Here is a 126203-nt window from a genome sequence, read left to right on the forward strand (position 1 = left end):
CCTCACCAACACTTGTTTCTTGCATTGTTAATTGTAGCCATTCTAACAGGTGTGAGGTAATATCTCATCATGGTTTTGATTTGTATTTCCCTGATGATGAAGGATGTTGAGCATCTGTTCATGTGTTTGTTAGCCATCTGGATGTTTTCCAAAAAATGTCTATTCATGTCTTCTGCCCATTTCTTCACTAGATTATTTGTTTTTTAGGTGTTGAGTTTGGTAAGTTCTTTATAGATTTTGGATACTAACGTTTTATCAGATATGTCATTTGCAAATATATTCTCCCAATCCATAGGCTGCCTTTTAGTTTTGTTGATTGTTCCTTTCATTATGCAGAAACTTGATAAAGTGCCAATAGTTCATTTTTCCTTTTGTTTCCCTTGCCTCCAGAAATGTGTATAGTAAGAAGTTGCTATGGTCAAGGTCAGAAATTGCTGCCAATGTTCTCTTGATGGTTTTCTGTCTCACATTTAGGTATTTCATCTATTTTGAGGTTATTTTTGTGTATGGTGTAAGGAAGTGGTCCAGTTTTCCCAACACCATTTGTTAAAGAGACTGCCTTTTGTCCATTGGATTTTTTCCCATGTTTTGTGAAAGACTAATTGACCATATAGTTGAAGCTCCATTTCTGGGTTTTCTACTCCATTACATTGATCTGTATGTCTGTTTTTCTGTCGCCAGTACTATACTGTCTTGATGACTACAGCTTTGTAATATAGCTTGAAGTGTGGAATTGTGATGCCTCTAGCTTTGCTTTTCTTTTTCAAGACTGCTTTGGCTACTTGGGGACTTTTGTGGTTCCTTACAAATTTTAGGATTGTTTGAGCTCTGTGAAAAACGCTGGTGGTGTTTTAATAGAGATTGCATTAAATGTGTAGATTGCTTTTGTAGTATAGACATTTTAAAAATGTTTGTTCTTCCAATCCATGAGCATGGAATGTTTTTCCATTTCTTTGTGCCATCTTCAATTTCGTTCATAAGTGTTTTATAGTTTTCAAAGTACAGATCTTTTATCTCTCTGGTTATGTTTATCCTTGATATCTTATGGGTTTTGGTGCAATTGTAAATGGAATTGATTCCTTGATTTCACTTTCTGCTACTTCATTATTGGTGTATAGAGATGCAACAGATTTCTGCATGTTGATTTTGTACCTATTTGCTGAACTCATGTATCATTTCCAGAAATTTTTGGTGGAGTCTTTTGGGTTTTCTATATAGAATATCATGTCATCTGAGAATACTGAACATCTGACTTCTTCCTTGCCAATTTGGATGCCTTTTGTTTCTTTTTGTTGTCTGATTGCTGAGGCTAAGACTTCCAGTTCTGTTAAATAGTAATGGTGAGAATAGACATCCCTGTCTTGTTCATGACTATGGAGGAAAAGCTCTTAGTTTTTTTCCTTTGAGGATATTAGCTGTGCGTCTTTCATATATGGCCTTTATGATGTTGAGGTATGCCTCTATGCCTTCTTTGTTGAGGGTTTTTATCAAGAATGGATGCTGTATTTTGTAAAATGATTTTTCTGCATCTATTGAGAGGATCATATAGTTATTTTCCTTTCTTTTATTAATGTGGTGTATCACATTGACTGATTTGTGAATATTGAACCACACTTGCAGCTCAGGAATAAATACCACTTGATTGTGGTGAATGATTCTTTTAATGTACTGTTGGATTTGATTTGCTAGTATCTTGGTGAGAATTGTTGCATCCATGTTCATCAGGGATATTGGCCTGTAATTCTCCTTTTTATAGTGGGGTCTTTGTCTGGTTTTGGAATCAAGGTAATGCTGGTCTCATAGAATGAATTTTGAAGTTTTCCTTCCATTTCTATTTTTTGGAACAGTTTGAGAAGAATCAGTGTTATTTCTTCTTCTTTAAATGTCTGGGAGAATTCCCCTCAGAAGCCATCTAACCCTGGACTTTTGTTTGTTGGGAGATGTTTGATGATTGAGTCAATCTCTTTGCTGGTTATGTATCTGTTCAAATTATCTATTTATTCCTGTTTGTTTTGGTAGTTTGTGAGTTTGCAGGAATTCATCCATTTCTTCCTGATTTCCCATTTTTTTGGCATATAATTTTTCACAATATTCACTTGTAATTGTTTGTATTTCTTTGGTGTTGGTTGTGATCTTTCTTTCATTCGTGATTTTATTTTGGGGGTCCTTTCTCTTTTCTTTTTGATAAGTCTGGCGAGGGGGTTATCAAATTTATTAATTCTTTTAAAAAAATCTCTTAGTCTCATTGATCTGTCTTAATGTGGTTTGTTTCTGTATTACTTCTGGTGTTATCTTTATTATTTCCCTTCTTCTCTTGGCTTCAGGTTTTATTTGCTGTTCCTTTTCTAGCTCTACTAGGTATAAGGTTGAGTTGTATATTTGAGACTTTTCTTATTTCTTCATGTAGACTTGTATTGCAATATACTTGCCTCTTAGGACTGCCTTTGCTGCATCTGAAAGGTTTTGGACTATTGTGTTTTCATTTGCTTCCATGTATTTTTTTTTAATTTCTTCTTTAATTTCCTGGTTAACCCATTCATTTTTTAGATGTTCTTTAACCTCCATGTATTTATGGTCTTTGCTAATCTTTTCTTGTGGTTGTCTTCAAGTTTTATAGTGTTGTAGTTCTGAAAATAAACATGGTATGATCCCAATCTTTTTGTATTTGTTGAGGCTGATTTGTGACCCAGTATGTAATCTATTCTGGAAAATGTTCCATGTGCACTTGAGAAGAATGTGTATTCTGCTGCTTTAGGATGAAATGTTCTGAATAGATCTGTTAAATCCATCCAGTCTAGCGTGTCATTCAAAGCCATTGTTTCCTTGTTGATTTCCTGTGTCGATGATCTGTCCAATGCTGTAAGTGGGGTGTTAAAGTCCCAAACTATTATTGTATTATTATCAATGAGTTTCTTTATGTTTGTGATTAATTGGTTTATATATTTGCATGTTCTTGTATTGGGGGCATAAATATTTACAATTGTTAGCTCTTCTTAATGGATAGACCCCTTAATTGTGACGTAATGCCCTTTTTCAACTCTTGTTACAGTCTTTGGTTTAAAAATCTAGTTTGTCTGATGTAAGTATGGCTTCTTTGACTTTCTTTTGACGTCCTGGCATGATAGATGGTTCACCATTCCTTCACTTTCAATATGCAGGTGTCTTTAGCTCTAAAATGAATCTCTTGTAGGAGCATATTGATAGGTCTTGGTTTTTTATCCATTCTGATAGCCTATAACTTTGGATTGGAGCATTCAGTCCATTCACATTCAGTGTGATTATTGATTGATAGATATTAATTTAGTACCTTTGTGTTACCTACAAAATTGGTGTTTCTGGTGATGTTCTCTGTTCCTTTCTAGTCTTTGCTGGTTTTGGTCCTTTTTTCCCCAAAAAGTATCCTTTAATATTTCTTGCAGAGCTAGTATAGTGGTCATGAACTCCTTTAATTTTTGTTTGTCTGGGAAACTCTTTATCTTTCCTTCTATTCTGAATGATAGATCCCAAAGATCTAGCTAACATAATTTATGAAGGTGACTACACTAAACAAGATTCTCAAGGTAGACTAAATAGCCTTCTATTGGAGAACATGCCATCTGGAATTTTCACAGCTTTCAAAGCTTCAAAGGATAGGCTGACTCTTCCCTTGTTAGGGACTAATAGACCTGGTGACTTTAAATGGAAGCCAATGCTCATTTACCATTCTCAAAATCCTAGGGCACTTAAGAATTATGCTAAATCCACTCTGTCCATGCTCTATTCTATAAATGAAACAAAACCTGTATGACAGTACATTTGTTTACAAGATGGTTTACTAAATATTTTAAGCCCACTGTTGAGCTCTACCACTCAGTAATATTTCAAAATATTACTACTCATTGCATGCTACAGAGAAATCACTTGTGAAAGAGTCAATCAGTGAGGCAAACTTCACTGTTGTCTTATTTTAAGAAATTGCCACAGCCACCCTAACCTTCATCAATCACTACTCTGATCATTCAGCAGCCATTGATATTGAAGCAAGACCCTCCACAAACAAAAGATTATGACTCACTGAAAGCTTAAATGATGGTTAGCATTTTTTAACAATCACGTATCTTTTAATTAAGGCTTATACACTGTATTTTTAGACATAATGCTATAGCACACTTAACAGACTACAGTGTAATGTTAACATAACTTTTACATGCACTAGGAAACCAAAAAAATGACTCTCTTTATTGTAGTGGTCTGGAACCAAAACCCACAATATCTCCAAGGTATGCTTATACACTTAGCTATAATCAAAACACATTGTGTCCATGAATCAAAATTTGGCAGCAGATCTAGAAGCCATTAAGGGGAACCAGTGAATGGTGAGTAAGTTGAGAACTACTTGTCTCTGAGAGTTAGACTCACCTCAGAGCATACCATATTCTTCTGATTCCCTCTTAATTCATAATTAATGGAGAGTTAACCACATTTTGGCTTTCTATCTCAGGCCTACTCTGCCTATGCTCAACAAAGCCTGCATGATAGCATGGTTTACTGAGTATTTTAAGCCCACTGTTAAGAATTATTGCTCAGAAAAAAATTCCTTTCAAAATATTACAGCTCATTGACAATGCCCCTGGTCACCCACAGCTTGGATGGAGATGTACAAGGAGATTACTGCTTTTATGCCTGCTAACAGAATATCCCATCCATACTGCAGCCCATGGATCAAGGAGTAATTTTGACTTTCAAGTCATTATTTAATAAATACACAACACAAGGCTACAGTTGCCATAGATAGTGATTCCTCTGATGAATCTGGGCAAAGTAAATGAAAACCTTCTGGAAGGTATTCACTATTCTAGATGCCATTAACAACATTCATGATTCACAGGAAGAGGTCAAATATCAACATTCACAGGAGTTGTGAAGTTGATTCCAACCCTAATGGATGACTTTGAGGGGTGCAAGACTTCAGTGGAGCAAGAAACTGAAGACGTGGTGGAAATAGCAAGAGAACTAGCATTAAAAGTGGAACCTGAAGATGTGACTGAATTGCTACAACTCTTGATGACGTTTTAACAGATGAGGAGTTGTTTCTTACGGAGAGGGAAAGAAAATAGTTTCTTGAGATGGAATCTACTGCTGGTGAAGATGCTGTGAAAACTGTTAAAAAGACAACAACAACAAGACTATTACATAAACTTCATTGATAAAGCAGTGGCAGGGTTAGAGAAGAATGACTCCAATTTTGAAAGAAGTTCCACTGTGAGCAAAATGCTGTCAAACAGCATCACATACTACAGAGAAATCATGAAAGGAAGCGCCAATCATTGGGGCAAACTGCAGTGTTGTCTTTTTAGAAATTGCTCCTGCCACTGTAAACTTCAGCAACCAGCACCCTGGTCAGCAGCCATTCAATACCTGAGGCAAGATCCTCCTCGCCAACAGATTTTGACTTGCTGAGAGTTGAGATGATAGTTAGCTTTTTTTTTCTGCAGTATTTTTTAAATTATGTACACTGTTTTTTAAGATGTAATACTATTGAACACTTAATAAACTACAGTGAAGTATAAACATAAATTTTATATGAGCCAGGAAATCAGAAAATTCATTTGACTCACTTTATTGTGATGGTCTGGAACCAAACCCCTAGTATCTATCTCTGATGTATGCCTGTATTTCAAAAACAGACTAAATAATATCAAATACTGCAAAAAGATAAGGACTAAAAACTGTCTACGAGATTTAGTGACAAAACCACTGACTTACGATAGCAGTATCAATGGAATGATAGGAACAGAAATAGATTTTCAATTACAGGCTAACATCAGTATATTTTGGCTTTAATTCCAGACCACCACAATAAAGCAAGTATCACAATAAAGCTACCAAAAACTTGGACACTTATGTTAAAAGAGGGATCTTAGGGCCTTTTCTTCTTTTTTAAAGGCTGGAAGCTGAGCATATTTAAATTATCTGAGATAGAATCAATAGAGTAAGAAATCAAATTTAGACAACTTCTAGAGCTTTATATCCCAGAGGAAGGATGTAGGACCCAAAGCACAGGCAAAGGGATTCAGCCTTAGAATGGTAATTCCCCTTCTCTGCACTAAGAGGAAAGATGGGGAGAATTCTGTTACATTTGTAGATGGAGGGGGGGCAACAATTAAGGAACAGTTTCAACTTTCTCTGTGAATTAGAAAACGAGGTAGTCTGCTAAAATTGGGTAGAGAGCTAATAGAATAAAAAGTTCACATATGCGAGATTTAAATTAGTCACTACCCTGAAAAGTAAAGGAAAAGAGAAAAAAATTTTAGGAAGCATTGTGGGATTATGAGTATGGAAACAATGAATTTCTAATAGCACTAACCGTGTGATTCTATGATTTCCTCTGCAGCACTTGCCCAAGCCAAAATTGAGGGACTATGACTGACCCATGGTTTGTATTTTGAAGAGTACAATGAACAAAAATAAAATAAAAATAAAAATAAAATAAAATAAAGTAAAATAAAATAAAATAAAATAAAATAAAATGGCAAATAAGTTAAAGGTATTGGCAATAGAACACTTAAATGAAAGTAGACAAGGTGGAAAGGCTGGGTAAGTAAAAAAGAAAAAAATTGCAAGGTCCTAATGGAGAAGAATCGAGTGGAAATCTAACTAATGCCAAGTAAAGGTGTGGTGGGAACAATGTAGTGATAAAGCTGAGTAGAGTGAAGGCTGACATAACGTAGATGACATTTGAGAAGTGATTTTCCCCATTGAAAGGTCTACCCAAATATCATATTGTATGCACTTGTTTATGGATAAATTATAAATAGGATCGATTTTATATACTTATTATTAAATCTTAAATACTTTTAAATAATACTTGATTTATAAAATTTAATTCTTACTAACTCAGGTTACCATTAAGAAAAACCAAATGCCCTGTTCACATGGTAAGCCACAAAATACTTCAATAATTATGTATTGATTTGAATAAAGCAAAAAGCTAAAAATTCCTGGTCTAGGTCAACCTGTTAATTTTACAGAAAAGGAAACAGGATTCTAGAAGTCAAGTGATTTACCCAAATTCAGCAACTTGCCATAGCAACAGAACTTTAAAAATAAATGGAACTTTTCAGAAAAATGTTTCCTGTATTGAAAAATAACTCACTCCTTATCCTTCTAAATAGAAATATTTCATAATTATCAACCTTTCTTCTAAGAATCTCAGAATATTTGTCACAAATATTTTATCATGCTTAAAAATTACTGTGTTCATCATGCTTATAAATTAAAATATTACACAATTCATAAGCCCTTGCCTAATGTACAATTTCTATGAATTTCTTTGCCAAAAATTATCAAGGAAAAATTGATCTGCTCAGTCAACACAGATGATACATTTTATTTACACCGCTGATTGAAGTTATTTCATTTCTTCTATAATCTTCCTCAACATAGCACTACAGCCATTACTAGAAAAGATGAATTTGGCAAGTGAGATGAACCTATTTGTCTTACCAGCAGTTTAACCACTCAACTGGTATACAAAAAACAAACAAACAAACAAACAAAAAGCTCAGAATATGTGCCAGGCATTGAGTTATGCACTGGAAAAAACAAGATAGGAACTATCTTCCATACATAATAGAGGCTCACTAAGTACCTGGTTATAGGAAGGAGCAATTTCAGTCTTCTGATTAAATATTTTGACTTATCCACTATGCTACACCTAAAGATTAAAAATATTATATGTCACTCTACCTCAAGGAATTTTAAATCTGGTGGTGGAAATGAGACAGACAGGCATTATACATACCCACATTAGTTAACTGTATCAGATGCCAGAATTTTATATCCAACTGGATGTTGGCCAATAGAGTACTCATCTGGGAAATGGACAGTGAAAGTTCTAATCCACCAACGATATCACTATCAAAATATTTTATAATTTTTGCAGTTTTCCCTGTCAGTTTCACTAAGATCATTACTTTATTATCAAATCTCATTTTAAGTGAAGAAGTGCACTACTTCACTTATTCCAAGTCAAACCCACATTTTTTAAGCTATTCCACAAAAATCCAACCTCAAAGGATGGTTTCTCCAGCCTTACTTCTTCCCAAAAGAACATCCTGCAAATTCTTAAAATTGCAAAATAAGAATTTCCAAAATGATTCATAAATGAGAGCACGACCTCCTCTTAAGAATAACACTTAATCCCCATTATTTGTAGATTCCATGTCTGCAAATTCTCCTACTCACTAAAATTATTTTCAAACTCAAAATCAATGCAACACTTTCACATCATTCACAGAGAGAGTGGCAAGAAATTTGAATCATGCAGTGCTGAGGTCGAACAATGACAAGTTCTGCCTTCTTGTTCCAGCTCTCATTCTGGAATACTGTAAATTAATGTCCTTCCCATAGCCTATTTGGTCTCACTTTTTTATAATTTTGTCCTTTTTTGTAGATGAATTCCTTGTTTAAAATGGACCCCATACATAGTGTTTAAATGTTGTGACAAGGCTCACAGGAACCTAATGTGTTATTTCTCCTAGGAGCATTGGTTCCAGATTCACTAATTCAGTGTTCATGGTGACTATTATAGAGTATAACTACCCCAAATAACAAATGTGACACTTTCATGCATTGAAAGTTAAATAACGTGACAGGGCAATAGAGTTCACTCATCAAAATGAGCTACCACTTCCCAATACTGAGCATTATTCCATGAGAATAATGTCAAATAAATGGTTCAGAAAATAGGTGCTAGGGTTCTAGAGAAGAGACTCCTTTTTTTCTTAATGAAGTTTATTTTGAGAGAGAGAGAGAGAGAGAGAGAGAGAGAGAGAGAGAGAAAGCACACATGGGGGAAGCGCAGAGAGAGAAAAAGAGAATCCTAAGCAGGCGCCGCAATGTAAGCACAGAGCCAGATGCAGAGCTCAAACTCACGAACCACAAGATCATGACCTGAGCTGAAGCTGGATGCTTAACCAACTAAGCCACCCCAGTGCCCCTAGGGAAAAGACTGTTATTCCTATAGTTCAATAGTTTCCCCAGCCAGGACAAAGGTAGACCAGTCTTCTATCATTAGCTGTAATGTATACAGGCAGGTATCAGAAGCTTAAGCACAAAATCATCAGAGTCAGAAAAGAAAAAAGTAAGTTCAAAATGGGCAGTAAGTTCAAACATGGTCTTGGTGAATACAAGAAACTGAAACAGAGCCTGTGTCCTGATGGGCCAGAGTTCTTTAAAGGGCCTAAGAGTGGGTTTGACACGAGTGAAGAGAGAATGTAAACTTAAGTGGGTAAGATTTCAATAAGCCACTGTACTCATACCTTTAAATTTTAAAAGTATCACACCCTTTTCATGGTTTCCCTCTGAAAAATTATTTTACCCAATTGTGACAGTTTAATTTTATGTTAGCTAGGCCACAGTACCCAGATATTTGGCCAAATGCTATTCTCGATGTTTCTGTGAAGGTAATTTTTGGACAGGATTAACATGTAGCTCAGCAGACGTTGACTAAAGCAGATTGCCCTCTATAATGTGCGTAAGCCACATCCAAGCAATTGAAGGCCTTAAGACAAATACTGACTTTTCCTGAGAGTTCAATTTCACCAGCGACTGACTGCAGACTCAAACTGCAACTCTTTCCTGAGTCTCCAGCTTGCCAGAGACTCTCTACCTTGCAGATTTTGGACTTGCTAGCTTCCACAGCTGTGAACCAATTCCTTCAAATCAATTAATCAACATCTCTCTCTCTATATATATAGATAGATACATAGATAGATGTATACACATATACACACACACACACACACACACACACACAAATTGTCGCAGTTTCTCTGGAGAAATCTAACACACCAATATAAATTTCAAAATGGAAGTACAATATTGAAGTAATTAGAATGCAAGTCCTCCATGTCCTACAAAGGCAGAGATCTATTTTCGGTTCATTGACCTTGGACAATACCTGGCACATCAACAAATGCAATACTTGCTGAATGAATATTAGTAAACATATATTCTCTTAATAACTTCTACCTATTGATTACTCTGTTTCAGGCACTATGCTAGAAAGTGTCTTATCTTTGTTCAGTGTTTTATTCTCCCACAACATCCCTTCAAGAGACCAATTTTAAGTTCCCATTACATACATAGACAAGGAAACAGTCTCAGAGTTTAGGTCTGTTGCCCACAGTCACAATAATTGGCAAAGTGAGCTAAAATTCAAACAAATGTATATATGATTCTTCAAACCTGACTTATAGAAAATAACAAAATCCATAAATAAGGAGAGGTACAAATAAAGTACAAAGATAATTACTAAATCCCAGGCTGTAGAGGCAAACTTAAGACAAATTAACAAAAAGTTGTATTTATCCCAGTGGAAAGTCAAGTCTGGATCTCACTACTAAAAGGGGCAGTACCAGGGCTGGGTGGTTCAGTGGGTTGAGTATCCAACACTTGATTTTGGTTCATGTCAGGATCCCACGGTTGTGGGATCCAGCCCCATGTCAAACTCCATGCTGAGCATGGAGCCTGCCTAAGATTCTCTCTCTCTTCCTCTGCTCCTTTCCCCCTGCTCATGCTGTCTAAATAAAAAAATCAGGGTGCATGGCTCAGTCAGTAGAGCATCCGACTCTTAATTTCACTCAGGTCATGATCTCACGGTTCACAAGACGATACTCCATGAGGAGCCAGGAGGAGCCTGGAGCCTGCTCAAGATTCTCTCTCTCCCTCTCTCTGCCCCTCCCCCACTCTCTCTCTTTAAAAACATTTTAAAAATAAATAAAAATTAAAATAAATAAATGAAGGGGGAAGTACCAATGGAACATTAAAAATAGTAAGAAGAATCATTTAACTTGCATTACTTACTGCTACATATCTAATCTTTTAATGTTGACGCCGCTAGATACGTGCATTCACTCCCATAAAATACATTTGATGGTGTGACCGCCGCCATCCCTGACCTTCTGTTGCCGTTCTTCTTATTCTATTTTTCATCATGAAATTCTCATCAGCCTTCACTGTCAAGAAAATAATCTGAGATCACATACCGTGCATGAATGCTTCAACTTTATTCAACATTTGGAAATGAGTCTACAAACTCATCTGCATGTTACGCACAGTACTAAAAAACTGCAAAATATTTACCAAAAACACACGGTTGTGAACTGAATACCCACAATGGCTGCAGCGTCAGCCCAGCTAAACGCTTTTCCTCCTTTAAGCAAGCCACCGCTTTTTCTGAAAGCTCCTCGGGTGTTAACGCAGCTCCACAGCTTCTTCCACCTACGCTCTTCTGAGGTCGCTCAGATTGCTCAGCACATACCCGCTCGGTGCTAAGAAGGTCGCAAAAACCATCACGAGCGCAATGGCGCTGTCCTGGGAGAGAAGACGAAAAGCGCTGTTAATGCCTGCGGCTCCCCGGGCCAGTCCCTCGCGGCCGAGCAAGATCCGCGTCCACCTGCCGACGAGTGTGGCTGTTCTGTGACGCGGGCCTGACGAGGCCTGAAACAGGACTTCCTTTCCTAGATGACCCAGCTTCAACCTGAGAAGCAAACACCTCTTTTCTTCTTCCGTCCCCCCTCGCCCCCCACCCCCTCCCCACTTCCCCACCTCCCCACCTTTCCGACCGCTGCACCCTGGATCGCAGGTGCTGCCCAGGATTCCCCGCGTTGGCGGGCAAGCAGCCGGCGAGACGACGTTCGACGGCGACGGACACCGCGCGGCGCAACGACGGCTCTGCCCGTGCCCTCTGCGCACTCCCTGAGGCCTCCCCCGACCGCCAACGGCCGCCCGTCACCGACGTCCCCCGCTCATCCCCGTCCGTCGCGGCGCTCCCGCCTCGGCTGCGCGCCCCTCGCCCGCCCCCGCCGCCGTGAGGCGTGGGCCGCCACTCACCACAGACGACTTGGGGTGCTGGCGGCGGCGGGACTCCGAGCGGGCCAGGCGGCGGCCGGGTTGGAGCCCCAATTGGGTCACGCGGCGGCAGGGAAGTAGGCGAAGAACGAGCAGGCGGGGCATGGCGTCCGGTGAAGCGAAGCGACTGGAGGCTGAGGAGACAGCAAGCGCGAGAAGACGTGAAGCGCGGCCCGACGGCTGGAGCTTCCAGAGGGCTGATTTGCGCAGGCGCCCGGGGCCACAGGGGAGACCTCCCCACCGGCTCCGCCCCGCCCCTGCCCCGCCCCTGCCCCGCCCCTTCCGCGCAGTACTCTACTAGTACTCTACTAGGCTCCGCCCATACGCCCACTCTTTACGTTCAGCCGGTTCTGCTCAACCCCCACCCCACACACATTAGCTTCAGTTTCCAACCGTTTTCCCGGGCGTTCCACCCGCATTGCCCCTCGTCCCTGTGCCCGTGGGCTCAATGTCTCTCCCCTGTTCGCCCTGCTCAGCCCCTCCAGCCCCACGTTCAGTGTTTCTCAGTGTTCTTCTGGGTAAGGCGAGACACTCAACCCCCTTCACTTACTTCCCTTTGTATTTCTGCCCTCTCAATGGGCATTACTTCTCATTGGCAGAGGTTATAACATATTCTGTTCTCTAATGTTAGTTATGTTTTCCATATATTGTCTGTAAATTAATTCTCAAGAATTATCTCCCTTGTGCTGATACTACAACAAATATTCATGGTAGGCTCAAATAGAGCCATCCCAGTAGCAAAGGTGATGTCGTCACTAAACTTGTAGCTCTTGAAGGAAAAATGGAACTTTTTTTTTAATGTAATGCTGTAAATGATGCAGTTTCTTCACATATTTTACCCATTCTAAAATGATGCAGTTTCTTCACATATTTTAAGCCTATTACACAACTAGCATTCAAGGATTTCCTTTAATTGCCCAATTTCTGCAAACTGATTATCTTCCTATTTCTTAGATTCCTATTTCATTTTGCTGTAACACCTCCTTAGGCAGTTCTTTTAGGAGTGGTCTGTAGGTGATAAATTTCTTAAGTCCTTGGACATAAAAAACAAAAAATCTTTGCTTTGCTCCCCACTTACATGTTAATTTGGCCGGCTATAAAACTCTAAGCTCAAAATCATTGTCCCTCAGAATTTTTAAAGCATTATTCCTTGTGTTCTAGTATAAAGCATAACTGATGAGAAGTGTGATGCCAGTACATTTCTCAACTCTTCATTTTTTTTTTCCTTTGAAATCTTTTTAAGAGTCTTGTCTTTGGGCTTGTGAAGTTTCTCCAAGATATAACTAGATACAGGTCTCTCTTCATTCATATGGATTAGTACTGGGTGAAGACAGGGATCTTTGGCTCTGGGAGATCTACTTTTTCTTTACTTTTAATCTGAAACACCTATTAGATGTATGTTGGCTCTTCTTTCTGGGTCATCTCTGTCTCAACTTTTCTCTTTTGTTCTCTTGTTTTACATTCTGGGAGAGTCCTTTGATTTTTTTCCTCTAGCCTTTCTGTTGAGATTTTCATTTTAGAGTTACATTTCTAACACTTATTAAATAGTTGGGGTTTTTAGAGTCATCTATTAATATTTTATAGATGCACTGTCTCCTCAAATTTCTCTGAGAATATTAATTTCAACTTTTTTTAAAGTTCACTGCTATCCCATGAACAATTTCTGTTTCTTCTAGGGTGAATTCTTATTCATTTTGGTCCTGAGATTTTGCACAACTCTCTTCTGGCCCATGGTTGTCCTTTTGTGTTGACGAATATGAGGAGCCAGATGAATTACTTGGGTTGTTTTCTATCACCAGTCCCTTTCCAAAATGAAAATGCTGATTACATGATCTATGTGTGCAAGCTGACTGTCAACTGGTGGGAAGGAAGACTTCCTCTCTCACCCCCATGCCAAAGTAAGGTTCTGCTCTAGGCTTTCCAACTGCTCCTATCCAAGGACATAACATGAGTTCTTTAGAAGAATTTCTCTATAGCCACTACCTAGGACACTGCCAAAATATGCACAAAGTTGGAGGAGAAGGAACAGCAAACCCACACATCCTTTCCACTCACTGTTTTCCATCAGTTCCCTTGAACTTGTGCCTTTCCTCCCACTCTGGGTCTTTGTAGCTCATCATTTAAGTAGCTGAGATGCTATGGAAAGCATCTCTGTTGTTCCCTGCAGCCTCTTGTGTGCTAAGAGCTATGGCTCCTTCTTCTCTGCTTTACCAATCGATAAGATCACATTTACCTTCAATCTTAGGGAAATTCACCAAAACTACATTGCTGATACAGCCCTGCTCCTCCACCTCTTATTTCACTCATGGATTCATTTCCTCTTGTACTTCTTTACTGTCATTGTAATGGGATTTCAAGAAGAAGGATTGATAAATACAGAAGCTCTTCCTCTGCCTCAAAGTGAATGCCCCACTTGAGTCATTGGGATTTACTGAATGTCATAGGAAGCCACTAGAGTTTCTAAACAGGGACAATGTGAACTGATTTCCATTTTTCAATGATCACTCTGGCTGCTCTGTGGAGAAATATGGAGTGAGAGGTCATTGCAGTCATTGATGCCCGCTAACCACATGTGTTATCCAATATGACATCTATCAGGCTTATGTGGCTTCTGAGCCCTTGGAATGTGGCAAACACTGCTGAAGAACTGAATTTTTGGTATTATTTAATTTAATTTTAATTTGAAAACTTGATGACTGATTCAGTTATTGAAGAACTTCTATATTGGGAAAAACTTGGATATTTCAATCTACTTTTTCAGCTATACTTTTTATGAAGTCTAAATATAGATGAAGTGTTTTGGATGAAAACTTAGCATCCAAATTGAATTGTGACTGTAACTGCTAAATACAAAAATTTAGTGCCTTAATCTGTTCAGGCTGCTATAGCAAAGTACCACAGACTGGGGGGCTTAAGTAATAAACATTTCTTCCTCATAGTTCTGGAGGCTGGGAAGTCCAGTATCAAGGTATAGGCAGATTTGGTGTCTGGTGAAAAGTCACTTCCTGGTTCAAAGACAGCTGTCTTAACGTGTCCACACATGGTAGAAGGGGCATGGGAGCTCTCTGAGACCTCTTTTAGAAGGGCACTAATCCCAAGGAGCTGGGGTGGCTCACTGGTTAAGCATCCAACTCTTGGTTTCAGCTCAGGTCACAATCTCACAGTGGTGAGATGGAGCTCTGCATCAGGCTAAGCACTGGACGTGGACCCTGCTGAAGATTCTCCCTCTCCCTTTACCCCTCCCCCGCCCACATGCCTGTGTGTGCCCTCACATGTGCTCTCTCTCTGTCTCTCTCTCTCTCTCAAAAATAATAAATAAATAAAAATAAAATAGGGGCACTAGTCCCATTGGTGGGGGCTTCACCCTTATAAGCTAATCACCTCCCAGAGGCCCCACCCCAAATACCATCTTGTTAAGAGTCAGAATTTCAACATATGAATTTGGGGGAGGGGAATACAAGCACTGAGTCCATTGCATTTAGTAAGAAAAAAGAATGCAGAATATCTCGGGGCACTTTCAGTGGCTCAGTTGGCTAAGCATCCAACTCTTGATTTAGCCTCAGGTCAAGATCTTATAGTTTTGTGAGTCTGAGCCCCATGTATGTAGGCTGACCATTCAGAGCCTGCTTGGGATCCGCCCCCCCCTCGCCTGTTCAAGCTTTCTCTGTCTCTCTCAAAATAAATAAATAAACTTAAAAAAAAAAGAATGCATAATATCTCAGTAATAAAGTTTTTATATTGATTACATATTTTATATGATTTAATTTTAGATATATTTGGTTTAGAAATACACTATAAATATTAATTACACCCATTTCATTTTATTTCTTTTAACATGGCTATTAGAAAGCTTAAAATTACACATATAGTTCACACATGTCTTGGACAGCTCTGCTCTAGAATTTTATCCTGATCAATTCACGTCCTGAATGAAAGTGCCTGGCCACTTCCCTAACCTCATCTCGCTATCTCCACTTTCCCCTTTGCTGATAGTGCCCAAGTCACCCTAGCCTCTTGTATCCACCTAGCTTTTTCTACCTTGCTTGCTTGTCCCTGCCCAGAAAATCTCCCCCACACATTCTCACAGCTCACTCCCTTACATCATTCAGTCCTTGGACTGCCCTGCAAAAAACAGCTCTGACCCTGCTGCCAACTGCTCTCTTTCCCCTTCTTTGCTTGATTTTCTTCATGGCCCATAAGGATCATCTGAACGTATACGTTTTGTTTGTTAATTGTGTGTCTCTTTTGCTAGGAGGTGAGTATCACAAGGGCAGGCGTCTTGTCTGACTTGCTTACCAGAACACACTCCAAAGAGCACCTCACACATAGTAGGTACTCAGTAAATCTTTGTTGAATGAATGAATGAATGCTCATACCTCTGTGCTCTCTTTTCCTTTCCCTACTAAAGACACTGTCTGGAGAGAGTGGAGGATTAAATGCTGAGGGGTATTATACCCTCTCCCACACAGCAGAGGCTGACAAAATAGGCAAGGAAGGGACTGGATTGTGAAAAGAGAGAATGAACGCACGTGGGAAATTTAGATAGTGGTCATCTCTTTGTAGCCATGAGACTAACCATGGGAGAGCACGGCTAGACAAAATATATTGATGTATGACTGTTCCCAGATGTTTCTTTCCTTCTACGGACCAAAGAGGACTCTAGTTTTGCCCACTCAATTTCATCCTCTACTTTACCCTCCAAGAAAGGTGTCAGAAATACCTTTTGAAGATACCTTTTGAAGATACTTTTAGGAACAATCTTCCGAAGAGTCGAAAAGAAAGAAGTGTGAAGAGTCCTACTTTGTGAGTAAAGTAGAAAGAAAAATGAAGGAAAATTTTGAGAAGGATTGCTGTAGTCTGTATGTCCCCCTTAGGATAGCTGAAAAAATTGAAATGGAAACTTGTAATTTTGAAATTGTTTCTGGGTCACAAATTCTAGGTCTCAACTGACATATCTGAACCTAGACCACATGGTTGATAACTATAAAAGTTACATACATTTAGATCATTTATATTAAACATAAATAAATGTAATTGATAAAAAGCAAAAGTTGTCAGATTGGATTTTTTTTAAAAAGATCCAACTATATACTGTCTAAAAGAAAAACCATTTTATTTTTTAATTTTATTTATTTCGAAGGAGAAAGCGAGCACAAGGGGGGAGAGGCAGAGAGAGAGAGAGAGAGAGAGAGATTATCCCAAGCAGGCTCCACGTTGTCAGTGAGGAGCCCGACGTGGGGCTCAATCTCACAAACCGTGAGATCATGACCTGAGCTGAAATCAAGAGCCACACTCTTAACCAACTGAGCCACCCAGGCACCTCAGAAACCCATTTTAAAGATGAAGATAGAGAGAGACTAAAAGTACAATAGTGGAAAGAGATATTGCATGCAAATAGTGCTTACAGAAAACTGGAGTGGCTATACTGTCAAAGTAAATATCAGAGCAGGGGATATAGCACAGATGAAGGGAGAACAATTCATGAGACCCACATTGGATGCAGAAATTACTTAAAAATAAAATCTTTAAAAAGGAACAATGAGCTATCTCCTTACACCTGTTAAAATGGCTATCATTAAGCACCTATGCAGCTCGGTCAGTTAAACGTCTGACTCTTGATTTTGGTTTAGGTCATGATATCCAGGTCATAGGATCAATCTCTGAGCTGGGTGTGGAACCTGCTTAGGATTTTCTCTCTCCCTTTCCCTCTGCCACCACAGCTCACATGTGTATGCTCTCTCTCCCTCTTTCTCTCAAAAAATAATAATAATTTTAAAAATGGCTACCATCAAAAAGACAAAAGAAAATAAGCATTGGTGATAATGTGAAGAAAAGAGAGCCCTTGTGCACTGGTGGTGGGAGTGTGAACTGTTGCAGCCACCATGGAAAACAGTATGGAGGTTCCTGAAAAAAATTAAAACTACAACTACCACATGATCCAGCAATTCTGGGTATTTACCCAAAGGAAATGAGAACAGCAATTTGTAAAGGTCTTTATCTGCACTTCCATTTATTGAAGCATTATTTATAGCAGGCAAAATATGGAAACAACCTAAGTGACTATCAAAGAATGAATGGATAAAGAAGATGTGATACACACACACACACACACACACACACACACACACGTACACACGTACACATGTACACAATGGAACATTATTCAGCCAATAGAAAGGAGGAAATCCTGCCATTCAGAACAACATGGATTGAGCTGGAGGACATTATGCTTAGTGAGATAAACCAGACAAAGGAAGACAGATACTGTATGATATCACTTACACCTGGAACCTAAAAAAGCTGAACTGGTAGAAACGTAGAATAAAATGGGGGTTACCAGGGGATGAGAGGTAGGGGGGAAAAATTATCCACCACAGTTAAGTGGGATTCATCCCTGGGCTGCATGGCTGGTTCAATATCTGCAAATCAATGTGACACATCCCATTAATAAAAGAAAGGATAAGAACTACATGATCCTCACAATAGATGCAGAAAAAGACATTTGACAAAATACAACATACTCTCTGGATAAAAACCCTCCAGAAAGTAGGGATAGAAGGATCATACCTCAAGATTATAAAGGCCATATTCGAAAGACCCACATATAATATCATCCTCACTGGAAAAAACCTGAATTCTTTCTCCCTAAGGTCAGGAACACAAGGATGTCCACTCTCACCACTGTTATTCAACATTCTGTTGGAAGTCCTAGCCTCAACAATCAGACAACACAAAGGAATAAGAGGCATCCAAATCAGTAAGGGTGAAGTCAAACTTTCACTCTTTGCAGACATGATACTCTGTGGAAACCCCAAAAGACTCCACCAAAAACTGAGCTAGAACTGATCCATGAATTCAGCCATGTCGCAAGACATAAAATCAGTGTATATAAATCAGTTGCATTTCTACACACCAATAATGAAGGAACAGAAAGAGAAATCAAGGAATCAATCCTATTTACAACTGCACGAAAACCATAAGATACGTAGGAATAAACCTAATCAAAGAGGTGAAAAATCTATATACTGAAAACTATGGAAAGTTTATGAAAGAAATTGAAGACGACACAAAGAAATGGAAAAACATTCCATGCTCATGGATTGGAAGAACAAATATTGTTAAAATGCCAATACTATCCAAAGCAATCTACACATTCAATATAATCCCAATCAAAATTGTACCAGTATTCTTCCCAGAGCTAGAACAACTCTAAAATTTGTATGGAACCAGAAAAGACCCCAAATAGCCAAAGCAATCCTGAAAAAGAAAACCAAAGCTGGAGGCATCACAATCCCAGACTTTAGCCTGTATTACAAAGCTGTGGTCATCAAGACAGTATGTTATTGACATAAAAATAGACACATAGATCAATGGAACAGAATAGAGAACCCAGAAGTGGACCCGCAAATGAATTGTCAACTAGTCTTTGACAAAGCAAAAAGAATATTGATAGTCTCTTTAGCATATGGTGATGGGAGAACTGGACAGTAACATCCAGAAGAATAAACCTGGACCACTTTCTTACCCCATACACAAAAATAAACTCAAAATGGATGAAAGACCTAAATGTAAGACAAGAAGCCATCAAAATCCTACAGGAGAAAACAGGCAACAACCTTTCTGACCTTGGCTGCAGCAACTTCTTACTTGACATGTCTCCAGTGGCAAAGGAAACAAAAGCAAAAATGAACTATTGGGACCTCATCAAGATAAAAAGCTTCTGCACAGCAAAAGAAACAATCAGCAAAACTAAAAGGCAGCTGACAGAATGGGAGAAGAAATTTGTAAATGATATTTCAGATAAAGGGTTAGTATCCAAATCTATAAAGAACTTATAAAATTCAACACCCAAAAAAAACAAATAATTCAGTGAAGAAATGGGCAGAAGACATGAACATATACTTTTCCAAAGAAGACTTACAGATGGCTAACAGACACGTGAAAAAATGCTCGACATCACTCCTCATCAGGGAAATACAAATCAAAACCACGATGAGATATCACCTCACATCTGTCAGAATGGCTAAAATTAACAACTCAGGCAACAACAGATGTTGGCGAGGAAAGAGGAACCCTCTGGCACTGTTGGTGGGAATGCAAACTAGTGCAGCCAGTCTGGAAAAAAGTATCGAAGTTCCTCAAAAATTAAAAATAGAACTATCCTACGACTTAGCAATTGCACTACTAGGCAATTGCTAGTAGTATCCAAAGGATACAGGAATGCTGATTCGAAGGAGCACATGCACCCCAAAATTTACAGCAGCACCATCAACAATAGCCAAGTATGGAAAGAGCCTAAATGTCCATCAACTGATGAATGGATAAAGAAGATGTGATATATATACATACAATGGAATATTTCTTGGAGATGAAAAAGAATGAAATATTGCCATTTGCAACAAAGTGGATGGAACGGGAGTGTATTATACTAAGTGGCTCAGGTCATGATCTCACAGCTCGTGGGTTTGAGCCCCATGTTGGGCTCTGTGCTGACAGGTCAGAGCCTGGAGCCTGCTTTGGATTCTGCGCCTGCCTCTCCCTCTGCCACTCCCCTGCTCGCTCACAATCTCTCTCTCTCTCTCTCTCTCTCTCTCTCTCTCAAAAATGAATAAACATTAAAAAAATTTAAAAACAGGGGCGCCTGGGTGGCTCAGTTGGTTAAGCATCCAACTTTGGCTCAGGTCATGATCTCGCGGTTTGTGGGTTCGAGCCCCACTTCGGGCTCTGTGCTGACAGCTTGCTCAGAGCCTGGAGCCTGTTCTGTATTCTGTCTCCCTTTCTCTCTGCCCTTGCCCCACTCGCACTCTGTCTCTGTCTCTCTTAAAAATAAATAAACATTAAAAAAATAATAATAAACAAACAAAAAAAACAGTAACAGCGGCGCCTGCCTGGCTGGCTTATTCAATACAGCATGAGACTCTTGATCTAGGGCTTGTAAATTCGAGCTGCACACTGGCGTAGAGATCACTTAAAAATGAAATATTAAAAAAAAACAGCAACATTGGGGCGCCTGGGTGGCTCAGTCGGTTAAGCGTCCGACTTCGGCTCAGGTCATGATCTCGCAGTTTGTGGGTTCGAGCCCCGCGTCGGGCTCTGTGCTGCTAGCTCAGAGCCGGAGCCTGCTTCAGACTCTGTCTTCCTCTCTCTCTGCCCTTCCAATGCTCATGTTCTGTCTCTGTCTCTCAATAATAAATAAATGTTAAAAAATTAAAAAAAAAACAGCAACAAACCCAGCACATACTAACATAAATAACATTATGAAATACAATTTTTTTAATAATGATAAAGGAAATGTTCTACTTTAAAAAAATTTTTTTAATGTTTATTTTTGAGAGGGAGAGAGAGAGAGAGAGAGAGAGAGAGAGAGAGAGCATCAGCAGGGTAGAGGCAGAAAGAGAGGGGGACACAGAATGTGCAACATGCTCCAGGCTCTGAGCTGTCAGCACAGAGCCCAACGCTGGGCTCAAACCCACAAACCGCAAGATCATGACTTGAGCCGAAATCAGACACTTAACCAACTGAGTCACCCAGGCACCCTGGAAATTATCAATTTTTAATGTTTGCGGGCCCTTCTCCTGGGCCCCCAGGGAAACTATAGTTTAACTTTTACTACAGTCAGAATGACTTCAAAGCTTCAGCTCTGCTTCTGCCCCAAGCACACATTGTACATCTGCTTCGTTAGCAAATAACCTAAAAGAAACATTTCAAACTAAAGATAAGAGTAAAAAATCCCCCTAAGTTCCGTTCCCATACCTCCGAAGCCTGTAACCTTGCACAAACTAAAAGCATAAGATAAAGCCTGTAATTTTCTGGAATGTCCTTCATCATGATGATTTGTAACTCTTGATGTAACAAAAAACATATACAACCCTGTATTAAACATCCCTTCTCTGGAACACTCTCTTCCTTGTGAAGATTGTATATCCTGGGCAGCTGTCCTTACTCCACTCTAAGAAAACTCTCCTCCTCTTGGCACCTGGGTGGCTCAGTCGCTTAAGCGTCCGACTTCAGCTCAGATCATGATCTCACAGGTTCGTGGGTTTGAGCCCCGCATTGGGCTCTGTGCTGACAGCTCAGAGCCTGCAACCTGTTTCAGATTCTGTCTTTGGCTCTCTGACCCTCCCCTGCTTGTGCTCTGTCTCTAAAATAAATAAACATTTAAAAAAAGGAAAACTCTCTTCTTTTTTTTTTTAAAGAAATTCTAAAAGGTTTGTTCATCTTGCATCAACGATAGTGACAGAAGAGTGGCGTTCTTTTACTTTTTAAAATTTCTTTAAAGTATCACCTAATAGAAGATTTGGCCACATGAATGTTCACATCTGCTTTTGCATTCAGTCTATGCTGATATCCCATGTCACGCAGCCTCTGGAAAATTCCACCATACCCTCTGCAGAGAATGAGTGAAAAGGTCAAATATCTTAGCTTTATTACAAAAATAATTTTTGTTTAATTGGTTTTCATGAAAATTAATTTTGACATCGCAAGACCCCTAAAATGATCCAGGGGACTTCTAAATCCCCATAGTTTGAACACCTGGTTACATAATGAATCCCGTGAGAGCTGATGTAATACAGCCTTGACCCATTTCCTGGTCCCAGTTGATTAGTTTAAAGTTGGGTTCCTGACAAATACCAGGCCAAAGAGCCCTTCTGTAGGGATGTTATGCTTGGGACCAGCATCCTGGAACTCAGACTGCTTTATGCAATGAACAGTCTAAGGAGCCATATTTTGTTTTGTTTTTTTCTACCTACAGAAAAAGCCTTTCCATGGTGAGTTAATAATGAAAGCAGGCCACTGAAAAAGCAGAGAAAAGGGACAGAAGGAACATCCAGACCATATTCAAATTCCTGTTTCTTATTGTTCTTAAAGCTTGGGTGAATGTCTTGTCCTTGAGTTTGGGGCCACTTTATTATTTTTTTTAATGATAAATCCTGTTTTTTTTAAAGTTATCTCTTCACCCCTTGTGGGACTTGAACTCACAACCCCAAGATCAAGAGTCACATGGTCTACCAACTGAGTCAGCCAAGGCTGAATGCTGCTTTTTGGTTCAGATTAGTGGTAGCTGGATTTCTATCACTTACAACCAAAAGAGTCTTAATGAAGGCAATATTACTCAAGTTTTGTCTTCTTGAGGTTCCCCCCCCGCCTTTTTTTTTTTTTTTATTAAAACAGAGTAACAAAAAATGCTGAAGTAAGTTAAAAACGATCTCAATGAACGACAACCCTGACTGAACTAATCCCAATCTTAAAAGTTTAGGCTACAGACAGTGCTGTTGATGTGAGAATCAAGCATTTTAGGTCTTCCTCTGTGACAAAAACTTTAAATTACTTCTGACCTTGTCAGTAAATCTGACTCCAAATTCAGCCACGACACAATTAAGCTCCCCGCCGCCTACCCCTACCCCAGGAGGTGGCACTTTTAGCTTCTCAAATTACAGGTACAAACAACCTTCCTCCGTTTAAATTCTCCAAGTCACAAAAGACTAGCTCTGTTAACTCAAACCTCTACAATTTTCAGGAAAGGCCTTAGCGGGCCCTGGATTCAATATATTCTCGGTGACCTACAATATGGGACATTCCTGCTGCAGTTGTATGAAAGGGCATAATTAGAGCCATAGCCTAGAGATCAGGTTTTTTGATTTGTGAGCTCTATATACAATGAACAAGTAATGCACACTCGCCCACTGGCTTCTTTTTAATGTGATTTTTATAAATGTTCATGCTCTAAAGAAACTGGTGTTAGGGTTCTAGAAAATTATATAATGAATGAAGGCTGCACCACCTCTGGCCCAAACACCTCGACTTCTTCTCCTTTCCAGAAAAACACATTTAATTGCTATTCAAGGACCAAAGGTCTTCGCAGAATGCAGGGCGTCTCTCTGGATCTATTTGTGACTGTCTCTACAATTGCATGACCTCAAAGACAGAGAAACTCAAATAAGCAAGAAGCAAAAGCAGAAGAGTTACAGAGGTGGGAAAAACATTCCAGAGTGATGCAATTGGTAACATTAGTAACATACTTTTGAATTGCCAGCACAACTGTAATGAGAGATCCAGTAAAAGCCTTGGTCCATTATTATAAAGAGCCCCGAGAAAGAACTGCTGCATTCTTTTTTCAAAAAAATTATATGTGATGAAAACTATTTTAGTTTTCTTCTCCCACCTTTTAGTTCTTAAATTTGACATTCCTCTTCCTCTCCTGAACCACATCCAGAAATTCTTCAATGGATTTCTGTTATGCTAGAATGGAAAGGCATTGGTAATTGAAGCCAAAATATCAAAGGTCAGACCTTCATACTATCATTTACTAGCCGCAAAGCCCCAAAGTTGGTATAATAATATCTCCCTTAAAATGCTGATGTGGAGATTAAACGAGGTCATGTATGTATTAAGACTACTTTGCACGAGGGGCACCTGGATAGCATCCGACCCTTGATTTCGGCCCAGGTCCTCATTCATGGGATTGAGCCCCGTGTCAGGTTCTGTGCTGACCGTGTGGAGCCTGCTCTGGCATTCTCTCTCCCTCTCTCTCTGCCCCTCCCCACTCACACTCTCTGCTTCTCTCTCTCAAAATAAACAAAAATTTTTAAAAAGACTACTTTGAATGAATGTTACAGAAAACCTAATAATAAAATGGATTGGCTCACATAAGTGGAAAGGCCAGAAGAAGGACTAGTTTCGAATAAAGCCTGATTAAGTGTGCCTAATGATGTCACCAGGGTGTCAGTTTTTCTTAAGGAACAAGTTAATATTACCTTAAGGCAGATTTCCCTCAGTTAGCAACATGGTTGTGAACAAACACTGGGACTACATCGTCTTTCAGTCATATTCAATGGAAGAGGGAAAGACCCTTCCAGCATCTTCTGTGGAAGAAGAGATTTTTCTCTTCCAGAGTCCTAGCGAACATTTCACCACATCCTGGTTCTTGATGGGGTTCCATATCCTCCCTGAACTAATCTTTAAAGTCAGGGGAATAGCATTTGCTAAAAAATTTAAATCAGGCAACCAGGTACAAAACATGGCATCAATCCAACTCAAACCACTTAATTGGGAAAAATGAGGAATTATGAAGAAGGAGAGTGGGAAATGGATGCAGGGCCGTGACAATGTGGGAGGATGATCCTGGAAGTAGGATGCTGAAGAAACTGAGGCAAATTACATCTCTAGGTTTCATGGGGGAAACATATCCTTCCAAAGGATTAAGAACTGGCTGGCATCCTTGCCAATTAGACCTCCAGAATGTTCCATAGCATCTTAAATACTTGAGATTGTATCACCATTACTCATCCTTGCCTTTCCCTAGAGTTTAGGGTTTCTATATCTATAAACCAAATGGTTTAGCTTTGCCCCCCGCCTTTTTTTAACACAATGTTAAGTCCCATTTAAAAAAATGTTTCAGATTTATTTATTTATTCATCTCGAACTATACCCAACATGGGGCTCAAACTCATGACCCTGAAATCAAGAGTTGCCTGCTCTTCCATTTCAGCCAGCCAGGTACCCCAAGATTTGCCTGTTTTTTAATTTTATAAAATTTAAGATGCCATTATTTAATGTCTCACTAAGAAAAATATATACATTGAACTAAATCATGAGCCAGTGCTAAGAAGTTATACATTGTAAGATGGGGTGCCTGGCTGGCTTGGTCAGTAGAGCATACAACACTTGATCTCAGGATTGTGAGTTCAAGCCCTGTTGGGTATAGAAATTACTTAAAAACAAAATCTTTAAAAAAAAAAAATGTAGGGGCACCTGGGTGGCTCAGCCGGTGAAGTGTCCAACTTCAGGTCAGGTCATGATTTCATGGTTTGTGTGTTCAAGCCCCACATTGGGCTCTGTCCTGACAGCTTGGAGCCTGCTTCAGATTCCGTGTCTCCCTCTCTCTGCTCCTCCCCTGCTCACACTCTGTCTCTCTCTCAAAAATAAATAAACATTAAAAAAAATGTAAGACGGGATGCCTGGGTGGCTCAGTCGGTAAAGCATCCGACTTCAGCTCAGGTTATGATCTCACGGTTTGTAGGTTCAGACCCCATGTCAGGCTCTGCACTGTCAGTGTAGAGCCTCCTCGGGATCCTCTCTCTCTCTCTCTCTCTCTCTCTCTCTCTCCATCTCTCCATTTCCATCTCCACCGCTTTCAAAATTAATAAATAACCTTTCTTAAAAAATTGTAAGACAACAAATTTCAGCATTGTTAAAAAATGTAAAAAAAAAGGGGGGGGGGCATCTTAGAAAGGATACAATATATGGTATTATCTTGTATGGTTACTTCTGTCTCACTTCTTTTCCCCTAATCTTTAACTCTCTGATTCTCTATTTCTGGTGATAAGAATTTTTTTTTTCTTCCTGGGATCAGGAAGACATCTTTCACATCTTTCAAAGTACCAGTCATTCTCCTGGGTACTTTGACACTTGTGGTTTCATTTCACTTAATATTTTAGACTCTAAGAGATCCAGAAAAACATTTGGAAACAGAATCATTATGAGCAAAGCATAAGAAGAAATAGAATTTTCCCTTTTTTCATTTCAAAAACCTGGCTTCCATACTGTATTCCAGAATGGAGCCTAGGAAGGGTCTTCAACGAATGGTTATGTATAGTAGAAAAAGGAAGGAACAGACTGGAGTAGCAGAAAACAGAAGACAAAGTTAATGCAAGATATGACTCAGGTTTTCAGCATAGGTGTCCAGGTGGATGGGGTACCATTTGCTGATGGAGGGAACAGGAAGAGGAACAGAACATAAATTCAGGACTCTTGATTCCAAGTGACAGAAACCCACTGTTCTTACCCACACCCAACAAGTTTAAGATGTTTAAAAAGGAAAGTAAGGGGCGCCTGGTTGGCTCAGTTGTCAGAGCATGGGACCCTTGATCTCAGGGTTGTGAGTTGGAGCCCCAGTTGGGTGTAGAAATTACTTAAAAACAAAATTCCAAGACTTCAAATGATGTCATGACTCCCCTTTCTGTTAAGTTCTCTGTTTCTTTCTGCATGTGATCTTCCTTCTCTCCTATTCCTCATGGCTTTCTCCTCACAGGTAAAAAAGAAAATCGACATTGTCCTTTAAGGTCATAATCCCAGAGAAACAGATTAAGAGGAAACATATCCTAGGTAGCCTGGCAGAAATTTCCAGAAAGGATTTTGATTGTCCTGGCTTGTAGTCACATACCCACTCAGATCTGTATAAGTCTAGGACTTGTGCTGTTCACCACTACTGAATTATCTCGGCACTAGCCTTCCCCCCTCCAGTCTGTCTTCCTGTTTAGACTTTAAGCTTCTCAAGGGCAAAGAATGATTTATTTTTTTAGCCTGAGCATTGGCACTGTGCTTGGCACATGGTATTGAATGCTTTAAAAAGAAACCTGTTGGACTAAATTGAACTAGACACATCTAGACACAACTAGACACATACAAGGTAGATGAATTATAGGGTGGAAAAAATCGTGGAACACCAATGCTTAGTTTCTGTGAAAGCAAATCACACCCAACTCTAGTCTACTAGAGTTCTCTGAATATGCAGATGGACCAAAGGACAAGGTAGAACCAGCAGACCTTATCTGGTATTTCCAAAAGCCTTTGATAGATTTCCACATCAAAGGCTTTTAGGAAAACTACATTACCCTGGAATTTTAGAGTTCTATTGTTGTTGGTTTTATTTTCATTTGTTTTCAAAATTGTGTCTAGGAAACAGAACCAAAGTCAAAAAAGGACGGTTGGGAATAAGTGAGAAAGTGTAAATGATAGGGACTTATTTTTTTTAAAAAAATGTTTAATGTTTATTTATTTTTGAGAGAGAGAGAGAGACAGAGAGAGAGCTGGGGAGGGGCAGAGAGAGAGGAGACACAGAATCTGAGGCAGGCTCCAGGCTCTGAGCTGTCAGCACAGAGCCCCACACAGGGATTGAACTCATGAACAGCACGATCATGACCTGAGCTGAAGTCGGAGGCTTAACTGACTGAACCCCGGGCCTGTGATGGGGACTTATCTTATTTAATATTTTAATAAATTATCAAGAAGTGGTATGGACAATGCAATTTTTAGTACAATATTAATATTTTAATATTAATGCAATATTTAGCTGATTAAGACAAAAATAAACTAATGGAAAATACCTTGCAGCACAGCCACTGGCCTTAGCAGTCTTGAGTCAGAAGAACTCAGCCAGGTGGGGTGTTTTGGAGGTCTGAAGGTCTGCAGGCCCCCCATTCCCTTTTTTCTTCAGTGATGAGCACTCTAGCCATCCCAACTCTTTCACCTCCAAGGTTAAAGAAAAGGATAATGTGGAGCACGCATGGACTTTGACCATGCTTTGCCTCACTGAGGGGGCCAAAGATAAGTGTAATGTGGTAGAAATCATGGCCTGGTGGGGGTGGGGGAGAGGGGAAAGTGGGTGATGGGCATTGAGGAGGGCACCTGTTGGGATGAGCACTGGGTGCTGTATGGAAACCAATTTGACAATAAATTATATGTAATTAAAAAATAAATAAATAAAATAAAACACATTACTGTATTTACTTCACCACAAAAAATAAATAAATATTTGAATCCGAAAAAAAAAAAAAATGGTGGCCTGGAACCATGACCACCAGGAGACTGCAGTCCTTGTGACCAACCTCAAATTGTCCTGCCAACTCAGTTGGCTGACATCCAGCTCCAATTACCTGTAACCTTCTGCCTGAAGTCAGGTTCTGGTCCTGTCTGGATCAGCTGGTGGTACCAGATTATTTTTGTGAGCCATGACATTTCTGAGAAAGAGAGAGAAGAGAGGAGTGAGGAGGTGGAAGCTGAGTTGTGCCCAATTTTACCTGCCAAGAAGCAGGGGGCGGGCCCTAGGCCCTTTTTGGTCAGCTAGCTGCCCGCCACATATGCTATGGACCAGATTCCTGTACAAGTGTCAATAATTTTAAATGGGTCTTCACTGTTGAAGAGGAGGGTTTCAGGTAGGGGAGGTCTTAGGAGAGAAAGGGTCTCATTTTCCAAAGGACCCTAGTGTTCTTCTAATCCTATACCATGCCTGTGGCTTCCCTTTTCTCCAGGAGTGGAGAACTTCTATCCAGTGAACCTCTTAATTCTTTTTAATGTTTATTTTTGAGAGAGAGAGAGAGAGAGAGAGAGAAAACAAGTGGGGGAGGTGCAGAGAGAGAGGGAGACACAGGATCCAAAGCTGACTTCAGGCTCCAAGCTGTCAGCACAGAGCCCGATGAGGGGCTTGAACCTACGAACTGTGAGATCATGACCTGAGCCAAAGTTGGACACTCAACTGACGAACCATCGAGGTGCCCCTATCCAGTGAACTTCTACCCTGACCCTCTCTTCCCATTTGCTATGAGGTTGGAGGTCAGCATCTGAAGCTCATTTTTAACACTTCTCACATTTTTGGATAAAGGTTGGAATAAAGTGGTATGAGGGTATTTTGTTTTGCGGGACTTTTTTATTTTTGCCAAAAAAAAAAAAAGAAAAAGAAAAAGGAAGGAAAAATAATGGTAGGTGGCTTGAATTTAGATAAGGTTCAATTATGCCTTTAGGGTTAAGTATTATAACAGTGTAGGTAATAGGAAGTGGCTGTCAGAGTCTTTGCTTCAATTGGATAGGCCTATTTCCTCTGTATTTTCTCACTTTTCTATGTACTTCTTGTCCATTGCCCACACTTGTATGCTCAGTTGAAGAGAACTTTACCAGCTAAAGGAGAATCTGTTTCAGACAAGGGAATACTACAATCTCCAAACCTTCAAGGATTGGGGTAGGAGAGATGTACGGAGTGAGTGGGGGGAAAATGAAGTAATACAGACTGGAAAGAAATATCTTTTCAAGGAAGTAAAGAGGGGATCAATGACCACAAGAAAGATATAACAAATCTGAAGAAAGTTCAGAGAAAAGCAACTACAATATTCACGGAGATAAAGTCCTTCCATTGAAGGATGTCAAAAAAACTTAAATCCTACAATCACATATGAAATGTTTGGATAAAATAATAAAGGACCAAGAGACGATTTAAAACACCACAAAATTCAAAACTGCTCTTACTTTTCGAAGCTTAGAGGTGATTTGAGAACAAAAAGACAGGATGTGACTTAGAGAACTTGTTTTTCAAAGCATGGGTAGAGATTGAAAATGCAAATACCTTGGGGAGCCTGGGTGGCTCAGTCAGTTTAGCATCCTACTTGGGCTCAAGTCACAATCACGGTTGGTGGGTTTGAACCCCACATTGAGCTCTATGGTATGGACATGGAGGCCACTTCAGATCCTCTGTTGCCCCCCCTCCTGCTGATACTCCCACCCCACCAAAGTAAATCAATAAACTATAAAAAATTATAATAAACTTTAGGGGCACCTGGGTGGTTCAGTCCATTAAGCGACCAACTTGGGCTCAGGTCATGAACTCAGGTGAGTTCTTGAGTTTGAGCCCCACAGGTGGCTCTGTGCTGACAGCTCAGAGCCTGGAGCCTGCTTCAGATTCTATGTCTCCCTCTCTCCCTGCCCTTCTGATCACACTGTCTCTCTCAAAAATAAATAAATATTAAAAAAAATTTTTTTAAAGAAAAATGCAAATACTTTAAGAGGGTTTTAAATAAATTCCCAGAGGACAAATACATCAGGTATTGCTAAGCTCTACTTGGGAACTGTGACGAGTGATATACCTGGCGACCAGGGTCAAAGTGTCTGGACTTCTAGTCTGGGCTTGCCCACGTCTACTTATTAATGCTGTCTACTTACTAATGTTGCATGTGTGCCTGGGGGCAAACGACTGAGTATTGCTGAGCCTATTTCTTAGCTATAAAACGGCTATAACCTAATACCTGTCCCGACTACTTCAAAGGGTGGTTCGGTGTTCAAACGAAGCCACGTATTTAACGGTGTTTTAAGTACTATAAGATGGTGCAGAAACATAAGGTGTGGTTTTTGGGTTTTTTGTTTTTGTTTTTTCTTTGTTTTTTTGTTACTGCATCGCTGGAATTATTGCAAACTCCCAGACAAGGGGCATCTAGGAAAGGGCGATTTGGCTCATCCACGTAGCTATCGTGCGTTTTCATCAATTCTCGTCCCTCATTCACGGAGGTATTTTGTTGAGGAAAACTTTTTTTTTTTAACCTGATATAGCAAGTATCAAAGTGCTGTCTGTAAAAGTACCATGCAGCAGTAGTTAAGATAAAGTGCCAAGAAGCCACCGAAACGCCAAGACTGTCAGAAAGGAGTTTTCCGCGGAAGCGCTGTCTTCTCTTGGACGCGCAAGCAAGATGCGCGATCCGTGGATGCCGGCCACCGAATAGCAACAGGAATTGGTAGACCTGGTCGTCCAGTAACGTAGTTATTATAATTCCATTCTGATACATTTAATGATTTGTCACAATTCCCCAGGGTAAGCAGGATGCTGCAACGAGCTTCAAACTCCGAGCGTCCCGCTCTGTGCTCCGAGGCGCGGAGCGGGAATAATGCGCGCGCACTCGGCTTCGACCGCTCCCGGGGCTCGCGAACGCTCCTCCCTTGCCCGGCCCGGCCTGGCGCTCGCGCGCGCCCGCCGCCGGCCCACGTGACTCTAGGCGCGGCGACGGCGGGGGCGGTGGGGGCTCGGGCCGGCTCCGCAGCGCCGCGCAGGCGCCCCAGGGCCGCGCCGAGCCGAGCCCCTCCTGCTCCCTCTAGGAGTCAAAATGGCGGCGAGGGAAACCTGGAGCAGCCCCGGAGCCTGAGCCACTGACAGGAGCGGAGAGGGCGGCGGCGGCGGCAGGAGGAGAATGGCCGGGGGTGCTGGCGCCGGTGCGGACGGCGGTGCTGGTGGCGGCGGCGGGGGCGACGGCCGCGGTCCCAGCGGCGGCAGCAGCAGCGGCGGGAGGAGCCTCCGGGGTGAGTGTCCCTTGGTGTCTCTGAGACTGGGAGCCGAGGCTGTGCCCGGCGCAGCGCGGGGCGTCCCGGCAAGGAAGGGGCTGTGTCTAAGAGGTGGGGGCGCCGGGCTGGGGCCCAGCCGCCGCGGGAGGCGCCGCCGGCGGGGAGAGGAGAGGGCAGTCGTCCGTCTGGAGCTGAGGCGGCGGCGGCGGACTGGCCGGTCCCCGTGCGCTCCCAGGGGCGGACTGGGCTGTGCGCCGTCGTCCCGGGGACAGAGGCGCGAGGTGTGGCACTCGGGACGGAGAGAGCGACCCGAGGTGGCCGCGACGACGGCCCGACCAGCTCCGGGCTCCAAGGGGCGGGACCCGCCGCTCCCAGGACGCCGGGAAACCGCTCCCGATACTCGGGCGCGTGTTTACCCGACTGCGGGGCTGCGACCGCCCCGGGGTGGGCGTGAGAGCGGCCGGCCGGAATTGGGGAAGGAGCAGGCCTGCGGACGGCTGCCCCAGGGGGGAGAGAAGTTAGATTACCCGGGTAAGTTGCTGTTCCGGGCTCCAACTGGAATCGTGTTTTGACAGGTTGGGAGGGAGACAATACCGACTGTTTGATAAAGGAGTCTGTGCTTGGAGTACTTGAATGGCCAAAAGCGTGCATTTTCAGTGCCTTATCATTTGCACAGCTGTTCACTAGCCTTACCCCGAGGATGAGAACTTTCTCGCCGTCTTTTTGGAGAAGCTCTGAGGAGTGTTGCTTCCGCTTTGAACCATGATAGCACCTCTTTACATACCAGCACGGATAATGAGTACTCTGGATTAGGCCTGATGCACAGCAGTCTTGGTTATCTTTACCAGAGAACTGTTCCCTCTGCCAAAACATCTTACTGTAATGAGGAAATAGGCATTTTTACAGAATTACTTAGTTTTTTCCAACGGACAGAATCTTTGGTCTCTGAATAGCATCCATTTCTTTCAGGTTGCTGAAATACTTGACTTTCTTCTGGAAATGTGGAAGAAGGAGTTGAAATAGCAAGAATTATACATGTTAATGGAATCTGTGATTAAAGTTGTCCTGGAATTTTTGGAGTCAGAAAAACCTTTAGAGCTCTGGTATGACTTGTTTTAGAGCGGAGAATCTAGGCCCAGGGAGATGACTGACTTGCCGTGGGTCTTACAGTTGGCCAGGGCTTGGGGCACAACTGGGATCTGAGCCTCGCCGCGCCCCCATTTAGAGAGCTCTTTTCGCTGCACCCCTGAGCCTCTTATTCTTCATTGAGAAATGCATTCTTAACCACCAATACTAGTGCCCATGTCTAGGTCCTTGTGCAATAAAGTTGAAAGCAGAAATGAGAGAGAGTGCCTCACTCTGATCTGACATTTCATTTAGAGTTTTCATAGGCCTGTAACTATATTTTCACCCAGTTACAGGCATGGTCCATTCTTGCACGCAGTCAGTAAAACCCATAGGTCAATATTCTGTCCCACAAAGCCAAACTAGTGTTCTGTGCCCCAACACCAGCATTTAAACAAGTTCTTTATATCAGACTCTCATTTTAAGATTTAAAACACCGGTGTTGCATTTGCTAGATTATACTGCCTAGTTTCCATCTATTTTCTTGTTGAATTACAAGAGTCTTCTTTGTTGTGTGTCATGGGGTAACCTTCAGAAATGCAACCTCAAATGATTCTGATCACATTCTAGTCAGTGAAACTCAACATATCAAAGTTGTACCTTGTGTTCAATGAATTACACTGTAATTAATTGTAATTATTGAAAGTCTGCTTTGCATTTTGCATTATATTAGTTGCTATAGTAGAAAAGAAAGAAGTGTAGTATATAAACTTTGCCCTCAGGAAAGATAAGGTGTACCCTTATGACTCTAGAAGACAATCTAGTACATTCTATGAATACAGAGAATGCTGTAGGTGTTCTGGTTAGAGGGAGACGAGTGAGACTTAGGAGTCTAAAGAACTTCCTGGAACACTTGGGACTTGAGCTAGCCTGTGAGGGTTTAGATTTACAGAGATACTGGAGCAGTTACTCTGTGAGAGAAAAGCGAGAATATGATGTGGAGATTAGCTTTGGGGGAGGGGAATAGAGGGAAACTAGGATGAGCTGACAACTGAATTTGGGAGGCTAAAAGGAAAAAAAACCACGCAGTTGGAAGGATATCTGTAGAAGGGTTTGAGTACTAGTTTGAGGAGATTTGGATTTTTATCCTCTTGGGCAAGATATGGGGAGCCTTTGAAAGGTTGGAAGCCCCATATTAATGCGATAAACCAGCAAGATGGACCTGCCTGTGATCTACAGGTTGAGCTTGAATGAGGACAGAATGGAATGAGCCAGCAATGACAGTAGCTGTTGCAGTTACCTAAATATGAAGAGATGAGACCCCAGACTAGGGTAGAGTCAATAGGAAGGATGTGTGGCAGGTGTTTTTGTTTTTATTGTGGTAAAATATACATAAACATAAAATTTGACATTTTAACCGGTTTTAAGTATACAGTTCTGTGGCATTCAGTACATCCACATTGTTGTGGAGCCATCACCACCATCCATCTCCAGAACCTTTTCATCATCCCCTACTGAAACCTTTTACCTATTAAACACTAACTCCTATTTCATTTCCCTTTACTCCCAACCCCCTGGCAACCATCATTCTACTTTTTGTCTCTATGAATTTGATTACGCTATGTACCTCATTTTAGTGGAATCCTATAAAATTTGTCCTTTTGTGACTGGCTTATTTCATTTACATTTTTTTTTAATTTTTTTTTTTTTAACGTTTATTTATTTTTGAGACAGAGAGAGAGACAGAGCATGAATGAGGGAGGGTCAGAGAGAGGGAGACACAGAATCTGAAACAGGCTCCAGGCTCTGAGCTGTCAGCACAGAGCCCAACACGGGGCTCAAACCCACGAACTGCGAGATCGTGACCTGAGCCAAAGTCGGACGCTTAACCAACTGAGCCACCCAGGCGCCCCTCATTTAGCATGTTTTTAAGATTCATTCATGTTGGAGAATTTTTCAGAATTTCCTTCCTTTTTAAGGCTGAATACTATTTCATTGTATGTATGTACAGTATCTGTTTGAGTCCACGCTTTCATTTCTTTGAGGTATAACCCAGAAAATTTCACATTCCCACCAGCAGTGCACAAGGGCTCCAATTTCTCCAATTCTCACCAACACTTGTTGTTTTCTGTTATTTTGATACTAGTCATCCTAATGGGTATGAAGTGATTTGTCATTTTAGGCTTTTTAATTATTATTATTTTTATTTATTTATTTATTTTTAAGTAATCTCTACACCCATCATGGGGCTTGAACTCACAACTCGGAGACCCAGAGTCACATGCTCTACTAACTGAGCCAGTGTGGTGCCCCTATTGTGGTTTTGATTCCTATTTCTCTAATAATGATTTCTTCTTGTGCTTCTCAGTCTTTTGTATATCTTCTTTGGAGAAACATCTAGTAAATTCTTTTACCATTTTTTAATCTAGTTGTTTGCTTTTTTGTTGTTGAGTTGTAGGAGTTCTTTATATATTCCAGATACCAATTCCTCATCAGACATATGATTTGAAAATATCATCTGCTATTCCGTGGATTACCTTTTCACTCTGTTGAATGTTCTTTGATGTTCAAAAGTTAAACATTTTTTTTTAATTTTTTTTTTCGACGTTTATTTATTTTTTTGGGACAGAGAGAGACAGAGCATGAACGGGGGAGGGGCAGAGAGAGAGGGAGACACAGAATCGGAAACAGGCTCCAGGCTCTGAGCCATCCGCCCAGAGCCTGACGCGGGGCTCGAACTCACGGACCGCGAGATCGTGACCTGGCTGAAGTTGGACGCTTAACCGATTGCGCCACCCAGGCGCCCCAGTTAAAAAATTTTTAACGTTTTATTTGTTTTTGAGAGAGCAAGAGAGCATGAGAGGGGGAGGGGCAGAGAGCAAGGGAGACACAATCTGAAGCAGGCTCCAGGCTGTCAGCACAGAGCCTGACGCTGGGCTCAAACCCACAAACTGTGAGATCATGACCTGAGCCAAAGTTGGACGCTTAACCTACTGAGCCACCCAGGTGCCCCGACGCACAAAAGTTTTTAATTTTGATGAAGCCCAGTTTATATATTTTTTCTTTGTTGCTTATGCTTTTGGCCTTATATGCAAGAAATCATTGTCAGATCCAAAGTTATGAAGCTTTCCCCCTGGAAAAGTCATACATTTAGATCTTTGCATGTGGGTATCCAGTTTTTCTCAGCATCATTTGTTGAAAAGACTGTCTTTTTTTCCACTGAATGATTTTGGCACCCTTACTGAAAATGACTTGATTATACTGTGCTTGGCTTTATTTCTGAACTCTCTATTCTGTTGGTCTGTGAGTCTGTCTGTATGCCAATACCACATTGTTTTGATTACCGTAGCTTTATAGTAATTTTGAAATCAGGAAGTGTGAGACCTCCAACATTGTTCTAATTCAAGATTGTTTTGGCTGTTTGTGGTCCCTTGAGATTCCATATGAATTCTAGGATGGGTTTTTTTATTTCTCCAAAATTAAAAAAAAATATGCCATTGAGATTTTTTTGATAGGGACTGCACTGAATCTATAGATTGGAGCAATATTGACATATTGATATTAAATCTTACAGTCCGTAAACTCCAGATGTCTTTCAATTTATATGTATCTTTAATTTCTTCCCACAACACTTTGTAGTTTTAAGTGTAAAACTTTTAAGTGTAAAAGTCTTTCATCTCCTTGGTTAAGGTTATTCCTTAGTATTTAATTCTTTTTGAAACTATCATAAATAGGATTGATATTTTAATTTCCTCTTTGGATTGTTCATTATTGATGTTTAGAACACAGCTCATTTTTGTATGTTAAGCTTTGCATCCTGCAGCTGTATTGAAAGCATTCATTAGTTCTAACAGGCTTGTGTGTGTGTGTGTGTAATCTAGTTTTCTACACGTAAGATAGTGTCTTCGACAAAGATAATTTTATTTCTTCCAATTTGAATGCCTATTATTTCTTTTTCTTGCCTAATTGTTCTGGCTAGGACTTCCAGCACTATGTATATTGAATAGAAGTGGTGAAAATGTACATCCTTGTCCTGATCTTAGAGAAAAAATGTTCAGTGTTTGACCATTGAGTATGATGTTAGCTGTGGGTTTTCCTTTATTATGACCTTTATTATGTTGAAATGGTTTCCTTATGTTCCTGGTTTCCTAGAGTGTTTTAGCAGGTACGTTTTAATGAAAAAAAGATTCAGTTATAGGTGCTGAGAGCATCTCTAGCCTGGTGAAAGGGAAAATTCTGCTGTCATTGGCAAAGTAACATATTAATGCCCAGTTGGTGTTTTAGGCATTGTCTCTCTACATTTGCAGTCATGTTTTGGCTTAATTCAGTAGGGAAAAGTGACACTAATCAAATAATCATACAAATATATTCCTGAATATAACTATAGTATAATTTTGCTCACAGCTGTATTCCCAGCATCTAGCATAGTGCCAGGACATAGGTGCTCATTGAAGTTATTAATTGATATAAGCAGAAGACTTAAAATTTAACCACATAAGCTAAAAACTATATGCTTATAATTTTTAATGACAAAGTATTTTTATTTTATTTATCTTATCTTATCTTATCTTATCTTATCTTATCTTACTTTACTTTACTTTACTTTATTTTATTTTATTTTATTTTATTTTATTTTATTTTATTTTATTTTAAGCCATCTTCCCTGAACCCAGTCTTGGTACAATGGTAACAAAACAAAATCAGACTTCTCTGCTAGGAAAAGAAATAGGCAAGTGACTTTTTCTAAAACAAGTGTCTTTAAGAGTGAGGCCAGGGGTGCCTGGTTGGCTCAGTTGGTTAAGCGTTCGACTTCAGCTCAGGTCATGATCTCATGGTCTGTGAGTTCGAGCCCTGAGTCGGGCTCTATGCTGACAGCTCAGAGCCTGGAGCCTGCTTTGGATTCTGTGTCTCCCTCTTTCTGCCCCTCCCCTGCTCACACCTTTGCCTCTCTCTCTCTTTCTCTCAAAAGTACATGAACATTAAAAAAAAAAAAAAAAAGGCAACATTTTTCTTTTTAAGTTGATGATAGCAGAAATTGCTTATCAGAATCCAAAGTTTCAAAGGGATGCATAACTTAGAAGAAACTTTTCAGGTGCGTGTTGACTCCAGATTTATAATGAAATTCAAATATTCGGGGGCGCCTGGGTGGCTCAGTCGGTTAAGCGTCCGACTTCAGCTCAGGTCACGATCTCGCGGTCCGTGAGTTCGAGCCCCGCATCGGGCTCTGGGCTAATGGCTCAGAGCCTGGAGCCTGCTTCCGATTCTGTATCTCCCTCTTTCTCTGCCCCTCCCCCATTCATGCTCTGTCTCTCTCTGTCCCAAAAATAAATAAACATTAAAAAAAAAAAATTTATTAAAAAAAAAATTAAAAAAACACAAATATTCAGTACCTAGTTTATTTGCAAAACAAGTTCAAAATTCTTTTAATGCAAGCTTCAGTGGTTTTTAGTATCCTTTATTTTTTAATTTTTAAAAATTAATTTAAATTTTAAAATTTGACAGTTTTGGGGCACCTGGGTGGCTCAGTAGGTTAAGTGTCCTACTTTGGCTCAGGTCATGATCTCGCGGTTTGTGAATTTGAGCCCCACGTTGGACTCTGTGCTGACAGCTCAGAGCCTGGAGCCTGCTTTGGATTCTGTGTCTCCCTCTCTCTCTGACCCTCCCCCACTTGTGCTCTTTCTCTGTCTTTCAAAAATGAATAAACATTAAAATAATTTTTTATAAAAGATTTTATAATTTTTTATAAAAAAATTATGAAAAAATATTTCTTAATATAGAAATTTCAAAAATATATAATGTACTAAGTTATGTAAATTGATACTGAATATGTGTAGTGAACCTTATGTTAAGGTTGGAATAAATAGGAATCCCTTTAATGCAGAACATAGAGCATCCTTTACATCACAGGATTCAAAAAAGTCTTTTGAGCATTGTTGGAGTTTTTAGATATAGTTGTTATGTAAAAGAACATTGGACTAGGAATCAAACCTCCAGTCCGATTCTGACTACTGTTTATAGGTTTGTGATCTTAAGCAAGCCCTTTAACCTGTCTGAGGCTTCGTTTTCCTCAAGAGTCTGTGTGTGTGTGTATACACTCACACACGTGCACACATGTACGTCACAGTGTTTTACAAAGCAGCTTTGCCACCTTATGTTTGCTCTTCAGTTGTTTCCCTCCCTGTTACTAGTCTGAACTATTTATTGAACATCTACCAACCAAGTCTCTGCCATTTGTTTTCCCACTGTCCCCCTAATTCTCTATTCTCTATATTGCTACCACACTTATGTTTCTAAAAAACCCAATTGGGGCATGTTACTTCCCTACTTAAAAAACCTGTGTTAACCTCCCATTGCTTATAGGATAAAGTCCAAACTCACAGAGTTTGTGGACTGTGTCCAACCTTCCGTTTCCCATCACTCCAGCCTTACCAAGCTGTTTCTTGTTCCTGTGCTTCTGTATCTCATGTGTTTATCCCAGTGCTTGGAGTTCTTTTTCTTTGTCATCCAGGAAACTCTGAGAAGGTGATTCATCATCCACTGCAGGGGTAGATTTTGATTACTCCAAGCCAGGTCATTTCCCTGTAAACTGTTGATTGAAAGGAAGGAGACATTCTTTTTCTGGGGGACAGGACTTTTTCTCCTGTTGTGTATGAACAAGAGAACATGTGACTCCAGTTGCCACTGGCAGCTGTCTTACAACCCCAAGGGATGATGAAGCGTGCCTGGAAGATGATAGAGCAGAGAGAATGAATGTAGGTCCAAGATAACATAATTTTAGACACATACTGTACTGGGGGTCTCGGCCTTTCCCTGCCATGGGACTTCTCCACCTAACAGATTAATTCCTTATTGTTGAAGCCATTTCTTTGGAGTTATTTGCCATCAAAACTCTCTTGATTGATACAGTTGTGTTTATTCTTCAAGACCCAGTTCAAATATGACCTTAACCAGTAGTCATAACACTCATTCCCTGAGTACTTTGGCCCACTCTTCCAGCCCTGTTGCAACTGTACTGCAATCATTTGCTTGTATGTCTGACTCCTTCACGTAACTCTGTGTACTTTGAGCCTTGGCTTACAGGATGCAGCACAGTGTCTGCTACGTTATAGATATTCGGCAATGCATTGTCAGGATGAAAAAGGGTTTTGTAAACAATTTTTAAATAAACATGAGGTATGTTATTATCTTTAAAGTGAAATGGAGAAATCAATTAGACTAGACATGCAAAATGTTCTTTGCTTGCCTTTAATTATTTTCTGAAAATGTTCACTTAAATAAAAAATTTGACAGCCTCTCTGGCCACAGTGCCTTGAATTTTATGAAAAATCTAACTTAAAGTAGGAGTCCTGGAAGGAGCAATAATGAATTGTGTTTTTACCCTGCAACTTCCTTCCTTCCTTCCTTCCCTCCTTCCTTCCTTCCTTCCTTCCTTCCTTCCTTCCTTCCTTCTTTAGGAGGAGACTTGAATGCCAGAACTAACTTCAAGCATAATATGTGTATTTGTTCCCTATATTTTGAAATTATATTCAGGTCTGTTTTTTCTGGGATTTATTTGTGAATTGTTCTTTAGAGAAAAATTCCATAATATACCTCATAAGAAGACCTAATTATTCTTGCCTTCAGACTTTCCAAAAATATTTCTTGCTTGCTTGAGTATACACAGAACTTTTCTGGTAAGAAGAAAAAAAAAAAAAAGCTTTGTGGCAGAACTAGATGAGTTATAGCAAATTTTAGTAATGTCTTATGACAGAGAAATTTCATTATAACCTTAATTACAGAGTCATAGTTCTGTCACATGCTTCAACAATAAAGTCTGACAGAAGAGGAAGGGTGGAAAAGGAGAGTTAAAATTCCTGATTTGGTATACTTCACCATTTGTTGGCTTGAGTCAAATAAATGATAGTTCAACATAGTAAATTGTAGTCACAGTAGCCCTCCTCCCTTATCCATGGGGGGGAATATGTTCCCAGACTCTTAGTGGATTCCTGAAAGTGCAGATAGTACTGAACCCTATATATACTAAGATCTTTCCTATATGTACATACCTGGGATGAAGTTTAATTTATAGATTAGGTGCACTAAGAGATTAACAACAATAATAACAAAATAGAAGAATTGTAACAATATACTGTACTAAAAGTTATGTGAATGTGGTTTCTCCCTCTCTCAAAATATCTTACTGTCCTGTAAAGTACTTACTGTTATACTGCCTATGTGATGAGGTCAAGTGAAGTCAGTGACCATAGGCGCTGTAACACAGCATTAGGCTGCTGTTGACCTTCTGACTGACAATACGCTACAGAAAGTGAACCCATGGATAAGGGAGACTACTATAACTATGCTTAAAAATTGTCTCTAATAATTGAATATCTCTTTTAATTATTCTTTTATTGGTTTTGATTTTCTTATTTAGAATGGTGATCTACAAAATACCTGTAGTGACTGTTCCTAGGTTGTTCATGACTCCTTAGAGATTATCCTTTTAAAATCATTTAAATAGCTAAAGGATAACAAATTTCAGACCATGTGAAATATACATTTTTTTAAATGTTTATTTATTTCTGAGAGAGAGAGGGTGAGAAAGACAGAGTGTGAGTGGGGGAGGGGCCGAGAGACGGTGAAGAAGACACAGAATCTGAAGCAGGCTCCAGGCTCTGAGCTGTCAGCCCAGAGCCCAACACAGAGCTTGAACTCGGGAACAGAGAGATCATGACCTAGGCCAAAGTCAGACGCTCAACCAACTGAGCCACCCAGGCTCCCCAAGATGTACATTTATAAAGTGGTTATTTTATTTAAGAAGTATTTTTCATAACTAGAAATGTTAAGAGAACACTAAGAATATAATAAATTTGGGGTGCCTGGGTGGCAGAGTCGGTTAAGTGGCTGACTCTTGATCTCTGCTCAGATCATGATCTCACAGTTTGTGAGTTTGAGCCCCACATCAGGCTCTGCCCTGGGATTCTGTCTCTCCTTCTCTCTGCCCCTTCCCCACTTGTGTTCTCTCTCTCTCTCTCTCTCTCTCTCTCCCCCACAATAAACTTAAAAAAAAAATTTATATAATTTTAATTTTATTATCAAAAACTCAGATACCTCCCATCCTAAAATTAAGCTGTGACTCTCTGTGGTAGAGCCAGAGTTGTAAGAGCCAGGCTCATCTCTCTGCATTCTTTCCCTTAATTTCTAATTTTAAAAATTCTAATGGTTACACTTAAAAGGATGTTGTATAGATTAGTGGAATGTGATGTACTTTTATATTCTTTTAAGAATGCATTTTTAATAGGAAATAAAAGTATCAGCAGGGGACTGACAGCTGCTTTGAATTACAATAGGTTATATTAGAAAAAACTCACATGGGCTTAATAAGATTTTCCTAAGCAAAACTCTAACAAGTAATCTCTATTTTTGGTAATGCAATGGAATTTTATAGAAAAATGGCATTTTAAAAGATATCTTCATGGTAGCTACACTTATCATGGTGAACATTGGGTAATGAATGTGTAGAAATGTTGACTCACTATGTTGTGCACCTGAAATTTATATTACATTGTATGTCAACCATACAAAAAAAGATACCTCCATTTAACATAAATAAAGATGTTTTCTGACTTGACTTTTTTGGTTGGATTGGGGAAATACTGTTTTTATTTACTTATTTTAAAGTTTGTTGGGGTGCCTGGGTGGCTCAGTTGGTTGAGCATCTGACTTCAGCTCAGGTCATGATCTCACACATTGTGGGTTCGAGCCCTGCATTGGCTCTCTATGTCAGCAAGAGCCTGCTTCAGATCCTCTGTCTCCCTCTCTCTCTGCCCCTCCCCCTCTCTCAAAAATAAATAAACATGAAAAAAATTAATAAAGTTTGTTTTGAGAGAGAGAGAGAGCATGCATGTGCGCACACACATACACACACACAGGGTAGTGGGGAGGAGGGGCAGAGAGAGAGAGATAGAGAGAGAATCCCAAACAGGCTCCATGTTGTCAGTGCAGAACCCAACACAGGGCTTGATCTCATGAACCATGAGATCATGACCTGAGCTGAAACCAAGAGTTGGACACTTAACTGACTGAGCCATCCAAGCGCCCTGGGAAATACTATTTTTAATATATGATCTTAAGCTACTAACTACACAGGTCGATACTCTATTATTTATAATTTGAATTTTCAGAAGTTCTGAAAACCATTTCTTAGGGAGACTCCTTTGATGGCAAACAGCGATATGACATGGATTCATTTCATGACAAAACCTGATCTAAACTAACATAGCTTAGTTTAAATATTTAATATACTTTACTATAAAATACTAATTTGATTATGGGGTGCTATGTTAAATATAACTGAGGTATTTACATAATATACAGTAAATAATCCACATACTCTGTTATCTTCTTCAAAAAGAAAGAAAGAAAAAAGGCTGAATTTTAGAACATATCTAGCTCCAGAGGTTTCTGTCTGATAAGGGATTGTGGACCTGTATTCTGAATAACACTTTTAAACTGGTAATGAACATTAAATACATTTTTTAATGGTGGAACTAAGATCGAAAAGACAGTATAGTATGTAACACGCAATAGTTTAATTCTGTAGATAAAGTTTATCAAAAATGTGGGGAGAATCTATAAAAAGTAGAGTAAGTTCACTGAGTACCTCTTAGGTATTAACTGTAAATAAAAATATATTATTAGGGGCACCTGGGTGGCTCAGTCGGTTGAGCCTCTGACTTTGGTTCAGGTTGTGATCTCACGGTTTGTGGGTTTGAGCCCTGCGTCAGGCTCTGTGCTGACAGCTCAGAGCCTGGAGCCTGCTTCCAATTCTGTGTTTCCCTCTCTCTGCCCCTCCCCTGCTCATGATCTGTCTGTCTCTGTCTCTCAAAAATAAATAAACGTTAAAAATTTTTTTTAATATATTATTTAAAATTAGATGCCAGAGTAGAGAGAAGAAAGAACTTACTAGCTAATTTCATTATTGCTTGTAGTAGGGAGGTAGAACACAGTAACCAAAAAAAGAGGGAATTTGAGGTATTAAATAGAAGTATTAGTAAAGGTGACTTTTTATATGCCCTTTTGGTCCCAAGATTATGGCCAGAGGGATGTCACGGTCACCAAGAATAACTTGGAGGTTGCCATGGACTTGTTTTAAAGTGTTTTCAAGTCTGACCGAGAGCTCTGACATGTGGGGTAGGAAAAAAGAATAAAGTTACCTATGGGGCAAGGAGGAATGAAATTAGAATAGACAGGGAGAGCAACTAGTGGTTTTTGAACATATCTTGTTGTGTGGCTTTGACTTTAAACCCATCTAAATATTTTATGTAGCAGCTAAATTAAAAACTCAATGCCTAAAAATCAAAAGTAACATAAAATTTACAAAGTGTCTTACTGTTAGTGATATAATCACACAGTAAACTATTCTAAGTGACTCACATACACAGTAATTTGTAGGATATCTTGAGTTAGGTAATATCCTAAGGGTAGAAAGAATTGTAATAAATAAACATAAAGTGATTTTCATTTATCATATTGTTGGTGGTAGATAGTATTGATGTATATATATTTTTAATGTTTATTATTTTGAGAGAGAGAATAAGCTTGAGCGGAGGAGGGTCAGAGACCAAGGTAGTAGGAGAATCCCAAGCAGTCCCCGTGCTCAGTGTGGAGTCCTGAGCCAGTATCAAGAGTCAGACACTTAACCAACTGAGCCACTCAGATGCCCCAGTACTGACATTTTAATTCTCAGCTGTTTCATGTATACTGTAGGATGAAGTAAAGGAATAGTTATGTAGGCAGCATTGGGAATAGGGTTTTGGCACGTAAGAAGGGAGAAAAAAATGAAAGATTCATGAGATTAAGTAAAAACCCTATAAATCTGAATTTGAGTTGGAAGCATCAGTATAAACTCATGATATATGTGTGTCTGTATCTATGTACGTGCTTATATAAATATGTGTGTATAAAATTACCTATCTGTATACTTAACAGGCACTTAGCTCCCCTAGCACCCAGATTGTGGTTTCTAAATACTGTTTCCCACCAAAAGAAATGAGAACTTCTTTAAAGAAATGACTGATTCCAGGTTTAAGGATAGAAAAATACAAGATATGTCTGGAATAAGATGTAATCCCAGAAAACAAAGAAGTTATCAGAGACAAGTAGTATTGTGTTATAAGATCTCAAGAGCCAATTTAAGTAAGCTTCCACTATCTAAATATGGGGCAATTTGAGCATCAGTAAGGATAACTACAGAGGATTGAAATACATTAAATATATTTAAATTTACAAATACATAAAAATCTTTTAAACTTGCTGATCATCTTTAGAGAATGCTGGAAAGTTCATTGTTTTTGAAAATTAGTAAATAATGGAAACCAATTTGTCAATAAATTTCATATATAAAAAAAAAAGAAAATTAGTAAATACAGGTAAGGAATCATTTATTTTTTCTGCCTTTTTTGTGTAAACCGTAGATCAGACAACTGAATAATGAATTTCTCCTGCAGAAGTATTCCAGCTAATGAATAAAGAAAGAGATGATAGAACATCACCATTTGCAACTCCTAATTAATTAATAATTCTAGTTGGTGATCATTGATAATTTTTAATATCATAGACTGAGAAGTAGACCCTTTGTACCTATTGTTGGAATTACACATCACCACCTGTGAAGCAGGCTTGGCAAAATAAACTTTAAAAGTACAAAAATGATCCTGAATCTGATCAAATCACTAGTTCTATCAATTACAGTATTTGCCAGAGAAATACATTAAACTACATCCTGGTGATGCATTTGGCAAAATCTATACTGTGGGAAACTACCAGATAATCTGATATTTTTAACAACAACAACAACAACAAATTGCAAGGGGGAAAAAGAGTGAGAGGGGAAGGAACATATTTAAGAGACATGGTCATGGAGTCACAGTGTATAGACCTTATTTGGATCCACAGTCACACTAAGAAAAAATAAAGCAGTTGTGGAAATATGAACACTACCTGGGAAATTCATATTAAAGAATTATTGTTCATTGCTTTAGATGTAATAATAGTACTGTAGTTGTTCTTTTACATCCTTCTCTTAGAGATGTATAAAGAAATATTTATAGATGAAATAATATATGCTGTCTGGAATTTGTTTCAAATAATACAGAGGGGTTGGGTAGAGAATGGATTGGGATATAATGATACAAGACTGTTCACAGATTGATAATTATTGATGGGCAGAGATTGTTTTAGTATTTTCTCTACTTTTGTACATTTTTTCTCATTACAGAAATTGCAAAGGTACCTTCTGCAAAGGATGAAAAAAGTAATAGGAAGGAATGAAAATAGAGAAGTGTAGTCACTAGGGAGGGTTGATATTTATAGAGTATAACCTACAATCTGGAAACTTTTTTTTTGTTTACCAACAAGGTACAACACTAGAGATTAAGATTTATCCCTTAACCGTAATTGAGTGATTAAGTAGAAACTAGCAATTTGAGACTTGAATAACAAGAACAGCAGTCAGTAGACATAGAGAAGCATAAAGAAGACTTTGCTCTTCTGTTCAGAAAGATTGGTATAGGACTGAAGACTTGAGGTGCTTTCTTGTTCAGGAGACAAAACACTAGATTAGAGATCAGAATGCCTGGGATCTAGTTTTGGCTTTGCCATTTTACAATATATTTACTTTGGATAAGTCACTTTTTGCATTCCTTGCCTTATTCAGGGATTAGAGAATGAAGCTTGTCTACATGGAAGACTTGATGTGAGAATAAAATGAATTACTGTGTGAAAAGCACTTTGTAAACTCTGAGTCCCTCTTATAAGATACTCTCACTGTATTCACAAAAAGAATATTGAAAAGGGAAAGACATTGTTTTTCTGTTTTAATGGAGATTTTTTTCCATTTACTTTTTAAATTATGGTTAAAAATATATATAACATAGCATTTATCATTTTAACCAGCTTTAAGTGTACAGTCTGTGGCTTTAAGTACATTCACATTTTATTCAACCATCACCACCATCCATCTTTGGAACTTTTTTCTTTCCCACTGAAACTCTATAGCCATTAAATGCTAACTTCCCAGCCCCTGGTAACCACCATTCTACCTCCTGTCTCTATGATTTTGACTACCCTGAGTACCTCATGTAAAATAGGATCATACAATATTTGTCCTCCATTGACTGAAATATCACTTAACATAATGTCCTCAAGGTTTACCCATGATGTAGCATGTTGTCAGAATTTCCTTCCTTTTAAAGGCTGAATAATACTCCATTATATGTTATATACCATTTTGTTCATTCATCTGCCAATGGATACTTAATTTGCTTCCACCGTTTGGCTATCGTGAATAATGTTGCTATGAACATGGGTGGACAAATAGCTGCTCGAGTGGCTGTTTTCATTTTGTTCTCATTTTTTCAATACCCAGAAGTATAATTGCTGGATCATATGGTAATTCCATGTTTAATTTCTTGAGGAACCAGTATGGGTTTTTTAGCTAATTATTGTGCATTTTGCAACATCCCAACAGAGTGCCCTATTTAAGGCTGTATGTACCCTGGGATTCAGGGGTCTTTTTTCTAGGAAGTTTTTTTTTTCTCCCCTTCCCAAATACTAGTGCAGTTTTTAAATCACAGTCTTCTAAAGGCTTCGACTATATCCAGTGGATCTTCAGAAACAATTTTTGGATTGAAAAGCTTAAAGAATAATTATAAACAGGTCTTTGCTTTTGTAATGTTTATTTTTAAAAAATTACTTTCATTCAGCAGTTTTCAACTCAGTACCTCATATTTGCCAGGCACTGTTATATTTGCTAAGGATTTAATGTTGAATACATGAAGTTCTGGCTCTCATGAAGCTTACATTGTAGTGTGAGACTGTTAACAAGAAACAAGTATATAATTTCAAGTGCTGAAAAGTGCTGTAGAGAAAAATAAACTGAAGAAAGGGGATAGAGAATGATGGGATAAGATGGCATGTTGTTTTCTAGAGGATAATTAGGGAAAGCCTCTTTGAGGGCATGGCACTTGAGCAAAGATCTGACTAAAACGAGAGAGTGATCCATGTGAGGACTTTGTGGAAAAGCGTCCCAGGCAAAGGTAATAACAGGCCTGAGGTAGGGGCAGGCAGTGCTTTTTAATGAGATGACTCAGGAGTCAAATGAAGACCTGTCTATCTCAATCAGTACCCAGTATCCATATAAAGGAATGAATTGGTTTAAGATAGCTCATTAGAAAGAAAGTAAGGGAAAACTTAAGATGGAAAAAACGTGAAGGAAATTTATTGGTATATTCTGTTAATGATTCTAGAAAATATCATACGTCTATTCACTTGTGGAGTGGAAGATGCTGGCAAAATATTTCTGCTGACAAGACATTCCAATAATGATTACCACATGGAAGACATATCTTCTTCCTCTAAGGTATAATTTTCTTGGCACAGTGAACCCAGAGGGTATTATCTTCTGTTCAGAGAAGGCATAAATGAGACAACTGATAAAGAGAATCTGTTTCAAGAAGCCTAAAAGTCTTAGTTAATAAAATGCTTTAATATCCAGCATATCTTACTGATAGTATATATGACAGTACTACAGATACTGTTAGAGCACATGGACTCAAACATGTTAAGGATTGGAGGAAGGCTTCAATATCACCTTTGTTTCACCGGGCACTATGCAGTAATGAAGTTATGCCAGAGATGGCTTTAGGCCTCAAAAAATGAACAATGTCAGGGAGCTTGTCTGGCTCAGTCAGTAGAATATGTGACTCTTGATCTCGGAGTTATGGGTTCAAGCCCCACATGGGCATAGAGCTTACTTTAAAAAAAAAAAAAAAAGAAAAGGAACATTGTCACTTCTTAAACTCTCTATCTTTTGCAAACATTGATAGGACATTTAGAAATCATTTTCTCAAAAGTAAATGATCATATTGAAAGAATGCTGTATTGTAATAAATATCTGAGGGTTCCCTCTAGAATCGAAAGCTAGGAATATTTGTTTTTAGACTTCTTCCTTTATGTATGGTGTTTGTATTATTTCTTCCTTAGTATGTCTCTTTGTGTCACAGACTGTGAGTCTGGAATTCTCTCTTGTCCAGCAAGAGAGCGGATGCAGAATTGAATACGAGAGAGGCTAATGTTCTAGAGGAGACAAGAGCCCCGAACCGGAGTTTCATCTCCATATTTATTGAGCACTCAACATCTTACACACATGGTGAATGTGAAGAAAACAATCAGATAGTAATCATTAACTTCTGTGAGTAAGAAGCAAAGGGTCAGCGGGTGAGTGGTATTTGTGATCAACGTACATTGGTACCAATGGAAAGTAATTTCCTGCAGGTGATATAACAAGTTTCTCATTATCCCATTACAATATCTCACTAATCTTGGGCACTTTCACCCCATGATGGTGGCTTTCCACCCTAAGCTTTTTTTTCTAAACCATTTATGTAAGTATAAGGAATTCTTGAACCTATTTCCCCACATTTTTGGAATGTGTAGCCGCATCGGTCCTTTATCCATCTCTTTCTGGGAATTGGCCTCAGCTTTAAATGTCTAAACCCATTTTCCTTGTTACTCCTAGTTTACCGACATATTGTATGCCCTGTGTTTCTTCTAGGTTCATAGCATTGCTGACCAACCGGTCATGCAAGGTAGAGACATCATCATTATTCCCTTCTTCCTTTCATCATCCCCTCACTGATTTGAGATGTTCTGTGGTAAGGACTTCATAGGGATTATCTCAATTTTTTATTACTAGATATCCTAAACAAATGCAAAATAGTGTTTTAAGATGCAGACTTACATTGCATAAACAGGGCCTAGAATATCTGTTTCAGTCTTATATATCTGGACTGTAATATCCTCTTCCTGTGTTTCTTCTGCAGCAAGTGGGTAGCACAGGATGAGCAGTGGAGTCAAGGGAGGGGAGAGGAAAAAATTTTACCATAGTTCCAAGAAAGGCCTCAAATAATCATTATGAGGGTAAGAGTTTTGTCTGATTTTCTACTTCTTGTTTTACCGAAGAGTCCTTGTTGGTGCCTCTGCTAGAGGTCTTTCTTTTCTAGCTGACGTTTCTCAAAACTTGTTCATCATCAAACCAGTTTCTTTTACTAGCACCTCTGTATACAAAATTCTTTCTAACTACAGACTTCAGAAGAAAATTAGGAGGAACACTCTTCATTTGATATGTCAACAAAAATTCTACAAGTTTCAGAATGAGTGGCCCTTATTAAGGCTAATGCCCCATTATAGGTAGCTTGCCATCCCTTTTCACTGAAAATTTAAATGGGGTTTTCTCCCGTATCTATTTGGACTCTTCTAGTCTGATGGATATGAGGAAAAATAAAATTTTAGTACAGAATTCTTTCTAACTTCTAAATTGTTATTATTTTCCCATGTATAACAACTTAAATAATTCATGGAACCATTCACATGACTATTCCCTTGATGTTCCAGTAGTTTGGAATTTGATGTCCTTAAGAAGACTGCCTTGGATGAGGATACCTTTGAGTGTTTGTACTCATGTTTCTGTTTTGTTCTGTTTTCTGCTCTTCTCCGTGCGCAGCCATTGTCTCAGGCTTACTATCAGGCTCACCCAGCATGTTTATTGTTGTTGTTGTTGTTTTTTATCTCTCCATCTCTACCACTAGAGTCCACAGAAACTCATCAACAAGAAATATGTCCTTGTATTTTTTTTTAACATTTTCATAAGTTTTCAGAAAATGTGAGGGTTTTTTTTTAGCTTTGAATGGAGTTTATGAGAAATTCCATGTTTTTTCTTTTAAATTCAGTTGCTTCGAGTATATTGTCTGGTTTCAGCTCTCTTTCTGTAAATCATTTATAAACTCAAATCTAGACTGAGATTTCTTATTGCCTTCTCTGAATCATTCAGAGCTGCTTTTTTATATACCACTAAGCCAACAGTAAAAACAGTTGTCCCTGATTAGAACAGCAATTTTATTTATTCACTCAAATATTGTGCGCTTGGCTCAAAACTCGTCTTCCTATCATGAACACAAAAGCACTAAATGACACCATTATCTTATAAGACAGTTGATTGGGCAGTTCTATAATCTGTCTTGGAGGGCCTCATAATCATTTCCACCCTTGGCTTACAGGCTCTTTTTCCTAGCTATTGGAGAACATTTTCCCCATTCCTGAAGAGCTACCTCAGCTTGGGGGATATAGCTGCTAGAAGACAGCAAAGACTTGGGGGTCGGGGATGGCTGGGCCAAGCAGCTCCTGCTCTGGTTGCTGTTCATGTCACTGTTCTGGCCCCTGCAGCCTCACCAGATCTCAGTTACCACTGCCAGAGGCCCAGACAAGGGGGATAGATAAGAGCCCCCAGGAGCTGAGAGTCAGACTTCCAAACCTTTTCAACCCTGTATTCCCATTTTCCACCAGTTACTTTGGGAGTATCTTATTCTGAGGTTCTAGGTCTGCGTGGAACATTTTGAATGTGAGCTCTGAGATAAAGGTTGCAGAGTAAGAGGCTTATTCACATCTTCACTGTGTAGCCACATCGGTCCTTTATCCACCTCTTTCTGGGAATCGGCCTCAGCTTTAAATGTCTAGAAACCAACGGACAGCTATTTCAGAATACCTCAACATCTCTAAGATCTCTCTCATTCAGGCCAGGTCAGACCTGGCACAAGACCAGGCCCCTTATGAAAACCCTTATCGGGGGCTGTTTCTGCTTTTCACAGTCAGTCCATATTACTTCACTTTTAACATTGTGAAGTAGGCGATAGTGTCCTCATTTGGGGGATTAGGAAAGCCAGGTCCTTATTAATGGTTTCTTGGAGTATAGCAAGAACCCTCCAATAAGTCTTCTTGCATCAAGTATCTTCTGCATTCAGACCATCTAGTGGTCTTTCAAAACAAATGTAAGGCTGCTTCCCTCTCACTGTTCTGTGCTTTGCATCGGTGGTTCCCCTGTTGTGTTCTGAGTAAAGGCTCAACACTTTAGTGTGGGATTTGAGGCTTTTTGACCCAGCCCCTGCCCATACACTTAAACACAGGTACTCCTTAGGCCCTAGGCACGTTATTTATCAATGTTGATAGATAATCGCTAACACTTATTCACTCGAATGTTGTGTCTACTTTGTGTTCTGGGGTAGTTGGTAAGAAAGTTGAGCTCAGTGCATACCCTTAGGAAGTGTACAGTTTGGTAGAAATACAATCACACTGCGGTGTTAGTGGATAATAGAGGTACAGGGTTGTGAGAACTGGGACAGGGACGCTGAATGGGACTGGACTTTTTCCCATCTATTCATCTTGTTTCTTCTAACGTGAATGAGCTTTCCTTTTTTGCTTGATGCACTCCTATTAATTCTTGAAGGTCTGGCTCTAAACTACGAAGGTCTGGCTTCTAAACTACGAAGCCAGAAGTACGAAGCCAGAAGCCAAAAGTAGCCTTTTTTAAAATTTAATGAGAAATCCTGTTCAGGGTATAATCACCCCTGTATTCCTAGGGCCTGTCAGAATACCTTGCACATGGCACGTGCTCAGAGTTGGGTGGGTGGGTGGGTGGGTGGGTGTATATGGATGGATGGATGGATGATCAAACATAAACAAGTGTCGTCCTGCCATCAAGGAGCACATATTTATTTTTGAGAGAGAGGGAGAGGACACAAGCGGGGTAGGGGCAGAGAGGGAGGGAGAGACACAGAATCTGAAGCAGGTTCCAGGCTCTGAGCAGAGCCAGACATGGGTCTCAAACTCACAAGCTGTGAGATCATGACCTGAGCTGAAGTTGGCCACTTAACCAACTGAGCCACACAGGTGCTGCCAGAAAGGTGCTTTTGCTTTGATTTCATAAGCTACCCTTCCAGTTAAGTCATTTTTTGCTTTATATGAGAGAGCCTTTTAAGCACCAGAAGTAACACTGTCAGGTGTGTGCTCACTTCCCACTTCTGGAATGGAACTATGTTTGTCTGCTCTGGAAACTTTGCCTTCAAACATTTTGGGGAAAAAACTGCAAAGATAATATTGTCCATAGATACAAGAGCCTTAAGGCCAAGCCTGGTTCTGCAACTTACCAGCTCTGTGACGTTGGGTAAGTAACTAAACCTTCCATGCCTCATTTTCCTAACCTCCCTGTCTTTTTCTTGTGCAAAGTGGGGATAGCAGTAGACCTGATTAAAAAAAATTAAAGGAATTAATCATGTTCAATGATTAAGAATGGCTGGCTCATAGTTATTGATCAGTATTATAATTATAATATGCATATATTTCTTCAGGGTTTTTTTTTTTAATGTAAGAAGCTAATAACAAACATTTAAATTCTAGCCATAAGCTTTCTACATCAAATTTAAACATTTAAATATAAGCCAAAACAATTTTGACAGTTCTGAGATCTGGATGATACCGGCTTGAAGGCTCAGTATACTACCTTTTGTGTATTTTTGAAATTTTTCATTATACAATTTAAAATCAGAAATGTATAAATATAAAAGTTTGCAAATAACATTTTTTTCTAAATATAAAAATGAGTTTAAAGTGTACTACATTATTTCTGGCAAATATTATAATTTTATGAAATACTCTTTATTTAATTGACTTTGAAATCTTTGTATATATTTTATTAATGGTTGATACAATGAGACTTTCCTGAAATGGAAATATTTTGCCTGTCTAGATTTTTTTCAGATGAAGTCTCTGATGCTTAAAGAGAAATCCAATAATAACTATTTTACTTTACCTGGAAAAGAAATTTCCTTAGATAAGTCAATTTTGAACCTTAGCCATAAAGCTTCAAAAGTGTATGTTTCTTGATGACAATAGTTTTTTGATAGCAATGTTTATAATTCTTTTTTTTTAATTGTGGTACAATATATATGCCACAATTTACCATCTTGACCATTTTTAACTGTACAGTTTAGTGGTATTACGTGTATTCATATTCTTGTATAACTGTCACCACCATCTGTCTCCAGAACTCTTTCGTCTTCCTCAACTGAAACTCTATACCCATTAAACAATAACTCCTCATACTCTCCCTTTTCCCCGCTCCTGACAACTACCATTCTACTTAGGTCTCTACAATTTTGACTATTCTTTGTGCCTCATATAAAGGGAATCATACAATACTTGTCTATTTGTAACGGCTTATTTCACTTAGCATGTCTTCAAGATTCCTATGTGCTGTAGTGTGTATCAGAATCTTTGTCCTTTTTAATTTAAGGCTGAATAATATTCCACTATATGTACATACCACTCATGCTTATTCATCCATTCGTTGATAGATACTTGGGTTGCTTCTGCATTTTAGCTACTGGGAATAGTGCTGCTATGAACATGGGAGCACATGTCTTAAAACCCTGCTGTCAGTTCTTTTGGGTGTATAGCCAGAAGTGAAATTGCTATATCACATGGTGAATCTGATTTTAATTTTTTGAGGAACCTCCATGCTATTTCTCACAGTAGCCATTTCCACAACATACCATTTTATGTTCCCACCAACAGTAACAGAAGTTTCAATTTCTCCATCCTTGCCAACACTTATTTTCTGTTTTATTGATAATAGCAATCCTAATAGGAGTGAAGTGGTATCTCATTGTGGTTTTGATTTGCATTTCCCTATTGATTAGTGATGGTGTTTTTCATGTGCCTAATTAGGTATCCATATACCTTCTTTGGAGAAATGTGTTTAAGACCTTTTCCCATTTTTTAATCTGTTTGTTTCTTTGTGTGTTTGTTTTGGTTGTTGAGTTATAGGAGTTCTCTATGTATTTTGGATATTAATCCCTTATCAGATATATGATAGGCAAATATTTTCTCCCATTCCATGAGGTTATAATTGACTTCAAAAACAAGGTTGACCAAAAGAAAATTGAAGGCCCTTTCCAGCTCCATCACTGTGGCTTCCCTGCCTTAATAAATGTTTAATGGAACAGAATTTTGTCTTTCTTTAATAAGCTGCTACTATCATAAACGCTGTTATGTGTCATTGGAATGTGTCATTGGAATGAGTGGGGTTTGCGGTGCTGGGTGGAGGTCCTCTGCCTCTGTATTAGATGGCCCCAGAGGAGACATATGAGCCTAGTTGGTGGCTTTCTGAACTCCCTTCCAATCTGGTCTCACGTTTTTGAAGAGATCTTCTAACAGCAAGGGTCTACTGCTGACTCTTGCTTCTGACTTAACTGTTCACAGCGTCTCTTTGTTTTGTTGTTTTTAGAATGTATCCAAGGATAGAATTGAAGGTTACAAAGTAATCCTGGCTTTTTCACTTAGTATCTCTGAAATCTTAGGCAAGTTGCTAACCTCTCAGCCTCATCAGTAGAAGTTACTGGGAAAATCAAGTGAGTTAATTCATGTGAAGTTCTAAGAACAGAGTCTGGCATTTTGTAAAACCTCAATAAATGTGAGTTGTTATGTTAAAACATGCTTGGGGAATGAGATGGATGTAGGAAGTCTTATTCCTCTAACTTGGGTTTTAGGAAGATTTTTCTTTTCTTTTTCTTTTTTAAGTTTATTTTTTTTTTTTTTTTTTGAGAGAGAGCACGTGTGCACAAGTGAGGGGCAGAGAGAGAGGGGGACAGAGAATCCTAAGCAGGCTCCAAGCTGTCAGCACAGCCCAATGCAGGGCTCAAACCCACAGACTGTGAGATCATGACCTGAGCTGAAACCAAGAATTGGATGCTTAACCAACTGGAGCCACCCAGGCACCCCAGCAGGGGTTTTTTGGTTTTTTGTTTGTTTGTTTAAACTTTGTCTTATTTCTAGCTCTGGAAGTGTGAGATTTAGCTGTAGGGGGTTGGCCTTCTTCCCACTTGGCCCCATTAGACCTGGGCTGTACATATTCTGGCATCTCGTCTGGTTTGTACCCCTTTTCACTCTCAAGTATACTGGTGTGATGGTACATTATATGGTTACCTTAAATTTGACAGGAGTGTGGGATTATCATAGTTTAGCATTTCTCTTTTATTAATTGCTTTTCATGAATATTCACAGGTGCCCCACATTCCTATCCTTCTATATCCTTCTATAGTTCTATAACTATAGCTAATAACCAGAGTAAGGAGAAAACATGTGTTTAAAAAACTTTTTTTTTAATGTTTCCTTGTTTTTGAGAGAAAGAGCACGAGCAGGGGAAGAGCAGAGGGAGAGGGAGACACGGAATCTAAAGCAGGCTCCGGGCCCGGGGCTCAAACCCACGAACTGTGAGATCATAACCTGAGCCACAGTTGGATACTTAACCGACTGACCCACCCAGACGACCCAAGAAAACATGTTTTTAAAACCCAAAATCCACTTGCCTTTTTCCCCCCTTCGTACACTAACATTTAGTATAAAAATAACCCCCTGCCCCATCCTCATTTTTCAAGCCAGTGTCATACAACTTCACTGGATTTTGGGAACCCTGTATCAGCTTTTTTATTTTACAGATGCTGAGACTCATACATCTCAGTTTCAGTTTATAAAAATTGAGATTCATAGAAGTTAAACATGATTTATCCCATGTAAGTGGTAAGTTAGTGACGACAGTACTCTGTCCCAGGTAACTTGATGCCCATTGTTCCCTCTACTGTGCAAAGCAGTAAAAAGTGTTTTTATGGCAAAGGTCAAGGTTTTCTGAAGTGTATCATCCAAGTGCATTATGCTCTATGGGGGCAAAGGCTCCTTTGGATCATGCGGAATATCTCTTCTTGGAGGGTCACAGTGCACCTTCGCACTTTAAAAATGCTGAATCCTGAGAAACTTAACAGAAACCCATGGGGGAGGGGAAGGAAAAAGAAAGAGGTTAGAGTGGGAGAGAGCTAAAGCATGTAAGAGACTCTTAAAAACAGAACAAACTGAGGGTTGATGGAGGGTGGGAGGGAGGGGAGGGTAGGTAATGGGTATTGAAGAGGGCATCTTTTGGGATGAGCACTGGGTGTTGTATGGAAACCAGTTTGACAATAAATCTCATAAATAAATAAATAAATAAGCTGGAGATTTCTGAAGTAAAGAAATCTATCAGTTTTGTTTAGTCCTGTATTTTCCAAGCTTTGGAAAAACTCGTTGGAAATGCTGGTCTAGGTTTTTTTGGAAGGCAGAGAGGTTGATTTTTTTTCCTGAAATATTCTCCCAAGATTAATTCTGTTGCCCTCAGTATCATTTTTCCCCTCAGTTGGGTCAGCTACAATCCCTGAAGCTTGTTGTAAGCCAGTTTGATTTTGATTGAGATTTGATTGAGATTGGTCATATTGACTGTTAACAGAGGGAGCTCTCCCAGAATGGTGATTCTAGAAAAAGGATTTATCAGCTTTCTAGGGCCATTTGCATCCTGTGGGCCTCTCCCAGTCCCATAAGCCTTCTCTTTTGCTTTCCTTTCCTTTCCTGCTGTATCATTCAAACGTTGGATTTCATCCTATTTTATGTAGGAGACAGACGAAGCTTGCCTAGAGTGAAAATAACCCTGGAGAGATTAAACTATGACTTATTCTCATTTCCAGCATCTAAAGACAGTGGATTAGATTAAGAACTAAATAACATACTACCCTGTTCCATATGGCCTAGGCTTTTGGTTACTTACTAAATAAATAAATAGATAAAAAATAAACAAAATTGTTCTCTGAGAATTTTGAGAAATATGGCTTTAGTACTATAATTGCACAGTCAGGGTTACCCCCTGGATTTGGAATTGGGGACACAAGATAGTCTTAAGGTTTATATCTGATCCAGAAAAATCTCTCCCACTAAATCTTTCCAAGACCCTATGTTTATTTTAGTATTAGAGCTCCAGTAGAAAGTATGAATGTTGCCCCAAATCAGTTCATCTTGAAGGAGATCCCTATTGACTAGGAACTACGAGGAAGAAAGATTCTGTCCCTAAGTCCCAACGAGACTTTTATTTCAAGTCACCTCTCCAGGGTTAGACCCCAGCTGTCCCTGTGGTGCTAATTACAGTGGCAATTGGCCAAGCATCCTTATCTCAGCTTGTGACTTCCCTAGTGTTTGCTGGGTGGTCTTATGTCTCCAGTGGGGTGGATGATGTCTTGCAACCTTTGGACGGTTGCTCTAGAATATCTAATTACACTCATTGTAAAATTAACCTTTAAAAAAAAGGAAAAAGAAAAAAGACATTTTTGACATGGTTTAAATTTCAGACAGGCCAGTGCAAGAGTATTTTGTGTCCCCACAAACCTTACAGAATTCTCATTGGAAATAATTCTCCTGTGTGTATTTGCACACTTTGTTACAGTGTGACAAAGTGAGAGTAGGAACTGTCCACTACCATGGACACGCTAATTTTTCTTCATCTAGAAGCATGGTGCCATTCTTCCTTGTTTTGTTTCAGCAGCATACTTTGTGCCATGTTTGCAAGTTTGCTCTGCAGTCATTAAAAATGAAAAACCAGGGGCTCCTGGATGGCTCAGATGATTTTGGCTCAGGTCATGATTTCACGGTTCATGAGGTAGAGCCCCACATTGGGCTTGGAGCCTGCTTCGGATCCTCTGTCTCCCTCTCTCTGCCCCTACCCCACTTGTGCACATGCGCTCACTATCACTCTCTCTCTCTCAAAAATAAATAAATGTTAAAAAATTTTTTTTAAGCAGACAAAAAAAAAAAAAACCAAAAACAAACGAAGCAATATGTAACTTCAAGAATGAGTGAAGAAGGAAGTGAGAAGAGACCTACTGGAGTAGGGACACTTTACCAGCACTTTTTACCATCTGTTACTTCCACATTCAAAGCTTATCTTTTGGGTAAAGCTCTCTCATTTTGCTAAGGCTTTTATTTTGCGTAATGTTTTTATTCTAGATTTTTTTTTAAGATTTTATTTGGGGGGTGCCAGGGTGCCTCTGTCAGTTGAGCATCCAGCTTAGGTCATGATTCCAGGGTTATGGGATCAAGCCTGTGTTAGTCTCCATGCTGAGCGTGGAGCCTGCTTGGGATTCTGTCTCTCCCTCTCCCCTGCTCACATGTGCGCGCGCTCTCTCTCTCTCTCTCAAAACAAAACAAAACAAAACAAAGATTTTATTTTTAAGTAATCACTACACCTAATGTGGGGCTTGAGCTCAACCCCAAGGTCAAGAGCCACAGGCTCTTTCTGTTGAACCAGCCAAGTGCCCCTGGATTTTTCTTAATATATTATTTCAAATTTGAGAAAGAATTCTCTGTGCTATTTTTGTGGGTTTTTAAAAATATTTATCTTGAGAGAGGGTGGGGGGGGGAGCAGGAGAGAGAAAAGAAAAGAGAATCCCAAGCAGGCTCCACACTGTCATTGCAGAGCCCCATGCAGGGCTGGACCTCACTGTTGGTGAGACCAGAGACAAAATCAGGAGTCTGATGCTTAAAAAGGCCTGAGCCACCCAGGCACCCCTATTTTTGTGTTTTAACTAGAAATCTTCAGTGAGAAAAGGACTTAGCCTGTAAATGAGGACACAAACTTGGCTTCTAGGACCCTAATTTCTTTTAATGAATTGCTATAAGTACCTAATAGAAACTTAAAGCTTTTGAGGAGCTCAATTTGAAAACTAAGATTTATTAGACTTAACTGTTTCTGAAGTTTAAACTAAAGTTAACACAGGCAGATTTAATTTCTGTTTTATAAGAATTGACAACATTTAATGTCAACTGTACTTCAATGATAAAAAAATTTTTTAATTGACAGTGTTAAAAATTACCTAAAACAGCCCCTTCTATAACATTGCTAATATTTAAGAATAGAAAACCGTGAATTTAACTTACACTAAGCATCAGACTTTAAGAAAACAGACTTTGCTGGAAGAAGTAGTTTTCTGTACCATTTAGTGTTTACAAAATAGTGTGTGAAACTCTGGATTCTTTGCTAGGTAGTTCTTCTTACAGAATGCACTGTCACATCTCTGGCTACCCATAGCATCTGACTTCAGTAGCATGCACCAGAGTAAAAAGTCTAACATACTGTGTTTTCCTTGGTAGGTAGGTGAATTTCAAATAGTAATTTGCTTGTGTGAGTGTATGATTTGATTGAAGTTACTGCCACTTTGCATAATATCTACTTTGTAGAAGGATTCCCAGTCTTGAACACTATAGGTAGATCATTCTATGCTTAAATTCTCATATATATACATGTATATATATACACATAAATATATACATATATATACATATATATATAGTGGGAAAAGATTGAAGGAAGCACAGATGTTAACAGTGATTTTCTTAACCTTGTTTTCCTAAGGTTATGCTGTGTCAGTAGCAGAGATGAAAATAAATTCTAGGAATCTTGACAAAGTTCTTTTTCTAGCAGGTTTTTTGTGATTTTGCATGTGTGTATTTAACTGTATTTGTTAAAACTTCATCCTTCATTATGAGGCTAGATTAACTATTTCCTGGTTGGCTTCCTAATAATTCCAATAATAGGTGTTAAATTGTGTGTTCTCTTAAACCATTATCCCTTTCAGTCAGATAAATTTAATATATCCAGATGCTATACAGATATAGTATTCCTATTAACCCTATTCTCTAATATTAGAGCTTTATATCTTAGTGCATATATCTTCTGCTGGCAGCTCTGAGAGTTAAGCTTCCATAGTATGGAATTTACTCTGTAATTGTTAAAATTACCTCTTACTGGTACTGCCTCAGTTAAGTCATCATATCAGGTAATAGCAAGCAATGTATTTAAGTTTATTTATTTATTTTGAGAGAGAGCGTGCACAGGAGAGAGGCAGAAAGAGAAAAAGAGAGATTCCCAAGCAGGCTCTGCCTTGTCAGCACAGACCCTGATGTGAGGCTTGATCCCACAAACCGTGCATAAGATCATGACTTAAGCCAAAATCAAGAGTCGGATGCTTAACCGACTAAGCCACTTAGCCGCCCCCAAAGTAGTATTTTTATTTCAGGACTTCACAAGGAGGATCAACTTCTGGTATCAACCTCTTCAATGTTTATAAATTGCTTAAAATGTTAGATTATAATAACTGGTGGTTGCCTCTAAAGAGTAAAAAAAAATAAATAATTTTTTTCAATTTTTTAGTCTCTACTTTTCCCTATGATTTGAAATACTCTTTCCATAATTATATATTTAAATTAGTCTGATTTGTTACTTTTCATTGCCTTAGAAAGTACATAATTGGTACATTTTATGGCTCAAAATTGCAGCTAACACTGATTCATAATTCAAGTTTAACTATTTGTTTACATTTTCTGAAATTTTTACATGTGAATTTGACAGCATGTCATTTGCAAATAAAAGCACTTTTCAGTAGCTTGCTTTCTTTTTTAAACTATGCAATTTGAGATACATTTGAAAAAATGAATAAAATTATTTTTGTTTCATATAAAGAAATGGATGAAAAGAGGCTGCTGGATCCAGGGTTGAAAGTTCATAAAGGCCTCTGGGATTACACTCTGAAGAACCAGCAGATGGAATGCCTGAGTGACTGAAGAAAATGGGTGCTAATGCATCTAACTATCCTCATTCATGTTCCCCGAGGGTAGGGGGAAATCCTCAAGCCCAACAGACTTTTATAGGTAATGGTTTCAGTTTTTCTGATTTCATTTTCTTTTGTGAATATAAATAGAATTGTGTCTTCAGTGGTCTTTTTGGATGAAAAGAGAATTGAATTGTGAAGAAGTTATTATAGATAACTATATATATGATTCTGTAGCATCCAGATTTTTCCCCCAACAAATGTGAATCTGGCTTGTATGATTTTTATCCTAACCAAGCTGCTGTAGCACCATTGATCTTTTCTTTGGTGTCTTAACCATAATTGCCATCTGCCCCCGGAAAGCTAGCAATCTCCACTGTTGTGAAAATAATGAAATACATGCTTCTTGTGTCCTGGTCCATTTATTTTCCCCAGTGCAAAGCAGCCTTGGTGTAGTTAAGGAAAAAAAAAAAAAAACATTTCACAATTATATATAAGTAGTATTCTGAATTTACAAATCCAGTTAACTCTCATTTCCTAAAATTCCATCATTAAAATCTATGATATTTGGGTTTTGATAGCCAGAGAACCAAAAGCATGTTTTCAAGTAAAGAATAATCTGTTCTGTTAGTCTCTGTTCCTTATTTAATATGAAAATGAATGATTTGATCTTTTAAATTTCTTTATAGAAACAAAAGTCAACTTTATTTGAATGGTTCAGGAATGTCTTTAAAAATTTCTAGCGTGAAATATGTGTTAAAATGAATATTGAAAATGAACGTTAAGAACAAAAAAATACATTTTCATTTGTTTGATTTCCTTTTTAGGGACATCATCCTATTCTCAGCAAGGCTATGGTTGTGAATCGAAATTATATAGCCTTGACCATGGCCATGAGAAACCACAAGACAAAAAAAAGAGAACCTCTGGCCTTGCCACCCTCAAAAAGAAGTTTATTAAGCGTCGAAAATCTAATAGGTCTGCCGATCATGCCAAGCAGATGCGAGAACTCCTCTCTGGGTGGGATGTTAGAGATGTTAATGCTTTAGTGGAGGAATATGAGGGAACTTCAGCCTTAAAGGAGCTTTCTCTACAAGCCAGTTTGGCTAGACCAGAAGCTCGGACATTACAGAAAGATATGGCCGATCTTTATGAGTACAAGTATTGTACTGATGTAGACTTAATATTTCAAGAAACTTGTTTTCCTGTTCATCGTGCCATTTTGGCAGCAAGGTGTCCATTTTTTAAAACGCTGCTTTCTTCTTCACCGGAGTATGGGGCAGAGATCATTATGGACATTAGTACGGCTGGTATAGATATGCCCATGTTTTCTGCTTTGCTACACTACCTTTATACAGGAGAGTTTGGAATGGAGGACTCAAGGTTTCAAAATGTTGATATTCTCGTCCAGCTTAGTGAAGAATTTGGAACACCAAATTCCCTTGATGTAGATATGCGTGGACTTTTTGATTACATGTGTTATTATGATGTCGTCCTTAGTTTTTCTTCAGACTCTGAACTGGTTGAAGCTTTTGGTGGAAATCAGAACTGTTTAGATGAAGAGCTCAAAGCTCACAAGGCTATTATTTCAGCACGGTCCCCATTTTTTCGGAATTTATTACAAAGGAGGATACGGACTGGTGAAGAAATCACAGACCGAACTTTGAGGACTCCCACAAGAATTATATTAGACGAGTCCATTATACCCAAAAAGTATGCGAAAGTTATATTACACTGTATGTATACTGATGTGGTGGACCTCTCCGGTTTGCACTGTAGCCCCTCTGTGGGGAGTCTCAGTGAAGTTCAGGCTCTCGTCGCAGGGAAGCCAAACATGACCAGGGCAGAAGAAGCCATGGAACTTTACCACATAGCACTGTTCTTGGAATTTAACATGCTTGCACAAGGTAAGAAATTCTAATTTTTAATTTTGATTTCTAGAATTACATATTTGTCTTCCACATTGAAAACACAGCCAGTATGTTCTATGATTTCACTGTTTGGGATATGAGGGGGTCAGTTTTTTCAAATGTATAGTTATGAAATTTGAGAAAGAATCGAAGGTTAGTATTAATGTGGCTGTTCATTTAGTGTTAAAACCAGGCATTCAAAACTAGTGACTAAGAGCAATAGATGAGACGTGAGGCTCTTTTTCCCTAATGTAAGACAATAGGTGTGGGAATGTATAATAACCACCTGCACTCCATCCACACCCAAGCTTTGAACTAGCCTCGTTTCCCAGATTTCATGGTTATTCTTGATCTAGGACTTCTTGGGTAACTTAGATTCTCATATTTATACTCAGTAAGTTATTGATGCCTAAATGTTTAGAAGAATGAATATTTATTCCAAAAATGAAGATACTCACATTTGGATACAATGTGTTTGAATCAAAGAATTAGGCAGAGTTTTTTTTTTTTTTTTAATTTTTAAATATTCTGTATCTTCTTTTCAAGCTCAACTTGTACATCAAGCAACAGCCTACAGTGTGTAAGGTCAGTGCTAGACTCCTGTGCCTTCTTCATTTAATTTAAACCTTTTAGGTTAGGATGGCACATTTTTTTGTTATAGGCAAATGAATACATGAAAGTAACATTAAAGAATTATAGATCCATCGGTAAACATTAGAATCTTAAAATTTCAGAGCTAGAAATCAGCCTTCCACACACAGCAAAGAGAATTTGCTGTCTTGAAAAGATGCATTCTTTGCTTTCTGTGACCATATATTAAAACAAGTTATATGACATGAAATTACTTGAGAAATTCAGCTAATGAGTATTTGCTAAAAGAACATTAGAAGTTACCAATTAGAAGAAAATGTTAATGGCTGGGGTAAAACACAGGAATTTAATGAAATAAGGAATAATGAAAGCTATGCACATTTTTCTAACTTGAAAATAAAATGTGTGTTGTGTGGCTCAATCAACAAATTAATGGGACTTAGAGAAATGAGATAAAAGCCTCAGTTAAACAACAACAACAAATTAGTTAATACAATGAGAGGAATTATACAGAAGAAAGCATTGATAAACCTGAGTGAAAAAAGTTGAGATTTCTGCTACATAAAGAATCTTTTAAATTATCTTTTTAGCAATAGTACTAATTTAGTCTTATTACCACAATCAAAATCGTTAAAATATTTTGTTAATTTAAAATAATCATTAAGTTAATAATAGTAGGCTATTTTGATGTCAGGCTAGGAAAGTGTGTTCTCAAAAATAACCTAGCAGCTTGACCTACCACTATTTTATTCTATAAAACCAAATTTGTCAGAAAATGCGTCTACAGAAAAATTCGAAGGTTGAAACATTATTCAAAAGATATAATAACCTTTATTTTCTCAAATTGGTTTTATTTTTTGACATGTTTAAATAATAAGAAACTGAAGTGTATTATACACGCTTTGCTGTTTTTAAAAAACAGGAAAGCTGGGCTCCTGGGTGGCTCAGTCCATTGAGCATCTGACTCTTGATTTCCGCTCAGGTCATAATCTCATGGTTCATGAGATTGAGCCCCATGGCAGGTCAGCAAGGGGCCTGCTTGGGATTTTCTCTCTCCCTCTCTTTCTTTCTCTTTCTCTTTCTCTTTCTCTTTCTCTTTCTCTTTCTCTTTCTCTTTCTCTCTCTCTCTCTCCCCCCTCCCCCCGCCCCACCTCTGCCCCTACTCTGCTCACTGTCTCTCTCTCAAAATAAGTGCGCTTTAAAAAATTTTTTTGTAAATGGGAAAGCATCCCTTAATACAGGTTTTTTGGGGGGGTAGTTAAGTTTTAAATGAAAAGTAAAATTATGAGCCAGCTCTTAGATCTTAGGTAGTACTTCATCTAAGGTTCTTTTATGTTAAGTGAGTTTAATTTTTTTTTAATCATTTAGCTAGAAATTGTATTTTTTAGTACACTTAAAGATATAAAACAACACTCCTTGTGCATGTCTTGGTTACTGTAAAAAAAAATTATATATATATATATATATATGTATATGTATATATTCCCTTAAATCTGGGTGTCAGGTTTCCTGTTTCCTTTTGTTATGCATAATACAGAATTGAGGTTATTTGGTGTTTTGGTTTTTGCACTCCTTGTAGGCCTTATTTTTCTCCCATGCCCATGGTATTCAACCAATCCTATTAGTGCTTATAACAGACTATACCTTTAACACAGTTTTTACCTCATTTTTGTGGGAAGGAGAATATTTGGTTGCTTGGAGAGGAATTTTATACCATGAAGTTTAAGAGCTCAAGCTCTGGAACCAAACTGGATTTGAATCCTTCGCTATCATGTTTTAACTTGCTTGACCTCAGGGCAAGTCACCTGTCTAAGCCCCTATTTTCTCATTTATAAAATCAGAATAGTAACGTGTAAAGTAGCATTATAAGGATTAAAAATAGGGGCGCCTAGGTGGCGCAGTCGGTTAAGCGTCCGACTTCAGCCAGGTCACGATCTCGCGGTCCGTGAGTTCGAGCCCCGCGTCAGGCTCTGGGCTGATGGCTCAGAGCCTGGAGCCTGTTTCCGATTCTGTGTCTCCCTCTCTCTCTGCCCCTCCCCCGTTCATGCTCTGTCTCTCTCTGTCCCAAAAATAAATAAACGTTGAAAAAAAAAATTTAATAAAAAAAAATATATATATATATAATATTAAGTGATTTGACTGGCACCTGATACATAGTTAGCATTCAGTAAATATTAGCTGCTAAATACTATTCATCAGAACATATTTCATTCATTACCATGTTCTTTTCTAAAGGTTTATGTTTAAAAATAATTTTATAATTATATTAAGCCTAATACTAATACTTTATAGATTTTTTATTAGGTTATTACTGATTATAAGTTTTTCTTATAATTTTATCACTGGTGAGATGGGACATGCCACTTATCAAACTATTGTAAATGTCTGGCTGTTTGTCATTTTACAATTGGTTTTTCTCAGCAGGAGTTCTACAAGCAGATTAAGCCTGTGATACTCTGAGGCATCTATGGTATCTAATGAATTAGCATCTCTCAGTTGCATCCAGCATGATTATATGATAGTTATGTACCATTTTGGAGAAAATTAAGAAAATAGTCACCCAAATCATCATCTGTGATCTGTGATTAAGACAAGGGCTTAACTTCCAGTTAAAAAACACTGTGAGACTAGCCTGTTGGGCAACTTGAGGGTTGGAGTGTACTGTTCTCATCCTTGTGTCCCCTATGCCTGGGACATGGTGGGCATTCAGTAAATGACTTTAAATTAATGACGGTTACTTTTTATTCCAAATTAGATTTAACTTCAAAAGTTAAAGCCCAGTTTTAAAAGGAAACAAATTCTGTCAGGGGAGGCTAGGACCTTGAGACTAAATATGTCCTTCAAGATGGAGAGGTGATTTAATGGTTTCAAGAGCATCATAAAAAGAGGCAGTATAGGCAGACAGCCAGAGTGGTGTGGATAAAAGAGTAGGTTCCTGGCCTATACTGAGAATGTGTTTTATTCAGACAAATAGGCAGTCACTATTAGGGAGGTGGATTAACAGGTAATGGGGCCTCAAATTGCTGGCCTGGCATTTTAGGATTAGATTTAATTTCACCTGATATCCTACATAGCAGATTAAACATAACTTTATCTCTGTCTCCTCCAAAGCCCTAATAGTATAGTAAAGAAGTAAAACAAATATAAACCCTCAGAACAAAGATACCTGAGAGGAAAACAACAGAGGAAAAAGGATATTGAAAATTTTGGAAGCTGGAAAGCACATCATGACTGATTATTGGCTTACCAGAGAGGAGAGGTCTGTAACTCTAGATCCTATAGAGGAGTCTACTGAGGATAAGGGAGGCATTTCACAGGGGCTACTTAGTACTCTAGAAAGAAGGGATAAGCGTGGTGAACTAGAAAGAGATTTGATTTTAAGTCTGAATACTGAATGGATGAACCCTTTCCCCCCACCATGGAATTCACCTTTATAGGTGGTGTGTGTCAGAAAGGAATGGGGTTTTGTTTTACTTCATAAAGTGAGCTGGTTTTCTGAGTATGCTGTATTAAATAATCCATATTCTCTTCTGATTTGTGCGATCTTTTATTAAGTTCCCACATAAATATGGGTCAGTGCTTTCCATTTTGTCTCCATAGCCCATTTGTCTGTTTTTGCATCAGTATCACTTGTGCCAGGTGACAAATCCTAACCTGCCCTTCAGTTCTCTTCTCTATCCCCACCCCTCCCCCCACCAAACACAATAAACCTGAGATTTATTTTTTGAAGAAATTGAACTAGAGAGATCTCAGATCTGGAAATAGCTATGAAAGGAAGGGTGGGGGTGTGGGGTAAAGCACAAAGTTGAAATCTGAATTTATGTAAAAGCCTACAAACTAAATGTCAAAATCACTCCTCTTCCCTGCTCTAGTCCAAGCCAGGCAGATAAAAGATTAAAAAAACTGGAGCTCTGGCACAAAAACAGACACTCAGATCAATGGAACAGAATAGAGAACCCAGAAATGGACCCACAAACGTATGGCCAACGAATCTTTGACAAAGCAGGAAAGAATATCCAATGGAATAAAGACAGTCTCTTCAGCAAGTGGTGCTGGGAGAACTGGACAGCAACATGCAGAAGAATGAACCTGGACCACTTTCTTACCCCATACACAAAAATAAACTCAAAGTGGATGAAAGACCTAAATGTAAGACAGGAAGCCATCAAAATCCTTGAGGAGAAAGCAGGCAAAAACCTCTTTGATCTTGGCCACAGGAACTTCTTACTCAACACATCTCCGGAGGCAAGGGAAACAAAAGCAAAAATGAACTACTGGGACCTCATCAAAATAAAAAGCTTCTGCCCAGCGAAGGAAACAATCAGAAAAACTAAAAGGCAACCGACAGAGTGGGAGAAGATATTTGCAAACGACATATCAGATAAAAGGTTAGTATCCAAAATCTATAAAGAACTTATCAAAAAACAAAGAGTCCAGTGAAGAAATGGGCAAAAGACATGAACAGACACTTCTCCAAGGAAGACATCCAGATGGCCAACTGACACATGAAAAAATGCTCAACATCACTCATCATCAGGGAAATACAAATCAAAACCATACTGAGATACCACCTCACACCTGTCAGAATGGCTAAAATTAACAACTTTGGCAACAACAGATGTTGGTGAGGATGTGGAGGAAGAGGATCTCTTTTGCACTGCTGGTGGGAGTGCAAACTGGTGCAGCCACTCTGGAAAACAGTATGGAGGCTCCTCAAAAAATTGAAAATAGAACTACCCTATGACCCAGCAATTACACTACTAGGTATTTATCCAGGGGATACAGGTGTGCTGCTTCGAAGGGACACATGCACCCCAATGTTTATAGCAGTACTATCAACAATAGCCAAAGTATGGGAAGAACCCAAATGTCCATCGATGGATGAATGGATAAAGAAGATGTGGTACACACACACACACACACACACACACACACACACAATGGAGTATTACTCAACAATCAAAAAGAGTGAAATCTTGCCATTTGCAACTACGTGGATGGAACTGGAGGGTATTATGCTAAGTGAAATTAGAGAAAGACAAAAATCATATGAGAACTTTAAGAGACAAAACAGATGAACATAAAGGAAGGCAAGCAAAAATAATATAAAAACAGGGAGGGGGACAAAAACAAAAGAGACTCTTAAGTATGGAGAACAAACAGGGTTACTGGAAGGGTTGTGGGAGGGGGAATGGGCTAAATGGGTAAGGGGTATTAAGGAATCTACTGAAATCATCATTGCACTATATGCTAACTAACTTGGATGTAAATTTAAAAAACAAAAATTTAAAAATAAAAAAATAAAAACAAAAACCACAAAAATAAAAAAACAAACCTTGGCGCTCTAGAAATAGTGAACAGCCCAAGAGCATATAGACTGGTGTGGGGACTGATGTGGGGAGTGCCATGATGAAGTTATGCTCAGGAATTACATGGTAAAAAACCAGTTTGCCTTCCAATTCTGCAAAGAAGAATAAGTCAGCAAGCCTGCTTTTGCAACAGAGTTTCCACACAGCTCTTTAGTGCTTCATTCTTAAATATGAAAACCCATTAAAGTTGAGGAAAACTTCCAAATTGACACACAGATGAGAACGAAGTATTAGAAGAAACCGTTGAAGAAAGCAGAAGAAAACTTCAACAGAAGCAAAATGCCCTTATATAGGGGTCCCTGGGTGGCTCAGTCAGTTAAGCGTCCAACTTTTGATCTCAGCTAGGTCTTAATCTCAGGATCAGGAGTTCAAGCCCTGTGTTGGGCTCTGTGCTGGGCGTGAAGCCTATTTTAAAAAAAAGGGAAAAAAAAGCCCTTTTATAAAAGCGTTCTGTTGAATCAATGAGACATAAATAGGATTCTGTAAGAGTAAAGACAGGAGCTGTTGGAAATAAGGTAGCAGAAATGAAAAACACATAAAAAGATTGAAAGGTAAAATTGAAGAAATCTAGAAAGTAGAACAACAAAGATGGACAAATAGAACTATAGTATTGGTCCAGGTGTAACAATTTAACAAGCAGTGGTTTTAGAAACATACAAGAGAAAATGGAAGAGAAGCCAGTGGTAATATAAGAAATACTGCTAAAGCTAAAGGAATTTCTGTATTAAAAAGTTTTATCCCTTTCTCTAGGGAACTCTAGAGAAAAAGAGAAGATTCTACAGTGTTGCAGAGAGAGAAAAATTAGGTTCCATACAAAGAAATAGGACTCTGAATACTGTTGAACTTTTCAATAGCATCAGCTGAATGCTGCAATCCAGTGGCATAGTGCCTTTAAAAAGCTGATGGAAAATTATTTTCTACACAAAATTCTATATTTAGCCAAACTGTCAATCAAGTGAAAGGCTAGATGAAGGCATTTTTTTCAGTCTTGCTTCAGAAAATTTTTCTCCCCTGCAACCCTACTGAGGGAAGTTACTAAGGATGCATTCCACTAAATCATGAAGTGAACCAAGACAAGTGTGGGACCCAGAAAATGGGGTCAAACATAGGAAATAAGAAAGGGAAATCCTAAGTACTAGCTGTATAGTAAGTCTAGTGGGCATCAAGTCTAGACTGGACTAGGAGGGTGAAAGTCTCCAGGAACATTAAATGACAAGTGGCATTAAAAGATTTCATGGGGGCAGGAGGGATTCCTGGGTGGCTGTCGGTTAAGCATCTGACTCCTGATTTCAGGTCAGGTCATGATCTCGTGGTTTGTGTGATCGAGCCCCACATCAGGCTCTGAGCTGACAGCACAGAGCCTGCTTGGGATTCTCTCTCCTTCCCTCTCTGCCCCTCCTCAACTCATGCATGAGGGTGTTCTCTCTCTCTCTCTCTCTCTCTCTCTCTCTCTCTCAAAATCTTAAAAAATTTTCATGGACCTTTTGGTGCTTTTATGAAGAATTAACAATAGGTTTATAGAAAATGAAGCAAGTGGGAAAAGTAGAAAATAATACCTCCAAGAAAAATTTAAAATTGCATATGGAAGAAAATATAATTCTAGTTGCACAGCTTGGATCAGCAGTAAGCAGTATTTAAATAGTCCTAATATGAACACTGAATATTGATTTAATAAAAATTATAACATAGAGGTAAATATCAGAAGAAACAACTTAAGAATTGACAGTAGTTAGTTGCCTCTGAGGAGCAGGACTGGGAGTGGAAAAGAGATAGGGCAGGGGGGCTTGTTTTTAGAGGAAGCTTTTTATTACCACTAGCTACAAGACATTTTAAATTATGAGCATATGCTGCTTTGATTACAAAATTAATTTTTTTATGATATGACATCAGTGCTCAAAAGAACCAGAGAGACCTAGATAGGATAGGCCATAATCCTAAGGAACTGGGGGATTTGTCATACAAGTCAGTAATGTTAACTAAAAAGATCGTGCTTATCATTTTAGGTTACAAAGGGTTTTTACTTTCTCTCATTTGGTTGTCCTGACAACCTGTCAGTATGGTGGGGCTCAGAGTTGAATAACTAGCCTTTTCTCCAGGTTGTCAGTGATAAGGTTGTGACTCATACCAGCTCTTCTGACCCTAAGCCCAGAAACCAGTTTCCAGGGATGAAAGTGGGAGGCCACTGTAGGCCTGTTTGTAGGAATGAAATAGCAGACTAGTGATTGAAGCATCAACTCAGAGGAGTCTCAGCCATGAACCTGATTTGTGCTGAACCTCTTGGGTAAATGAGGGAAATGTGGGCCCAGCTAGGAGGTTTAAAAACTGAGCAGGGACCTGGGTAGGTCACCACTCAGACTTTGCTTCAGAGCACTTAGCTAAAGAACAGAGGGCTTTGTACTGAGTAGGCTGCTCTTTCCTGAATAATGTTTCTGTACCAATTATTTGACTTTTGGCTGCCAGCATAAAGACCTTCTTCCTAGTTTTGAGAAATTCCTCATTATACAGGTCTTGGTAGAAGGCAGAGCACACCTCCCAGTGTAAAAACCTAAAAGGTTAAATGCTTGCTTTCTCAGCCTTCTCACTGGTTAATGTTTAAGCACATTACCTGGGCTTTTTGAATAGGAGCTCATAGCACAAAGAAGCAAGGACTATAGAAGGGTGTCTGGCTGGCTCAGTTGGTAGAGCATGCAATGTCTTGATGTCAGGGTTGTGAGTTCGAGCCCCTCACTGGGTGTGGAGATTAATTAATTAATTTAATTAGTGGCACCTGCGTGGCTCAGTCAGACATGATTTGGGCTAAAGTCATGATTTCAGGGTCATGATCTTAGGATCTTAGGTATGGAGGCTGCTTAAGATTCTCTCTCTCCCTCTCTCTTTGTCCCTCCCCCATTCACACATGCGTATACTCTCTCTCTCTCAAATAAAATTAATAAATACATTTAAAAACATTATTTAAAGGCAAGGGCTATAGAGAATTCTTTCTGTAAGCAGGGTGAGAGCCACAACATCCAGTGGAAAAGAGAGAGGTCAGTGGCAGTGATGCCGATGATGGCATCCACTGTCTCTACACAGAGCAGGAGCTGTAGTGGCCTGGGGCCCAGAGCAACACGGGCTACTCACTGGGCTCTTTCCCTGATGTAGTCCTCAGTGCACAGCCTTTGTTCTTGTTTGTTTTCCGTGTCTGGTCTTCAACTTTCCCAGAAACTATGGGCTAAAGTATCCTTTCAAATAGAGTCCTTTTCTGTTGAAGCCAACTAGAGTTGTTTTCTGTGGTTATAGCTTGGAAGCCTGGTTGATAACAGTACATATATTAAAAAAGACCAGTGTATAAAATTCCAAAATAGGTGGCTAGATTAGAAGAGCCTCAAAAAAAGGATCAGGTGTTCGATCACTGCTTTCACAATGATTTTAGCATGCACTGTGTAAACACCTCTGAAAACATGAGCACCTTGGTGAGAATATATATTGATTTATAATTTTCTGAAAAAAATTAGAAAATTCACTCTTCAGAGGAACTATAGGTTTTCTCATGAATTTTAACAACCCATGGCCTACCATAAGAAGGGGGTATATGATGTTTCCTTATTATAAAGACTCTTGACCTCAGAACAAAATAGCCCAGATTATCACCAACATGTACATGCATGCATATTCCAGCTCAGGATATTTTACAGTAGTGTACTTTCAATTGCAGATTTTATTTTTTTAGCTTGATCAAAACTGTATTTTTCAGTCTTTGGAATATGAAATTTACTTATAACAACTCCAAAGTGGACCCTGTAATGCATTGCCCATATTGTTAGTTACAATGTATGTGATTATATTTTTTTTGAATTAAAAATCTAACAGAGAAACAGCTGAAAGCAATGACCTAATTTTTCCCTTAGCAACTTGGTCAGATTTCAAGAGTGTGTGACTTGAAACAAATGCAAAGCAGTAAAGACTGTCTCCATTCACTGAGCCATTCCTCCCTCTTCCTGTCCTCTCCATTGTCCCCATGTTAACACTCTTCTTGTGTCTCAGTTCAATTGAACTGGCAGTTCATTTTACTTCTGTCTATAATTATTTCCTCTTCAGCAAGTTAGTCTGAATCTACTTCCTAGAGAATAATGGAGCTAAGTTAAAGACCATTATCAACAGATCAGAATAGTAAATGGAGATTTCAGTTAACTATGCAATATAGATGAAGAATTAATCTCAGTTTCAGGAATGCAGTTCAGGTGACTCTCAAGTTCTGTATCTGTAATCATAAGGACACTTAGCACTTAAATTCTTTACTCAAAATTATGAGTAGAGTTCTAAAGCATAATTTTTTTATTTTAAATAAAAAATGGTTTTTTTTATTTTAAAACTTAAACCATTTTTCATGTAGACTACAAACTCTCCACCTCTGCCCCTCTGCTCACACTTTTCTTTGTCTTAGAATACCTTTGCCTTTGACCACTAAATGTCCACGTTCTACCCCACTCTTTAAGACGAAATTCACATGCTACTTCCTTTGTTTCCTCTCAGGCATTCCAAATTAAAAGTATTTTCTACTTCCTGCAAACTTCCAAAACACTTTCTTTATGTTTCTTTTAGGTTTTTACATCTTCTTACTTATTTTGGAATTGTCTTTGTACATGTGTCATTTCCTCTATCAACTAGTGTATTATATACCCCCTAAAGACAGGGGCAAAATCTTAGTCCTCTTGAATCACCCAAAGAACCTAGCACAGTGCTTTTTGCTGTTAGTGGACTCTGAGTTACATATTTTGAATTATCTTTTTTTTTTTAAGTTTATTTATTTTGAGAGAGCGTGCGTGCATGCGCACATGTAGGGAAGGGGCAGAGAAAGAGGGAGAGAGGGTCTCAGGCAGGCTTGGTAATGTCATCACAGAGCCTGGTGTGGGGCTCAGACTCACAAACCGTGAGATCGTGACCTGTGCCAAAGTCGGATGCTCAACCCACTGAGCCACTCAGGTGTGCCAAATTATCTTTAATACCTATGAAAAGTGAGTAACTTTTTCTTTTTAAAAGGGGGGGAGGGTAGGGGCGCCTGGGTGGCGCAGTCGGTTAAGCGTCCGACTTCAGCCAGGTCACGATCTCGCGGTCCGGGAGTTCGAGCCCCGCGTCGGGCTCTGGGCTGATGGCTCGGAGCCTGGAGCCTGTTTCCGATTCTGTGTCTCCCTCTCTCTCTGCCCCTCCCCCGTTCATGCTCTGTCTCTCTCTGTCCCAAAAATAAATAAACGTTGAAAAAAAAAAAAAATTAAAAAAAAAAAAAGGGGGGGAGGGTATGTAATAAATGTTTGACTGTAGAAGTTACAAATAAAATTAAAACACTCTAGGAGATAAATATGAAGCAGTATTTATTTTTATTTTTTTAAGTTTATTTATTTTGAAGAGAGTGAGTGAGCAGGGGAAGGGCAGAGAGAGAGGGAGAGAGAGGATCCCAAACAGGCTCCGCACTGCCACAACCCTACATGGAGCTCAAACTCATGAACCAGGAGATCGTGACCTGAGCTGAAATCAACAGTCAGATGCTTAACCAACTGAGCCACAGGTGCCCTTGAAGCATTATTTTTAAAATTAAGTTTAGAGTTGGTCTAAATACTGTATAATTCTGTACCATTAAACTCAGTTTTAAGTTAAATTTCAAATAAAGTTGTCTTATCAACTTTTTATTTTGTTGTCCACTGTTATGTAAATAAGATGTCAGTTGAATTTAAAATATTCTTGGAGGGCTCCTGGGTGTCTCAGTCAGTCAGGTAAGCGTCCAACTTCGGCTCAAGCCATGATCTCACTGTTCAGGAGTTCAAGCCCTACATTGGGCTCTGTGCTGACAGCTCACCCTGGAGCCTGCTTTGAATTCTGTCTGTCTGTCTGTCTGTCTGTCTCTCTCTCTGCCCCTCCCCCACTCATACTCGGTCCCTCTCTCAAAAATAAACAAACATTAAAAATTTTTGGTTTTAATATTCTTGGAAGCCATTCAAGGCTATTAATCTTTTGAAGCCAGAAAATTTAATCTGAGGACAGTTAGAAGCCTTTTCTCAACAATAAAACTTTTCTATGCATACTAAAATCCCAAGGATGCCACAGTGAAGGGAAACGGTGAAACAGAGGAAGACTTGCTTGTTTTGGTTTGGTTTGTTTTTCTTCCCCAACACAAAATTTTTTACTATAGTCAAGATCTGAGAGATTTAATTTGAACTTTACAGACATTAATATAATCAGACAAAAGATGAAATGCTGTACTCAGGTCATTATGGATATGAATACAAAACTTTGAACAACATGGGGACAAGGAAGAACTGCGCATTTATTATTTAAAGTGTATATTGAACTCTAGACACCACGAGAATAGCGGAAAGCATCTGCAATGATGCCACCCAGTACAGTGTATTCTGAAGTAGAGAGTTGATTTCAAGTTAGCATTTTTTGAACAACATTGCTATGCAAGGTGCAATACCAACGAGAAGAGAATTAAAAGGAGCCGTGTTTGAATTTTTTTTTTTTTCAACGTTTATTTATATTTGGGACAGAGAGAGACAGAGCATGAACGGGGGAGGGGCAGAGAGAGAGGGAGACACAGAATCGGAAACAGGCTCCAGGCTCTGAGCCATCAGCCCAGAGCCCGACGCGGGGCTCGAACTCACGGACCGCGAGATCGTGACCTGGCTGAAGTCGGACGCTTAACCGACTGCGCCACCCAGGCGCCCCAAAAGGAGCCGTGTTTGAATGTCACTATGTACCTAGTGTCACGATGGGCACTTATATCTTTTCGTCTTCACAACAATCCTGTGAAGCTCAGAGAATGGGTCTCTCATTTGCTCAGGTTCAGAGATAAATAACAGTACCCAAATTAAATGGTATTTTATAAATATGAAGTCTGGGGTTAGATCTGTGCTCCAGTCCTGGCTCTGTCACATGCTAACCATATAAATTCTTCCCGGTTTCTCAACTCGAGCTTGTCTCTTTCTCTCCATTGAAGTGTGGGCATCAAGCACTATGCCTGACAGTTGGGAGGGTCTTAACAAATGTTTTTAAAACTGACTTACATTAACTCTTTGGTAGATAATTTCTAAAGATAGAGCTGAGTTGTTTTCCTTATGCATCATTCGACAGCGTGGTTCCAAGTTTCCAAAGTCTAAAAAAAAATTTACCAGATTCAGACTTTTTTTCAACACGGATACATAGGATTACAATTGTAGGGAACATTCAACATTAGATGGCAAAACAAGGCCATAAAAAAATGGTCCACAGAGCTTTCCCATGGTGGTAGACTGCTTGGTGTAAAGTGGCCTTTTCTGAAAGCCCCAACTTATTTTTATTTTTCTGATTTTGCAGTAGTCAAATTTTGGCCACTCCTCTTCTGTTGCCAAGGAATACAAAAATGTAATGCAACCCAAGATGCAGGTTATTTGGGGGAAGACATTAGTGATTGAGGAAAGAAAATGATAGAAGAAAGAACCTCAGCATTGTACAAATATCCTGGCTTTTCAAATTCAGTATTGAGGTACAGAGTTGAAGTTTCTGCCTTAAAAACAAATATTATACTTACCTCCTAAAATATCTAGAGTAGAAGGACTTTGACCAGACACAGGCGTTTTAGAAATGGTGGGAAGAAACTATTCCAAGAATTAAGATGGATTAGTAATGACATTATTTAGCTATTACTGTGTGGAATACTTCACTTAATCTTTACGGTAACCTGTATGGTAGCTACCATCGCTGTTCCCATTGTAGAGATGCAGGAACAATTGCGTTGTTTCTTCCCCAAGGCCACTTCTGCTGATCAAGTCTGCTTTATAGATACATGAATGTGTGTTTCTATTTCACGTGCATATCTTGTTCTGTAGTGTAAGTAAATAGTAGCACACTATACATATTATTGTCTTGCCTTTTTCACACTTAAGCTTTGGAAAAACGGTGTCAATACATGTAGAGTCACTTTATGTTAATGTATTTTGTTTGTTTCTAAAAATATAAGAATTGGGGCACCTGGATGGCTCAGGCGGTTGAGTGTCCAACTCTTGATTTCGGCTCAGGTCATGATCTCAGTTTGTGGGATTGAGCCCTGCGTAGGACTCTGCACTTACAGAGCCTGCTTGGGATTCTCTCCCTTTCTCTCAAATAAATAATTAAAAAAAAAGATTCACTCTCTCCCTCAGCCATGCACACACGTGCATGTGCTTTCTCTCAAAAAAATTTAAAAAAAATGTATGTGATGTACTGACGTTTGGATATTCAGATAATACAAATAATACAAAAAGTATTTAAGAACCGTTCAGTCTCACTTCCCAGTGAAAAACACTGCTAACAAATAGCGCCTTTTTATAAATATCTTGTAAAGACTGAATCTTACTTTGGAGTATGTATAACTGACCAGAAAGTTCTTGCCTTCAACTATTTTTTCATATATTTAGATGAAACGAAATACCAGTTTCTATTACAAGTTAACATGGGGTGGCCGCACTATGTCTCCACGAAGGGAATGACTTTGATTTATAGAAAGACTTTGAGTTCAACATAAGAGACTCTTAAAAACTGAGAACAAACTGAGGGTTGATGGGGGTGGGAGGGAGGGGTGGGTGGGTGATGGGTATTGAGGAGGGCACCTTTTGGGATGAGCACTGGGTGTTGTATGGAAACCAATTTGACAATAAACTTCATATATTGGGGAAAAAAAAGACTTTGAGCTCTGTTTTGGTTATCTTCGCTATAACATTTTCGTATACCTCATACGTAGCATTGATATGTCTGTAAAACTTCTGATATGTGCTTTACATGTCATGGCATTTGAAAGTGAAATATCCACACATCAGAAAGTTGTGCCAAAACCCCCAAAACACAGTTTGCACACCTGTACATCTTTGTTTCTAACCATATTCATCTTCAATCATAGTAGAGTTAGGCCTTTTCCCGAATGCGTTGGTTTTAATACCGTTTCCACTGTCAGTGTGTTTCTTCCTGATGGAAGCTTACATTAAAGAACAATACTGAATTTTGACACTGATTCACTAAAATACTTCTAGAAGATCCATAGGTATCACATTGGTTCTCTAAACCTGTTGATGTCTGAGCTGTATCTAATTATGAGAGGTTCAGAAATTTTTCTAAGCTAAACTGAGATTCGTTTTTGTTATTCTAATGCATCATCTTAACTTCTAGATTGATAGTTTTTGTTTATAAGTGTAAGCAGTAAATAAAAATATAAAGTATCTAAAGTCTTCAGTGTCGTGAGCCCTACTTCTAAACTACATTTTGATGTCAGATTTTTAGAGATACTAAGTTAAATAGAAGTGGATGCATACAATGTTGTAAATCTGATCATTGTAATGTCTGTAATCCTGAGAGAATAGCAGCGGCGTGAGTCTGCAGCAGATATAGATGAAAATGGTACATTATGGAGGAGAAGGAAGAAAATAACCTGTCAATTCAAACAGACCTTGGTATAGAATTAGCACTGTGACTCCTATACTTTATTTATTTAGCAGACTTACTGTATGCCAGACCCCAAGATTGAAGTAGTGAGTCTTGTAATAAGTACCCAAACTGTGTAAGTGCTCAAGTAGAGCAAAGCACTGTATGAGAGGGGAACACACAGGAAGAAGAGCCCCAGACCTCAGTATAGGAAGTTAGGGAAGGGAGGTCTGGAGAATGAATGGGAGTTAAATAAATAAAGATTGGAGATAAAGGTTAGGTAGAAGGAAAGCAGGTGGAAAGGCCCAGAGATAAATGAGAGCAAGGCACTTTGGGTTGGGATAGGGGGTGCAGAGACAAGAGTGGTGTGGTGAGAAATGAAGCTACAGAGACAAGTAGGGCTCTATAATAAAGAACCTGGTCTACCATGCCGAGACATCTGGCTTTATCCTGAACATAGCAAGTAATATGACCTGATTACATATGCGTTTTCCAAAAGATCTCTTTGGCTGAGATCATAAGCAGCATGCAGACACCGTAAGAAATGTCCCAGAAATAGTCTGTGTGTAGGGGTGCAGGAGAGTAATACATAAACAGATATAGTCTATAAATTACACATCAAAAATTGATAATTCTTTTTTAAAGTTTCCTACGATGTGTAATCATTTGTTTAGTAGAATTTTTGAGCACCTATTTTTTGCCAGGCACTGTGCTAAGCTCTTAACTTACATTATCTTCTATGGTAGGTATTATCTCCATTTACAGGTAAACTGACACTTGAAAATGTTGTAAACTGGGTTTATAGCTAGGAAATGTTATGGCCAAAATTTGAATCCTGGTCTTTCCAACTGCAGAGCTACTCTTTCCCATCACTGGGGAAGAGGGAACATGGTCTCCATGAGAAGAAGTCATCTGTGAGGTACATAGTTTTGAAGGGAGTGCACAATTGTGTTAAGAGATAACTAATCAGTAAATATCACAAAGTTTTCTGAAGATCGTAATATGGCTGTACCCCAAAAGCTTTGGATTTTTTTTATTATTAAAACAGAATTGAAGATACTAACTTACTGTTTTGGCACAGTGGGAAATGGTTTAAGGATAGTAACGTACAGACATAAATGGGTATTTTTTGTTTTTAGTTGAAAGGATGTGAACCTCTGAGTTTTTCACTTACTGAGACTATTAGAATTGTTTTTGTTTAACATTTTAACAAATGACATGTGAGTGGAAAGTGCATGGTACATTTGGGTTGTCAGCATTTCTGTTCCCTTTATGACCTTTGACTTGCTCTGCCCCCTCCAGACTCTGCTCTCCTATCCTTACCCACTCCCCACAGATCCCATGCTTGCTTCTGAATTAGAATGCACCAGGATAATAATGTATAAGGAAACTTAATTATAGTAAGAGTTGTATATTATTTAATCCTGAAAATAATCCAATGAAGTAGATTTTGAGAATTAGGGAACATTTTTCAGATGAGGAAACAGGCAGAACTTCTTGTATCACACAGTTAAAGGGAATTGGGATTGGGTCTCTGGTCAGTCTGACTTGAACGGTGTATCTTGCGTCTCTCTTCTAGTAAGATGCCTGTACATTAGGATATGTGTTCAATTTCAAGATCGGGCAACCTGTAGGTTCCAGAATTAGATCTCCCTGCATTGTAATATAGTGGAGGCTTACATATTATGCAGGGTGTCTGTATTTACAGAACTGACATCCCTGTGAATGCTTTTCCCTTTCCTCGTGCTGTTTTCACCTACCCCAAAAACCCTTAAGCCTATTAAAAATAGCATATTAAACATTAAGTTATAAAGAAAACATTAAAGCAATATAAAGATATACATATGTATCCAAGTGAGTATCTTAAGGGTTCTTAGTCTTGTCTTTTTCCTTTCATGTCTTAGAGAAATTTTTAATCTTTTATAATTGTCTGTGTGCTTTAGCCTCCCCCCTTCTCTACCAGGTTACTTCTTTCCTATCTTCCTCTGTCTATTCTTTCTTTTCACTCAACTTGGGAAAAGCTATCTGAATAAAGAATACAAGCACTCAAGGTACATCTTCACGCACAAGCAGCATGAATCTCAGTGATTGCCTCTTTCTCATCAGAAGGGAGTAATGTTCTCAAAGCAGAGAACCTTCTCATTTCCTTTCCAATATTTGCTTGGATTTTGTGGTCAGTGATTGATTTTATGTTGGCACTGAGGGAAGGAACTCCTGGCAACTTCCATAGCCTGATGGTTTTTGTTTGTTTTTGCTTTGATTTTTTTGAATAGATATGATATATTCAAATAGGACAAAAGTCAAAATGTATGAAGAGTACTCAGCAAAGAGTCTCCTGTTCCCCCAACTTTTTGTCCCCCACCGCTGAGTTCCCCTTCTTGTTACCAGTGTTACCAGTTTCTTATACATCTATCTGCTGAGGTAGACAATCCAGAGATAGTCTCAGTACATATGTTTTAAAATATATTGAAAGGAAACATAAAAAGATATTTGGAATAGATCTATAGTATTACTAATGCCCTCTGACATTTAGGTATTGCAAGGAACTTGTGAGACTATTAAAAGGGGCAGAAACTTGAAAGATATTCTTCCATGTAGAATATATCTACACTTTATATATGGTACACTTTAAGAGTTTGCTTCTATATTATGTATAGAGGGTTTTTTTTTTTTTTTTTTTTAAAGAGAAAGAGCCAGGGGAGGGGCAGAGAGAGAGGGAGAGAGAGAATCCCAAGCAGGCCCCAAGCTCAGTGCAGAGCCTGGTACAGGGATTGAGATCATGACCTGAGCTGAAATCAAGAGTTGGACTCTCAACCGACAGAGCAACCCAGGAGCCCCAAGGGTATTTTTAGTATCTACCCAACAGGAACAACCAAATTCTGAACATTAGCCAAAAGGGTATGAGAAATAAAACCCAGAAAAACTCAACTTGCTTTTCGTCTTTTTTTTGTAGTGAAAATAGATTTTAATTTAAATTTTTTTCTTTTTTCTCCCTAGCTTTGAGACATAATTGACATATAGCATTGTGTTAAGTTTAAGGTACACAGTGTAATGATTTGATACAGGTATGTGTTGTGAAATGTTTGCCACAGTAATATTGGTTTATGCATCCTTTACCTCACATAGTTAACATTTTGTTGTTGTTATGGTCACGTCTCAAAACAACTTTCAAGTATACAATACAATATTAACTGTAGTCACCATGCTGCACATTAGATCTCTGGACCTTATTCATCTTGTAACTAAAAGTTTCTACCCTTTGATCAACATCTTGTTTCCTCCATTCCTCAGCCTTTGGAAACCACCATTCTCTTCTCTATTTCTGTGAGTTTGATGTTTTTAGATTCCACATATAAGTGAGGTCATACAGTATTTGTCTCTATCTGACTTATTTCACTTAGCATGATGCTCTCAGGGTTCATCCATGTTGTTGGTATATGGCAGGATTTCCTTTTTTATAGCTGAATAATATTCCTATATATACTCTCACACACACACACCACATTTTCTTTATCCATTTGTTTCCATATCTTGACTGCTGTGAATAATGCTATAGTGAACATGGGAATGCAGATATATCTTCACGATAGTGATTTCATCATCCTCAGATACGTACCTAGAAGTGGATTGCTGACTCATATGGTAGTTCTGTTTTTATTTTTAAGGAACCTTCATCCTGTTCTTGGTAGTGGCTATGCCAACTTATATTTCCACCAACAAAGCACCAGAGTCTCCACATCCTTACCAGTACTTGTTATCTCCTTTTTGATAATAGCCATTCTGACAGGTGTGAGGTGATATCCTATGGTTTTGATGTGCATTTCCCTGATGATGAGTGATGTTGGGCACCTTTTCATGTACTTTTTGGCCATTCGTATGTCTTTGGAAAAATGTCTATTCAAGTCCTCTGCCCAATTTTTTAATCAGATTGTTTGCTGATGTATAGGAGTTCCTTATACATTTTGGATATTAACCCCCTATCATATATGGTTTGTAAATATTTTCTCTCATTCTGTAAGTTGCCTTTTGATTTTGTTGATTGTTTCCTTTGCTGTGCAGAAACTTTTTACTTTATGTAGTCCCACTTGTTTATTTTTTGTTGTTTGTGTTTTAGGTCTTATTTCTAAAAAATCATTACGAAGACCCATGTCAAAAAGCTTTATTCCTATGCTTTCTTCTATGAGCTTCATTGTTTCAGGTCTTACATTGAAGTCCTTAATCCATTTGAGTTAGTTTTTGTGAGTGGTGTAAGATAGGGTCCAATTTCATTCTTTTGCATGTGGATGTTCGGTTTTCCCAGTAGCATTTTTTGAAGAAACAAACCTTTCCCCCTTGAGTGTTCTTGGCTCCTTTGTCAGTTAGCCTTTTTTTTTTTTTTTTTTTTTTGCCAAATTATAATGCAACTTTACCTAAAATATTGATTGCAGTTTTTCCTACCCTTCCTCAGGGAAGTGGAAAGTTAGACATGTTCTGAGAAAAGACAACTGCAGTAGATCAACGAAAGGAGCGCTCAGGGCAGACTGAAATGATGAAGACTGTCCAGTATGTCAGAAACTGTGTTACTAAAATGGTCGTAAACTTACTGTGACAAGTAGACCCTAAGGTGACCCCTAATGATCTTAATCTTCTGGTATTTATACCCTTCATGCAGCCCCTCCTCTTAAGTGTGAGCACAGCATACATCTTGTTTCTAGCCAGTACGGTGTGGCAAAGATGAGATGTCATTCCCATGATTACATCACATTTGAGAAGACTGTCGTTAACAGTAGACTTACACTGGAGACTTTTTCCCTTGCTGGCTGTGAAGAAGTAAGCTACTATGTTGTAAGATGGCCTGTTGAGCAGACCTCATGGCAAGAACTTCAGGAAGCTGGGCCTTTTTTAGTCATATGGCCACAAGGAAATGATTTCTGTCAACAACCTGAATGGGCTTGGAAGCCAGTTCTTCCCCAGAACTTCCCCAGTTCCTCAGATGAGAATGCAAGCCCAGCTGACACCTGATTGTAGCCTTCCAAAACCCTAAGCGCCCAGGTGACCTGTGCCCAGATTCCTGACCCACAGAAGATACGAGATGATTTGTTGTTTTAACCTGCTAAGTTTGTGGTAATTTGTTACACAGTAATAGAAAACTAATACATTATTTAATCTTGTGTTATTTTCACATGTCAAAATGGTTTCATATCAATAATTTGTTGGGGCGCCTGGGTGGCGCAGTCGGTTAAGCGTCCGACTTCAGCCAGGTCACGATCTCGCGGTCCGTGAGTTCGAGCCCCGCGTCGGGCTCTGGGCTGATGGCTCAGAGCCTGGAGCCTGTTTCGGATTCTGTGTCTCCCTCTCTCTCTGCCCCTCCCCCATTCATGCTCTGTCTCTCTCTGTCCCAAAAATAAATAAACGTTGAAAAAAATAATAATTTGATGTGATTTAACGAGGAGAAAAACAGTAATTTAGATCCAATTCATCACAGAGTCTTCAAGGTGATAATCAGCCACACCTCTACAAAAGACTCAATTCAGGAACGATGGCGCAATTAGCCACAGTCCCAGCTGCTGCAACTGGCTGGAGGCTATAATTGATATTCTCCTCAAAACTATATCACTCAGAGTTCAGTTAGGGAAGCTGAGCAGCTCTTAGGGGATAAGGGAATTCTAGGAATTGAGCCTCACACAGCCACAGGGGAACCCTGGGGAAGGGAAGGGAAGGGAAGGGAAGGGAAGGGAAGGGAAGGGAAGGGAAGGGAAGGGAAGATGGGAACAGGAGGGAAGTAGAATGCGGAGGAGCTAACAGCCCGTCAACCTGAGAGGCCCAGCACTCTAAGCCACTGCCCTGAGGCTGCACAAGGGAGGGGAGCATGTGCAGAGTGGCTGTTTTGTCTGGGGCTCTTCCGTCTAGCATCTGGTGGTGACCTGGGGCTGGTGTAGTCACCTGGGCTGCAGCTGGGAGGGAGAACTGGGCTTGGAGCAGAGGAGAGCGAGGAAAAGCTAGAACCCACGGGCACCTCTGTGTTTGCCCATCACCACACCCAGTTATGGTGACTTTTAGAGAGGGAGGACTGCTGCTTTTGCCTTCCAGATCTCACACATCTCTCTTTTGACCAACTTCGCTTGGAACCATATAGGAATGGAGATTGTGGGAAACAGTTTAGTGTTAAGCAAGTTGAAACAGTACAAATTAGCACAGTCTCCCTTTTCTATCACCCAACCTAGATTTTCATTATCCTTTGCTAATATTTCAGCAGGTCTGGGTGACTTGCCAGGTGTTTTGACCCAGACTTTCATCCCAGAGGTCTCTGGGTTGCTTTATCCACGGTTGCTACAGTTTCCCAGTCTCTGTTGTCACTGTGCAGAGAAACAACAAAGGATGTCCTGGTGAATGCCTTGAATTTCAGACAGACACCTTCCTGCACCCGTTGTATTTCCCCAGACCTAGCATCCTGGTCCAGCATTCTCAAGATCTCCCATGAGCGATCCTCTAAACACTGCCGGTCCATATTGCCAGGTCTTGTAATTCTTGGGAGAAAGAATACACTCCTCCCAGAACAGAAACTGTTTTCTCACTCAGACTGTGATCATGAGTGATCAGATCCTGATTATTGGTTTGGAGCTAGTGAGAGGAGGCATAGGCAGACCTTGAAGAGGACAAGGCACCTGAAGGGTCTCCTGACAGTTGGAGGCTGCTGTCCTCTACAAGGAGGTAGGAGAGCTGTTTCTCCCACCCAGAAAGTACAGACAAATCTTGGGGTTTGAGATTCCTCACTCATTCACCCAAATATACCCATTCCAGATTTCTGTCACCAACTGTTTCTTTAGGACCCAGATTTTATCTCAGATTTGTTAAGATTTTGCATTCAAGTCTTTGTGAGTCTGATATCTTTAAAATTAAATCTGGAGCCTGAGTTTTGGCATCTGTTCTGCAGCTGCAGGAAATAAGGGTTTTTTAAAACACTGACCTAGAAGTCTTCTGACTTTGACAGAATGCCTAGATTGAGGGGTGGCTAACCTGAGCCAATTGTTTCCTTTCTTCATGTCTTTGAAACCACTTAGCGAAAGCCGGCCAATTTCAGGTCCTCATAGTTCCTAATGTTCCCATTAAGTGTCACCACTCCTACTGAACTGACACCTTACTTAATGAAGAACCATAGTGTTGTCATAAGTGTCACTTACCACTAGGAATGGGGGTCCTTCTTACCAGTTGTTCAGTGACTGATCTAGTTCCAGAGTCTCATTCAGGAATCTTGTTTTGTAGGGCCACTTCTGTTCCTTTCATGTGTGGGTGTCTCTTCCCATTCCCCCACAACCCCTACTGAAATAGCCTAAAACACAGTCTTGCGTGCCTGTGTTATTTGATAACTAATCCCCCGAATAGGAGAGTGACCCAGTGAGAGTGAGATCAGGGAGGAGGTAAAGTAGTAGAAGAGTGGCCTTGGGGTGGTTGCCACTGGAGGTGCCAGGGTTTCAGCCCCGCCAGGACCCTCTGAGACACTCTGTAAAATCTTCAGCGTGGTCCTTCTAAGGAGTGGGAGAGGAGTATTCATCCAGCCAGCTTTCACAAATGGCAGAGTCCAAGGACTGGCAGGTTAAAACCACTGCAGCACAGATCGACTTTCTTCTAATCCCTGTATGTCTCACTCTCATTTTCTGCCTTGGCTCTAGAATTCCGGTTGCCTTTTTAAAATGGAGAAGATGCAGGGTTGATGTGATGGTGGTACACCTTTCAGCCGTGTGCTCAATATGGATTGGAATACTGAGGGAAGGAGACAGTAGGAAGCTTTTCAGTATTTGATGTGTGAGGTACTGAAGATTTAGAAAATAAAGAGGCTAATCAAAGTGCATCTTGAGGGAAGAATTGGTAGGACACATTGACCAGGTCTGTATGTCAAGAGAGGTAGAGTCGGCACCGCTGATTTAAGACTTCTAGCCTAGAAAAGGGGGAGTGTTAATGGACATACTGGCCCACTGATGTTATTTAACATAATCCTCAGAACTCTGATGGGATTGTTTCATCCTCTGAATGAGCAAATGAGACCCATGGAGGGTGTACTTTGATTCACACAGGGTGCTAAGGGAGAGAATCAAGAGTTAGTGATGAAACTGCCTGAATTCAAACCTATATGCTCTTTTGACTGCCCTCACTTCCCTCTCTTTTCATGATTCCTTTCCTTGGGAACTGGAATCAGTCCCATGCAGGTTACTTGGAAAGAATTGAAGCAACTTTTTTCTCAACCCTATTTGCACTTGAAGTCTTATTTCTATTTCTGACTGATGCCACTGAAGAGCCACCATGCCTGCTGTAAGGCCAGACTTCCTCTAAATTTAATATACTGTCTGTACAGTACAGCTATACAGGAGCATGGCAAGCTGTAGGCTCCCTCCACCATTCCATTCCCTTCATTCCTTTCTCCTTGCCTGTTTTCTTCCTTTTCCCCCCTCAAGCCCACCATGAAACTCTGAATCTAGAAGCTGCTCGTGGACATGAGCCGATGAAAAGGTTTCCTACCGGTGCTGGTGAAACAAGTATGAGAGTGTACTTAGGAATAATGAAGAGCATGAGAGTGACAACAAAGACAGATCCTGATAGTGTATTCAGGAAATCTGACAACATTGAAGCTTATCTTAGTTATCAGAGGAACATGAAGAGGGAGGGAAAACGTTGATAGTAAAAACAGAAAGTGATGCTATTTTACATGCAGCAGTAACAGTCATTTGTATTACTAAATGTCAGATTGATTTGTTTTATTTCTTTATATCTCTGCCTTGGTCATTCATGGTATGTAGCTCAAATTTTTGAAAAGAGGCATTTTTGCCAACATCAAGTTTTAGAAGGAAAATATCCTAGTAAAAGAGAATAGAAGAAATGATTAAACAAGTAGGCAATGGATCTGTAAAATGAAGTTTTCACACAAGCCAAAAAAGAAAAATCATGAGAAGTTGACTTCATATTTCATCTGCTAACCTTACAACTATATCATTGAAAATCTGCTACCCGAGCAGAATAAATACATGGGCACCTTTGAGCCATTATATATCTTGGCTACAGATGACTTTTTCTGTTACAAGGAAATTGGTAAAGACTTGTAAGTTCATCCAAAAAGGTATATGGTATATTGGTCAACCATTGCTGTGTAACAACCGACTGGGGAATCTCAGTGGTATGGGACATGAACATATATTTCTCACAAATTTCCAGGTCAGCTAAAATTACGAATTTAAGTTTGCAGTGGCTGATTGCCACTGTGATTTACCAGGGCTGGGTGACTCTGTTCCCACTGCTGCTCATTCTCCTAGGATCAATAAGCTAGCCACAGTATGTTCTTACCGTGGCAGTGGCAGAAGGCAAGAGGGCAAGCCCAGTTCCTAAAAGTACTTCTGAAACTTTTTGTCACATCATATCCACTAACCTTCGATTGGTCAAAAGAAGATCTCATGGCCAATTCCAAGTCTTGGGGTCAGAATGTATACTCTGCGCATGGGTGGGGTGGGATCAGAGGGCTTAGTGGTGGTGATTATGAACGGTAATCTGCCATCTCTGGATAATAGTCTTAAGATTTAGGCTTCTAGTTTAAAAAAGATAAAATAGTTGTTCTGATTGTGTATTTAGTTATCTTCAAAGAAACACAAATACCAGGGTACCTGAATGGCTCAGTTAAGCTTCCGACTTCAGCTCAGGTCATGATCTCATGGTTTGTGAGTTCAAGCCCTGCTTTGGGCTGTGTTGCTGACAGCTCAGACCCTGGAGCCTGCTTCAGATTCTGTGTCTCCCTCTCTCTCTGCTCCTCCCCTGCTCACGCATGCATGCGCTCACTCTCTCTCTCAAAAATAAATATTTTTTAAAAAATTTTTAAAGAAATATAGATATAATTTTATCTCTAGTTAGGAAATGGAGTTAGCAAATTCTGTAGAGAAACAAAAAAGGAAGAAAAAGTTGCCTCTGAGGGTTAATTATTACTAAATGGCAGGAAACAAATCTGACTTTTATATATTGTGAAACTGACATGGGGAAAGGATTCTGGACAGAGTGGTGCTCCTCAAAGTGTGTCTGTAGTAAGTACAGTTATTGAGAGTAAGCATTTAGAAATTCTTTGGCAGTTTGACATTGCCACCATTTTCAAGCAGTGTTTTTACTAAACTGTTGGTCCATGACAGATTAGAAATTTAAAAAGAAACAAAAACAACTGTTTCTTGACCCAAGATAGTTTGAGAAGAGCTGAGATAGACTATGGCATTCTGCTCACTAGGAATGAATACCAGCACTGTACATAAGTGAACCTTCTGATTTATACATTGGTCTTACAGGGTCACTTTGTCAACAAGAATCCAATCATCTTTGAGAGTGTGCTGCTCATGTTTTTGGACCAATAAGACTGGTCAGAAATTTACCAAAGAAATGGCATTGTGTGAAGCCTTTTAACATCTTGCTTGCTGGCCTTTCCCTGCGAGCGTCCTTTCTGCCTTGCTGCTTGCTGTATATACATTTTCATTCCATTATCGATAACCTTGAGAAAATGCAAATTACCGCTAGCTGAAATCCTTTACTGTAATATGGAAATATTACATTTGACAATATTAGATAAATCTCTTTTTAAAATATGTCTTTTAGCATTCTAGTTTTTTGCCTAATTGTCTTCCTTTCACATTTGTGAGTTAATATCACCATGTTTGGTATATTTATAATGTGCTTTCGTGTCCATAAGAGGAGTGGTTCAAAGTGAAGAGGTTCTGGGGCGCCTGGGTGGCTCAGTCGGTTGAGCGACTGACTTCGGCTCAGGTCATGCATGATCTAGCGGTCCATGAGTTCGAGCCCTGCATCAGGCTCTGTGCTGACCACTCAGAGCCTGGAGCCTGTTTCAGACTCTGTGTCTCCCTCTCTCTCTGACCCTCCCCCATTCATGCTCTGTCTCTCTTTGTCTCAAAAATAAATAAACGTTAAAAAAAATAAAATAAAAAAAACCCTTTAAAAAAAAAACAACACAAGGTGAAGAGGTTCTGATGAGCATTGATTCATATAAGACCTAAGTTTAGAGGCATAAAAAGGGGGAGAAATTTTTAGGCGGGGGGGGGGGGGGCGGGAGGGTGGGAAGGCTGTGTTTAGTTAAGTACAACTTTTCTTCCTAGTTGTATTACTTTAAGCAAGTGTATTAATCTTTGTGAATCTTAGTTTTCTCATCTGTAAAGTGGGAATAATAATACCACCCTCTTTGAGAAAGAGTGCTAAAATCAAATAATTGTAAATAAGTACAGACTTGGCACATAAGTTTCAAAAAGATTAGATATTTTTGTTTTTAATTGATTAGCTCCTAGATGTCAGGCATTGTAGAATCACTAAAGTGGGCCCTCTTCCCCAAAGGAGTTCTCAGTCTGGTAGAGGATTCTGACAAATATTTCAGAAATATAAAATAATTTAATGCTATTATATAGAGGGAAATAGGTCAGCCTGGACACTTACGTAAGAGGAACATGTGACCTAGGCTTTGGGGAACAAGATCAAGATAGGCTTTTGAAAAGAGGCAACATTTAAGCTAAGTCTAAAAAACGTGGATGAGTTAAGGAGAATTAAGAGCATTACAGGGGTGCCTGGGTGGCTTAGTTGATTTAAGCCTCTGACTCTTGATTTCGGCTCAGGTCATGATCTTGTGTTTTGTGGGATCAAGCCCCACATCACGCTTTGCACTGGCAGCATGGAGCTTGCTTGGGATTCTCTCTCTCTTTCTCTCTCTCTCTCTCTCTCTCTCCCTCTCCCTCTCCCTCTCCCTCTCTCCCTCCCTCCCTCCCTCACCCTCTCCCCCCCCTCCCCCCCCCCCGCCTCTCTCCCTCTCCTCTCTGCCCTTTCCCCCTTGCGCTTGCTCGCTCTCTCAAAATAAATAGTTTTTAAAAAACAACATAAGAAAGAGCATTTCAGAAAAATGGAACAACATATGCAAAGGCCTGGAGGTGAGAGTTTGGTGGAACTCTAGGAAATGGCAAGTAATGAATGCAGTATGACTGGAATGTAGAATATGAGCAGGAATGGAACTGGAGAAGTTGGCAGGGGCCAGACCATCAAGAATATGTAGTTTGGATTTTATCTTGAAGTTATTTGCAAGCTATTGAATAATTTGTTACATATATAATCTAATTTACATTTTAAAAGATCATCTGGCAACAGTATGGAGAACAGATTGGAAGGGAGAAAGATAGGAACTTTTTGAGGCTATTTCAGTAATGCGGGGAGAAAGTATCAGATTCTGAAATGGGGAGGTGGTAGAGATTCAGCGGAGGGGATGGATTTAAAATAAGAATAGAATGAACAGCATTTGATGGTGAGTGCATGTGGGCTTCAGAAGGAATCAGTAATAGTACTTAAGATTTCTGGCTTTGGTGACTGGGAGGAAGAGGTATCTTTCTCTAAAGCAGGGGTGAAGAAGGGGGGGTACTAGGGGCACCTGGGTGGCTCAGACAGTTGTGACTTCAGCTCAGCTCATGATCTCATGGTTTGTGGGTTCAAGCCCCGCATTGGGCTCTGTGCTGACAGTTCAGAGCCTGGAGCCTGCTTAGGATTCTGTGTCTCCCTCTCTCTCTGCCCCTCCCCTGCTCATGCTGTCTCTCTGTCTCTCAAAAATAAATAACAACATTTAAAAATTTGTTCTAATAAAAAAAGATGGGGGGTTCTAGATTTCCCAGAGGAAACGAATTGACTTGCATTTAAGAGGTCTGCAGAAGAGCCCCAGAACTCCCAGGTGGGAAGTTGAAGGGGTGAGTCTGGGAGTCAGGAAGGAGCTCTGGGTTGGAACTATATGTAGATTTGAAAATCACGAGGATGCTTTGGGAGTTAAGGCCACGGGGGACAGATGTGCGGTGAAAAGAGCAGTGTATTCACAGTGCTTGGCAAGTAGGTACTGCCAGATGAACAAATGAAGAGTGTCAAGAGTACAGTCTCGTTTAAATCTCATAACAATCTTGAGTCAGGAGTATAATCCCAGTTTTACAAATGAGAATATTTCAGGCTCACAGAGGTTAAGGATTTATCCAAAATGACTTTGCTTCTAGGTGGCCAAGGGGCGATTTCAAGTCCAGTATGTTTTGATTTCAAAGGCCACTTTTTCCTGTCATGTCTCACTTCTTTGAAAACCTCAGAAGTTTAAATATATGATGTTATTGTTAATTCTCTTTCTTTACCTCTGCCAATATCCCGGTTTCATAGGATTGTGATACATCCTTTTCAGTAACCACTTTCTCTCTAGCTTCACTTGCTTCATTCCCAAGCACATCTCTCAGATTGACCCATTCTCCCCAACCCTAGTCCAGTGCCTGTTCACAACAAGTCTTCCTCTAGCTACTGGAGGAGGCCTGTCCTCCTCAGCTGGGCGTTTGGCTCATAAAATCATGAGAGCTGTCTAGAACTTCTCCGTATTTCTCACTCCTCATTAGCACATATATACATCGTTGGGTGTTGTTTACATGCATGTTTCATTGTGGTGGTCTCAGTGTTCCTTCTCAGGATCTCATGTTAAATAAATCTTTAATCTTTAGATGAAATTACTCTTATGTTGATGCTCTGTTACCACTTTTCTCAAAATGATTTTATCTTTGTGATGGAAGCGTCTCGGGTACTATCTGACCTTAGCTCCATATCCAGCATAGGGGTTCTTTGTACTCTGTCCCTTATGTGATGAGCCAGCCTTTGCTCCTGCATTTTTCTAGAAGGATCCTTTTATGTTTTTGAAGGGAACAAATCTAATTGTTAGAAATGTCTTAGCATCGAGGCAAAGTCCCCTTCTTTTAACATCCACATGTTGGACCTGCCCTTGGAACAACAGGGAAGTCGGTTATTTCTCCTCTGCCTCATGAAGGTCTGTCAGACATTTAAAGATCACTTCCTGTGTCTCTCCTCAGGTTTCTCTTACATAAGCCAAGTAATCTTGGTTGCTTGGAGCTTTTCTTCTGTGACAGGGCTCAGACTCTCTACTATTCTTTTGCTCTCCTCTGAGAATTCTGGTGTTTTGTCAATGCTTCATCTAAAACACAGGGCCCAGAGTAGAACACAACACTCCATACACAGTAGAGCAGTACAACATTATTCCATTGATTAGGACTCTGTGCTTGAATCTTAAAAGCCTGAGATCGCTTCAGCTCTACAGCAGCGATGTCCCATCTTGCATGCATTCCCCTAAGGTACCCAGGTAGTATTTTTACATAGGTTGTGGTTAAACTAGCTCTCTCCTGTCATCTGCTGTGCAGTTGATTTTCTTTCATCGAAATATAGAACTTTCTAATTTTCCTGGTTCTGTTTCACCCTCATTTTGACCCATCTGTCTAGCCACTTATGATCATGTCATCCAGTGTGTCTTTGTGTTTCCCAGTTTTTGGTCATCTGGAGATTTTGAAGCATGTTTTCCACATCTTCATTCAAGTTCTTGAATAACATCAAGAAAACAGAACCCGCACTCCATCCCCCACGTTAATCAGTGCCACTTCCAAGTGGTTCCCTTAACCACCATTCTGTCATCCATCTACAGCCCTTCATCTTATCTGCAAAGATCTCGTTTGCACACTCAACAAATTTTTATTTAGCACCTGCCATGGCAAGAGGGTGCTAGACATACAGTGAAGACAGCAGTCTCTGTCTTCTAGAAACATCAAGAAGTATATTGTTAAATGCTTGGCAGAAATCAGGTTACATGATTCTCTATGATGTTCTCATCTGGTACCATATCAGAAAAGGGAATGAAGCCTTATTTTTTGCACCCTGTATTGGCTGCTAATGATCTTATATCACCTGGAAAGGGTGACCATAGTCATTGCCTTTCTGTCTTTGCCTTTCATGGTTCCACAGTAATGTTGAGCTTTGCAAGTCTCTGGAGTTCATCGATTCCTTTTCTTTTGGCTGTATCTTTCAAAGCCTTGGGCTCATTAGAGAGCAGCCTCTCTAGCCTCATTTTTGTTGTTGGTAGTGGTAAACGCTTCTTTTTTCCTCCCAAATTATCAGGATTCCTTTTGATTTTACACTAAACTTAGTTATAAAGAATTTCCGTCCAACTTCAGCAATTTTCCCTTCCATAAGCTTTGTCACTCAGATTTTACTTTTATCTTGTATCAGTATTTTGAAATGCTCTTTCCTAAGGAAAATAGTTGACTATCCTCAGGTTATCTTCACTTCTTTGAGCCCATAGAGTGTCATAGTCACTTTTTCCAGAAGCCTGGTCCTTTTCACTTAAACTACTTCTTTCTTTTGGGGTGCCTGCATGGCTCAGTCGGTTAAGGGACCGACTTCAGCTCAGGTCATGCTCTCGTGGTTTGTGAGTTCAAACCCTGCATCGGGCTCTGTGCTTAGAGCCTGAAACCTGCTTCAGATTCTGTGTCTCCCTCTCTCTCTGCCCTCGCCCACTCACACTCTGTCTCTCCTTCCTTCAAAAATAAATAAATATTTTTTTTAAAAAAAACCTACTTCTTTCATTTTAATTCATCAGAATTAATCTCAGATGAGCATGAAGTTGCATTATGTTGTCTCTATGCTGAGGGATTAAACTATCAATAATAACAAGTTTGTTTTGTTTTGTTTTCGTTTTTAGAATGATGCAAAGAACAGATGTCCTACTAGTTTATGTAAGATAGCCCACCTGTCTTCCCAGGTGTGGATTCTCTTAGCAGTCAAGTGTCATCTGTCCCCTTCCTTTGACTGGCTACTTCCCACAGTTGTATCATTTCTACCTTCTTTTCTTTCCCCTTTGGTCCAGTGCTCTCCACTAGAGTGTCTTACTCAAAGTGTTGGATTTGCACAGAAATACTTATTTTTTTAAACAATTGTGAAGATTCTCTGCCTTTTTCTGTGGATCTGTCTCTATTGAAAAGCAGATTTCCTAAAGATGTTATAGTCTATTGTTACCTATTGTTATCCCATTCCACCAAGTCTTGGTGATTTCCATGAAATTTTATTTATTTCCTTGTTCTTTTTTACTATTGCTACTTTTAAGTATAGTGTCTAACACACTAATGTTCAATAAACAATATTTATGATTAATCTTAAGAAGTATTTGCCTTCTCTTTTAGGCTGTGAGGATATCATTGCTGAGAGCATCTCATTAGATACCTTAATTGCCATCCTCAAGTGGAGCTCTCATCCATATGGCTCTAAATGGGTGCACCGACAAGCTTTACATTTCCTCTGTGAGGAATTTTCCCAGGTCATGACTTCGGATGTTTTTTATGAACTCAGCAAAGATCATCTGCTTACTGCTATCCAGTCTGACTACCTACAGGTAATCATTTATACACCTCTCAAATTCATTGTCATCCATATGTGCACCAGAAAACCCATCTATATTCTATTCTCCCATCTAGGGAGATTGGCCCACCCAGGGATGCCCTCTTCAGATGTGTACAGGAAAAGCCTTCTGGCTCTCTGGCCCTTTGTGCCCCTGCTGCTATGACTCAGCATTGTGAATAAGCCCAGGTCCCAACCACCTACACCAAAGGGGTGGAGGCAGTAGGCAAGGTCAGAAGCATATCCCAACAGTGATTTTCTTGGCTTCCATTAATTCACTATAACAATTTATTGGTTTTCGTAGAGTATCAGATACTTAGACTGTAGACAGTAGCTTAAGCACACAGTAAGAGTAGTATTCAATTTCTGATCCACTCAAGTGCTTATAAAAACTCAGTGTGTGTGCCTTTCCCAAATACAATAATGTTTTCAACTATTTATTTTTAATCAGAAGTAGTTTTTAGCAAATTCTTGTGTCATTGACTCATATATGTCAATCTAATTTGGTAATTTAAACCAACAATAGGTTTAAAATATTGCAAAAAATACTTTCAAGTAACATATGTTCAAGTTTAATTTTTTTTGGCATTGGTTGTATGAATTTTATGCCGGAAACTATACAACAGTTTTAATGTTATAAAAACATAAACCCATTGAGCCATTTCCTCTTTCTTTATATTTGTACTAGGAAAATTGTAAAACTGCTTCCATCCCAGTCAGAAACTAAGCGCAGAGGTAAATAATGCACTTAGCACCTGTGATTTGATTGCAGTACAAATGTCGTAATTGGATTTGATTTATTTAGGATCTTCGTTCATTAACCTTGTTTCATTGTCCTGATCCAGACTGCGTACATCATGGGAGTTAGTTTGTCAGGTCTTTCAGATTATTGTCTTTAGAAAGCTTTGCATTTCTGCTTATAAGGTAAAAACCTTTGAGAGCAGCCTAGATTTGCTCTAAGATTTTCAGTAAAGTGCAAAAAATGACAGGCACCTTGCCATTTCGCAGATTGTGCTTGAAGGGTCCTTCACCAGCCAGTAGCATACCGTGTGCAGATGGTAGTCTCTCTGCCAGAGCAGGTTGCCATTCCTGTTTTTTCTGTTCTTGCAGGAGATAGTAATCACTTGGTATCTGTACACTTTTAGTTTCATCTATTTATCTCCACCTTGTCCCAAAAAGAATTTAAGGCAGCTGTGTAGACACCATACAGAAGGAACAGTAAGTTTAAAATAGGTGAAGAGAATAGGATAAAGACGAACACAGGAATAAAAGATTTAGTTGGAGCCAAGAGGTAGGTTACTGGACAGAACCCATGCAGAGTGGTCTTGTGTGTTTGGTGTTGGTAGACCACAGCTTTAATGGAACATTTCAAACAGCCAGTGTATAGTGAAATGTAGCTAAGTTGTGCACCGTGTACATTATCACCTAGGTGCAGTCATTATGAAATTTGCCATTTATCTAATTTCGCTAAAATAAATTGAAACCATTTTTTTTATTATAGGCAAGTGAACAAGATATCCTTAAATATCTGATTAAATGGGGTGAGCATCAGTTGATGAAAAGAATAGCTGACAGAGGTAAGCTCAGAAAATTAGCTTATACTATAAGTTTTTTTTACCCAGAAGCATACTGTGTATCAGTCTTGACAGTAGCCACTATTGCCTGGTGAAAATAGAAATTTTTAGTGGAGAAGAGTACACTTTGTTAGAAATAAATATACCAGAGGGGCGCCTGGGTGGCTCAGTCGGTTAAGCGTCTGACTTCGGCTCAGGTCATGATCTCACAGTTCATGAGTTCGAGCCCCACATCGGGCTCTGTGTTGGCAGCTCAAAGCCTGGATCCTGCTTCAGATTCTGTGACTCCCTCTTTCTCTGCCCCTTCCCTGCTTGTGCTCTGTGTCTTTCTCTCTCAAAAATAAATAAACATTAAAAAATTTAGAAAGAAAGAAAGAAGAAAGAAAGAAAGAAAGAAAGAAAGAAAGAAAGAAAGAAAGAAAGAAAGAAATATACCAGAAAATTTCATTTTACAACTTTAAAGCATACTTTTAATGTTACCTCTCTATGTGCTTAATAATACATGGAGTATTATATACCAATTTATAGAAGTATTAGAATGAAATTTTTATTTAATGATTAAAATATTACCAAAGCATATTGTTGGTGGAAATGTTCGGGAATTAGATAGCGGTGGTGTGTGTGTAACATTGTCTACACTGGGGACACCTGGGTGGCTCAGTTAAGCCTCTGACTCATGATTTCAACTCAGGTCATGATCTCAACGGTTCATGAGTTGGAGCCCCACATCAGGCTCTGTGCTAACAACGCAGAGTCTGCTTGGGATTCTCACTCTCCCTCTGTCTCCCTCTCTCTCCCTCTCTCCCCCTCTCTCCCCCTCTCTCCCCCTCTCTCCCCCTCTCTCCCCTCTCTCTCCCTCTCTCCCTGTCTCCCTCTCTCCCCCTCTCCCTCTCTCCCTCCCCCTCCCTTCCCACCCCCTCCCTGCTCATGTGCATGCTCTCTCTCAAAATAAATAAACATACATTTATTTATTTTTTTATTTTTTTAATGTTTATTTATTTTTGAGAGGGAGAGAGACAAAGTGCAAGCAGAGGAGAAGCAGAGAGACAGGGAGACACAGAATCCGAAGCAGGCTCCAGGCTCTGAGCTGTCAACACAGAGCCCAACGTAGGGCTCGAACTCACAAACTGTGAGATCATGACCTAAGCTGAAGTTGGATGCTTAACTGACTAAGCCACCCAGGCGCCCCTAAATAAACATACATTTAAAAAAATTTCTTGTTGTTTTTTTAGAAAAACTTTGTATATACTAAAAGCCACTGAATTATACACTTTACATGGTTAAAATGGTAGGGCACCTACATGGCTCAGTTCAGTGTCCGACTCTTGGTTTAGGCTCAAGTCATGATCTCATGGCTTCATGGGTTCAAGCCCCTGCATCAGCGCAGAGCCTGCTTGGGATTCTCTCTTTCTCTGTCTCTCTCTCTCTCTCTCTCCCTCTCTCCCTCTCTCCCTCTCTCCCTCCCTCCCTCTCCTCTCTCTCTGCCCCTGCCCCCACCACTCATGCTGTGTCTTTCTCAAAATAATCTTTAAAAAAAAAAAAAAGGTTAAAATGGTTAGTTTTATGTTATGTGAATTTTACCTCAACAAAAAAAGATAGGACTGCCTCCCAAAAAAAGCCTAATGTGTTGTTTGTTTTTAAATTTTGTAGAAGGTAAAGGAAAAATAATGCTTTTGAATGGTTTCCATCTAGGGATACTGCAGAAGAGATGGAAACATCATACGCATGCTCCTTCCCTCAAAGAGTGTTGTGTTCCTCTATATAGCAAACCCAAATCAAAACATTTTTTTCAAAACATTTTAATTTAGAAAAATACAGATTTCCCTTTCCTGTCATTTTTTGATGGCTGTATCTAATTAGATATACTTTACATATCATGAAGTTCACTTATTTAAAGTGTTCAAGTCATGATTTTTAGTGCACTTACAGAGTTGTTCTGTCACGTTTTAAGGCAAGCTAAGCCTGCCTTTCACAACCTCTTATTTTTCCTAATTTATTTTTCTGTGGCCTACTTGAGCCATTAGCAATTCTCAGATGTGATTGTTTTTAAGTTTTTATCTGTTTTGGGAGAGAATCCCACGCTGAGAAGGGAGAGAGAGAATCTCTGCACTAACAGTGCAGAGCCCAATGTAAGACTTGAACCCATGAACCATGAGATCATGACCTGAGCCGAAGTCACGTGCCTAATCGACTGAGCCACCCAGGTGCCCCATCAGATGTGAATGGTTTTTTATATTAAAGCCACTACTATTAATGTGGGACTTTTTGAAATGCCAGTATACCATCTGTCCTTCTTATTTGCAGGTTCTATATTTGCAAATTCACCTATCTGCTAAAATTTATTTACAGCCTCAAAATCAGTACCTACAGCACTTTCACAGTCATTTGCAGACATGCTTAGAGTGACAAAAATTTTGAGTTCTCTGTTGCACATGTTCCCAGCTTAGGGTGGAACCGAATGACACTGTGCCTTCTTATTGAAGTTCTCACACTGCAAACAAGGTCCTTTTCACAGTCTGTTAAGGGCCATGTTTTTCATATTTTATGGGGTTGTGATCTCACTGATCACAATGGCTTCCAAGTGTAACTTTTAGTGCTGTGTAGTGTCCCTAAGCAGAGGAAGGCTGTGATGTGCCTTACAGAGAAACTATGAGTTAAACAAGCTTCATTCAGGTATGAGGGACAGTGCTCTCAGCTATGATTCAATGTTAAAAATCAGCAATATATATTAATAAGGTGTCTTTAAACAGAAACATATATTTAAAAAAAGGTTATGTCTTGATCGGTTGACAAAATTGTTGGGACCACAGGCTCACAGGATCCTAACCATGTGTTTTCCCTTAGGAGCAGTGGTTCAATATTTACAAAGTGTTTACAATGACTCTATAGAATATGACTACTACAAATAATAAGAATAGATTGTATATAATTCTTCATAATCATTGTAGGCCATGGGTTTGTTCACTGATGCAAGGTTGGTAACGATGAAATGTCATATTTATTTTGGGCAGATAATGAGCATCCTTGATAAAATTTCCCTTAATTTTTTTTTAATTTTTGTTTTTGTTTTTTTTTTTTTTTTTGAGAGAGAGAGCACGTGAGCAGGGGAGGGGCAGAGAGGGAAGGAGATACAGAATCCAAAGCAGGCTCCAGGCTCTAAGCTGTCAGCACAGAGCCCAACATGGGGCTTGAACTTGTGAACCATGAGATCATGACCTGGGCTGAGGTCAGACACTCAACCAACTGAGCCAGCCAGGCACCCTGATAAAATTTCCCTTAAAATAGTAGTTTTCAGACCAGGTTAGAACGGAAGACTCTTTCACAGGGATGAGAATGAGAAGGAACCTAAGCAAACCAGGCTGCACCTTTTAGTCACCTTTATATATAATGGTTCTGCCCTTAGCTGTGATGTATTTGGGAGTCTTCTCTAAGATTTCATGCCATGACTTTAAGGGGAAATTTTCTTTTTGAAAAGCAATGCTTTGTGTAAGTATGAAGCCAAATCATAGCAAGGCAAGGAAAAAAAAAACTTTTTTCCACATGCTCGCAACAGTTTTATTGAATGATGCCAGAAAAAGCTTAGCTTTTCAAAAATAATTATTTCTTTATCTCTCTATCCATCTGCCTATCACATGATTTAAAGGAAATGCCTGTTTGCCTATAGAGTATTTGCAAAAAGGCAGCATTTATATTTGTGAATGATAAAGATCTTGTTTTTTAAGAAAAATACAGTCCCTAGATTATAGACATGATTACATATTCCCAAGATTTAATTTTTCTTTTTACCTCAGTATCATGAGGTTATATATACTCCAGATCTTCCCCTTTCACTGATACCTAATGAAGAAAACCTTGACTCTCTGCTCTGGACGGTGGAAATATATTGCATGTCAGAGATCAAAGGGTCGCTTTTTGCAGTAACATTCCCATAGTAAGAAACTTAGGAGACTATCATAGAAATCAGAGTTAAATACAGTGTACATTAGGTTTTGCTGCTTTAGATACCAGGTAATTAATATCTTGTTAAGTTGCTGGTAAACATATGGTAGCCTAATGAGTACACTGATAACCTACAGTGACCAGAAATACCACTTGCCCTGTAGTGCCCTTAATTGTACTAAAAACTGGTCACAGCAATGAGAAAGCTTAAAAAAAAAGCCCTTGGTCAAACTAGATTTTAATAGATTATCCTCTTTTCTCCTTTGAATTAGTATATGGAAAATAATTCTTTATTCCTTAGTGCAAAACAATCAAAAAAAGTTATCCTAAAAGTTGACATCATGCTTTTGCTTTGCCGAAGAACATCTCTGTTAAAGGTATTAAGACAAAAAAAAAAAAATTTATAATCCTTTTTAAAGCAGATGCACCTAAGTATAAAGAGTGTTACTGAAAGCGTACTAGAGAGAAAAGTTTGAATATTTGGATTTGGTTGGAGACTTCTCATTTTCTGTCTCATAGAGCCAAACTTACTGAGTGGCACTGCCCACAGTGTGAACAGAAGAGGCGTAAAAAGACGAGACCTGGACATCGAAGAGCTTAGAGAGATCCTTTCTTCTCTCTTACCTTTTGTGCGAATTGAACACATCTTACCTATAAACAGTGAAGTCCTCAGTGATGCAGTAAGTGTCTTTCTTCATTCATCCCTTTCATGAAAAGAAAATGTACCAAAATGTACAGGCTTATCTTTTTTTTTAATCATCATACATAATTTCTACTAATAAGCGTACCGTGAAACTGTGAAGTCCACGAGGACAGAGACAGACGTGTTTTGTACCATGTCATGTCCCCAGTGTTGGCCACTGGCACAGTTAAAGGTTGGGTGAATGAGAGTTAAGTGGGGATAGCAGTCTCACTTTTTCAAGAGGATAGTCTCCAGGGGAGGTTACTTCAGGCATTTATCAGCGTAGATCAAATAGATCCTTATTCACAAAGGAAAGGGTAGAAATTACCTTTGGAGACTTTTCAAACACAGCAATATATCAGGGAGCAGGAAGGCAGGAGATTGGTTCAGTGTGAAAAGGATGATAGAATCTTCTGATTGTACTTTAAAGATTAATGGAGCTGATCATGTTACTTTCACAATTTTTTCAAAGTGAATTTTTTAAACCAGTAATTGCTTGAATTAATGGATGTGAAAAATAAATATTATAAATATTGTATACAAATTGGCTTATAACGTTAGTGCATTGTTTATAGACATAGTTTTTTCAACTGCTCAGAAACATAAAAGTCATCTGGAAAAAAACCCGATAAGAATTTTTTTCCATTATATACAAATGTTTTATTTTTTAAATTTTTTTTCTTTCCAAGTCTTTATGTAAATTCCAGTTAGTTAACATACAGTGTAATGTTAGTTTCAGGTATAGAATTTAGTGATTCATCACTTACTACCAACACCCAGTGCTCCTCACAATCAGTGCCTTCCTTAATTCCCATCACCTATTTCACCCCCACTCACATCCCCTCCAGTAACCGTCCGTTCGTTCTCTGTAGTTAAGTCTGTTTCTTGGTTTTCCTCCCTTTTCCCCCCCTGCTGTTTGTTTGTTTGGTAAGATTTTTTTTTTTAAGCTCTCTCAAAAGAACATAATGAAGAAAGGATAACTCTTCCAGAATTTAAAATACATTATAAAACTCAAGGGGCGCCTGGCTGGCTCAGTTGGTAGAGCATGCAACTCTTGATCTCAGGGTCCTGAGTTAAAGCCCCATATTGGGCCTAGAGCTTACTTTAAAACAAAATAAAACAAAACAAAACAATTTAGATATTTAATCTGTGATGATAGAAAAACAGACGAGACAAAATAGCTGGGAAAAAGATCCTAATTAATACATAAGAGCTAAACATAGGTGCGCCTAGGTGGCTCAGTTGGTTAAGCGTCAAACTCTTGATTTCGACTCAGGTCATGATCTCACGGTTTCGTGAATTTGAGCCCTGTGTTCGGCTCTGCACTAACAGAGCAGAGCCTCTTTGGGATTCCCTCTCTCCCTCTCTCCTTCTCTCCCTCTCTCCCTCTCTCCCTCTCTCCCTCTCTCCCTCTCTCTCTCTCTCTCTCTCTCTCTCTCTCTCCTTCCCTCCCTCCCCCCCTCTCCTGCTCATTCTCTCTCTGTCTCTTTCAAAATAAATAAATTTTAAGAGAGAATTAAACATATAATAATCTATCAGAAATCAGTGAATCATTGTGGTGCTAGACTAACTGATGAGCTGGGGGAAATTTGTTTAAAGTTAAACCCTCATTTCACTTGCACACAAAATTAATCCCTGTTAGATTGAAGAATTAAATATTAAATCAAAATATGGAAAAACTAGAAGGAAATGATTAAATATTTATGGTATTTCTGATTAGAAAAAATGGTCAGTCTCACTAGTAATCACACACACCAAAGAAAGCAAAATAAAGCCATAAGTTACCATTTTTTTCACCTATTAAGTCAATAATTTTTGAAATAATATTACCATCCCGTAGGGGAAGCATAGCTGGTACATTAGTAGCATTGTCCTTAAATATTTGGAAATAGCTTAAATGTCTAATAACAGAAAAAAATAAAAGTAAACTATAGTATGACTACTCAAAAGAGTATTTTGCTGCCCTGAACAATAGTCATAAAGACTAATACAGCAACATGAAAAATGTTAATGGAATATAATTTTAGAAGTATACAAAATAATGCATTTTTATGTATTCTAGAATTCAATTCTGTAAACATCCATTTGAAAAATACTGGCAGGAAATATATCAGCATTATTATGGTTGAAATAGGGTTACGAGTTTTTGCCTGTTTCCTAAATACTATCTAATGCTATATTTTATTAGTTAAAAATAATTTTAACTAATGCAGCAATTAGACATTTATTATATTTAATGAGATTAATATTGGAGAAACGATGTTTGGTTTTGTTTAAAACCTAGGACACAAACCAAATTGAACTCTGAATTTGGTTTAGAAAAATACTTTAGAACTTTGGTTTAGTAGAGTTAGAAAATACCTATCTCTGGGACGCCTGGGTGGCTCAGTCAGTTAAGTGTCTGACTTCAGCTCAGGTCATGATCTTGGCGGTTCATGAGTTCAAGCCCCGCATCGGGCTCTGTGCTGACAGTTCAGAGCCTTGGAGCCTGCTTCGGATTCTGTGTCTCCCTCTCTCTGCCCCTCTCCCCATTCTCACTCTGTCTCTCTCCCTCAAAATAAATAAACATTAAAAAAAAATTTTAGAAAATACCTATCCCTGTTCTTAATTCCATGCTTCATGCCTAAGTCCCCAGTGAAAGTTTGCTAGTCATGCTGTTAAAACCTTAAAACACTCCCTAGTGTGTGTGGAGTGCTTTTACCTCATGACCGCCTCACAACCACCTTAGGAGCTGTAGGTACTTGATTTATTTTCTCCCAGCATAGACATGGAAACAACAGGACCACCACGTATAGATGTGCAGTGTTCCATCTCCAGGGCCATCTAGAAGCCCTTAAAGTGAAGCTCAGATAAAAGGACATGTCTGCGGGGGCACCTGGGTGGCTCAGTCAGTTGAGCATCCGACTTCGGCTCAGGTTCCTGAGTTCAAGCCCCACGTGGGGCTTACTGCTATCAGTGCTGTCAGTGGTGTTAGCCGGCTTCAGATCCTCTGTCCCCCTCTCTCTGCCCCTACCCTGCTTGTGCTCTCTCAAAAATAAAACATTCAAAAAACAAAAAGGGACATGTCTGTGGTCATGCAGCTGTTAAATGGGGAGTTAGGGTTTTGTGTCAAGTCTTCCTTCCCCTAGAGCTCCCGCCCCTAACCACCATGCAGACTGCCTGTCTCCTTGTACTGTAGATCTAGGCCCAAGATGTTCCTTTGTCTTTTGGGGGGAGGGGGGAGGATGGAATCCATGTCTAGATGAGTAAGGAAAAAAATAGAATTTGGTTTTCATTAAAAGTTCTGAAAACTAGTCCAGCTCATTATATTTGTAATTATTATAGCTCTTCTTTTAAAAACATCTTTCCTCTGTATAGAGAAGAGTGGTAAATTGTAGTACCTTTTTATTGCTGAATTTTTGAAATATTGTTAAACATTAGGAGTATTTTGAAATTTAACATCTATCCCTAAATTTTTATGATTTATAGGTATAATTATTTATCTTAGTAATATTCTAGTTCACTCAAATCTCTAGTTCATCTAAAAAATTTTTTTTTTTCCAAGATGAAAAGAGGCTTGATTAGTACTCCTCCATCAGATATGCTTCCTACAACAGAGGGTGGAAAGTCAAATGCCTGGTTACGGCAAAAAAATGCTGGAATATATGTTCGTCCTCGGCTATTCTCTCCATATGTGGAGGAAGCAAAGGTAATGAAAATCATTTTAAGTTATTAGAGTGCCTTTTATGAACTATAATTTGTGCTTATAAGCACAAAGATATTCATTGTGGCATTGTAAAAAATATTTAGAGATAGCCTAAGTATTCGATAATAGGGAAAGTGAAAGTAAACTCTAGTTTACTCACCAGAACAGTTTTCTGAAATGTTTAATTATCAAGCATGTCTTTGTAACTTCGTTTATATTAAATTGCATTTTACATTTTTCTTATCTTAGTTGTGTTGCAAATTGTTAATTTGGAAAAAAATTAATTTTACGGAGATGATTGTCAGTATTTTGTGATCTTCAAGATGGGAATAATGTTCTGAAAAGATTGCACACATTTTGTCTTTCTTAAACTAAAGAAATGACACAATTTCTTGCAAAATGCTTCTGTAATGGCTTCTGGAAATTATATTTTAGTTTCAGAATATGTACATAAAACTAAGACAGTTTCAGGCTTTCTAAGTAAATTATGTATTATAACATGAAGAACTCCAAGAAAATATGGTAATGTGAAAATGGAATACTGTGATTTTTATTAGCTGTATTTAGCCATGAGAACTTTGAGACAGCCTTTTGAGGAACTGGCACTCTTTGATAGTCAGAAATCACCATTAAGCTTTCTGAAACAAAGTAACAGGGAAAGCATTGTTTGGGTATAGAATTAAGTTATCTTAAATTTTTTCTTTTTTTGATTGTCGGAGTTCCTAACTTAAGATATGTGAAAGGATTGTGAGAAGTTAATTTTATTGACTAGATCGATAATCTATCTCTTACTGAGTAGTTGACACTTAAATAGTCTAAAATCGGGAAAAAAGCATAATGGTTGGGTCTCGTCTTTCAGAAGTAAGTTCAGTCCTTAACAGCACACAAGTATCACAGCCTTTACCAGGGTTGCAGCTGATGATAAAAGGTCTGTAATAAACTACCTCGCACTCGGCTCTGTCTCAGAATGGGGCAGCAGGGAGCTGATCAGATAGTCCTCCTGGGACTTCCCTGTTCCCAGATGGCTGTACCCACACTTGATAGATAATTGCCCTCAGTAAATGTGGAAAAGGTTTATACATTACTTCATTTTGGACATTCTGCAGTTGAAATTCATCTGAAACTAACTTAACAATTGGGTTTATATATAGATCTGTTGAATTTAAAGTTGATCTTCAGTATTTTATATTTTGAACATTTCTTGTTGGATCTGATATTTAGCCCATGTATACCTTGTTTTCTTTATAGTAACTTTAGATATAAATTACTTCTGATTGATTTTATACCTTCCTTCAAATTTCAAATACTTCAATTAAAAGCAAATTTTTCAGAAGGTGATTATTTCAAAGATGCTGCAGAAATATTTTTTAAAAATTAAAGAGGTTGGGACGCCTAGGTGGCTCAGTTGGTTAAATGTCCAACTCTTGGTTTCCGCTCAGGTCATGATCTCACGGTTGTGAGTTCAAGCCCCGCATTGGGGTCTGTGCTGACAGTGTGGAGCCTGCTTGGGATTCTCTCTCTCTCCCTCTCTCTCTGCCTTCCTCACTCATTCTATCTCTCAAATAAACTTCAAAAAAAAATTTTTTTTAAGAGCTTTTAAAAAAAAATAAAGAGGTAAAGGGGCTCCTGGGTGGCTCAGTCAGTTAAGCGTCCGATTCTCGATCTCAGCTCAGGTCTTGATCTCAGGGTCGTGAGTTCAAGCCCCGTGTTGGGCTCCACACCGGATGTGACGCCTACCTAAAACAAACAAACAAACAACAAAATTAAAGAGATAGGAGTTCTTTCTCCTTTCATTATTTTTTTTTTAATTTTTTTTTTAACGTTTCGTTTTTTTATTTATTTTTGAGACAGAGAGAGACAGAGCATGAACGGGGGAGGAGCAGAGAGAGAGGGAGACACAGAATCGGAAGCAGGCTCCAGGCTCTGGGCCATCAGCCCAGAGCCCGACGCGGGGCTCGAACTCACGGACCGTGAGATCGTGACCTGAGCTGAAGTCGGACGCTTAACCGACTGCGCCACCCAGGCGCCCCTCTCCTTTCATTATTTTAAAGCTTCATACACTGGAAACAATAAATTACTTCCCGTTTTATATGCTGAAGGTAATAATCTTTCTCCGGATGTGATTTACAGAGATGGTTGACTGATACTCTTCATGTTGAATTGTTCTTTCAGTCAGTGCTGGACGAGATGATGGTGGAACAAACAGATCTTGTGCGTTTGCGAATGGTTAGGATGTCCAATGTGCCAGACACGCTTTACATGGTTAGCACCGCCGTGCCACAGTGCTGTCACATGATGAGCCACCAGCAGATCAGCAGTCACCAGTCAAGCCCTCCTTCAGTCGTAGCCAATGAAATTCCAGGTGAGGCAGTAGCCTTCTGTCAGGCATTTATATTTAAATGAATAATCTGATCATTTTTGTAGCCTTTTTTATATGTGCTCATTCTCTCAGCTTTCCAAAATTCATTACTCATTGTTTTCATAATAAGCTCGGTTTTTTGTTTCATATTTTATTTTCCAGTAACAGGTGTATACAGGTTTTCCGGTTAGCACAGAGTTTCTCAACCTAAGCTGTCTTGACATATGCTTTGTTGAGGAGGCTGTCCTGTGCACTGTGGGGTGTTCAGCAGCATCCCTGATCTGCACTCACTAAATGCCAGTAGCATGCACACACACACACACACACACACACACACACACACACACACACCCCTTTGTGACCACCCTTTGAAAACATTTTTATGTTTCTAGACATTGCTAAATGTGCCCTGTGGGGCAAAATCGCTTCCTGTTGAGAACCACTAGTTCAAAGGAATTCAGATTTTTCATCACCATAAAGCATTTCTCACAGAAGACTCTTTGAGTTATAAACTTGTATCTTTTGAGTCTAGACATGTCCCCTGAAATGTTATCACTGTTGGTTTCCTAGAGATCCATCCAGCTTCCCAGGATCTGCTCTGTGAATTCTGTTGGTAGTGCAGGCTTATGTGATGACTTTGGGGAAATCGACCATAGATTGAGATATAACTGTTATATCCAAAATTTTCTGAGCATCAGGTGATGTTGACTTTAACCAAAGGGCTCTAGTGTCCATCTTTAAGGTAAGAAAATGCACAGTGATCTAGGTGGTCAGAGATTTACAGCTCTTGCCAATTACTACTGCAAAATTCAAACACATTGCAAACTGTATAGCGTTATTAGAAATAGCCCCATTCAGGTGCCTGGGCATCTGACTTTGGCTCAGGTCATGATCTCACGGTTTGTGAGTTTGAGTCCCGCATCCAGTTCTGTGCTGATAGCTTGGAACCTGGAGCCTGCTTTGGATTCTGTGTCTCTCTCTGTCTCTCTGCTCCTCCCCTGCTCACTCTCTGTCTCTCTCTCTCCTTCAAAAATAAATAAACATTAAAAGTAAATAAATAAATAAATAAATAGGAAAAGAACTAGCCCCATTCATTTTCTGCTTATAAATATTGTTTTAATTAAGGATAAATTAAAAAAAATAACAACTTTTAATTGAACACATTTTATTCTGGGACTAATGTCTGATCAGTTGTTGGCCTTATCAGATTTGGCCACTAGTGACAAAATACTGACTGTCATTTATTTAAAGTATACATTAGACAACAGTATGAAGAGAAATGTTTCTGTAGCTGATTTATGCAGATATTGAAGCTACAGTAATTAGCCGGTTTTTATCAGCTCAAATTAATACAATTAAATAGCATAATTTAATCTTAGAACTGAATCTAAAAAGCCCAAAGACATTCACAATTAAGTACATTCAGAAGAGTAGGACTTGCCTTTCTTGTCTTGCTTTAACAAGACCTGGTCCTGTTCTGGTGTTATCTGATACTTCCCTCTTCCTTGCCCACCACACTCTAAGGAAGGCCATGTAGCTTATTGGAGAAGACTCATGGGCTCATATCCTGGCTCTGCCACTTTTATGTGACTTTGGGTAAGGTTACTTACTTAGCATTAATTTCTTCATCTGAAAAATGGATATAATGTCTCCTTTCTAGTGTTGTTAATGAAGATTCAAGGAAGTCCCATGAGTAAGATGCTTAGGAGTGTGCCTGGAACAAAGTAAGCACTCAATAAATGGTCGCTCCCTTTCCCCAGAAATAATAACCAGTGGCTACTCTAGTCAGTTTGTCTCTTAGATATAGAAGACTCCAGCCTCGACTTCCCACCCTCTCCTATAGCCTTAGTCTAGGTTCCCAATTGGTGTTCCTGCCTCTAACCTTACTCCCATTCTGGCCTTTACACCAGGACTCGGCAAACATTTTCTGGAAAGGCCATTTGGTAGATACTTTAAGTTTTGTGGGCCATGCAGTCTCCATCACAACTACTCGACTCTGTTGTCAAAAGCAACCACAGACAATACGTAAACAAATAGGTGTAGCTGTGTGCCAGTACAACTTTATTGACAAAACAGGCAGCAGGCTTGATTCAGCCTACAGGCCGTAGTCTGCCAACCCCTGCTTTACACTGTTCTCAGAGCACGCTTTCTGTCACTGCCCTGATCCTGTCCTTCCTTCCCCTGCACAAGGGAGTACCTGTTGTTCACAAAATAGAATTTAAATTCCTTATCGTAATATGCAGGCTCATTCGTGATCTGTTCCTACCCATCTTTCTCGCCTTCTCTCTTAACACTACTCCTGCTTGTACCTATGAACCCTGAGTTCGCTAATGCTGCCAGCTGCTTGTGCCATACTGTCACCTGCGTGTTTGACACATGCCTTGTCCTTCTGCTCGAGACACATACCTTCACTCTGCTTTCTTTACCTGCCTGGGTTTTCTCTCATTCTTCAAGACTCCACTCAGGATTCCCCTCCTCCAGGAAACCTCTCTTGCCTGCCTCCATCTGAGGTGGGCCCTTCCTCCACGTCCCGTCAGCATCCTTCACATGTTTGCCTTTGTGACCGCTTAGGGCCTATGCTCTACTGCTTTACTCAGTTTACTTCACTAAAACTAGAGCTCTTCGAGGACAGGGATCATATCTTTGATTCTGAGCACCCCAGTACCCAAGCCCAATACCTAGCACATAACCAGGACTCAGAAACTTATTTGAATAAAAGAATGAATATATTTAAAAGATTTCTGAAATACCCTGAGATGTAGAAAAGAATATATGCAAGTAAAATTTTAGTTAGGTTGTGAACTAAGAAGACAGTTCAGTAACTGTTTCGTATTATCAGCAGCATTTTGAGCACAGTGAAATTTTATTAAAACTTTAAAAAATAATTAGAAGCACATAAATTAGTATTTTCCAGGAAATTAAAATTCTAATGCAGAACAACACAGGCCTTCTTGCTTGTGCTCAGTGGGGGACCTTTGATGCAGCTCAGATATTTTGCCTACAGAGTGTTTTTCTTTTTTCAGTTCCTCGTCTCCTCATTATGAAAGACATGGTTAGACGTCTGCAGGAACTACGGCACACTGAGCAGGTGCAGAGAGCCTATGCACTCAACTGTGGGGAAGGCGCCACGGTCAGCTATGAAATTCAAATTCGAGTGTTAAGAGAGTTCGGTCTTGCAGACGCGGCTGCAGAGCTCTTGCAGGTGGGGATGGCATTCGACTGTGTGAAATAGGGAGCCTGTGCAGATGGTATTTCAGACATTCCAGGAGCCCTCCCAGCACGCATCTGCTTCTTAGTGCATGCCCTTTCACTGCCTCATGGGTCTGGGATAGCCTGGAAGTCCCCCCTGGGTAGAGGCGGGGTGTGGAGTAGATGGAGCACATGGGCTCTGGTGGGAGAGCTGAAGTTACAGCTTGGCTCTGCTGCTCACCAGTTAACTTGGGCCGCTTAACCACTCCCAAGTATCAGTTTCCTTACCAATAAAGTGGATGTTGTGAAGACAAGAGGTGCTGTATGTAAGCAGCTATGTCTCTTAATACCTAGTAGGCCTGCTAAAAGTTAATGGTGTGCATGCCCATCAAAGGTGAAAAAGGAAGCAGAAAATTCTGACCTTCCACTGCTCTCTGCCCCTCGTTGGGTCTCTAGATTTCGGGTTGTGGCCTACTACCAGACTTAACAGCTCTTCCAGATGCCCCTCTTATTCCTCTCCCCTCCTCTTCCGTATAATAAGAAATTTTTTGCATGATGTTGCAAACCCTATAAGCACGAGAATCAAAAACTGAATGTGGGTTTTTTTTGTTTTTTTTGTTTGGTAACCAGCATGGGGAAAAAAACTCCCTTGTTACCAAGTACAGGAGCAGGAGCAAGAGCGTTGGTTTTGCAGTGAAGGAAGAATGTGTAAAGTAGTCTGCTCACAGCCACTAAATCAGAACCTAAAGTAAAATTTAATTTTGTCTGGCCAAGTGATTGAATTTTTTTTGCCACTGACTCTAGACTTGTTTAGCTGGAGTCTTCAAAAGGGAATGTGGTGTGATGTTCTTAGGCAAGGGAGCAGGCCACTTATAGGTTCTTGATTTTCTTTTTTTTGCTGTGGATTCCATCCATGAAATAGTCTTGTGTACTATACATTTCTTTCCCCCTTGACATTCTAAACTGTATCTTAATTTGGTATCTTAAATTGCATTAAAGTTTTACAGATTAAGTATTCTTACATAATGTTTATCAAAATGCTCATAAAACTGAGTTATATGTAATAGGTAAGGATTAGTACTTTATAGTTTTTATTTCAGACAGAGTGCAGATGTTTTGTAAGAAAGTTCTAGGAGGATCTTTACTTGTATGCCTTTTTGTCCTTTGGTATTTAATTTTATTTTCTCAGCAGAGACTCATTTGAATTAGGTTTTATTTCCTGCTTTTGCATTATCACATAATCTTGCAGGAGATTACCAACCTGCTTGCTGGAATATTTAGTTAAGCTGTTCTCCTTGATAGCTGTATCTTAGGCTACAGAGACTCCACTCTATCCTTTTGTGCTATTATTAAGGTAAATTTTTCTTGGGCTTCTGGCCTAGAGAAATAATGTTGTGCCTTTTACTCTTGCTGAATGTGGTTTTCTTAGGATCTCACTTAATGCTCTCAGACTGTAAATTTCTATCTAGAAAATTTGCTGATAAATGTCTTGTTTGTTTAAATCTTTCAGAATCCTCACAAGTTCTTTCCGGATGAACGTTTTGGGGATGAAAGTCCGCTCTTGACAATGAGACAGTCTGGGAGATGTCGAGTTAACAGTACCCCCACTGCAGAAACCATGTTTACAGATCTGGACTCTTTTGTGGCCTTCCATCCACCCTTGCCCCCACCGCCACCTCCGTACCACCCCCCAGCGACCCCAATCCATAACCAACTCAAAGCAGGCTGGAAACAAAGACCTCCCAGCCAGCATCCTTCGCGTTCATTCTCTTATCCCTGTAATCATTCACTGTTTCACTCCAGAACGGCCCCTAAAGCCGGCCCCCCTCCCGTCTACTTGCCAGGTGTTAAAGCAGCAGCACCTGATTGCACCAACACCACAGGACTGGGGAGACAGACTGTGGCCACCGCCGCCACCGCCACCACCTCAGCAGCAGTAACTTCTGAGAAACAAGTGGTAAGTTAACATCTCACTAATTTAGGGCAAATAAAATGTTCATGGAATATGAGAGGCGGTTTCCAAGAGCCCTAGTGGGACTCAGCAGTGCCCAGAAGTATTGCCACCAAGCCGAAAGCGTGGACTCCAGGACTATGGAGAGAGGGAGGTAAGGCCAAGTGAGAAGACAGGAAGAGAGGGTGTGTGGGGAGGGTGGTTGGCACCTTCCTTGTCTTTGTGTTCATTGTAGGTACTTAGAAGGGATGATGTTACTGGGCAGTGCCACTGGATGCTCTCGGTTTCACGATGCTCCATTCAAACACATGACTAGAATCTGCCCTAGCTTCTCTTCTATAGAATCTGCTCTTCTACCAAATGCTTTGATGGGGTAGGAAAGGAAAGTTATTTATAGCTAAGTGTACTGTCAGGAGCAATGTGGCAGAAGACTCCCCATTCAGAAAGTAGATGGATGATCGGTCCTCATGCCTGTGTCGGCCTCTGGCAAGCTCTTCCGTCAGGAGGCTCATTTGACTAGGAACCACAGTAGCTAGCGTTAATAGCTAGTAAATTAAGCGAGGACCTTGCTCAGTTTTGCACTGAATGAAAGGTTGAATTTCTGTTTATATAATACCTTTGAAACAAAATAGTGATTTTTAAGTCCTTCTGCTCGGTCACACATTATCAGTGGCCTTCAATAGAAAAACAAAAGAGGGGTGCCTGAGTAGCTCAGTCGGTTGGGTGTCCGACTTTGGCTCAGGTCATGACCTCATGGTTTGTGAGTTCGAGCCCTGCGTCAGGCTCTGTGCTGACAGCTGAGAGCCTGGAGCCTGCTTTGGATTCTGTGTCTCCCTCTCTCTCTGTCCCTCCCCCACACGCACTCTGTCTCTGTGTCTCTCAAAAATGAACAAACGTTAAAGAAAAAAATTTTTAAAAAAAAGAAAAACAAAGGATACATATATTAATTCAGGGAATCTTTATTAAAATACGGCTTTTGGAGGTGCGCCTGGGTGGCTCAGTCGGTTGAACGTCCAACTTCGGCTCAGGTCGTGATCTTGCAGTTCGTGAGTTCAAGCCCCGCGTCGGGCTCTGTGCTGACAACTCAGAGCCTGGAGCCTGTTTCGGATTCCGCGTCTCCCTCTCTCTCTGCCCCTCCCCCGCTTGCACTCTCTCTCTCTCAAAAATGAATCAACATTAAAGAAAAAAAATTAAAAAAAAAAAAAACAAAGGATACATATATTAATTCAGGGAATCTTTATTAGAATATGGCTTTTGGAGGGGTGCCTGGGTGGCTCAGTCAGTTGAGCGTCCGACTTCGGCTCAGGTCATGATCTCAAAGTTCATGGGTTCGAGCCCCGCATCGGGCTCTGTGCTGACAACTCAGAGCCTGGAGCCTGCTTTGGATTCTGTGTCTCCCTCTCTCTGCCCCTTCCCTGCTCATTCTCTGTCTCTCTCTGTCTCTCAAAGATGAATAAACATTTAAAAAAATTTTTTTAATACAGCTTTGGAATCTGTGGACTAGTGTACACCTTGGGTAAAATTATATTCTTTCCTCACTTTATACCCTGCTACCTACTCTCCCACCTGTCCTCCCAAGCCCCTAAAAAAAGAAGAAGCAACAGAGGTCGATAGTATTTGATAAGGCAAATTCCCATCCTGTTGGCCCGGCCCTCGGTTTTACAATTACGAAGTTCTTTTTTTTTTTCAATTTTATTTTATTTTTAAGTTTCTTTTCAGAGAGGACAGACGTGCACACGATCAAGGAAGGGGCAGAGAGAGTGAGGGAGAGAGAATCCTAAGCAGACTCTGTGCTGTGATCACAGAGCCTGACTTGGGGCTTGATCCCAACCGCAAGATCATGGTTTGAGCCAAGATCAACAGTCAGACCCTTAACTGACTGAGCCACCCTAGTCCCCTTACTTTTTATTTTAAATAAAATTCCTTTTAAAGGTAATTTATTTGTATGTTTGTCACAGTCTCTTTTTTTAAGCTTTTGTTTTTAAGTAGTCTCTACACCCAATGTGGGGCTCAGACTCACAACCCCAAGATCAAGAGTCACATGCTCCACCAACCCAGCCAGGTACCCCCATTACAGTCTTGATTATGATAATGAGAAATAGGAAACAACCTTCATATCAGCAGTGGGAGAATGGTTAAGTAAGCCATGGCTCATCAGTACAGTGGAATAATAATCTCAAAATTTAGCCACAGATTTATATATGCACTACATTTTGTGAAAATTAATATATGTGCAGAGAAAAAAAAAGTGAGAAATACCTTAAATTGTTAATGGTGATTATCTCAGGGAAGGTTAATGTTTTTGTTTTTGGGTTTTTTTGGCTTCTATGGTTTTCTATATTTTTATCATTCTTAAAACTAAGCCTGTATTACTTTTATAATGAGGAAGCAAAATCAGTGAACATCAGTTTTACAAAGAGGGTGTCATGGGCCTTTTTCTTTTAACCTCTCTTCCTTTATCTCTGTTTGCAGTGTACCCAACCTGTGCTAAACGATCTAATGCCGGACATCGCCATGGGTGTGTCCACACTGTCACTCAAGGACAGGAGGCTTCCAGAACTGGCTGTTGACACAGAATTAAGCCAATCAGTTTCTGAAGTAGGACCAGGGCCTCCCCAGCATCTGTCGTGTATTCCACAGAGGCACACACACACGTCTCGAAAGAAACACACGCTAGAGCAAAAAGCAGATGCTCGAGAAAATCAGCAGGAATATCCGGATTTCTATGACTTCTCAAATGCTGCTTGCAGACCTTCTACGCCTGCTCCTGGCAGACGCACCCCCTCCCCTTCGCAAGGTGGATATTTTGGTCCCGATTTGTATAGCCACAATAAGGCATCACCAAGTGGCTTAAAGTCAGCCTACCTACCTAGCCAGACCTCTCCTAAAAAGCAGGAAGAAGCTAGGAGAGAATATCCACTTTCCCCTGACGGGCATCTACAAAGACAAAAGAATGAGCCAATACACCTTGATGTCGTTGAGCAACCTCCCCAGCGGTCAGACTTTCCTTTGGCAGCCCCAGAAAATGTTGGCAATGGTCCAGCCCACGTCAGGGGACGAACAGCAGTAGAAACTGACTTGACTTTTGGGCTGACTCCCAACAGACCCTCACATTCTGCATGCAGCTCTGAAGCTCCGGAAGAGAGACCCAGTAGGAGACTGGCCGACAGCGAGTCCCTGGGCCATGGAGCTCCGCGAAATTCCGATTTAGAAAGGGAAGATTCAATAAGCAGGGGAAGGAGGTCACCAAGCAAGCCAGACTTCCTCTATAAAAAGTCTGCCCTCTGAGAGCAACCTCCAAGTCGTCTGTGCCTGAGATGTGAAACATCCCATTTTATGATGTAACCCAACAACTTAGAGACCAGTTTATTGATGCCAGCGAACTCAGTTTCACATTAGTTTATTCTCGTTTTTGTATATACATGTTTATTAGACATGGCATGCTAAGAGGGTTATTTTGAATGCTGCATCTGTCTATTTTGTGTTTGAACAATTATGTGGGGAAGCATTTTAAAGAGCAAGCAAGCTGGCACTTTTTTTTCTCTTTACAAATGATGGGATTTTTTTTGCACTTGTACATTTATTTTATCTGTGTTGATTTTATATCAGTATGTTACACTTTATTGCCACATTTAAAGGAACTGTATTTTCATACTTTTTTGCATTTTACCTTTCATCTACCAGTTTCCACGTGCATTGGATTGCACACTAAGATGTATTTTCTTATGAAATAGTTCTGTGTTTATTTTTTAATTATAGAAATTCCAAAGAACAGCACATCAAAATGCTCCTCTCTTTTCGGTAATCGTTTTAGTTCGGAAATCTTCCTGCTCAGTCTCCATAAACCTAGTATCATTCTTTCTTACTTAGTAAGTCTTTGGGAGCTGGTCTTCATTCCTCCAGCGGGAGTCCAATCAGGATCCTGAAGTTTTCTGGTTCAATAAAGAACAGAAAGGAGCAAAGCCTTTTGTGCCCAGGCTTAAAGCTCTTGCTTTGTTCCCAGTGTGGACGCTGTCAGAATTCCTGCGAATGCTGGTAGTGTGGATCAGCGTATCACTAGATGAGGTTCTAAAGACATCAGATTTTCTGGAATCCTAAGGCAGTGGAAATAACGAAGTGACTTAAAGCTTGCACTACGGGATTTCTGGTTCTGAGCTTCGACTCTCCAGCTGAGGACTGCTTGCTGCCTTCAGTTGTCTTGCTCTCTGTGGGAAAAAAAAAACAAAAGGGCTTCAGTCTTATGGATGTCATTTGGTGTTTGTAAGCCTATGTTTTCTTTTAAATGTTTTTCAAAGTGTGTCTGAATTTTGGTGTCCTAAAAAAGTTGTTGTAGAACGCATAATGCTTTGTCACCAAAAAAAGAAAAAGAAACCTTTTTTTTTTTTTTTCTTTTCCCAGTGAAACACTACATGTCCTACTTGAACTCCATTGGGGGGCGCTGGTTTGGGATTTTACTGAACCACTGAGCACATGGGATCTTTTAAGATCCTCTCCCTTGGAAGGGCAATGTGTGAGCTAAGGACTGTTTTTTTTTCTTACTCTCCAGTGTAAATATATTAGTATTTGAGTTTTTAAATCACTTTAACATTATTTGAGCATTCACTTTGTATTTTTACAAACACATACACACACAGCCGTAGCACTTAGAAGAAAAGAGACTTGCTGAACATCCCCTCATATGAAGGATGTCTGGGAGCCTCTTTTCTGTGTATGTATATATATATAAAACTATGAATCACTCACAGTCACTCTAAAACTATGCAGGGCTAGGGAGCCTTTACAAGCTACCATATAAATGAATTACATGCACTTTTAAGTAAATAGGTTTCTATTGGGTGTCAACAACTCTGATTTCTCCCGAAGCTGTAGTTTCTCTTACAGTCTTTCCTAGTTCACCCTGTGGATATACACTCAGGAATAATCTGACATTTTAAAAAATCCTAACAGTCGGTAGTCTCAAAGATGAGGAACTCGTCAGTCTATCCGCATACGGCCAACCGTTGCCCCGCGTTTGTGCTGCCCGCCGAGTTGGCTGCTGCTGGCGTGCTCATCGATGCCGGCGGTGGTGCGCACTGAGCTCCATGCCTCCCGGAGCGAACACTCAGCCCCTGGGAGGTTGGCTAGCTTCGCCTTTGAGGCTCCTTTTTTTTTAGAGCTAGAAAAACATAGGACTCTGTTCTCATTTTGAGGAGGTTTGACTCTTTATAATAGATGATGGTGTCTTTTGAAGCCGATCTCATTCTGTCTCCAGAAACAAAACTGTTAATTCCATCATATTCCTTAACGTGTATTTATATACATGTCTTGACATGAATTACTTTGATGTAGTTTTAGATTTCTATTCTGAATTCAGACCATACCACGCTAGTACCGCAAATAAGAGTGAGTAGAGCTAATCTGGGTGGGAAAAAGCTTTCTCATCTCTGACCTGTATTTTTCAAAATGTTAGATAAGAGCTATTTGACGTCACATGTTCATTTTTCTGAAAATGTATCAAATATTCTTTCATATTCCCCAAACATAAAAACAAGTGGCCACTGTTCCTACTTTAATTTATGAAGTTTGCTTTTACTAATTTAATAGCTGCTCTGACTAAACTGTGTGTAGAGAGGAACTGACTCTAACCCGTGGGATTGTGGATTGGTGAGACTTTGCAGAAGGTAAGCAGATGTGGCTTGTGTGTGTTCGGGTGGGCGACAGTGGACTTCTGATGTACCTTGTGAGGCGTGGTGGCCGGGGTAGGTGAACAGCTGTGTGCCTCTGGCTTTGGAACCCACCTCTTCAATCCTTTGTAATGCGAACCTGGCACTAAACTCTTCTAATGCTGTTGTACTAAGATAAATGTGAAGCCTGAGTAAGATGGCTCTTAGGGAAAAAAAGCATATGTAGAATATAAAATTTGGGACCTGGCATGTCACTCAGTTTAGAAATTTCATGAGAACCAAATCTCAGAAAGAATACCAGATCTCCTCTTGAGACCGTGGACAATCAGGCCATCAGACAATCACCTCCCTCGGTTGCCCACTGTGTGACAGTTTAGAGAACTACCGTTTAGCCCTTGGAGCAGAAAGAGAAGATCCATGTTTCTTCAAGATGCTGTTGGTCTTTTCTTATATTTTTGTCTTAGTTTTGTGATTTTGATGGATAATTTAACTACAAAGTCACCTGTGACTCGAAAAGAAATAGCATGAAAGGCAAAAACGATCACTGAAAAGCAGCCATTTGAGTTTTCCACATATCACGGCCTTTGTCCCATGCCCCTTAGCCTTCTCCAGGCACACATCCTAGACCTAAGCTCTCCTGGCATTTCCAGAACCAGTTGGATCTTGAGGATTTTTAACAAGTTCTTTGTATTTGAGTCTTTTTGTCGAACTGTCTGTGAAACTCTACCTATTCTTGGTTTTGCGTCCTCAACTCTTTTTATTACAAGATTGCCATCCTTTATTGGATTTTCTTTTGGTTGGTTGTTCACATTCTGGCATTGGACCGTCCTTGTCCATTTGAATGAGGGTGATGATGCAGAGTGTGAAGGGTGCAGTGTGGGGGCGGCAGGGGCTCCCAGCCGACCCCGCACCAGTCTCTGGAGGGGAAAGGTTAACATTTCTCAGTAACTACTCAGCAAAATAGGTATTTTCGTGATGTGTCATCCTCCTTTTAGGGGGAAACATGTTTCATGAAACACTTCTAAGACACTTGTTTTGCAATTCTAAGGCATTCATGTTTTTAGCTTAGGAATGAACTCAAAGGGAAATGACTTTTTTTTTTAATTATTATTTGGTTGACTTTCAACTTTTCAGTTGAAAGTTACTATTACAGCAGCAGTGATGGGTGCTATTCCCGGTTCTGCAATGGTTTACTTTGTCTACTAAGTGGTTTACTTTCAAACCTCATTACACATAACCTTGCTAAAAGAGTTGCCGTCACACACTAAAAGGTATTTGACTTTTCCACGGACACTGTCGTATGAACAATGTTTTATGAACCGTTAAGTTGTCATTTTGTCCTGGAGATTGCAATAGCGGTTGCACAATTGTTTTATTGGCAAGTCTTTGGGTTTTTTTTTTTTTCCTTCTAGAAAACCCTCAGACCATGTGTCAGCCTTCCACATTCTGAATATCATAACGCTGTGGCCGTTTCTAGAAAGATGACTTACAAGTGTGTGTCTTGAAAACAGCCTCTCGTGTTGGTGTGTTTACGTGGGTTCTAAGAGACGAGGTAAGCTCTGGAAGCTTCTTTGTGTACTACACGTGACCGTGTATCCGGGTTCCGTGGGCAGGTGGTGTGGGATCCTGCTCTTAGATGGGGTGGCTCAAAGATACAGATTCCTGAATTCCACTTGCCGTCTGTGTACCACATCTATACTTCAGAGAGGTGGCATCTTCTACAACACTGCATTTCCTGTGGTTGTGCTGTTACTGCTATGAAGTCAAGTGCCTTCAATGCTAAAGGCTCAGAAATTTTTCTTAAACGGATTTCATGTCCTATGCAAGTGTTTTCTACAACCTGCATAACCAGTACTTTGTAAAACTTGTTTACGCTTCAATTGTACATAGTGTTTTTTAAAGAAATATATAGTATTTTTATTTAGGTACCTCCAAACTTGAATTCGTCTGTGTGAAGCATTGTAAAACGATACATTTCTCTTTTGAGTATCATTACGGTTGTACAAAGGTTTCCACTGGTTCTATTTTTCTACTGTTACTAATAAGCATGTAGCACTGACTTTATCCTACATATAGTTGGCATTTCAAATAAACGGCTTGTATAGAACCTGCTGACTTGGATAGTCTGTTTCAGCCCTGTAGCACGCAGTCCTCAACTTAGGGGTGGGGTGATGGTACCACCCCAAGGGTAGAATTGGGAAGAAAGGTGAATGTCCCCTGTGTTTCCAGGGTTTCAGTCCATCAGGGGCTTTTAAAAATTATTACGGTTTTCTTGGAATACCACATTTTCATCGGAGTCAGATTCATTCTTTTACTTCACTGGGAAATTTCTGAGAGATTTCAGCTTACAAATTGTAGCAAAGTTACTTGCACAGGGGTCTCCAAAGGAAGTTCTGCATCCTGACCGCATGAACCCCCGCCCAGAGTGTGCCAACCACGGTGGTCGGTCACTGAGAGACCCAGATGTGTCCCAAGACCCATAGGTGTCCAAGCGTCTGCACTTTTTTCTTTCAAACTAGGGCTCCTTCGTATTTTTCAATTTGAAAGGGTAATGGAGTCATGATCTTGATGATCTTGTCTAGTTTTCTGAAAAACCATATGTGAAACAAAGTTTTCTAATTCCCATTTTCTCAATTGCTATAAAATCTATCATTTTTAAATCATTTTACTAATAAACTCATTCTAACCTTTCCACCTTCATGCCTTACTAAGGCGATTCTCCATCTTAGGTTTAACTGTGGACTTTCAAGATAAAATATAAGGTGGTTTTTTTTGTTTGTTTTTTTTTGTATGTGAGCTTCTTAAAAATCTAAAAATGAAAAATTGAATAAGTCAACTTCATTCCTGTGCTTGCAGATGGCCCTGGGACAGCGGGTTCAGGCAGCTCCTTAGCCACATCAGGCCTCGCCTTTCCTTAGGGCACTGAGGAATAGTTCTTGGGTCCAGCCTCCACAGCAGACAGCCAACAAGACACCTATTCTCAGAAACTTTGGACTCTTGCTGGAAATGACTTCTGTCCCAGAAACAAAGCAGGACAGAGTAGTAAGAGGTTATCATGGCTGAGGGGAAGACTGGCTCGACATAGCCCAGGAATGAATGGGAGGCGAAACATGCCAGATTCAATGTGAGGCACTTTATTTTTTTTCTTTAATCAATGAATTAGATACTTCCTTTCATACATGCTATCATTAGTGCTATTTTATTACAGATGAGAAAACCAAAGCACAGAGATATCAAGTAACTTGTCCAAGGTCACACACCTAGTAAGTTAGTAAAGGCCTCAGGCTCAAACCCAGACAGTGTGGCTCCGAGCCCAAGTTCTGAACCATGGAATTGTACGGCGCACCAGGAGGTGTGGTGGCCCAGGCAGGGAAGCATAATGTGCTGGGGTGGAGGTAGGCATGTGTGAGGCGTGCATTTGTTCCGCAAACATTTATTTGTTCAATAAGTAAGTGACTTCTAACTGCCAGACAGCTGCTAAGTCCTGAGATGACAGTGATGAACAAGACACAGCCATGCCCATAACAATTTTTGGGTCTTGAGGAACAAAAGACACTGGATTATTACAGAAGTTAAGGCTGGGGGTCTAACTGGTCCCGGGATTGGGAAGACTTAGTGTGGAAGGAAGTGAGCTGCAGAGTGCAATCAAGGGAAAGCCCGAACCACAGCGCAAGGAGGAGAGGGATTCGGGGGGAGGGTTTCCTGGAAGATGCAGAACCTGAGGCAGGAGGAGTCGGGTCGGCAGAAAGTTGGGAGTCTAATGTCAGTCGTCTGCACTTGGCCATTCTGTGCAAGCTTAGACGCTCAGAGGAAAGGGTCTAAGCTGGAGGTGCTAGGTGGGAGTTGTCTACATATGTGGGCACGTGGAAAGCCTTGGGAGTAGATTGGTGACTACGGGGGAAAGGTTTAAGATGAAAAGAGGGCCCGGGGTGCCTGGGTGGCTCAGCCGGTTAAGCGTCCGACTTCGGCTCAGGTCGTGATCTTGCGGTTTGTGAGTCCCAGCCCCACATTGGGCTCTGTGCTGACAGCTCGGAACCTGGAGCCTGCTTCAGATTCTGTGTCTCCCTCTCTCTCTGCCCCTACCCTGCTCATGCACACGCGTTCTCTCTCCCTCCCTCTCTCTCTCTCAAAAATAAACACTGAAAACAAAAAAGATGAAAAGAGGGCCCAGGAATCAACTTGAAGGAACTCTGACCTTCACAGTTCAGCTAGGGGGAGCTGGCTAAGGCCGCCTACCAGGTAGAAAGGAAACCAGCATGTGTGTCATTCCAAAAGCCAGGCAGGGCCTGACTACAAACCAAGGACTATGAGGGGCCTGGGTGGCTCAGCTCAGTTGGTTAAGACTTCGGTTCAGGTCATGATCTCATAGTTCCGTGAAGTTCGAGCTCCGCATTGGGCTCTGTGACAACACTGCAGAACCTGCTTGGGACTCTCTCCCTGGCCATCTCAAAAAAAAAAAAAAAAATAGTTAAAAAAAAAAAGCAGGGACTATGATCTTCAGAATGTAGGAAGTAAAAGAAGTGAAAATCCAAAGTAATGCACACCATGCTCCTACTTGTGGGAAAACAAGACAAAGGAGGTCTGTAATACACCCGCATAGATGAAAAGATGTCCAAGGGGTCTGTACAAATGTTCCCAGGATGGCCTTAAGGGGCGTTGTCAGCGGGTGGGGGCTTAACTGCACACATTTTGTCCTGGTTGAATTTTCAAGTTACATGCATGTATTACCTTTTCAAGCTAATTAAAAGAAGTTAGAGACCAATTCCACCCTTCTTGCTGCTCAGAGATTTGGGGAGATAAGGCCCAAAAGATGCTTTGGGCTAGCAGCCCATGGAGGCGAGTGAGGCTGGCAAGGCTGCAGGCTGGGGAAGGAGGGAGTGGGAGGTGAGACGCAGAGACGAGCCTGAGTGGCTCTGGGGTGGGGGCGGGAGAGAGGAGCTACAACACCCCATTCCTAATCCAGCTGCTTTCTGCAGGTGTTCGGAGATCATTCAGCAATAGCTGAATGTTCGTCTTAGAATCCTCGAGGGAACACCGGGGAAGGTTTCCCGCCCCGCCCCGCCCCTCCCCCCACCCCCTGCCACAATGCCAGTTACCAGAACCTACCATCCCCCACTTGATGGCACCAGGGGGGCAGATGAACCGAGACATCTGGTCATTCCTGGTGTTTGGTCATCCTGTACAGAAGGACACTGGCATGCCGCCCACAGGAAGCGAGCCTCAGGATCCCCAGATCCCCCCTGTCACGTTCTCTCTGCTTGTCTGGGTTTGAAGCGCGTTCCCTTTGACAGAAAGGACCGAAGTCAGGTGCAAGGTTCTGCCCTCCATCACCTGCTAACTTTGCACTGTCTCTGCTCCAAATGCAGCTCTACACATGGCACTGATAATGACACTGGGATTTTTCATGGGCTTCACTTCAGTGACCCCCTGACATGTCCCTCCATCTGCATATTTCTGGCTCACGGACCCCTTTTTATTCAGTCTCTGAAACCTCCCCGCCTGCCCGCCCCGGAGCTGCCCATGCACATTTCCTCAGATGCCCGCCTGAGCTTTGCATTGGCACCAGGGTGACGTCCTCTGAAGCCTCCCCGGGGTGGGAGCCTCACCTCCTCACAGAGCCTCAGAGTTGGAGGCCAGCATCACTGGTCTCGAAACTTTGGGGTATCTGCTGGATGGCGGCTGGACTTCGGAGGGAGTGAAAAGCTGAGGACAGGAAACCCGAGGGAGGAAGGGCTCAGTGAGGACAGTCACGGGGGTGCCAACCACGGCACATCCGGGCCTCAGGGACCTGGGGTCAAGCAGCTAACCCTCAGGGGCCTCATCCTTAAATGGGGTGACAGCAGTTTACTCGCTGAACTCTGATGGTGGACTTTGTGTGTTTTGCCTCATAATCCTCAAGGCACCCTGAACCGAAGTCTTGTTCCGGTTCTCAGAGCAAGAAACTCCTGCCTCGCAGGGCTGCCGTGAGGTGCTGCGGGCAGCTGCTGCCTTCTGCGCCCTCCTCCTGAAACCCCTCAGCCTTACACTACTCAGCTACGTAAGTATCCTCCGTATCCAGAGTCTTCTCTGGGATGTACCTTAAGTTCCTCCCCACCCTCCGTGCCTGAACTAAATGCAGTTGCTTTTCCCCTTTCTGTATATTCCAGAAGGTGCGCCAAACCCCTGAGAGACCAGAGTGTCCCCACTTCCCACTGCCCCCCACCCGCCGCCCCCCGCTGTGCTTCCTGCCCTGCTGGGGCCTTACCCAGCCAGCCCTCTGGCCTCTCCAGCTCCCATGGAGGTCCCTGACCCCTGCCCGTCGCCCAGCCCTGCCCGGGGCATCCCGCCCCCGCAACACCTTCCTCCTCCTCTTCCACCTCAGCTCGGTCCCAGCTCTCCTGACACCCTGCAGCCTGCTCCCAAGCGTGGGCTCCTTCCAGCACTTTCTATGCACCGAGGGTCAGGACGACGAGTGGTGCACGGCTGCCTCCCTCAGTAGCACCTCGAAGCTCCTACCATCTGCCTGCCCTGCTTCCCTTCACCTCGCCCCCACACTGGCTCTCCTTTCACACCCTGAGTCAGCCTGGCTGTTGTCCTCTCCATCCACGTCTTCACCATCTCCAGCCACCTGCTCTTCCATTTCTGCTGCCCACTCCGTGGCACACCTTCCCCTTGTCCCCAGAAGGGCTCCCCTCACTTCCTGCTCTCAGGCCCCCATCTTCCCTGTCCAGGTCCTCCTGATACCCCTCTTGTGCCTTTTCTAGAACTCTGGCCTCTGACCTCCCGACTCCCCACTCCAGGTGTCTGCCCCTTTCCCTTGTGCACTTTCTCAGCCGTCCTCCTGGCCAAACTCAACACATAAACAACGGACGTGTCCAAATCCTGCGCCTGGACCCAAGCTTTGGAGGACTATTGAAGACAGTCCCATGGTCCCCAGCCCACACCTGCTCTCCCCACCTTCCCAAAGGGCCACCCTCCCGCTTGCCGCTTGCTCCTTGGCCTTGTGGGCCAGATGCCTTCAGATGGACACTCAGCGGTGGCCTCAAACCAACACCCCACCTACATCGCCCACCCCTGGTGCAGGGAGGCGGCCTGGCCCCCCGCCCCCTTGGCTCTGGAGCCCACCCTGTCCTGTCTCCTAAGGCCCACACTTGGTCAGTGAAGCTCTCTCACCCGCAGCCCCGTCTGCTCTGGGTGTTGCCTCCTCACACAGCACTTAGCTGCCCTAGTGTCTCTGACCTTTCAGCCGCACCTCCCAGGCCCACGTCCTCCCTCTCTCTGTCCTGCCCTCCTCCCTGTGCTTCCAGCTGTTTGCTCCCCTCCCTCCCAGCCATCACACCTGGCCTGGTCCCCAACCACCTTCACGTGACAAATTAGGGCGGGCACTGCCCACCTCGTGCCCCCACGTGGAGGGCACTCGGGAGCGCTCTTGACTGTTGGGAGCTGACGTTAGGGAACAGGCTGGCAAGGCTCTGCCTCGGGCCGGCCTCTTCTCTCCTTCCTCTGTCTTGGGAACCAGCTACCCACAGACGCAGAAACTCCCCAACGTCCTCGGTCAACGGGGAAGCCAGCCCAGCCGTAGAGACCCTGCTTGTCTGTCCCACAGCGGGTGCCTGCCGTTGTCTGCCCAATCCCAGAGTTCAGGGTCGGGAGCCCATGACCCCATAGAGAAAGTCATGTTACCCAAATCAGCTTTATGAGGAATGAAGGGGGGTAGGGGAGAAACCCACCTATCTTTCCTTTGTCTCTTGGCTCAGTTGGCTTAGGGCTTGTCTGGATCTCAACAGACGCTTTTCGTCTTATGGGACTTGGCAACAGTGACCCCACGACACCCCTAACTTCTGTGCCGTGGCTCCTGGGTCCCGTCCCACCGCTCTGGCTGCCTCTTGGCTTCCCGTTTCTTGGCTCATCTTTTCAACCTTGTTGCCGGGCATCCTACCTCCTCACTCTTCACATTCCTCCCTGTGACGAGCTCATTCATTCCCACAGCTTCCATCACTCAGCCTGCTGATGACTCACAGCTCCACCCCTGCCTTGACCCCTGAGCGTCAGGCCCGTTGATGACACCGCCTCTCCGATGCCCACCCTCCCCACCCAGCACCTCCCCGTTCCTCCCAAACCTACCCGGTGCCACCACAGAACCCGTGGTCTCTCCCTCGCTCTTGTCCACTCAGGGGCCCCAGCCACAGGGTGAGGTGGAGACCCCGTGTCCACAGACCCCCAAGTCACTAGTGGACACTGCAGTCTTCCTTGGACACCCTGGAATCCTACATCCCTGAGACTCCCACACCGTAAGCTCCAGCGGCCTCCCACTTTTTTTTTTTTAATGTTTATTTTTGAGACAGAGATAGAGCATGAGCGGGGGAGGGGCAGAGAGAGAGCGAGACACGGAATCCGAAGCAGGGTCCAGGTTCCGAGCTGTCAGCACAGAGCCCAACGCGGGGCTCGAACCACAAACTGTGAGATCATGACCCGAGCCGAAGTCGGTCGCTCCACCGAGCCACCCAGGCGTCTGCAGTGGCCTCCCACTTAATCATGGCGCCACCTTGTGGACTTGCGCTCCCAGCGCACTGACCC

At 40.3% G+C, this 126203-nt stretch overlaps 2 protein-coding genes across 5 annotated transcripts; one reads left to right on the forward strand and one right to left on the reverse strand.

Annotated features, from left to right (window-relative positions):
- Positions 1–11027: 11027 nt before the first annotated feature.
- LOC124512555 (cytochrome c oxidase subunit 8C, mitochondrial) lies at positions 11028–39329 on the reverse strand. Of its 3 annotated transcripts, XM_047080181.1 has the most exons (5): positions 31018–31306; positions 28551–28634; positions 24059–24135; positions 11878–12029; positions 11028–11358 (listed from the first exon to the last, which is right to left on the reverse strand). In XM_047080181.1, exons 3-5 carry the CDS (start codon positions 24103–24105, stop codon positions 11105–11107), a joined length of 453 nt encoding a protein of 150 aa, XP_046936137.1. In that variant the 5' UTR covers positions 24106–24135; positions 28551–28634; positions 31018–31306; the 3' UTR covers positions 11028–11104. The 3 variants fall into 3 exon arrangements, with proteins under 3 accessions (XP_046936137.1, XP_046936139.1, XP_046936138.1); XM_047080183.1 differs by lacking the exons at positions 24059–24135; positions 31018–31306 and adding an exon at positions 39205–39329; XM_047080182.1 differs by lacking the exon at positions 24059–24135.
- BTBD7 (BTB domain containing 7) lies at positions 32032–119754 on the forward strand. 2 transcript variants are annotated; one of them, XM_047080179.1, is made up of 11 exons: positions 32067–32241; positions 61013–61200; positions 61928–63007; positions 94392–94600; positions 96107–96182; positions 100638–100798; positions 104345–104488; positions 106658–106847; positions 109868–110046; positions 111544–111990; positions 114457–119754. In XM_047080179.1, exons 2-11 carry the CDS (start codon positions 61119–61121, stop codon positions 115270–115272), a joined length of 3384 nt encoding a protein of 1127 aa, XP_046936135.1. In that variant the 5' UTR covers positions 32067–32241; positions 61013–61118; the 3' UTR covers positions 115273–119754. The 2 variants fall into 2 exon arrangements, with proteins under 2 accessions (XP_046936136.1, XP_046936135.1); XM_047080180.1 differs by lacking the exons at positions 100638–100798; positions 106658–106847; positions 109868–110046; positions 111544–111990; positions 114457–119754 and having other exon boundaries at positions 32032–32241; positions 104345–104449.
- Positions 119755–126203: the final 6449 nt, after the last annotated feature.

Source organism: Lynx rufus, unplaced genomic scaffold (genome assembly GCF_022079265.1).
Source record: "Lynx rufus isolate CCGP_SWC_20201006 ecotype Redwood Valley unplaced genomic scaffold, mLynRuf1.p SCAF_17, whole genome shotgun sequence".
Lineage (NCBI taxonomy): Eukaryota > Metazoa > Chordata > Mammalia > Carnivora > Felidae > Lynx > Lynx rufus.

Bases quoted from the DNA above. Each gene is read 5' to 3' on its own strand.
- BTBD7 (XM_047080179.1), top strand. From the start codon at position 61,119: ATGGGTGCTAATGCATCTAACTATCCTCATTCATGTTCCCCGAGGGTA. The intron at 61,201-61,927 runs GTAATGGTTTCA...TTTCCTTTTTAG, and splicing joins AGCCCAACAGACTTTTATAG to GGACATCATCCTATTCTCAG. The intron at 106,848-109,867 runs GTGAGGCAGTAG...TTCTTTTTTCAG, and splicing joins CGTAGCCAATGAAATTCCAG to TTCCTCGTCTCCTCATTATG.
- LOC124512555 (XM_047080181.1), bottom strand. From the start codon at position 24,105: ATGTGGTTCAGGAGAGGAAGAGGAATGTCAAATTTAAGAACTAAAAG. The intron at 12,030-24,058 runs GTGGGAGAAGAA...CTGTCTCCTCAG, and splicing joins TCAAATTTAAGAACTAAAAG to CCTCCAGTCGCTTCGCTTCA. The intron at 11,359-11,877 runs GTGAGTGGCGGC...CTTCTCTCCCAG, and splicing joins AGCACCCCAAGTCGTCTGTG to GACAGCGCCATTGCGCTCGT.